We start from the raw sequence: 144,179 nt of genomic DNA, 5'->3' as shown, positions 1-144,179 counted from the left end.
GCATCAACTTCTATTCATGTTAATGGAAGTTGATGGGGTATGCTGATACTCACTCACTATACAGAAAATTGAGATGTATATCAATAAATGATCACCATATTGTACAGTTGTTAGGAGTGCCTAACATAATTTATGAATATTGCATATGAATTATGACCGTCGTCGTGGATAGAGATGTGCGCCCTTTTCACACACTTACTAAGTTCGCTTTGATACAAAAGTTTGTGTCAAATTCAATAAACACTGAAAAGTCAATGAGCATTGCATTAAACATTTTTGATTGAACTTCTAAAAAAAAGGGTGTGAGTGCCGAGCATGCGCATTTTAAGTGAAACGTCTGTCTTTTGTCACAGAAATGCATTTGTGATAGTGATGTTTTTAATTAAAAATCAAAATAAAATTTCAGTGACCAAACGCAAAGAAGTTTGACTTAGAACACGCGTGCGCGACACACAGCCCGTTTTAGCTATTAGCACTTCTATATTTATACTAACTGTGAATTCCTTGTGTGTGTGTGACACTGTGTGTGTGTGTGTGTCTCTGTGCCTGTCTGTGCGTGTTTGTCTGTCTGTGCATGCATGTGTGTCTGTCTGTGCGTGTGCATCTCTGTGCGTGTGTGTCTCTGTGCTTGTGCGTCTCTGTGCTTGTGCGTCTCTGTGCGTGCGTGTGTGTCTGTGCGTGCATGTCTCTCTGTGCATGTGTGTCTCTGTACGTGTGTGTCTGTGCGTGTGTCTGTGCGTGTGTGTCTCTCTGTGTGTGCCTCTCTGTGCGTGCGTGTCTCTGTGCGTGTGTGTGTCTCTGTGCGCGTGTCTCTGTGCGTGCGTCTCTGTGCGCGCGTCTCTCTGCGCGTGTCTCTCTGCGCGTGTCTCTGTGCGCGTGTCTCTGTGCGCGTGTCTCTGTGCGTGTGTCTCTGTGCGTGTCTCTGTACGCGTGTCTCTGTGCGTGTGTCTCTGCGTGCATCTCTGTGCGCGTGTCTCTCTGCGCGTGTCTCTGTGCGCGTGTCTCTGTGCGTGTGTCTCTGTGCGCGTGTCTCTGTGCGTGTGTCTCTGCGTGCATCTCTGTGCGCGTGTCTCTGTGCGCGTGTCTCTGTGCGCGTGTCTCTGTGCGTGCGTCTCTGTGTGCGTGTCTCTGTGCGCGTGTCTCTGTGCGCGTGTCTCTGTGCGCGTGTCTCTGTGCGCGTGTCTCTGTGCGCGTGTCTCTGTGCGTGTGTCTCTGTGCCCGTGTCTCTGTGCCCGTGTCTCTGTGCGTGTGTCTCTGTGCACGTGTCTCTGTGCCCGTGTCTCTGTGCGTGTGTCTCTGTGCGCGTGTCTCTGTGCGCGTGTCTCTGTGCGTGTGTCTGTGCGTGTGTGTCTCTCTGTGTGTGCCTCTCTGTGCGTGCGTGTCTCTGTGCGTGTGTGTCTCTGTGCGCGTGTCTCTGTGCGTGCGTCTCTGTGCGCGTGTCTCTGTGCGCGTGTCTCTGTGCGCGTGTCTCTGTGCGCGTGTCTCTGTGCGCGTGTCTCTGTGCGTGTGTCTGTGCGTGTGTGTCTCTCTGTGTGTGCCTCTCTGTGCGTGCGTGTCTCTGTGCGTGTGTGTCTCTGTGCGCGTGTCTCTGTGCGTGCGTCTCTGTGCGCGTGTCTCTGTGCGCGTGTCTCTGTACGCATGTCTCTATGCGCATGTCTCTCTGTGTGTCCCACGGCCGTTTCTGTGCATGGCGCCGAGTCCCGCCGTCATGACGTCACTTCCATCATGCGTTTTTGTTACAACCAATGACGTTTATTACATCAAAACTCTGTAGGTGCCAACAAAGAAGTTTCACGTCATAAAAATGTTTTCTTTAAACACAGGTCTGCTATTTTGCCACTTTAAAAAGGCGAAATAGAGAATATTAGGGAATTTAGGCCATTTCAGTACATCTTTTGGCTCCAAAAGTTCAATCAAAATTTTTCCATTTAGGTTAGATTTGGTTTGATTGTTATCTTGGCAAAGATTTTACTTAATTTAGCTCCACCTTGTTGTTTGATATCGCTGCCTGCTGAGTAGGAAGTGACCTTCCCTCTCCAAAGGCAAAGTGACCAACTGCTTGATCCTTTCATACTTCACCTGGCCACAAGGGAGGGAAGAACGACTCAAAGATTGTCATCATGTAGCAGAGCCAATTGGGACAGGGGTGGAGGACACAATAGAGGCAGACAGAATTGCAAATTGCTTCAGCTATAAATTATACAAAAAACCCATAGGTAGTCAATAGTCAATAACATTAATATGGTACCAAACGAAAATATATATTGTCAACGAAATGGCACTGCCTCTTTAAAAGGAGACTACATCTGTTTTTTTTTTGTGTGTAAATATTCTACGATAAATTGTATTTAATTTCTATTTTATTTTAAACATTTTAAAACATATCGAAGCAATAAACATTACTAAAAAAAGACGTAGGCCTGCCAAGTTGCCACTTTAGTAATGTTATTTATGGTTAAAGAACCTCTAGAACTCATCGGAGTGGACGGGTGAGATGAAGCAAATTGCATTATTGCGTTCGGTGGGAGGGGTCTTGATGAGCTGGGAAAGCACCATCTGGGACACATTTTCAAAGATGCCAGGTTTGGATCAATGCAATTTCACACGAGTCTTAACTCTCTATAGATCACAGGAGACTACAATGGAGCCAATTTATTTAGCTCCAGTGTCATTTCTGGGCAGAAACTGTTGTTTTCACATGGATTTTCATGTTACCTAATTCATTAAGTCATTATTGCATGTTCAAACCATGCGAAAATGTCTTTTATGGATGCAGTTTGCTTCTGGTTGTACAATACTGTGCCATATGCTCATTTTGTGTGCAAATGAGGCAAACTTACAGACTTACACTGGCGACACACTTTATTCGAGCTCGGCTAGTCCCACGAATTCGGGTATACCCGGGTGTATTGAGGTTTGTGACTGTTTTCTGCCCGAGTGCATTGAGTTATTTTCCAGGCAGGGATTGAAGCATTTTATTCCAGCTGGCTGCAATACTGCACAGTATATATATATATATATATATACTGCATTACAATTCATGAATTTATGCCATCTGGTAGACACGCGAAGCATTGCAGCCTATTAAATCCTAATCATCATTTAACAGATCAGCCGCCCATCAGCCAGGCATGAACCCAGGCTGGGAAGGCAAATGCAACGGGGCTTGTCAGAGGTGAGGAGCGGCGGATTCCAGGTATCTGCCAGGTACATACCGGGTATTTGCTCGAATAAAGTGTGTCGGTGCAGTATTAGGGCTGGAGCACACAGCGCTACACGACGTGCGCACGCTTTCGTGCGCGTATGCGTTCGTCACCGACCCCTGGCGGCCAATGGTAGTGTTCATTGTTGAAACTAACATTGGCTGCGAAGCACGGCGTCGTCACCGCTGCTGTAGCTGGAGTCTTTCAAAAGTGTGATTCCAGGCTACAGCAGCGCGATGTCAGTTTCAGCAGCCAATCAATGTCCAGACTTTTTCATTGATTGGCTGCTGAAATTGCTGGGGGCGGGTGAGGGGGGGGGGATGGGGGACAGGGTTTATTATTTTATTTATTCTCACATATTTATTATTATAAAATTACATTATTTATTTATCCGCCGCTCGCCCGCTCCCCCGCCCGCTCGTGGATCATTCCGTCTGCTGGGGATGATCACACATCGCCCAGCAGACGGAGTGGACGTGCGCATGCAGCCACGCAGAGTAGCGATGCGCCATGTGTGCTCTTGCACTTAGTCTGTGATTTTGCCCGCCAAACTCACGACCAAAAATCTTGCCTCCTTTAGGTAGGCAAAATACAGTAGGGCTTTTGCTGAAGGGAGGGAGGATAGAAGGGAGGGAGGGAGGATAGGAGGGGGGGATTGAGGATAGAAGGGAGGGAGGGAGTATAGAAGGGAGGGATGGAGGATAGAAGGAAGGGTGGGAGGATAGAAGGAAGGGAGGGAGGATAGAAGGAAGGGTGGGAGGATAGAAGGGAGGGAGGATAGAAGGAAGGGAGGGAGGATAGAAGGAAGGGAGGGAGGATAGAAGGAAGGGAGGGAGGGAGGGAGGATAGAAGGGAGGGAGGGAGGATAGAAGGGGGGAGGTAGGATAGAAGGAAGGGAGGGAGGATAGAAGGGAGGGAGGATGGGAGGGAGGATGGGAAGGAGGATAGAAGGGAAGGAGGATAGAAGGGAGGGAGGATAGAAGGGAGGGAGGATAGAAGGGAGGGAGGGAGGATAGAAGGGAGGGAGTATAGAAAGGAGGGAGGGAGGATAGAAGGGAGGGAGGGAGGATAGAAGGAAGGGAGGGAGTAGGATAGAAGGGAGGGAGGGAGGATAGAAGGGAGGGAGATAGGATAGAAGGAAGGGAGGGAGGATAGAAGGGAGGGAGGACGTGCGCATGCAGCCACGCAGAGTAGCGAAGCGCCATGTGTGCTCTTGCACTTAGTCTGTGATTTTGCCCCCCAAACTCACGACCAAAAATCTTGCCTCCTTTAGGTAGGCAAAATACAGTAGGGCTTTTGCTGAAGGGAGGGAGGATAGAAGGAAGGGTGGGAGGATAGAAGGAAGGGAGGGAGGATAGAAGGAAGGGAGGGAGGGAGGATAGAAGGGAGGGAGGGAGGATAGAAGGGGGGAGGTAGGATAGAAGGAAGGGAGGATGGGAGGGAGGATGGGAAGGAGGATAGAAGGGAAGGAGGATAGAAGGGAGGGAGGATAGAAGAGAGGGAGGATAGAAGGGAGGGAGGATAGAAGGGAGGGAGGATAGAAGGAAGGTCAGGGAGGATAGAAGGGAGGAAGGGAGGATAGAAGGAAAAGAGGGAGGATAGAAGGAAGGGAGGGAGGATAGAAGGAAGGGAGGGAGGATAGAAGGAAGGGAGGTAGGGAGGATAGAAGGGAGGGAGGGGGGATAGAAGGGGGGAAGTAGGATAGAAGGAAGGGAGGGAGGATAGAAGGGAGGGAGGTAGGATAGAAGGGAGGGAGGATGGGAGGAAGGATGGGAATGAGGATAGAAGGGAAGGAGGATAGAAGGGAGGGAGGATAGAAGGGAGGATGGGAAGGAGGATAGAAGGGAGGGAGGATAGAAGGGAGGGAGGATATAAGGGAGGGAGGGAGGATAGAAGGGAGGGAGGATAGAAGGGAGGGAGGGTGGATAGAAGGAAGGGAGGGAGGATAGAAGGAAGGGAGGGAGGGAGGATAGAAGGGAGGGAGGGAGGATAGAAGGGAGGGAGGTAGGATAGAAGGAAGGGAGGGAGGATAGAAGGGAGGGATGGAGGATAGAAGGGAGGGAGGGAGGATAGAAGGGAGGGGGGATGGGAGGGAGGATGGGAAGGAGGATAGAAGGGAAGGAGGATAGAAGTGAGGATAGAAGGGAAGGAAGATAGAAGGGAAGGAGGATAGAAGGGAGGGAGGGAGGATAGAAGGGAGGGAGGATAGAAGGGAGGGAGGATAGAAGGGAGGGAGGAAGGTAATAGAGGGAGGAGTGTAAATACATGGATCCTTTCCCAAACTGGTCTCTCTGTCATGTCAGGGAGGGGAGATTTCTAAATGTTGCTTTCCTGCCTGTCTTGCATCAAAACGGGCAAAAAGTGCATGCAAATGAGATGTGAAGCCGTGACTTCTGTACAAAATTCTTAATGGGGAAAGCGCCAGATATTTATTGTGTCAAATGACATATCATTTTCAGGCGATTTTGCTTTGGCGATATTAAAGTTTAATGAATAGGCCCCAATGTTATTAAATTATCTAGAACTGCTAATATATCCCTGCTAAAAAAAAACCAACTACTATTAAATGAACATTTCATATTAAAAGCACAGCCTTTTATACACTCCCTACTACTATTACCCAACGTCTCCTCTCACAATCAGTCATGATTGACATCACATAATGTGGCAGTTGGACAGCAGAGATACTCAACATGGCAGCACACAGAGGAAAAGGGAAGTCTATTGCATGGGGTCATTTATCGTGATTATTTTAGTGGTATTTAAGCCTTTCTTAACAGTTGGTACCATACCTAAAAACCTTCAGGTTACTTTATATCTTAAGTAGGGGACTGCCTTTAGGATATGTATTTTTGGGGGGAGAGGAATGCCCACAGAATAAAGAGGGGCTCTTAAAAGCGATCATCTCTGCTTCATTTAAAAAAAAAGCACATTTCACTTAGTGTAATAAAACACAGCTATCCGGACGATATCTTATAGGGTGGTAATCGAGAAGTGTATTATTATCTATTTTCAGCTTCTGGCCATTGCAAAGAATGGCTGCAGGCCATCACTAAGCTGGGCTCGCACATTGTATAATGTCACTACAAATACAATGAATCATTAGTATCAGTGGTAGATCCGCTGCATCCAGCTTCTTACTATAATATATACTTGCTTCAGGACTTTGGGAACACGTGCTGCTTATGTGGCTCCTATGAAGGGTTTTTAAGGACACTGTCATCTGAAGCTGCTATTTGTTTATTTAGTATTTGTAATGAGTGCTCACCACAAACAGGAAGTGACCGTGTGGCTGAGGTGGGGATAGTGATATACACCGACCTACAACCACGTAACTGCGTCCGGAGTGCAGAGGGAAAGTTGTGTAGCCAGGGTAGGAGAGGTCAGAATAGTTGTGATACTCGCCGTGGTCTAGGATAGGAGACGTCGGATGGTCATTGTGCGTAGCCGGGGTCCAGGAGTCAGAGAAGGTGGGAGTCCAAATACAAGCCGAGGTCAGGGGTCAGAGAAGGCAGCTGTCTTGGTACAAGCTGATGTCAAATGTAACAGAAAATCAAGGCAGAATGCACAGAGCAACAGCAGGGCAGCAGGATGCTTAAGGCAAGCACTTGAAACATAAACAGTAGTTTATGCTCAGCCAATTTGCCAAAGGGCTGGCTGAGCATATAAATAACAGAGAGCCAATGAGAAGGCTGCAGGCAATGAGTCATCACAGGTAGACTGTGCACTGATAGACAGGGGGGAGTGTATCGCAGCTGTGGAGTAATGAATGTTGTTAACTCCTCGAGTGCCCCTGGTAATGCAACATGGGTGTGTAGTGGAGGCAGGAACGTCCATCGTTCCGTCACGGGATGCGGTGCATGGACGGAGCTTAGGTCCGGTCCTGGCAGGAGTACTGCAGCGCTTGCGCGCAGCGAATGCACAAGGGGCGTTACCCAATGCGTCACGGGATGCGTCACGGGACAGACCCGAGGTCCAATCCTCACAGTATTCTTAAAGCATTAGTTTGAAAAAGTCTTGAATTATGGGTGTTGTGAACCAAGCTAAAGCTTCTGGAAATGCTTGTTGGGCGGATACTCTGCCTTTATCCTTAAAGAAAGCAGTTTAAATTGATTTACATTTGTTGTTATCTGGCCAGTAGATGGTATATTTAACACCTCTTACCAAAAGAATAAAGCCAGGAGATGGAAAAAGGACTGAACTCAGCTCCCTGGTAAAAGGAGAACTCTGCTAAAGGTGGACAGTACATATATCCTACAGCAGACCCAGAGCACACTGATTGAGAGCTTACCATATACCTGTACCTGGCAGCAAAAAATGCTTAGTTAGGCAGTCCTAAAACCAGTTATTCAGACCTGCAGAAAGAACCTATTATCACACTGGCAATCAGGCCATAATTGTGACACTATGGGCCTCATGTAGTAAGCAGCGATAAGCCACTTATCGCCAACTTCTCGCCAAAACAGCCTACTGCGATTCAGTAAGCCCCGAGAAGCTGGTGATAAGAGCAAAAATCGCCGGGTTTTTTTCCGGAAAAAAAAAAATCGGCAGACGCGCGGCGATAAGCCACTTTTCAGCACCGATCGCCAGTTTTTCAAACACGCCCAATTCTATAAGCCCCGATCAGCTTATCGCAGCTGTTCGCCACTTTAGAATTGCGATTTCTTCTCCAAATCGTCCCGCCACACAAAGTTGTCAAGAAGGTGGGGAGAAGCTGCGATGAGCGGCGAGACGGGACTTAGAAAAATAAAAAATGTTTCCTGCGTTGGATTGATGCTGGGTCTCTCCGGAGCTGATACCCATTAATACCAGCACCGGAGACCCCCGGCATGAATCAGATGCATGAAAAATGCATTTACAGGCAACTTCATTACCTCAGCAGCTAACCGCTAAGGCAATGAAGAGGTTAATCACCCGTGCCATGCTTATTGTGGGTAGTGGGGGTGGGTGAAGGTGATATTTGGCCCGTGTTGTTTTTTAGGGCTTGCGGGTGGGTAGCGGGTGGACATAACCCCTTCATTACCTTAGCGGTTAATACCGCTAAGGTAATAAAGGGGTTAACCCCTCCTGCTACTCACTTGGTAGGCCTAACACCCATCCTTGGGGTTAATACCCCCTTCACCCACCACCACTACCCACAATACAAAAAAAATACATACACACTACTCACCTCCTATGCCCCCAATAAACCAGTATAATATCTAATAATCACCAATACACAACCCACCCCCATGCTCCCACATACTGTAAACCATGATTTATTTTTTTACACACAAACAATTAATATACAGTACCCCTGGCCGGCGGCGGTCCCCAGTGGTCCCGATGGGTGTCCGCAGGTCCCACAGTGCATCCTGGGGGGTACCCATAGGTGTCTGGGGAACTCCGGGTTGTCCCCTCTAGGTTCTGTGAGCCTACAGGTGGTCCTTGTGGGTCCCCGCAGGCCCCAATGGGGTCCACGGTGGTCACCGCGGATGTCTGTGGGTCCCCGGGCCATTCCCACGGGTGTCTGAGGGCCCTTGGGTGGTTCCCACTGGGTTCTGGAGGCCCTCGGGTGGTTCCCACGGGTGTCTGGGGAGCCCTCGGGTGGTCCCTTCGGGGCTTTCTGCATACCTTGAGAGCAACACGGCAAAAAAAACAGCGAGTTCAAAACCCTGCCGATAATTTCTATCGGACTCTACTGCATGAGGCCCTATGTCGCTGGAGATCAGACTGATTTGTTATTATTAACATGTGTGACTATTTATTTGGACTATAATTACATATGTGAGAAATTGGTTATAAAAAACAAAGTTATGTTGTGTAGATTGCAAGTATCTCTGTAAACGAAGGTCCTATTTGTAAAAATTGTATAGAGCTCATATTATTTGTGATTCTTCAGCTGACAGTACCTTTGTTTCGTGATCAAATTCATTATCAAAAAATGTACACAAATGAGATCAAGATTCCACAGAAACATACAGTATTTGTGCTTGAACTGGAGCTGCATAGTTATACCACGTTTCTATGCATATAGTTCTGAATAGCAAAGGTCTGACTCATAACCAGCCATTTAATGTGGCATTGTCCTATACTTTTCTCAGATTTTGAATGGTCCTAAAAATATATAGGGTACTGGAAAAAAATGAAATATTTTATTGAACAGGGCATATAGGTGAAAAAAATGATTAACACAGTAATCGGAACAGAGACTCTGTAGTCTGATTTTGTCTTTGCAAAGTAAATATTTGGAAGCGTATGTTTATCATGCCTTTCAGTCATCTTAGAAGCATGTATTTGCTATTGTAATGAACACTGTTCCTTGTATGCGAAACATTGCACCCTTGTGTGCCAATGGCTTGCAGACCTTCAGGCATTGAATGGGTTTAGTTAATACAAGAGATATATCAGTTATAAAAAGAGGTCTTTATTGTCTCCCTGGATATTTGTGGTAGCTATATTTGTATGTCGGGTTACCATGTGATATATAATTACATTTAAAGTGCAAAGTCCTGCTTCAGTGGCAGGACTTGGGCATGATTTTCATAAGCTTTAGAGAGGTCATAGGTGACTGTGTCGGTACAGGCGCACAGCAGGACCTGACTATGCAGAATAATATCACATGATATAACTACAGCTTCTGCCCCACATAACAGCATGTAATGGACCTGCCTGATTAGAAGGCTTAGAAAAGCCTGTGTTTTGAGACAGGAAGAGAGACTCCTTAGCTCACACCTGAGCTGAACTTGGAGACACTAGTCTTGAGCCCTGCCAGAAGAAACAGCAGAGCTGCTTTCAAGACACAGGGGAAACTTCTAAACCTGAATGCTGACACACCCTGAGGAAAAGGGAGCTGAACCAGGGACAGAGATTTCCCCTCCAAACCACAAGGAACAGATAAGACTTTCATTTATGAGACTTCTTATATCTGCTTAATTTATACTATATGTTTGGGGCTGGGAGACATGCTTATCTAAGGGAGTTGTGAACTGCATAGTATTTCACTAGAAATACTCTCAAGTGAATAGAAGCTTTGTTTACCCCTTGTTTGGATGGTTTCCTGATGTTAAGGAAACAGGCGCAATAAAAGGCTTATTTAATTTCACTATAATCAGTCTCCCTTGCATACCTCTGTGAGCGTCCGCCTACATATGGTGTCCGAAGTTGGACGAGAGGTGGTCTTTGAAGTTAAAAAGGACTGGAGACTTTTTCTGTGAATTTTTTTTATGCTTTTTGCCTACAAACAGTCTGAGCAACTTAAAAAAAAAAAAAAAAAATCTCATGCAGCAGAGATCAGAGTTAAAGTGATACACACCACTGCACTGAAACTTACAAAACCACAGATGGACTCTTTTCCCCAATCCCAAGAGGAGAGAGAGAGACTGCTGAAGCAGGTAAAACCTTATTTGCCTATCACAATAAAGTGTAATATGGTCATTGAAATAGGGGGTTTGCCTTCCAGCCATAGTCAAGGTTCAAGAAGTGAGTTAGCCCTTGAAAGGGATAGTCGTTTGTTATTTTCAAATGTTTAGTTGAAGCAGTGAATACAGATGGTGACCCATGAGCGGTACTGATTCTGCAAATAAAGGTTGCCACACCGCATAGGACTACCAGCTGTGAATGGAGTATATGCAGAAAAATGTGAAAATTGATGCAAGACTGTGCTGAAGCAGGGGAATTTTCAGTAAACAAGTGCTGAGGGTAAAATTGCCTACTAGAAAAAAAAGGAATTGCTGAACTGTGTAAAAGGTATCCCAAAGTGTGAAGAGTGAATGTCATAATACCCAAAGTTGAGACTGAACTCAAACAGAAAATCACATTATTCGGCTGTAGCAGAGAGATTGCACCTAGCAAGTAAATGGTGTAAAGCAAACAGAAGTTTTTACCTAGCAACTACACATTCAGCATACCTAATGAGAGATTATACCTTTCAAGTAAATGGTGTAAAGCAAATAGACGTTTTTACCTAACAACTGCACATCTTGTATACCTGATAAGAGAAAATGCATGCACAGTACTGCTGATATTGTAAAACTTACCCAAGAAAGAAAAAGTCTACAGAGATGCCTGTGAGAGCTACGACCTCTACAAGCAAAATATGCCCACCTGTAGGACTACCACAATTGGGGGTTCTAGCAAATACAGTGGCAACAGCTGCAATAGCGCCTCCTGAGGTCAGGAAGAAAATTACACCTGATAGCCTAAAAATGGAGGACAAGATGCAGCGTTCCTGTAATGAACCCTACCCCACGGAAGAGTGGCCCTTCCAGTCCAATAAAGAGGAAGACATCTCTTACAGGGAACCCGAACCGAGTCACAAAACACCCCTAGAATGGTGGGGGTGCCTGAACTCGGCACGAACCGAAAAGACCGCTCCCTTTGATGACGAATATGATCAGCAGGAGAAAGAGCAGGAGCAGTGGATCACCGAATATTTCCGTTAGCTATTACAGTTGCAAGAAAAGCCGGGTGGATCCAGTGACGCTGCTAAAATTTCAAATGAAGATGGAGACCCCAGTATCCCTGAGGGGACGGAGTCATCCTAAACAAAAAGGCGAAAAAAGAAAAGCGGTTCTTCACTTACCGTGGAAGGAACAGACACGTCCGCAGACCCTGTGGAGGAAAAGGGGGGCCGAGTTGCCCTGCAGCCTAGAGAAAATGGAGAATTCGTCCCGCGGTTAACCGAATATCCAGAGGGCCCAAGGCAGAAGTCGTGTACCCCAAAGAAGTGTCTGTCCGGTGCCAACAGTGAGGAACCCTCAACCAGTCATCGCAGGGAAGCGGAGCCGGAACCAGTGAGTGACAATCCCTTGACCAGCCCTGAAGACGACCTGAAAATTGCCAGGCGTGACTGTGATCTACTTCGAGAACAATTGAAACTTGAGAGAGAAGATAATGCTGAGTTACAGAAGACGGTGCTCGCAATGTACTCTGAATCTGGAACAGAATTGGACGATCTCAAGACTGAGCTAGATACTGCAAACGCTACTATTTCCGGCATGGATGAAAAGCAAAGCCAATCTGATAAAATGATGACTAAGCTGAAGCGGACGTATGAGGAGGCACTAAAGCAGATGACAGTCTTTCAGCAAGAGGTTCACACTCTTCACGTAGAGCTGAATGCCTCACAACAGGAGGTCAACAATGTCCGGACAGAGGTGGACGTATCTCAGAAAGAGGTTCAGACACTCCGCAGAGCACTGGATGCCTCACATCATGAGACCATCAGCTGCCGCACAGATCTGGAAGTTTCCAGAAAGGAACTACACAGTCTCACTGAGGAGCTGGACATTTCTAAAGAAACAATTGTCAATCTTAATACAGATCTCCAAGTCTCCCAGAAGTAGCTTCAGACCCTCAACCTAGAGAAGGAAGTCTCACGCCAGGAGACTTTCATTCTCAAAGCAGATGTGCGTAAATGGAAGGAGGACTGCAAGGAGGCCCTGAATAGTACAGAGACTGAAAAAGGAGAAAATTTAAGATTAGAAAGAAAAAACTTAAAACTCAAAGAAGAAAATTTTAATTTGACAAACGACGTCAAGGAAAAAAATGAAAAGCTGCACGAGCTTAAAGAAATAAAAAGACTTTTGGAAGGTGAGAAGTTTGAAGCAGAGCACCGACTGCAGAACCAACTGCAAGGTCTGCGTACGCACCTCGAGAAGGCCGAGGAGAAGCAGCGAACTCTACAGGAAGACAATCTGCAGGCTGTTAAAGAAATTCAAGTGCTGCAGGAATGTCTGATTACCCAGTATGTCCCCGCAAAGCAGCATGAGAAACTGAAGGCTACCCTGAGCATCACCAAAGCAACGCTAAAGGCCAAGCTTAGAACCCAGGTGACATGGCACAAAAGGGAGCACAAGAAGGTCCAGAAACTGAAACAAGTAACTGTGGCCCAAGCAAAGAAGTTCATAGTGCTTCACAATGCAATAAAAATGTGGAAGCAAGCTCAGAGAAAGCAAAGCATGCAGATAAATTCCCTGAGAAGAGACTTGCAAGACGCACTCAAAAAACAGGGATCTCTTGCGGATGAGATTACAGTCCTACAAGGACAAGTATTGACCCTGACTAAGCGTCAGTATCCCACAGCCTCAAAAACCCATGAAGACAAGGGTACAGTGAGAGCTGGGAATACTGCTCATCTGAAAAACAAGCACTAGCAAAACCTTCAGCCACCCAACAGGCAACAAAAGAAGGTACACGTGCTGAATCACAACCAGAAGAATCCTTAGCTGATGATGCTGAAAAGATGGGACATTCTCTGGAAGTGGATGTGGAATTGAAAATTAACCCCAAAGAGGCTGAACTAGCAACCCCATTGAGTGGGAAAAGGGCAGAGAGACAGCTTCAAGAGCGGAAAACTCAAAGGGCTGTTTTTAAACGCTCTGCAACTGCTGTCATACAGTATGCCTACAATAAGACGAGCACCCGACGCGAGGGAAATCTCATGACCGTGCACGTAGCAAAAAGAAAAGCAGGAAAGTCCTCCTCGAGCGACTGAGGAGTGCTGATTTCAAGCACCTTCGGGAGGAGACATGAATAAACTGGAGAAAGGGCTCCAATCCCAGCAGGACTGAGGGTTCTCTTCCTCCATCCACTCTCATTCAAGTCACAGAGATATCTAGAATGAGGGTGGAAGGATGGGCTTTGGCCATGGCAAGCCCGAGCTTCCCACAAACAGGGGAGGTATGTAACAGGGGAGTTATCCCTGTTCAGGTAATGTGCCTCTAATACAGCAGTGTGGTGGTTAACTGCTGGTAGTCAATTAACAAACACCACATGCCTGATTAGATGGCTTAGAAAAGCCTGTCTTTTGAGACAGGAAGAGAGACTCCTTAGCTCACACCTGAGCTGAACTTGGAGACACTAGTCTTGAGCCCTGCCAGAAGAAACAACAGAGCTGCTTTCAAGACACAGGGGAAACTTCTAAACCTGAATGCTGACACACCCTGAGGAAAAGGGAGCTGAACCAGGGACAGAGAAGATTTTCCCTCCAAACCACAAGGAACAGATAAGACTTTCATTTATGAGACTTCTTATATCTGCTTAATTCATGCTATATGTTTGGGGCTGGGAGACATGCTTATCTAAGGGAGTTGTGAATTGCATAGTATTTCACTAGAAATACTCCCGAGTGAATAGAAGCTTTGTTTACCCCTTGTTTGGATGGTTTCCTGATGTTAAGGAAACAGGTGCAATAAAAGGCTTATTTAATTTCACTATAATCAGTCTCCCTTGCATACCTCTGTGAGCGTCCGCCTACATGTAGTATGTCAATAAAATTTATATAGGACTGGAAAGGAATACAAATTGTGCACTCACAAACGTGAGAAGAACATATGCATGTATGAGTAAAACTCAATCAGCGGGGACAGGATAGCAGGATACCATCTAGGGGCTCCACCGTGTGCTGCAGGTGTCAGTTGCCCGTGGCCTCCGTGTACCGGACGCTTCCTCACTCCAATCTCGCAAGAGTCGTGACGTCAGCGGGAGCTCGTCCAACTCCAATACTGTGAGAATCGTGACGTCAACGGGAACATTCAAGTGCACAAACAATATTAAAGTCCCCAGCGCTAAAGTCCAAGATACCGTGATCTTCAGATAGTCTCTGATCTTAAAGATGATAGCCGGGCTCTGTTGAAAATGTTCCAGATGGGATGTGTCCTTGGAATAGACAGATGCACGTCTGAAATACAGATGAGAGGCACACCTGATTGCGCAGCGTTTTTCTAGCAATCAGATCCCTATCTAAGACAGTGAAGATTCCTACTCACATGATGAACGCCAAAGTATTCAGTGGAGAGAATCTGTGCTTGTTCCCCTTCTTTCAGCTCCTCTCACAACCCCACGTGCAGGCAGCTTACTGGAGGTGGCCTCAATCCACAATGGCGTCGGGGGTGGCTCCGTTACGGACCCCCACCGAAGAGGGAAGGAATGGGCACAATATGGTGTAGTTTGAAACACTTTTAATTAGCTAAAACACTAAAAAACACAGTAAAATACACTCACATGGTGCAATAACAATTGGTATTGCTCAAATTGCCGTCCGCAGCTTGCAAATCCTGCCCGTAGGATGCACAGAGTCCCTGCATGCAGACACGCTGGTAGACTGAGCGTGTGACGTCACCGCTGCTGGGAACTCTCCTTGCAAAAGCTACGGTTGCTGGGATGGCTCAAAAGACTAGACTCCTCCTCCCTACGCGTTTCGTGACACGTGGTCACTTCGTCAGGGGATAGTGGAGCCCAGTCTGTGATGCCTTTTGTACTATCCCAAATTGAGAGAACCTCCTACTTGGGGTGGGACCTGGCTGTTGAAGGGAGGAATATCAGCTCTGATATTAGCAGCGCGATAGGGGTTGATTCCTAAGCATGAATGAGCGCATGTACCCACATAGTTTCTAAAGACTGAAATTTCTTAATAGTGATGGCAATACCCACAATAATAAAATCGAACAGAAATGGAATAAAGGTATATCCTAATCGCATGAGGACAATTAGGGGTTACCATAATGCAATTAGCACAGTTTAAAATTGGTCAGTATATAAAGACATTACACTTCATGGTTAAACTATACTACATCAGTAAATAGTGAAGCTTGATCAGTATTACCCTTTATACTATCCCAAATGGAGAGAACCTCCTACTGGGGGTGGGAATAGGCTATTGAAAAAAGGAATATCAGCTCTGATAATGCCAGCGCGATAGGGGTTAATTCCTTTGTGTAAATAAACACATGTCCCCGCATAGTATACTGTAAGGATAGGAACTGAAATTTCTTGGTGGTAGTGGCAATATCCACAATAATAAAATCAACCTAAAATCGAATAAAGGTACATCCCAATCACATAGGACAAATATGGGTTACCATAATGCAATTGGCTTGATCTAAAATTGGTAATAATAATAATGACAATATAATTCATGCCTAAAATATACCACATATGAATAGGAATAGACTAATGGTCCTTCAAGAAGGCTGCCAAGTCAAACTCAATGTTTAGACCTAGGGGGGTCAGGGTCTTAAGTGTGTAAATCCAATAGCTTTCTCTTTTGGAGACTAGATTAAGCCTGTCCCCCCCACGCCAGCTACTCTTTGGATTGTCAATTCCTACACACAGTAACCCTTCAGGACTCTGATTATGATGTTGCCTGAAATGATTTGAGACACTGTGTGTCTCGAGGCCCCTTCTGATGTTATAAACGTGTTCTGCGAACCTGCGTTTGAGGGGTCTCCCCATGCGGCCCACATACTGTAGGCCGCACGGGCATTCCAGTAAATAGACGCAGAAGTTGGTTTTGCAATTGATGAATGTTTTTATGTCATAGCTTTTACCTGTCACATTGGATCTGAAGGTCTTAGTTTTTTTACTATGTTTGCATCCAATGCAGCTTTGACATGTATAGAAGCCTTTGAGATCTTTTAGCCATGTGACATGGTGATCTCTTAGACTGTCTAGCGGACAGCTGGGGGATAGGGAGGATTTTAAATTTTTTGCTCGTTTAAAAACTATTTTGGGTTTGTTGGGGAGTATAGTTTTAAGGATTGGGTCTCGTTGAAGAATGCTCCAATGTTTGGTTAGTGTCTTGGATATAATTGGAGCTATACCACTATACTGTGTGATAAAAAACGGGAAAGGGGCCTGACCCACGTCGGCCGTCTGTTTCTTACCACACAGTAGGGATGCTCTGTTGGTCTCATTGACCTCCTTAAACGCGAGATCCAATTCCTGATTCTTATACTCACGTTCAATGAACTTGGTTTTCAACTCCCTAATTTGATGTTGGTATACAGAAGTTTCGGAACAATTCCGTTTGATCCTAAGTGCTTGCCCCTTTGGGATGTTACGTAACCAATTGGGGTGATGGTGGCTGGATGCCAAAAGGTAAGTGTTGGCATCTACTTCCTTATGGAAGGTTTTCGTGTGGATGATGTCATTTACTACATAAAGGGAAAGATCGAGAAAATTAATTGAAGTCCTATCATGACTGAACGTGAATCTAAGGTTCCGCATATTATCATTCAGATATAGTTTGAATTCCTCAAGTCTGTCTAATGACCCCCTCCAGACACACAGCACATCGTCGATATATCTTTTCCAGAGCACCAGGTTTGCACCAAATGGGTGAGGGGACCTGATATGATCCTCTTCCCAGATGGACATAAACAAGTTAGCGTAACTCGGGGCAAACCTGGTGCCCATGGCAGTGCCGCATGTCTGGAGGTAGAACCTATGGTCATGACTGAAGAAATTATGCGTCAGAATAAATTTGATTCCGTCCAGAATAAAATGTTTCAGTTTCTCGTCTACCTCAACGTCCTGTTCTAGGACTCTTTGAATTGCATTTATGAGACTTCTTATATCTGCTTAATTCATGCTATATGTTTGGGGCTGGGAGACATGCTTATCTAAGGGAGTTTTGAATTGCATAGTATTTCACTAGAAATACTCCCGAGTGAATAGAAGCTTTGTTTACCCCTTGTTTGGATGGTTTCCTGATGTTAAGGAAACAGGTGCAATAAAAGGCTTATTTAATTTCACTATAATCAGTCTCCCTTGCATACCTCTGTGAGCGTCCGCCTACATGTAGTATGTCAATAAAATTTATATAGGACTGGAAAGGAATACAAATTGTGCACTCACAAACGTGAGAAGAACATATGCATGTATGAGTAAAACTCAATCAGCGGGGACAGGATAGCAGGATACCATCTAGGGGCTCCACCGTGTGCTGCAGGTGTCAGTTGCCCGTGGCCTCCGTGTACCGGACGCTTCCTCACTCCAATCTCGCAAGAGTCGTGACGTCAGCGGGAGCTCGTCCAACTCCAATACTGTGAGAATCGTGACGTCAACGGGAACATTCAAGTGACGGGAGAATATGGACAGTCTCTCAACTCCTCTCCCTGCACCCGCTGGATACAATGCTTTGTATAAAGTCCGTAATAGGAAGTTGTTGAAAATGCGCAATTGTACAAATAATGCAATTGTGCTGATAAAAGTGATCCTGAAACACACCCTACGCGTTTCGTCCTTAAGACTTCATCAAGGGGTATGAAACACAAATGGCTACAGACGTAATTTATACATATAGTGACCAATCAAAAACTAGACATTACTAATTGCATAATTAATAACATAGGAGTAAATTAACTCCTTTCACTGCTGATAAGGAACAAATATATATATATGTAATGATTGTTGCTAATACAAACAATATATTCCATTGAATAGAAAACAGTCAATACAATATATATATACAAGTGAATATACATGAAATTACATTGAAAAAACTTTAAAAAAAGGATTGAAATGCGCAAAAGGATATAATTGATATTCTATATAAATGATGATGCATGTATACATGAAATATATGGAGAGATTGTTATGGTTAGGTACAAAAAGAGATTCAGAGGGACACCATTATCTAAATTCAAAAATAAAATTAAAAATAAATAATTAATTATTAATTTAGGAAAATTAATTAAAAAATAATAATTAAAAAATAATAATAAAAAAATAATAAAAAAATAATAAATAAAATAAAAATATATAACTATAATTATAATTTCAATTTCAATTTAAACACCTAAATAGGGGGATCACAGAGAACAGAACACAGATGCAGAGACCAATGGTGATCAGTGGCAAAAGGCATCACAGTAATTTTTAATATAAATGATATCTAAATAATAATATTAATAATAATAATAATAAGATATTAATATAAATAATAATATATAATACTTAATAAATAATAAATAATAATAAATGATAAATAAAAATAAAAATATTAGAAAATATATAAAGATAACCTCAATACCCGCAATATCCTCAGTATCAAGAGGGAGATTCACAATAATTGTATATATATATATATATATATATATATATATATATATATATATATATATATATATATGTATATATTTAACCAGACTAATTGTCAGAAACGTGACACAAACAAAATGTGTCAGAGATGGATTATAGAAACTTAATAAGACATGTAATATTAAACAAATGACTATTGTCAATCTGAAGGGAACAAGAAGAACTCGTTCAAACCTCCAGAGAGACTAGTCAACAATATGGGATCAGAAAGCTAAACCACTGTGCTAATGTCAATGGTATCATTAAGACCATTGGGATGGAGAGTCCCCAAAACATATACCCAATATGTTTCCCTAGAACATAGTTGTTTAAATCTATCCCCTCCTAAAAAGGAGGGTGGGATGTATTCTATGCCCATAATGGACAGAGAACAAGGATCTTTGGCATGAGTATTAGTGTAATGACGTGATAAACTATGTAAATGATAACCATGTAATACATTTCTTCGGTGCTCAAGGAATCTTGTGCTTAATGCCCTGGAAGTGCGGCCCACATATTGCAGGCCGCACTTACATGATATAAGGTATACCACATACATACTTAGGCAATTGATATAACTATTAACCTTATATGAAGTGCCATTACTATATGATGTAAAGCTGTGACCTATATTCAAATGCCTACATGTTATACAGCGACTTCTCCCACAAGAAAAATTGCCACTAGGTAGTGAATTTTTAGATAAATCTGAATGTGAATCCTGTAAAGACTTCAATTTGCTAGGGGCTAAAATAGTTTTTAGCTCCTTGCCTTTTTAAAGATTATAGGTGCTCGTGCAGGGACCAAAGATCCAATAATAGGGTCATTCTGAATGATACTCCAGTGTTTATTAAACACTTGTTTAATCTTATGTGATAATTGACTAAATTGGGTAATGAATTTAGGGATAGACTAAGTAACAGTATGTTTCGTCTTGACAATTCTATTCGACTCCGATCTGGCCCTCGACTTCTCTAACAAAGACACCCTATCAGTATTACTGGCTTCAAGGAATGCCTTGCTTACCACATCTTTGTCATAGCCCTTAACATGAAATTTGTTGGACAAAATCTCACCCTGAGTATGAAAATCCGAATCCATAGAACAGTTGCGTCAGATCCTGAAGAACTGGCTTTTTGGTATATTATTTAACCATTTTTTATAATGATTGCTGCTGTATTTTAAGTAGCTGTTAGTAGACACAGGTTTAAAATGTGTCTTACTTTTGATGCTCATGTCCACTTTATCAATGAATAGTTCAAGAGCGAGGAATACCATAGTGTCTGGATGTATTTGGTACGTAAATTTTAAACCCATATTGTTACAATTAAATGATTCCATGATGTCCACCAGTTGGTCTCTATCACCATCCCAAATCAAAATCATATCATCAATGAAACGGCCATAGAAGACCAGACCAGCCGCCAGCCGTGCGTTCCCCCAAACATGGAGGTTCTCCCACAACCCCATGAAGAGGTTGGCATAGCTGGGGGCGAATCTGGTCTCCATGGCTGTCCCACATGTTTGTAAATAATAAGTGCCATTAAACAAAAAATAATTGTGAGTTAATATGAACTTAATACATGCCAAAATAAATTCCTTTTGTGAAGCGTGTAATTGTGAATCTAACTGTAAAAAGTGATCTATAGCACCTAACCCTTTACTGTGATCTATACACGTATAAAGTGAACAAACATCACACGTGACCCACCAAAAAGTGTCCTTCCAGGTGATGTCAGAGGTGGAGTCAATGACATGCAATGTGTCCCTAATATGAGATGGTAATAGGGAGACATAAGGTTGTAAGAAATAGTCAACATACTGGGACACGTTGGACGTCATCGACCCCACCCCAATATAATAGGTCGACCTGGAGGATGGGAAGTGTCTTTATGCAGTTTGGGCAAATGATAAAAAAACGGTGTTCTGGGGTGTTTTGTAAATAAAAATGTGCTCTCAGCTTTTGTGATAACCCCAATACCAAGTGCCCCCTGAATCAATTTATAGAAATCCAACTGGTAATCCATAACTGGATCTTTATCCAACACATATATGAGTTTGCTACAAGAGTTGATGGAGAACAAAAATAGTACCAGTTTGATAAATGTAGCATTTGCTCAACTCGTTCTGGGTCTTTGTATTAACATTTGTATGTACATATGTATATCTTTATTTATATAGTGTCATTAATATACATAGCGCTTCACAACAGTAATACACGTGACATAATCATATAAATAACAAATAATACAAATAACACATAATGGGAAGAAGCGCTTCAGACATTAAAGTGATATTTAGGAAAAGGAGTCCCTGCCCCAAAGAGCTTACAATCTAATTAACATTTGTTTAGTCATCAACATCTAGGGCAAAAGTACATTAGATTAATAACAGAAGTTATTCCAATAATAACAATAACAATATGGTAGTATGACCCCTAAAATTATGTTAAAGCAGTAATCCGTGCTACTCACTTTACTTCCTTTTTTTTTTTTTTTTTTACATATTATTGTAACTTTATTTGAAACAAGGGTACCTCTGGAAACATTTAATTTTGAAATCCCATTACAGTCATTTTTGATTGGGGGAAATTTTTTTAGCCACAGAAAAACATTGCATCATCCTGAGATGACATTGCAGCTTCTGATTGGGTGACTCCACAATTACATGTATATTTATTTTTCCTGAGTTGCTCTCAAAGCTCATTGGGGTCCATTACGCCACTCAGGAGGACCCAGAGATTCATATGAGATTTTTTTTTTAATTCTTTATTTTACGGGGGATTACCGCTTTAAGGTATAACATTTCCTGAGCATTCCTGTTAAAGACTAAATCTGATGTTTAGTTTTGTATGATCAACTCACCACTGATATTCTGTCAAAATATCCTTAGTAACGTAGCTCCCATTAGTGCCATTTTGCTGTTCCATTGGTTACTTAAAGCTGCAGTTCAAGCAATATCCAACATGTGTTTTTTTTTTCAAATAAATTATTTCTGAACTTTGATCAAATAATTGGAGCATTTTAAAAAATAAACAATTTTAAAGACATTTTTAATGTATTCTAATGTAACAGGCATTTTTGTTCCTATAGAAACCATTTACAAAGTCACATCCCTTTCCCCTTCTGAAACAGCATCACATTTTTGAGCCCTGCCCTCTCTAGCAGTGAACCAATTGAGTCTTGTGCCTGCCTGGACACTTCTCTTCCTCACAGAACTTTGGCTGTCAGTGCAGCAGAAGGGGACCCAAAATGCATTTAGTGAACCCCCAGCCGAATTTCAGCGATTGATTACAGGAGAACGGATCGATCAGCAACTTAGCTAATCACTTATTACTGTGCAGTTAGTATTGATGCACATATTGAATGAACATTTTAAAAAAACTTTAATGTTGTGTATATATCCCATTTCCTAGCAAGACAAAACCCTAAAGAGAGCTGTATTATTTGGGGTTTAAACATACAAAGCCTTGATATTCTCAATGAGCAATCCCTCTGATTGCAAAATAATGAATGTACCTATCACTGAGCAGCTTTTTATTGTGCTATGTCCTCAGGGTCAATATGAGTATTGTGCCTAGTACAGCACTAATGCCTTCTAATCCAACAGTGCCTGCAATTCTTTGCTCTGCATTGCTCTCCAGACATACCAGCACCAAAATTGTTAATCAAAAAGTGGAAATCTTTGCAACTATGTCTGCATGGAAAACATAATCAATGCCAAGCAATAAGTATAGCTTGTGGCTCCCACTATTCTTTATTTTCAAGACTTAAAACAGAAAGTATGAATTATTGGGCTGTGGAAACACTGTTGTAACCTCTTTGCTGCCAGAGACATGCAGATGTGGCAGACGCTATTGCCCCCGTTAACCCAATGCGCTACGATAACGCCGGCACTTTAGCAGTTAGCACAATGGCGATGGAGCTAACACTTTTATTTTGTGCGTTAACTCGGGATAATAACATCTGCTACATCTGGGCAGATAAGGGGGTACAGGTGTATGTTTTCTAAGGAGATTAAGCTAATATTTTTAAAAAAAATCAAGACATATGCTGTATATCATGCAGCATTTTTATTTTCAGAAGTGTGGGAATTATTGGCCAAAACATACAATGTGGCTTAGAAGTCAATTGGTTTGTTTAAAGAGATCACATTTCTCTCCTATGGATAATTGTTACTGCTGCAGATGTCCCCTAGTCGTTTTAATGCCATCTCCTCTCCCTCTGCTATCTCCATCTGCCTCCAGCACGCAGGAGAGGAAGGTGAGAGGAGGGTGGGAGATAGAGAAACAGAGGAGGAGGAGGAGGAGGAGGAGGCTGTCAGAGAGGATAGAGAAGAAAAACAGGCATCAGCAGTGAGAGAGAAAGAGAGAGAGAGAGAGAGAGAGAGAGAGAGAGAGAGAGAGAGAGAGGAGACAAAGGAAAAAAGAAGGGAAAGGAGATCAAGGAAAACAAAGAGGAAGGATATAGAAATATTACAATATCACATGCACTTGTGGGTGGGTGATCTAGCTGGTGACAGGGATTATTGGAAGACACAAAGAGGAGGCTTAGAGGTGCATACAAGAGGTGTGTGCAGGTCATTTCCCTATTGGTTTACCCATAGAGAGATGCTGCAGTAGAATAAGAAAGGCAGAGTTATTATCTGGAGGTGCTTAGAATAAGAAAGGCAGGGTTATTATCTGGAGGTGCTTGCATACTGTATCTGCCTCCTTATCCGTGTGCCCACAGGCAGGTGATCACAAGCAGCAGCAGGAGGAGGATGGCAGCAGTGCGGGGCTCCCTGTGGCTGTTGCTGCTGGTGCTGGGCTGCTGCTGCTCTCTGTGCTGCTCCTCCGCCTCCCAGGCTCCGGGCAGGAGGCGCAGGCTGAGCCGGGAGCCGGGCGGCATCTCATTCGAGTATCACCGCTACCCGGAGCTGCGGGAGGCGCTGGTGTCCGTGTGGCTGCAGTGTCCGTCCATCAGCAGGATCTACACGGTGGGACGGAGCCACGAGGGGCGGGAGCTGCTGGTTATAGAGATCTCGGACAACCCCGGCGAGCACGAGCCTGGTAAGCCCTGATAATACACACTCACGCACAGTGACTTGCACACTCATACACAATGACACACACACACACACACACACACACACACACACTCACGCACAGTGACTTGCACACTCATACACAATGATCCACACACACACACACACACACACACAGTGACTTGCACACTCATACACAATGACTTGCACTCTCCTAAACAATGATACACAATGACTTGCACCATCACACACAATGATACACACTCATGCACAGTGACTTGCACACTCATACACAATGATACACAATGACTTGCACACTCCTATACAATGATACACACTCATACACAATGATGCACAATGATGCACAATGACTTGCAAACTAATACACAATGATAGACAATGCCGTGAACACTGATACACAATGACCTGCACACTGATACACAGTCATAGGTACTGATACAGAATGATACACAATGACATGCACACCGATACACAATGACATGCACACTGATACACAGTCATAGGTACTGATACAGAATGATACACAATGACATGCACACCGATACACAATGTTACATACTTACACAATTACTGGTTCACAATGACCTGCACACTGATGCACAATGATGCACAATGACATGCACACTGTTACACAATGACATGCACAATGGTACAACAATGTCCTGCACAATGATACACAATGACAGGGATACAGATATACAATCATGCACACTGATACACAGTGTCACTCAATGATAGACACACTCATGCACAATGATACATAGTGACAGCTGATACACCGTGATACAACCAAAAGAACACACACCTGGTGTACATTGAGGTTACAACATACCCACTCTTGATATAAAATTTCACACTGTGATACAAATTGATACATCATGGCACACCCCAGGCATTAAGGTGAGTTAGATGAGCCTGGTATACAATGATACACACACAATTACATAATGACACAACACGTGGAACACAAGCCTGGTGAACCCTGATACACAATAATGCACATACACTGATACTCAAACAATAAACCCCAGAGAACAGAAGCCTGGTGAGCCCTGTGCATAGCCTGATACACAAGGATACACACAATGATACACCATTACAAACACTGATACACAACCACACACCGCGAGGAGCATAAGCATGGTGAGCAGTGATATAATGAAAAACACAGCACAATCATTTACAAATACACTGCAACACTGAGAAGCATATTTACCTTGGCACACAATGACACACACAGCTAGCACAATGGCACACACAGCCATACATACAGACAAAAATAATATTAAAGTAAGAAAAAAAGAGCACACACACATTAACAATAAAAATGGCATACACAACACTGACACACATTACTCTGCAATGTCTCACTCAATTGCACGAGAAGCACAGCACAGTACATACACGGATAGGCACAATTAATTCACACTAATGTATATAAATTGATGCAGACACCATAGGCACACTTATACGCAACACAATTGCACAAATACAGAGATACTGATCTACACAGTGTGTTAACACACATACACACTCAATGGCTCATACACAGCAGACACTATGGGGTGTCTTTACTAAGCAGTCCTCTGCCATATGACAGTTTACAGCGCATTCACTTGAATTGGCTATAAGGTGTCTTCTGGGAACCTGTCTTATGGTATAGAACCACTTAGTTAATATGGTCCCATACATGTAAAATCACAAGGACACACATGCTCGTCAGTACTATATATTCACACCGACATACACAGATCACAGCACAGTCACATGTGGATATCGGCAATCTGTTGCTGGCATTAGCACAAACAGCACAGAGCTATGTGAGCCTGAATAACCATAGCTAATGTGCTTAGGAAAATCAGCACCACATAATATGACACACACTGTGACATGCATAGGGAAATCATAATGAGATGCACACATGGACAAAGACACACACAGAGGGACACACTGACTAAAATAATCACACGATTGTGATGTGCTTGGGGAAATCACAATGAGAAATACACAGAATATTGCACGGAGACAGCTACACAAATAGTCACACTCAGGCAATCGCTCTTCCACATGCTTGTGTAGTGATACACACACACACGTTTCTAGACAGTAGCTCAAAAATGGAAGTGGATCAAAATGATAGTCATAGACACTCAGTGGCACAAGTTACAGGAGGATTAAATTGTCAGGCCTGCTCTGTGGCACATAGAATGTATTTATCAAAGCCTCCTCCGGCTGCAAAATTGGAGAATAAGGGGTCCATGCCATATATGCCAAAACAACCGTTCTGGTCATTTGGCCCCAAATACTAATTGAACAGAAATTTGAAGTGATCTTCACATGATACCAGAAACACGAAAAGCCATTTTAGCTTTCCGATTCCTTTTGCAATATTTTGAACTCTTCAAGCCATATTGACTTGCAACACATTGCTTTGCACATTACACATTTAAGCAACGTATTGTAGAACGCGCTGGCATACCTCAATGTGGCACAGAAAATTAAGTGAACATACTGTAGAATCAAAGCATATGGGATATTTATTTATTTTTTATTTCAATGAAATAGTTTATTTCATGTTGGAATCATGAAATTGCAATTTAAACAACCATTTTTTTTGTTCATGATGCATTTATTTCTAAAAGCAACATATTGAAGTATGTGCATTATATTTAGGGTTAACAGGTTTTAAAGCTGCAGTTCAGTCAATATCCTGCATGTGTGTTTTTTTTAATAAATCAGTTCTGTAGTAAGAAAAAATACTTTTAGCGTTTTCTGTTTTTAAAAAAACAACATTGAAAGACCAATTTTCTTGTATTCTATTTTAACAGCCATTTGCTAAGGCACTGCCCCTTCATGTCCTGTCACAAGCTCTGGCACACCCCTTTGTCAGCACTGCCCTCCCTCTAGCACTTGTCAGTGCAGGAATGCTCATGAATATTCATGAGCTTCCACTGCCAGTCAAGCAGATTATAAACAAATCCCAGCTTTTAATATGTCACCAAATTTCGACCTATCAATACATGGAAAACGAATTGACCTGCAGCTATACTGTTCTTTAGCTAATTAGAGATTGCACACATGAAACTATTGAAGTAAAAAAATAAATGTAAAAAAAAAAAAAAAAAAGACTGAACTGCAGGCAGCTTTAAGGTTTCACTGAACAATGCAGGGGATCTTTTCTTATTTTTACTTGCATTTATTTATCAATGTATGAAATAAAAAAACGACATTAAATCTTACCAATTTGATTAATTTACTTTTGAAAAACAGTGAAACATATTGCAAAAGTTGGTATAAGAAGGAGTGAAAAATAAAGGTGAAAATGTCTAAAAAATAAAAATAAAATACCTGATCAGGTTAAATTCATACAGTAGTAATGTTTTGCAGTCTATTAATTAAATGTATATTATATGACTTCTAAAGAGAAACACTCATATTTAGAAGTAGAATGCAAAACAAACGTTTTTCTCAAATATATGCTTGGATTGCTTTCCCTTTTAAAACATCAACAGCCTGTCTCTGTTAATATTCAGTATTGAGAATATTTGTGAAAAGATATTAACCCCAAAAGTAATGTATTTGTAATTTGTTCATCACATGTGGTAGTACATGAAGTCAGATTAATTAAAACAAATATTTATTCATGGTAATGTATAAGCGTAAGAGAAAATAATAAATCAGAATTTCTGAACTTTAACGCTGCATTAATAAATATGTAACTAAAGTAGAAATGCAACATAAATAAAAATAAAAATAGTAGCAGTGTTTTCACCTCCCATATACTCGACACATTAACTGATCAGACAGAAGAATGTATTTAGACGCCATATGAATGGAATATTGGCTAAACACAAAACGTTGTCTGGCAGATCATCCTGAAGAAGGGAATGACCATTACGAAATTAGGTGATGAAGACAATTGTGTTATTATTCCTCTCCAATTTTGACACATATAACTCTAGACAACAGGAGTTGTGTCCATATCACAAGGATGCACTTAATCATATTCATGTATGTGTATATATATATTGCTAAAACATTTGGGTTTTCATGAGCAGGCTTGGAGATAAAGGTAAAGTGCTAATAAATGTAAGGCTGCTTGTCAGAGAAGTAAGGAGGTTCTGTGTGTGACCAGAATGCTTGTGGCCAACAGCATTCTGCATTAAACATGCAAGCATCTTACCTAGTGGAATCAATACAATGAACACAGCAAGGCTCATTATAACAAACGCGAACATCTCAGCCCCTCTTTGCAGAAGCTGCTATACAACATTATATCTTCATTTATTTAATCTCCACTTAATATGTGATGAAACTGAAACAAATTGTTTAGCCGCCTGTATGATGTGCAAATGGTAATATATATTTTGTAATGTTGCGTCCAACAGATGGCATAGTTTTTGCCACTTATTAATTTCCTTTCATTCATGCCATGTAAATCTTGGACAATTACATTTGTTTTCTCCAGTTTGAGATGCATAATCTTTGTCCTAGTCATCGCAGAATGATTATTGCCTTTTTTTTTTGCTGGCGCTAGTCAATTTGTTTTGAACGTGATGCATTGTCTGCGGGAGACAAAGGGGTTAAAAGATGTTTCATTATAAGAAAACTGCTGTCCGGAACATAGGAAACCAGTCTCACCTATAAGGACGATGACAACAACAGACCACCACCATACAGACCAGTACTAAGCATCTAAGCCCCAAATCAGAAATACAAACCGTAGCCTCTCCACTTTTCATTTAGCATTCCTAATTGTTTAATAAAACAATACTGTGCGTTAATGTGCATCAGACATTTATTATTCTATGTTAAATATTCAAGGAGATTTTGCTAAAAGTAGTTTCACATCAATTTAGGCTGGGGGGATATTTTTCATGAAGCAAAAACTGAGAATAATATGGTGTCATGGAACAGCTCAATAATATATTGTAGAAAGTAACACCTCCCCAAACTCCGCCTACTGCTTCATTTTACCTTTTTCCATGAGAATTCTGCTGCAAACAGGCTAAATACTTGCAGAGTAAAGTACTTTGATACATCAACGCATTGCTCAAAATGACTTCAATCTGGCACCTGTACCATTCCTGGAACAACATTGAGTCTCATTTGCATGTCATTACCCAGAAGCCCTGGCTGCAGTGGACTCGTATAGTAGGAGATAATGGGGAAAAGTATGGTTGCAGGCATGACTGAGATGTGAATGTGCTCACAAGTAATATTTTTATTTGCTGGAACAACATGTAATTTTCTGCCAATCCAGCAACTGATGACTCATCTTTCAGAAAGATATGGGAGTGATCTGAATTGAAGGGGACGGCTCCCTGTTTAATGCAGTGTAGCAGGGGGGGGGGGGGGGAAGAAATCTATGGCCGTGTGTTTGCTGTAATAATGATCACAGTGCTGGAGCCTATATTTGTCTGTGGCATTTTGTACCATTAAACATTTTTGCACTGAAGGGGCCAACCGTAAACATACAGTTTTTTGAGCATGGTACTCTGCCCCTAATATATTTTTTTCTCTATAAATAAAATACCATAACTTTATCTTCTTCATTTACACACCTAGAGCCACACACAATGAAGCTCGGATATATGTCTGCAGCTGTGACATTGGATTACACTGTTTACACATTTCTTGACCCAATTTAGCATATTATTCTTCAGATCAAATAACAATTTACCATACTAACATACACCCATTAAACAAGCACTCACCAAATCTTGCAAACAGTTGAGATGGAGGAAGCACACAGGAATCAGGTTGGTAAGAAAAACTTACTCTGCTTTTAATGCATAAGCAGAGCAGGTACAGACATTTGACGTTTCAGGACACCATAGCTCTTTCCTCAGACCAAGGTGTAGGAGGGTCTGAGGAAAGGGCTATTGTGTGCTGAAACGTGACATGTCTGTACTGTACCTGCTCTGCTTATGCATTAAATACAGAGAAAGTATAGTTTTGTACTCACTAAATCCTGGCAAAATCATTTGTCACTGGCCCCTGACATATTTAGCTTTATATCATGTTCACCCAGCAGTTTTTCCTCCTCAAATGATCGTATCATTTTTAGCACTTCTTCCTCTTGAAAAAATATCCTGCAGATTTCTATAGAAGAAGACATTACAAACTCATTTTAGTAAAAAAAAACCCTCCATGCATTCAGACCATCTTATGAGATAGTTTACTGAGCAAAATCAAAACAACTTATTTTCATTAAGGGTACACTTTTTTTAGTTCACCACATATACAAGTATTTCTCTATATTTAGAATAGTCAACCCATACAGATCAGCTTTAAAAATGTAGAGTTTTCACCCCTAAATTACTCAAGACACCGCAACCAAATCAAATGAGAACTCCTCAGAATCCTTTATCACATGTGTGCTTCTAGAATGAGTGATATATTGCAACACAGGAGAGATAAATATTGATCCCTGTTATCTATATTCAAAGGATGAGATAAATACTTGTTCCCCCCCCCCTTGTACTGAGTTCTCAAAGAAACATTTTCACATGCAAATCAAAGGAACACAGGAAATAGTAAAATAAACAAGAGAACAAAAGCTTGAAAATAGTAAGACATTTTTTTATAAGCATATTTTTGGACAAGAGGGGGTTGAATGCTGGGGGAGAGGAGAGGGATTAATGGGGAGAAGGTGGAGGTAGAGGAACATGAGAATTAAGATACAGTTAGGTCCGGAAATAATTGGACACTGATTCAAGTTTTGTTATTTCGGCTGTGTACCAAAATAAATTCAAGATACAGTTAAATAATGAATATGGGCATAAAGTGCAGTCTATCAGATTTAATTTGAGGGTATTCACATCCAAATTGGGAGAAGGATTTAGGAATTACATCTTTTTAATATGTAGCCCCCTCTTTTTCAAGGGACCAAAAGTAATTGGAACATTGACTCAAAAGCTGTTTCATGGACAGGTGTGGGCTATTCCTTCGTTATTTCATCATCAATTAAGCAGGTAAAAGGTCTGGAGTTGATTCCAGGTGTGTCATTTGCATTTGGAAGCTGTTGCTGTAAACCCACAACATGCGGTCAAAGGAGCTCTCAATGCAAGTGAAACAGGACATCCGTAGGCTGAAAAAAAAAGAAAATCCATCAGAGAGATAGCAGGAACATTAGGAGTGGCCAAATCAACAGTTTGGTACATTCTGAGAAAAAAGAACGTACTGGTGAGCTCTGCAACACAAAAAGGCCTGGACATCCACGGAAGACAAAAGTGGTGGATGATCATAGGATCCTTTCCATGGTAAAGAAAAACCCCTTCACAACATCCAGCCAAGTGAAGAACACTTTCCAGGAGGTAGGCATATCATTATCCAAGTCTACCATAAACAGAAGACTTCACGAGAGCAAATACAGAAGGTTCACCATAAGGTGCAAACCATTCATAAGCCTCAAGAATAGAAAGGCCAGATTAGACTTTGCCAAACAATATCTAAAAAAGCCAGCCCAGTTCTGGAACAGCATTCTTTGGACAGATGCAACTAAGATCAACCTGTAACAGAATGATGGGAAGAAAAAAGTATGAAGAAGGCTTGGAACGGCTCATGATCCGAAGCATACTACATCATCTGTAAAACACGGTGGAGGCAGCGTGATGGCATGGGCATGCATGGCTTACAATGGCACTGGGTCAATAGTGTTTATTGGTGATGTGACAAAAGACAGAAGCAGCCGGATGAATTCTGAAGTGTATAGTGATATATTGTCTGCTCAGATTCAGCCAAATTCAGCAAAGTTGATTGGATGGTGCTTCACTTTACAGATGGACAATGACCCAAAACATACTGCGAAAGCAACCCAGGAGGTTTTTTTTAAGGCAAAGAAGTTGAATATTCCGAGTCAATCACCTGATCTCAACCCGATCGAGCATGCATTTGACTTGCTGAAGACAAGAGACAGAAAGACCCACGAACAAACAACAACTGAAGACAGCTGCAGTAAAGGCCTGGCAAAGCATCACAAAGGAGGAAACCCACGGTTTGGTGATGTCCATGCGTTCCAGACTTCAAGCAGTCATTGCCTGCAAAGGATTCTCGACAAAGTATTAAAAATGAACATTTTATTTATGATTGTGTTAATTTTTCGAATTACATTTGAGCCCCTGAAATAAGGGGACAGTGTATGAAAATGGTTGCAATTCCTAAACGTTTCATACGATATTTTTGTTCAATCCCTTGAATTAAAGCTGAAAGTCTGCACTTCTATTGCATCTCGGTTGTTTCATATCAAATCCATTGTGGTGGCGTACAGAGCCAAATTATGAAAATTGTGTCAGTGTCCAATTATTTCCGGACCTAGCTGCATATGAGGAACTGAATGTCCATGTTAAAAATGAAGAATACATGGACATTTGAAACAATAAACATCTGGCGAACACATGTTCTGGCTTGATAGTTTTCCATATCAATATTTCTATAACTTTTAGGAGTTATCTACATAACTTGTATGACGTGTGTAGCCCTTGTACCCCATCCCCTCCCAAGTCAGATTGGGGGTCATGCTGTAAAGATGCTACCGGTGCTGCCTTTACCTGTTGATCACAGGGGGCCTAAGTCTCCACCACGGGGAGCCCGGGGTGACATAATAATAGTATCGGTGCTGCACCTCCACCTGAGAGGGATCCCAGCATTGTGGGAGGAGCCCCTCACAGGACCCAATGACAATAATCACACACAAGGTAAAATAACAATAACCTTTACTGGCAACAGATATATGAACGGTTCTACTGATCACTAATATGGTACAACTACCCACCAAGCCTCACACGGCCGTAACCCACCACCGGGTTCCCAACACCGTGTCCCAAGAGTCCACCACCCAACCCCAATGTGTGAGACAGTGCCGCCCACTAATTTGAGTTGTTGGTTTGTGCACGTGTTGGGGTGAGGTACCTGCTGGGTGTGTACACACCCGGGCGCGCCGACAGGAAGACAGAGTGGATCCGCTGATCCAGCGATGAGTCCGCCTCTGTGTGGGGTGGTATCCCACTGGAGGGTCCACCGTGAAGATAGTCTCTGTACCTTGCAGTGGTGGTCTGGTCCCAGACCACAGGCCACCAGTGCTACGCAGAATTGCAGCTGTGTCCCTGAACCTGATCCGCTAATGGGGCATTGTGCCTGTGTAAGGCCTGTCCCTGTGAGCAGCAACAACCTTACAGGGGAATCGGGGCCTAGGTGGGGCCTAGGGAGAATGTGTGGCCTAGTACACATACAACCTCCCCTATCTGTGTCCCATCTCTGACTGCGCATGGTCCCTGGCGCACCAAATGTATCTATCTCCTGCATGGGGAATCCTACAGCCCTATTGGCTGATTCGTGCCATGTGATGAATAGCCTCTGAAACTGTTGGGAGTTGTAGTTCCCATGTGGAGCTCCTGGGTGTAATGGCCGTTGAGGGGAACCTTCTGCAAATGCGCAAGGGTGTAGCAAGATGGTCGCCACACTCACAACCTCCTGCACATGCGCGAGCTAAAATGGCTGCCACTGGACTGCGCATGCGCAACACTGCACAAGGTGGCGGCACCCTGCAAAGGGAGCCACCGGCGACGCGATCACCTCCTCTAACTCACCTGCCAGACGCACCCCTCCCACGCCGACCGGAAGGTAGAGAGGGTCAGGGGAAAGCCCAGAGGGGGACCTGACTACACGTGCATCTCATGGTCAAGAGAAATGGAAAAAAAGAAGTAGAAATAATAAATCTTTTATACTTTATTTATTGTTTTAATCGGGCCTTTTTTAACGAAAGTATATTAGCAAGTGGATTCATTAAATGATCCATAATATTTGGAGGTAGAGATTCTAAATAAATTCTCCAAGTATTGAGAAAATGTTTCAAGATATTTCTTTAAGGGCATTTATTTTTGTCATACTATATCAGGCCTGCACAACTCGTAAAGTGCGAAGGGCCGAACTGCTCCAAGGAAAAAAAAATTGGGCCGCACGGGTAAAATCATCATCATCATCTCTCCTCCAGCACCTATCATCATCATCATCATATCTCCCCCAGCACCCCTCATCATCATCCTCATATCTCCCCCAGCACCCTTCATCATCATCCTCATATCTCCCCCAGAACCCAACACTATCAACCTTTGCGATACTCCCCATCTATCTCTCATACCCCCATCTCTCCCCCTCACCCACACACATAATACCCCCCCTCCACATCAAACACACAATACCCCCCTGCACACCACACACATCCCACCTCCCTGCACTTCATATCCCTCTCCCCCTTGCAGCTCACATCACTCTCCCCCATGCAGCTCACATCACTCTCCCCCCTTGCAGCTCACATCACTCTCCCCCCTTGCACCTCACATCACTCTCCCCCCTTGCACCTCACATCACTCTCCCCCTGCACCTCACATCACTCTCCCCCTTGCACCTCACATCATTCTCCCCCCTTGCACCTCACATCACTCTCCCCCCTTGGGTGAATAACGGTGGGTGGGTGACAGTGACTGGGTGGGTGGGAGACAGTGACTGGGTGGGAGACAGTGACTGGGTGGGAGACAGTGACTGGGTGGGTGGGAGACAGTGACTGGGTGGGTGGGAGACAGTGACTGGGTAGGTGGGAGACAGTGAATGGGTGGGTGGGAGACAGTGACTGGGTGGGTGGGAGACAGTGACTGGGTGGATGGGAGACAGTGACTAACAGTGACTGGGTGACAGTGACTGGGTGGGTGACAGTGCCTGGGTGGGTGGGAGACAGTGACTGGGTGGGTGGGAGACAGTGACTGGGTGGGTGGGAAACAGTGACTGGGTGGGTGGGAGACAGTGACTGGGTGGGTGGGAGACAGTGACTGGGTGGGTGGGAGACAGTGACTGGGTGGGTGGGAGACAGTGACTGGGTGGGTGGGAGACAGTGACTGGGTGGGTGGGAGACAGTGACTGGGTGGGTGGGAGACAGTGACTGGGTGGGTGGGAGACAGTGACTGGGTGGGAGACAACGACTGGGTAGGTGGGAGACAATGACTGGGTGGGAGACAGTGACTGGGTGACTGGGTGACAGTGACTGGGTGACTGGGTGACAGTGACTGGGTGACAGTGCCTGGGTGACGGTGACTGGGTGACAGTGACTGGGTGACAGTGACTGGGTGACAGTGACTGGGTGACAGTGACTGGGTGACAGGGTGACAGTGACTGGGTGACAGTGACTGGGTGGGTGACAGTGACTGGGTGGGTGAAAGTGACTGGGTGGGTGACAGTGACTGGGTGGGTGACAGTGACTGGGTGGGTGACAGTGACTTGGTGGGTGACAGTGACTGGGTGGGTGGGTGACAGTGTGGTGGGTGGGAGACAGTGACTGGGTGGGTGGGTGACTGACTGGGTGACAGGGTGACTGGGTGACAGTGACTTACCTTGACCGGGTGGGTGCAGGTTGCCGCCGGACGCTTTCCCCTCCTGCCCCCGATATCCCTGCGGCAGCTGCCTGGGACGGGAGGTGGGCTTGGGGGTGCGGGCTGGGGGGAGGAGGGCACGGGAGGTGAGCTCGTGGGGGATGCGGGAAGCTGGCCGCGGAGGGAAGCAGTGAGAATTACTTATTAATTATTACTTCCCCCTCCGCCCCACGTTGGGAGCGGGGGGCGTGGGGAGCGGGCCCGCAGATGAGATGCGTGTTGCTTCCCTCTCCGCTCCACGTTGGGAGCAGGGGCGGGGGGGGGAGCGGTTGCAGAGGATTCCCCTCCATCCCACGTTGCGACCGGGGGGGGGGGGAGGAGGGGAGCGGGCCCTGCGCATGCGCGCCGGGACCGCAGGGAATCGGCGCCATTTTTTTAAACTTTTTTTTAAAATTTAATTAATTAATTTGTCGCCCGGCCGGATTCATCGCGGGCCGCACAGAGAGGCCAGGCGGGCCGCATGTTGTGCAGGCCTGTACTATATATTAGTAATATTTCAGCTTTCGGTTGTTCTAAAAAATGACAAGGAGACCACTTTCTCATTGTATGTATATATATATATATATGAAAAAAGAGAAGTAAAAAGGGCCCGATCTTCGTGTGATAACGTATAAAAAAATTAATAAAACATGTGTGAAGACGATTCAAAACTCACAAGAGTACTATATAAAACAGCATTGTATAAGTTTATACTCATATACAGGAGTAGCCTCGAGGTGCCGCCGCGTCTCCGCTTTTCCGCTGGGAATGGATGTCGTCACTCCTCAGTGGTGTAACTGGTTTCAGATTCCTCCGTCAACCACAGTCCTGTGGCGTAGGTTCCCTCTAATGAAAGAGTCCCAGTGTACCGGAGAAAAGTTTGGCCTGCTTAAACCTTTTGCCTGCTAATAAAAGTCAAATGAGCACTAAATCATGTGCAATAATACCATCCCAACGCGTTTCCTCAGACTTCTTCATGGGATTATTAATAGGTTGGACCGGAACAGGGTTTAAATATATCTCCTGACCAATCAAATGGCTTTTCACATATACATACATATATTTGGACAATAATATACACGTATATATTTTTTCACATAGATAATTGCAACAACCAGCACTCACATGTCACAAGGTATCCAGATGCTAATCCCATAAAAAATCAAATAGATGAGATATTACCAGATGGAGGTCCAGCAACAAAGCACAGCCCTGAGGAAGGTCTCTCTCTGCAGACCGAAACGTTGGCTGAGGTGTTTCTACAATACATACTACTTTGAATATACCCCTGGTGTGCTGTCTCTTTGTTGCTGGACCTCCATCTGGTAATATCTCATCTATTTTTCACATATATATATATATATATATATATTTTTTTTTTTTCACTCATGATTTTTATTTTTTCTATTTTTGTATTTTTAATCTCTATATTTTTTTAATTATATATCATTTTTGTTCAATCATATTTGCATTAAGTCAGCATTGTAATTACATTATTGATCATTGTATGAGCACATTATTTTTGTTCATTATTACCTTATTAGCTAAGTTAGTGGTATTCATATCTATTTATTATTACATCATTTTCAATTTAATATTCCTGGTTATATCCTTGCATTTAGGTGCAGTCTTTTTATTTTTTACACACACACACACACACACACACACACACACACACACACACACACACACACACACACACACACACACACACACACACACACACACACACACACACACACACACACACACACACACCACACACACACACCACACACACACACACACACACACACACACACACACACACACACACACACACACACACACACACACACACACACACACACACCACACACACACACACACACACACACACACACACACACACACACACACACATACACACACACACACTCATTTCATTACCCAATATTCAAAATAGCCAAAGAGTAATGCTTTTGGTTCTTTCATTGCTTCTATTTTCAGTCATTCTAAAAACAGTATTGTCTTTTGTACTGTTATCTATTTCTCTTTGTGTCAATTAATAAATTATTATTTTCTATACGGTATACCTGAGTGCTCATAAGCGGGTTTCTTTTCTCTTGCTATAATATATATATATATATATATATATATATATATATATATATTATATATATCTTATATACATATTACACATGCAAAAAGAAACATAAGGTTTGCAGAAATATTAGATATATCTAATATCAGTTCTAAGTGTAACACACTTTACCCCCCCCCCCCCAATCGCAGATGGGGACCATGTGGGGAAATCTATATATGTTACCAGGTGTATGGTGCGTTACCTGTCAGGCTCACAGGAGGCCTGAACCTCCGCCACTGGGAGCCTGGGGTGTATCCTGGAACGTACTGCTTACAGCGCCTCCACCTGTGCAGGGATTCTAGTGTGTAGAATAACCCCTGACACAGAAACCACATACAGTAAGTACTTACACCAGGGTATGGATAAAACAGTTTACTATATGCAACTAAATTATAACACATCACAATATATGAACAGCATCACAGCAGTTTCACCCTTTAACCTGGCCCCACTGGGCCTCAACCCCATCACCAACCACCCAAGTGTCTCAAAAGTCCCACAACCCCACCCAAGTGTGGAAAAGCGCTGCCCACTAATATGAGGTGTGTAGTTGGTGCACTTGGTGACTTGAAGGTACCTGCCGGATGTATCCGCACCTGGACAAAAAGATGCTGTACTTGGCTGATGGATCCGAAAGCGTGATCCACGATGCTTCCGCTCTTGATGCATGGGGTGGTGTCCCGCCAGACAATCCCACCAGGAAGATAATCTCTATCTTGAGCGATAGTCTGCATCCAGACACGATAATCAGGGCCACACAGCAGGTGAACTGTGTCCCTGAACTCAACAAATAACTAAAGGGGCAGGGTCCCTACCTAGAGCCTGTCCCTGTAGCAACCACAATCTATGGTATGGCTCAGGGCCTATCTGGGGCCTAGGGGGGTAACCTGGCCTAGTGTAGGGGCTACTGCTCCCTACACACACCCTTCCCTAACCAGCTCCCAGATCTGACTGACTAGCATGGTGTAATGCACAACAATGTATCTATCTCTGCAGGGAAGTCTCTAAGCCTATTGGCTCCCTGGCGTCAGGTGGTTTAGCAGCCCCAGTGGCTTCTTGGTGTTGTAGTCCTTTGCAGAGCTCTTTTACATTGGGGCCGCGTGCGTGATCACAACTGTGCTTGTGTGAGTCTGTAAGGGCCGCCGCAGGCTCTGTCTGTGCATGCACTGACTGGGGATGTCCCTGCACTACAGAGCGCCACCTCTGCCCATCTGCAATCTTGTTAATGGCCGCCGCAACTCTGCTGCGCATGCGTGAGCTCCCGCGCTTGCGCGAACGCTTTAAAGATGGCGGCGCCTGACTGTAGATGCCGCCGGGAGCCCTCGGCTATGTGCTCGCCCCTGCAGCTCCCCGGCACAGCACAGGGGTCCCCCCCGCTAAATGAAGGTAAGGGGGGCCCAGAGGGAACCCTGCTACATAAGTTTTCATCCTAGAATTTGTCAAAGCTTACTTTTGCCCAAAGGCTGCTATGCAACATAACACGATAAGCTTAAAAAGATATCTAATAAATACAAATTGTGATGTAAGGTAAAATGTTTAATGTAAAATTGCATAAAACATTACGCTTAACAATATAGAAGTTGACTTTCACCCAATATGTGCTGCATTGTAAGTCACTATGTTTTCCTTGCCTCGATTACCTCATCAAATAAACGTATTCCTTTCAAAGCAGATTCAAATTAATTCTGTACCACTGACAGGCTTGATAAAGTACAATGCCATCTTCCAAAGCTTCATGTAAAAGTGCTACAGCTGAACGTAATTCAGGGGGAAAGGGTCTATATACAAAATATCTCAATGGCTGAATGATAAAATAAAGACCACAGCGTTTGACTTTTTATGTAAATTACCCAGCGAATCAAAGCTCTCTTAAAATAGTTAATCACTTTCTTATTTCTCTTGAGAAGTGTAAAGGGATTTAGGAAGCAGAGGTTCTGTAGAGCTGAACTGCATTCATTTTGGAGGTTTCAATCCCCTGCATCCCGCGGGCAAGTAGGAAGCCATGACAGGAGATTTAAACCTCCATTTTGTTTCCACTGGCAAGGACAGTATTGGTGGCACTTTCCCAACTAAGTGCCTCGGGAAGCAGGTTAATGCAGCCCCAGAGACCTCCTGCTTCCTATAAAAGTGAAAAAAAAAGGGGGGGGGGGGCTAAGGGGGGGTGGGGTGGGGAGGAATGCATAGAGGGAACTTTAAATTATATCTTTATTTATTTTTCCTTTTTTTCACATGATGTAAAAATTATTTTGGTGCTTAATACAAAATGTTACAGTATGAGTTCTCTCAAGAAGGCGTTTTAAAGCACCAATCCATGCTCTGTATTGTTTTTTGTAGTATTGAACCCCATTAATTTCAGCTCCAGGGATCCCCTGCTTCAAGAGATACCTCTGTATGGGGTGCCGATATCTTCCTTCAGTTTGAATGTTCCGGACACGCAGGCCAATAGGAAGCCGGGACGGATGATGTGACGGCTACCTATTGGCCCGCGTCATGCGGACATTTAAACGCTGCCATTATGTGAACCGCAGCTAGCACAGCAGAAGCTTCTACCAGCACACCCTACAGAGGTAAGTGCCTCGGGAACCAGGGGGTCTCCGGAGCTGAAATAATGGGGTTCAGCTCCAAAGACCCCCTGCTTCAATCCTATGAAACAAAAATATTTATTTTAATCGCTTGGACTGCCTCCTCTTTAATGATTCATTCTGGAAATGAAATCCTCAACCCAATAGTTTGTATGCAGACTTCTCTATCCATACAAACTCAACATGCATAATGTCCCTTTTCTAACTAATAGCGTGTCATTTAGGCTACATAGGAAACATGAACTCTGTGTTCAATGAAATCATAATGGAAAAATTACATAGAGAGAAAAATGCCACCCATTTGAAAGCATTATGTGTATGTTTCTATGCCCAAATCAATGTAAGGGTGTGTGAAAAGGGTGAGAGAGTGTGGGCGGTTTGGTGTTTTGTTAAACAGTATAAATATATACATATCCCAATTGCTTGATATTATAAAATGTAACAAAAGTTTGCATGAATTCTCAGAAAAATGGGAATATTTGCATGAATTCTTGTGTGTTGACAATATGATTACTGCTATTATGGTAATATTGAGTATAATGTTGCAACATTTTCAGGTTCTTTCATCTGTGAATAGTTGAATTCTATACAGAATCATAGAATTATTATTACATAGAATTACTACTATACGTTTGCGGAATTTTACATTTGATTTTGGCAGTTCATTAAATTAAACTTTCATGTGGTAATATTTTCTTTTCTTTAATATAAAGCAGTTAAGAATATAAAAGTTTCTAAATTCAAATTCCTGCCCATTGTGGCTTTTGGAAAGTTTTGAAAGAACATTTACCACCGGAAACATGATGTAGATCTTTATTTAGATGTTTCAATAAATTGTTTGCCAATATTACTGATTACTTACTGTATCTAATCTTACGTAAGCCTTTAGATTTCTCCAAACTTTGCCTTGTTTGGTTTCAAGATTTGGATGAGCCTCCCTCGGACGGTATCAAGTAGATCTGCAGACTTGTGCAGCTAATCTTTGGAGGAAGTCAGCTACATCCTCCATATAACAGCTTATGATTTATTTCAGGGGTGCTCAACTCCAGTCCTCATCTCCCCCCCCCCCCTGTCAGGTCAGGGTTTCAGGATATCCCAGCTTCAGCACAGGTGGCTCAATTAGAGGCTCAGTCGAGGAGGGAGCCTCTGATTGGGCATCTGTGCTGAAGCAGGGCTTGATTGAGCCACCTGTGCTGAAGCAGGGATATCCTTAAAATATGACCTGTTGTTGGGGGCTTGTGGACTGGAGTTAAGAACGCTGGATTTATACAATATGATCACTCAACGGTCAACGGTGATCCCCACATTTTTTTTTATGGATCTCCACTGTATGGGATGGCGTTCTCTCAGGAAGAAAAATAAAATAACTGCAATAAAATGTAGCTGAGGACTGTGTAAGAGAAAGATGAAAGAAAACAACAGAAAATACCAATTTATTTGGAAATGATTGGTTAGAATTCCCCTCCTCTTTTGTTCTGTGTTACTTTTACACACACAAGAACAAGACATGTAGTTAAGGGATGACATGCATTGCAGTTTAAGTCTGTGTTGGGGTTCTGAGACCATCCTATGCACCGATCTTTAGCCTGAATATCACTTAAATCTTCCAGAGCAAGGGTAAGACATAGTTACAGTACATGCTGTAGTAGATGAGGCTGAAAAAATACATGAGAAAAGCACTATATAAAGTTATTATATTATTATTTTTTCCTCCAAACTGAAGAGATGACCCCATGTTGTTTGTTCTGTCTTTGGTATGAATAGTTCTTTCGAAAGTTCCTTATATTGACTCGAAATATATTTGTATATGGCTATCATATCCTCAAAGCCACACCTGTGACCACATGACTTGTATATGTGACAAGAGTTAATATACACAGCCATCTAGCTGAGCCACTTTTTTCGCCTGAATGGTCCCTCAAATGAGTAATATCTCCCCTCAATCTGTCACAAATATAACCTTAAAATGCTGCCACCATCAAAAATAGTACCAAGTTCTACTTGCAGAGTATTTTGTCCCTGTTAACTAAAAAAAATGTAGTTAACATACAAAAAAATGTATTGTAGCAAAATGTGTCTGAAAATGCAATAACTCTATTCAAAAGCATGCAAAGTTAAAATAGGCCCCAAAGACAATACTTATTACATTTTAGATTCAATATATATAAGTAGTACAGTGCTTAGTTGCAGAAAATAATATTACAAAAAACATACAGTATAATATACGTAGACAGTTTAATAAAATAATGGGATAATAATGGGATAAACAAACAGAAAATCTAACATATGTTACCTCATAACAGTATCAGATTCCGCCAAGCGATCGTGGAGATTGGAATATGAGAAGTCATGTGCCTTGCCATCATACACTTCTGTTGAATTACAAATTAATATCCCAAATGCATGGTTTTTATCCTAAAGACCACTGCATTCAAAACAGAAAAATGCCACCTTCTGTGCTGTGCCCTTGCCTCCCCTTCATCAATCTCTTGATGACGCCTCTTGTGTAAACAAGTGTAATTTAGTTAGCCTCTCCTCATAAATCAGATTTTAGTTCCCCTTTATTAATTTGGTGGCTCTTCTCTGCACTTTTTCTAGTTCCATAATGTCTTTTTCTATGGAGTGTTGCCCAAGGGGTGAGGGGGTTGGGGGGAGGGGCTCACTGGAGTAGTGCTGCCCAGTTATTGGAGCTTAGGAGTGGGACCCTCCCATGGTATAAAAGATGGCTCCTTTCCAAATTTAGTAGGCTTGTTCCAGTGTAGCCTGCTCCTTAGGGAGTAGGCATGAGTCTACCTTGCCCCATCATGGGGTAAGGTGTTAAAGACTAGCCCAGGGGCCTCAAGCTCCTGGGGGCCTAGTCAAGACAAATGCAAGCTGCGAGGAAATGCAAGCTGCGAGGGTGTGTCCTTTGAAGGTCTGTGTGACTGCACCTCTCTTGCATGAGAAGGATTCTATGAACTGGTCCAACAATAAAAGAAGTTGTACTGTTCCTGGTCTGGACTACAGTTGCTCTAATGTGTTCCTATGGGGAAGAATCCCTGTCCCTGGCAGAGCCCAGCAGAATGGAGGTGCTGCACGATCCTGAAAATTTGTCCTGTTGTCCTACTCCCCATACCATCACGGAGACTCAGTCCTCCTGAGAGGCAGCAGGTGAGCACCACAGCACCATAACATCATAGTAACCTACAGATCTCCCATAGGGGGTGTAAGGGTGTTACACCTGTTTAATGCAAGATACAATCTTATTTTCCTTTGAAGCTACTGCATGACATTGGGCAATATTACTAAGCCTGCTCTCTACAAACACTCCTAAATAATTCTATGGCAAGGATTGACCTAATTTTGCCCCATTTAATTTGTAAGTGACCTGTAAATGTTTGTCTCTCAAATGTATAACCTTACAGTTATCTGTATTCAATCATATCTGCGTTTTACCTGCAAATATGGGCATCATATTGAGTAAACGTTTCTAAATGTCAGCCCTTCTTGTAAAAAAAACAGATAAAAAACATTGTTTGTTCCCCCACCAATTTTATCTGAGCGGCAAAAGTCTGCTAAGTTGTACTATAATTTATTAAATTGATTCAATATATCTCTGGGTACCTGATTAAAAAAATGAATGTAATAATATACACATTTATAGTAATAAAACAATTGGGGTCCAGATGGCCAATACTTAATGTTGTCTGCATCCCAGGGTTCTGAGCTCCCCTCCTCTATGGGGCTCTCTTGCTGGCCGATAGCAGAATTTCAGCATGCCTAGAAGTCGGGTCCAATTTCTGTGTCCAGTTGCTAGGGCCCCTGTGCGCAGTGGGGCTTGAATTGTCTTCCATTGTAGGGTCCTCCTTAATGACCGTTACCACCCCCCTCCCTCCCCCCACAACTGGGCAAGATGCCTCCCTCCCACTCAGCTACTCGAGGCCCAGGTTCAAAACTGTGTCCTGGGCCCTGGAAAAGCTGTTAGCAGGACTGTGTGTGACTCACACATGAGCACCCTTCTTCTGCTCCCTTTCACTTAATCAGTACATAATGATAACATTACATAATGTTTCATTTTAAAGTCATGGAACTCAACCTTGACCCTTTATCCTCTGTCACAGAGGAGGACGTATCATTACTGACCTCCTCTTCTCCCTCGACTACTTGCCCTCTTGATCCAATTCCCTCCAATCTCCTGAAACCTCTTGCTCCTACAATAATCCATATGCTCACACACATTTTTAACTCCTCCCACTACTCTGGTACCTATCCCACCTCCTTCAAGCATGCAACAGTTATGCCTTTACTCAAAAACTACAAGCTTGACCCTACCTGTCTCTCTAATTATCGCCCTATCTCCCCCCTGCCTTTTGCCTGCAAACTCCTTGAACACTTTGTATTCTCTTGCCTGCTCCATTTGTTTACCGCTATTCTCTGCTAGATCCTCTTCCATCTGTCTTCCGGAATGTTCACTCCACCATAAGAGCCCTCACCAAAGTAACTAAAGACCTCCATGCTGCCAAAGACCAAGGCCAATACACTTTGCACATATTACTCGACCTCACTGCAGCCTTTGATAATGTGGACAACACTCCACACTCCTTCACAGTCTCCATACTCTTGGTATCCGTAACAGAGCTCTATCTTGGATTTCCTTTTACCTCTCCCATTGTGCACTTAGTGTCTCGTTTGTTAACACCTCCTACTCTGTCGATTTCTCTGTGGGTGTACCCGAGGGGCCTGTCCTTAGTCTTCTCCTTTCTCTTTACACACTCTCTCTAGGTGACCTTATCATATCTCTTTGGTTGAAATATCACCTCTATGCTGAAGACACATAAATATATATTTCAATCCCTGAAATTACACCTGCTGTACAGACCAAAATCTCTGAATGTCTCTTCACTATATAAGATGTCAAAGACGGAGCTGCTCATATTTCCTCCCAAGCCTGGCCCTACCGCCCCCTTCTACTGTACGTTACTGTTGGCAGCACTATCATACACCCAGCATCACAAGCACACTGCCTAGGTGTCATATTTCACTCCTCCCTCACATTTTCCTTGTAGCTAAAAATGTTTCTTTCCTAGGAACATTTCAAAGATTCTCCCTTCTGTCACACTACTGCTAAAACAAAAATTAATAATGCAGGCCCTCATTCTTTCTCATCTCGACTATTGTAACCTTCTAATGTCTGGTATTCTTGTTCCTCACCTTTCTTCCTTACAATCTATCCTAAATACTGCTGGTAGAATCACTTTACTCTGTCCTAAATCTGTCTCCACATCTCTCCTGCTGAAATCCCTCTTCTATCTTCCAATTAAATTCTGTATTACTCACAAAATTCTCCTCTCTTTTAAGGCTATATACACTCGTCTGCCCTTCCTTACATTTCAGCCTTAATTTCTCGCTATACCCCGTCTAGGCTCTTGAGTTCTGCTCAAGGATGTCTACTTTCTACCCATGTTGTATCTAAAGCCCTCTTCTGCCTAAAACGTCTCTGGATACACTTTCACTCAATATCCAACTAGCACCCTTTCTCTTTACCTTAAAACACACCACCCTACCAAAGCATGTGTAGCTTCGTTGGCTGATACTATACATCGCATATGATAAACATACAAATTAATTGTCCCAGGCGCTGTGAATAAAGTCCAGTAACCCAAATACCGTGAACCAATTGGGCAGTCTTTAGTAATGGTTTCCTATGTCAGATAGATGATCTTGATAGTTGTTGGGCAGACAGGGGTGTTGTCTATTGTGATGTGCTGATGTCTCTGAAATCACAGAAAAAAACAGCAGGGCACGCCCATAGCGTGGTATGTTTTATCAATTACCCCCCTGCCTAGAACCCTGAAATCCTACTTACAGGATAAGGGCTCTCAGTGTACAGTGGAGAGAATCTGTTCCTCACGTCTCTACTTCTCAGAACGTCACACGGATCCCACGTGGTCTGGTCTGCAGGAGTCCCCTCACTTCGCGCTGTTGGTAATGTGGATGATATACTCCAACGCTCCCACGGATTGATGTGTTCGGATGGGGGGGGGGAAACGGAGACGGGGAAGATATGGAACAAACTAGTGTGATATCGTACAGGGTTTTTAATGTTAAAACAACGTAAAATCACACTTACAATGTTAGAAGTTTTCAAGTATAACTCAAACTGCCGTCCGCAACCTGTGTAGCTCCTGATGCTGCCAAGGGGAAGAACACCGCGCGCTACACTCGATCCCGGAAATCAGAGTGACGTCAGCAGTGGGGCAGACCGGAACTCTCCTCACACCAGGAACTACGGGTGCCTGGGCAGCTCAATTCACTAAGCTCCTCCCCCCTACGCGTTTCGTGACGAGTTGTCACTTCCTCAGGGACGCGTAGGGGGGAGGAGCTTAGTGAATTGAGCTGCCCAGGCACCCGTAGTTCCTGGTGTGAGGAGAGTTCCGGTCTGCCCCACTGCTGACGTCACTCTGATTTCCGGGATCGAGTGTAGCGCGCAGTGTTCTTCCCCTTGGCAGCATCAGGAGCTACACAGGTTGCGGACGGCAGTTTGAGTTATACTTGAAGACTTCTAACATTGTAAGTGTGATTTTACGTTGTTTTAACATTAAAAACCCTGTACGATATCACACTAGTTTGTTCCATATCTTCCCCGTCTCCGTTTCCCCCCCCCCATCCGAACACATCAATCCGTGGGAGCGTTGGAGTATATCATCCACATTACCAACAGCGCGAAGTGAGGGGACTCCTGCAGACCAGACCACGTGGGATCCGTGTGACGTTCTGAGAAGTAGAGACGTGAGGAACAGATTCTCTCCACTGTACACTGAGAGCCCTTATCCTGTAAGTAGGATTTCAGGGTTCTAGGCAGGGGAGTAATTGATAAAACATACCACGCTATGGGCGTGCCCTGCTGTTTTTTTCTGTGATTTCAGAGACATCAGCACATCACAATAGACAACACCCCTGTCTGCCCAACAACTATCAAGATCATCTATCTGGCATAGGAAACCATTACTAAAGACTGCCCAATTGGTTCACGGTATTTGGGTTACTGGACTTTATTCACAGCGCCTGGGACAATTAATTTGTATGTTTATTATTTTTTATACGGATTTGGAATAGTCTGTTGATTTTTTTGTTCCATAGGCTGCTTTATTATTTTTGATCAAATTAAGGTTAATCACTTTAAGTTGTTATCATTGTTACCACTTTATCACATATTTATTGTAGGTCAGCGCTTTTTAGAGGGCTTAAAATTGTTTGTTTGCTATACATCGCATATGGATTGACCATGATCCCTTGCAGACGCACTTACCAAAACACCCTCCTACTGTCTGTGTATGTTCTTTCTACTTCCCACTTAGATTGTAAGTTCTCTGGAGCAGGGACTCCTCTTCCCAATGTTACTTTTATGTCTGAAGCTCCTGTTCCCATTATGCATTATATTATTATGTCACGTACATTACTGCTGTGAAGGGCTATGTACATGGATGTCACTATATAAATAAAGATATACATACATTGATGTAGAATGGATTATTATGATGTTAAATTAAATGTTATTACTTTATGTAGTGATTATGTAGTGATGATAGGTTTTGTTTTTTTACAGGATGGGAACCGGGGGGCGTTCCAGAGCTGAAATGCACTGTTTTCAGTTCCGGTCACTCCATGATTCCCGAGAAAATTACCAGTGAAGTTACCGGTTATACTTACTGGCTTTTGAAGGTCTGCAATTTGGCAGCCACGCTGTTTCCCTGGAGGGGGAAGTCATTTTATTATGTGCGAAAAACTGAAGCAAAGATTGCTGGAAGTGCAGTGCTTAGAAACACTAAACACTCCAATTGTGGGTGGAAGATGGGGCTGCACTGTGATTTTTAGGTTTTGCATGATAAAAATATTTCCCATCTAGTAAAGATGCATAAACACAAATCTCAGTATTTGTCCTCTGTTCGCCTCCTATGTCAGTCATACATATAAACTATTGAGCTATGTTTTCTTATGTCAATAACTCAAATAATGAATAATGTATGCACTAGGATATGCAAAATAGAAGATCCCAAGGTACTGTATATTCTGAAAGAAATCATTCAGCCGTAATACAAAAATGTGCTCATATTTCATGTTTGATTGATCTCTCCTTTAATTGTAATACTGATTCAGTAACCCTCAAAGTTAAAGAAATCCCCCCGTTGTAGCATGTAACAATTGTACTCATATAATGTTAGTATCTTGCACCCTGAGCATGTCCTGCTCTTTTTTTCTTCTGAATGTCAAAAATCATGATTTCTTTTGAATCTCTAACTTATGAGGTTACCATGGTAACCGTTACAATGAGTTCTACTACTACTGTAACCTCCTGGACACTGAAGGGTAAATTGCATATACTCCAAAGCAGCCATTCATGCCAAATTTCTCCATACAGTCGATGTCAACCAGACACAAAATAGGTTATGGTGAGTAAAATAGTGACAAAAAACCCTCTACCGTACAGTGTACAGAAAATAAGAATACCACTTGTGGGGAAAGATGTCAAATATAGAGTTTCAGCTGAAAATATCCTGAACGTCCGCTTTGACCTGTATAGAATTTACCTGCGTAAACGCTTATATCTCCTGAACAGTGCATTAGATTGAATAAACAAATAAAAACAGAGTTGGAAAGGGCAAGAAGAGATACCTAAAAATTGCCCTAATGATCCTCCATTGCCTACAGTACTTCTAATTCTTTAGAAATCCAACCCCAGCCGGGAAACATCAGCCGGCCGGGAAACATCTTTTTGTAAAGGATTTACAAGACTAATTGGCTTTCCTAAATAACTCTAACCATGATCATAGCAAAGGTTCTGCTTTTTTTATTTGTTGGGGTAAATTAATTACAAGATTCATTTTTTAGGGGTATTTAAATGGCCAAATGTTTGTCAATTAAGTGTTTTCTTTACCCTTATTCCATCCTGTATTTATCAGAGAGAGGGGGGAGAGGGCAAGCTCTGGATGAACACACAGTGACTTCAAACCTTTCATCTGTTCAAAACACAGCCACTGAAGGAGCTACTTTTATTTTGAGTATCACTTTGTATCCTGAATAATTAGCCCAGAGAAGAAACACATTTGTTAAGTAGGTCATACTCTAGTCAAATGTTCCTCATGCTTAGAAACTTTAGGTAAACAAATGCATGATAAAATTAATTTCTTACATTCACTATAGTTACAGAAAACCAGAAAGGTAAATAATCGCAATGCTGCATGGTTCTAATATGATGAGATTGATTTACTGCCATCAAATATTTAACCTTTGGAGTGCTGGAAGACCAGTGTCAACTGAACATAGGATTATCTACAGTGTCAGACACAAATGTAACAACATACTGAGCCTATACAGAATTATATATAACCTAATGAGTAATTAATAAGATAAATAAATGTTTAAGAACAAATAGATGTAAGTTGCAATAATTAACCTGTAAAATAACAAAAAGTATGTTTTGGATAGAATATACCATACATCCAATATATACAAACATTCCTGTTAATAATATATAAACTAATCTATGCAGCCTACAACATCTCCAACTAAAAATAAATGATAATTATAATACTACAATCGTGATGAGACAAAAACAGATATGTGTATATAGTCAAGAGTAAAAATTATTATATAGATTTATATGGGTAAAAATTAAAGAATAAATGAAACAATTTATAAAATAAAAATTATAATGATGTGTATTGATAGGTAAATGATGCAGATGTAAGAAACCAACTATAAGAGATATAGGGTGATAAACTATATGGATTATATCTCTCTAATAGTTACACCAACTTGGATTAAAGATGATAGCAAACTGAAAAATATGATCAGAGCAGTGGGGACACCCTGATCACACGGGACTGGAAAGCTAGATTATACAAGTATACTAGTATCAATGCATTCGTTTAATCCTTGAGGTACCAACGTACCTAACTGGTAAATCCAGTAGGATTCACGAATGCATAGGCTCTTAAATCTATCTCCTGAGAGTCAGACCCTGTTACTCAGTAAGGGTTTGCCTTTTGCACCTGTGGCAAAGCCCTGTGCCTTTGATCTCTTCGTGGACTTGAATTGTTTCATTCGTAAACTTACACTGAAGCGATATTTCTCTGTTCCGTCCTCGAGGAGATCAGAGTTCGTTCTGACTCTCGGTCATGATGAGATGGAGTGTGTGGATGCTCTTAATGATCTTTTGGGTGAGTCTACCCAACTTTCTGATAACCTGTCACCCTCTATTAACGAGCAATCTACAGGTGATGACTGGTTAGCACTAATGGATGAATCTCCCATAGCTGGTATTAGGCACACTACGCTCAAACATAGGTCATTGTTCTACCCCTATCAATCCAAGGGTAGTTACATTGACACCTTTTATACGTTGGTACTCCGAGATTTAGAGAAATGATGTCACGAGTCACCACATATTCGGAGTAACCTGAATAGGGGTGAGAACAAGGCCCTAGAAGAGTTGAGGAATCTTGGGACTCTGGTAATAAGACAGGCAGATAAGGGAGGGGGCATTGTGCTCCAAGATCGGTATGGTATATTCTATCCAAGAAGGATAGAAAGAATTCCTCTTCTTGCACTCTCTATTATATAATGTGTGGTAAAATACATATATTATTTACTATGAGGCTCTTGGATCGGTGGAGACTTGTTAAAAAACAAAAAATAAAAAAAGTTTATTACATCAAAAAGAACAATAGTGACTCTGTGAATAAGTAAACATATATAAGGTTTAAAAGGTCCTATTCACAAAGGGAAATAGTGGTGAGAAACTCTGTATTAATTTTCAGACTATAAAAACACATTAATATGTGTGTCTGTATATTTGAATTCACTCTGACAGCTCAGTATTATAATCAGTCAAATGTAAATATCTAACAGCTCAGTATATTGTGGTAGTTGGTAAACGCTAGGTTAAATGCACATCTAGATGGTCAGTATCAAATCCCATAGTAGAGAGACATTTGTGGCATATATACACTTTATCTATATATGTGGCTCTAAATTAACATCTGAATGGCACAATAGCCCCTGGTGTCACATCTATAGATATATTCAATAGCCATAAAACACATATATATATATCTCTGTAGGTCTGTGATAATCCTAATGTCTTATAGAGACCGGTGACACTTGATAAATGTTATATGATAAGTAATATAGCTAATCAAAGATGAATACATAGAGCAATGAAGTGTTATGAAGCAATGAAGCGGACCCAAAAGGTGCAAAAACCAGTATTGAGCATTTAAAGGTCACGGCGGACCTATAGACATAATAGTCCCCAAACAACTTCCATTAAAAGGTCACGGCGGACCACAGGGGTTTGCCGTGTCTGAGACACGGTATACAAGTTCCCCGGAAGGTGTGGTGTCTTGACACCAATATACTGGCCGTGTATCCTGAGCTGAGGTGTCGCCCTTCTGCGACGTCAGGACTCGACGTATGACGCGTTTCGCGTGATTGGACACGCTTCTTCAGAAAGGAGGACATACACCGCGGGTTATGTGACGTCACGTCATTTGACGCCGTGTTGCCATGTCAACGCGTCATCTGAAGTTCAGTTGCAGACGCATGACGCGATTCCCTGGCATTTAATTTAAATGCCTTGGGGTGCAGCTCCCCTCAAAAAAATCCTGCGCCCCCCATTTTGCGCACCCTTGGTATAGTGCATGGTATGCATGTGTGTATGGTGCGTGTAACTGGTGTGTGTGCGTCTGTGTATGGTGTGTGGGTCAGCTGATTCTTGGGCCAGTTGGTTGGGCTTGCCCCCCGGGCTAAGATTTGCCAGCATGCCCCTGGTTGAGACCCAGATGGCATTCAGTTGACGCTGGTCTTCCAGCACTCCAAAGGTTAAATATTTGATGGCAGTAAATCAATCTCATCATATTAGAACCATGCAGTATTGCGATTATTTACCTTTCTGGTTTTCTGTAACTATAGTGAATGTAAGAAATTAATTTTATCATGCATTTGTTTACCCAAAGTTTCTAAGCATGAGGAACATTTGACTAGAGTATGACCTACTTAACAAATGTGTTTCTTCTCTGGGCTAATTATTCAGGATACAAAGTGATACTCAAAATAAAAGTAGCTCCTTCAGTGGCTGTGTTTTGAACAGATGAAAGGTTTGAAGTCACTGTGTGTTCATCCAGAGCTTGCCCTCTCCCCCCTCTCTCTGATAAATACAGGATGGAATAAGGGTAAAGAAAACACTTAATTGACAAACATTTTGCCATTTAAATTCCCCTAAAAAATGAATCTTGTAATTAATTTACCCCAACAAATAAAAAAAGCAGAACCTTTGCTATGATCATGGTTAGAGTTATTTAGGAAAGCCAATTAGTCTTGTAAATCCTTTACAAAAAGATGTTTCCCGGCTTGCAACGTGGGGTTGAATTTCTAAAGAATTAGAAGTACTTTATATAGGATGAGGCCTTCCAACTTCACATCTGAAGATCTACCTAATTATTTAAACACCTGATTCAAATTATCCCCTTTAATTTAGCTGATAAAATCAGGGCTTCACTTATGTTTGCTCTTAATTTCTCGTTGTTTGTCCAATTCATACATCTTGTTGTTTCAAAAGACATGGAATTAATTACTATAAACCCTATTGGATATTTAAGAAAAGACTGGTTTTGATTCAAGAAAGTTATCATGGAAAATCTATGGAGTTTCTGTAATTATCATTGGGGTTCCCAAGCTTTTTCTTGACACTGTAATATATATTTCCTGTGTGCTTACATCACAAGTCTATTAGACTACATGTGAACAGCGTTGTTGTATTTTAGCTATGGTAATTTTGTCTGTTATTCGCTACAGTTTGTTGCATTTGGTATGAATGTAATAACAAAAGCTGAGCGTTATCATGTTGTGGTTATCTTAACAAGGGCCCATGTTCCTGAAAGTTTTCAGGGTCAGCATGGTCATTTGATTGAGACATAAAAGATTTGTCTAAGATAGATGTTGCCATAGTGACAGAGAGGATTAGCAGAGCGGAGGATTTCATTGGTCTGTTGCTGGCTCTAGTTACTGTTCCTCGTACTGTTAATACGTTCACTCCTGCTGCTGTATGTGTAGTGACCATCTGTCAGTAGCTTTTAACGGTTCAGTTCTGTTTTAACAACAGTACACACTGTATCCGTTGGAAATCATTAACCACAGCCTGGCCTTCCTAGCATTGTATATGTTAAATAAGTATTCAAAGTATTGCTTTAATGCCTGACTCTGACTACCATGTAGGACAAAGGTGAACTAATGGTTTCCTTGATAGCATTACAAAAAAAATCAGAGAAACATATTGAATGTATTTTAAAATCACCTTTGAAAATGTGAATTATGTTCCTTTGTTTTATTACATTAGGGGTGAATGCCAATCTTGTTTGCTTCACCCTAATGATAAGGTAATCACAACCCTCATTTCAAATAACCTACTTGGAAAGGGGGAGGATACTATAAGTCAAAGTTAAGGTCTGTTAAATGTACCCCAATGTTAATAGCAGATATAAATGTTTACATTGATGTGAAATACTTATACTCATTTGACTTGACTTTCATCAATCACCTATTTTTTTTTTTACCCCGATAAAATATTTCTGTCACTAGTTCAAATGACATGAGGTTGCATCTTTAAACTAGCTGTTTTTTCTTACATTTTACATACACATTGAGACACTTGGCAGCAGTGGTAGAACTATCGCCGGTTCAGCCAATATGGCTGCACCAGGGCCCACGACTTTCAGGGGCCCATCCTCCCATGGAACAGCATTCTGGCAGTTTTACAAGTTCCCTTCTCTCTTCTCGCCCTGGGGCCCTACCGGTGGTGCGGGGCCTCACCCGGCAGAAGCCCAACCAGTCAGTCCTAACACTCAAGGTAGGTCCCACCAGAGATTCGTCCCAACTTCTGTAACCACCACCTGGGTAGGCTTTCTCCACCAGCAGGTAAGGCCCTGTATGCCCTGCTCCACAGGTTGGGCCCTAGGGGAAGACTGGGTTGTTATTTTCTTTACATGCACCAGGGCCCAGTGGTCACTAGTTCCACCCCTACTTGTTAGATATAGACCTGTGTGTCACATGTCTGTCAACATTTTTTAATTTTTCCTTGTTACTTTCTTGTTTTATTTCCTTTCTTGTGACTATTGCTTTGGGTTTAGTAGCACTTACAGAGCATATTACATAATATTACTACGCGTACTAGGGCCACGTAGGTTTCTCTACTGAACTAAATGACACATTTACATTTCTCAGGACTATCATAGGAGGGCCACAAAGTCATTTCCCTTTTTACAATACCCATGCTCATTAGTGAATGCGCAGTAAAATGCTTCTCATTAGGGACAGATCCAGGAGCACTGATATTGTTGCCATAGAGAAGTGTATTCTCAAGAGAGCTGAGGCTTTTAGAATGCAAATGCTATAATAGAGGAGATTCCAACAAACAACATTAGAGCAGTTGCAGCTGATTACATTGTGTTCTCTATTCTGGAATACCCGTGGAAATTATTATCGTATATTTAAAATGTAATGTGTAAAACATTAGGTTTGCAGGTTACTGGTAGTATTTAACAACAATTATAGGAATGAAAAAACAATACTAAATACCCATATACTCAGAAGATCATATCTGAATTTATTTTGTGTGTCCAAATTTTAGTGCTAAAAAGCAGTAGAACCTGTCATAAAATGTGTGTCGTATGTATGAAGGCTTCTTACATGACACATAATTAGTTATGATACATTTTGACAAGTTGTGTAATGTTGAATAACATATTGATACAATTTAAATGAAAACAGAATTATGTATATATTTTTTTAATTTAAATCTGTTGTTAGTAAATATAATCTATCATTGTAATATTGTGATAGCCATACTGTTCAAAAAAATAAATGTTGTTAACCTATATAATAAAACATCCATGGTGCGACAAATACATTTTTGGTTGGCACATAGCAACCTGAATTAACTTTATTAACAGTCTTTAGGGTTTAGGGTTTTTACTTTTTGTTTGTGCACAGAAACACTGTTTTTACATTACCTTCTGTACGCCTAACACAGTCCATTGTTGTGCACCAAGAAATGAAAAACCCAATTTTGACGCTGATGGCGCAGACTGTGACATTTGAGGTAAACACATAGGTGCACACATGCACAGTTTCCATGCAGGAAGTCCTCCTATGGGGGAGGGCTGACACGGTGCACAGCAATAGAAGTATGGCATACTGGATCGTGGGGAAAAAAATGTTTATTGCTCAAACAATGACATACACCAAGTGAAAAAAACCACATGGTAGGAAGTCTCTAACGCATTTCAAAGAGTTTTCCATGCAGCAATTTTTCACCAAAAAGTTATTTGCAAAACTTAGTTCAAAGGCCACGAAATATATATGCTTTATGGCAGGGGTGCTCAATCTCTTCTCCCAGCAACCCCCTGCCTGCATCCCCCCAGTGCTCGTCTCCGGCAGCAAATTACACCACGGGGTCATGTGACATCACATTGCCATGGCAATGCGACATCACACCGCAGCATCATCTGATGCCGGGTTGCCATGGCGACGTGTCGCTGGAAAGTTAAGTATTACTCGACATATTACTCGACCTCTCTGCAGCATTCGACACCGTGGTCCACCCTCTTCTCCTTCACATTCTCCATACTCTTGGTATTCGGAACAAAGCTTTATCCTGGATCTCCTCTTACCTCTCCCATCGTACCTTCAGTGTCTCTTTTGCTAACACCTCCTCCTCCTCTATTGATCTCTCTGTGGGGGTACCCCAGGGCTCTGTCCTGGGACCCCTACTCTTTTCTCTCTACACACTCTCTCTAGGTGACCTAATCACATCTTTTGGGTTTAAATATCACCTCTATGCTGACGACACACAAATTTACCTTTCAACCCCTGACCTTACACCTGCTATACAGACCAAAGTTTCTGAATGCCTCTCTGGAATATCATCCTGGATGGCCATCCGCCGACTGAAACTTAACATGGCAAAAACAGAGCTCCTTATACTACCTCCCAAACCTGGCCCTACTACATCCTTCCACATTGCTATTGGAAATACGATCATTCACCCAGTAGCCCAAGCACGCTGCCTAGGGGTCACACTTGATTCCTCTCTCTCATTCTCCTCTCATATTCAAAACGTTTCTAAAACTTGTCGCTTTTTCCTCTGCAATATCACAAAGATACGCCCTTTCCTCTGTTACTCAACTGCTAAAACTCTGACTCAGGCCCTCATTCTCTCACGTCTCGATTACTGCAACCTCCTGCTGTCCGGCCTTCCTACCTCTCACCTGTCTCCCCTACAATCTATCCTAAACACTGCTGCCAGAATCACTCTACTCTTTCCTAAATCTGTCTCAGCGTCTCCCCTGCTGAAATCCCTCTCCTGGCTTCCGATTAAATCGCGTATCTCACACTCAATTCTACTGCTCACTTTTAAAGCTTTACATTCTTCTGCCCCTCATTACATCTCAGCCCTAATTTCTCGCTATGCACCATCACGACTCTTGCGTTCTTCTCAAGGATGTCTTCTTTCTACCCCCTTTGTATCTAAAGCTCTCTCCCGCCTCAAACCTTTCTCACTTTCTGCCCCACACCTCTGGAATGCTCTTCCCCTCAATACCCGACTAGCCCCCTCGCTATCCACCTTTAAGACCCACCTTAAGACACATCTGCTTAAAGAAGCATATGAGTAGCACTGGATAATCATGGACACATGACACAAAGCTTGGCCTCCTGCAGACGCACTTACTAGTATTCCCTCCTACTGTCTCTGTACGTTCTCCCTACCTACCAATTAGATTGTAAGCTCCTCGGAGCAGGGACTCCTTCCTTAATGTTACTTTTACAGTATGTCTGAAGCACTTATTCCCATGATGTGTTATTTATATTTGTTATTTATATGACATGTATTACTACTGTGAAGCGCTATGTACATTTTATGGCGCTATACAAATAAAGACATACATACATACATACAAGTAAAGTTACAGAGGCCTTGCGCGATCCTCGGCATTTAATTTAAAGGCCTTCGGGGAAGCACAGGACCTCTGTAAACACTGCACCCCCTCAGAAAATCTCTGGCTTTCCCCCCAGTTTGCGCATCCCTGCTGTAGGGTATATTCACTTGCCATGCTCCATACCTATAACATCACAGCTTTGTGTATAAGCCCCATTTTTATAATCATTATGGGTAGTCACAGTTGCCAACATTCCAAAAAATGTTCAGGGATAACATTCCAAATAAGCCAGCGACAGGTAGGTTGCTGCATTATATTATGTATATAGTCATATACTATGTATACATTATATTTAATGCTATATACTGTGATCCACTCATCCGTTGTGTACTCTGTTATCCACACTTCTGTATAACCTTTGTTGTCTTAAGTTTATACTTCTAATGCCTTTACCATACATACAAGCTCTCATATAGATGGACAAACATCTATGCAGATACATATGTATTCATGTACACAGAGATCCATGCTCCTCCATGCACATACTACCTTCTACTACTTGTGCTTAATTCACTTGGTTTTGCATCTCACCTACTGTATAAGCCTTATGACTATACCTATTCCCTTCCCATTGCTACTCTTGTACACCATTATGTCTAACTCTGGCATTCACCTCTATACCCTCTGCCCTAGCGTTCCCTCAATCCTTCAGTGTACTGTACCCATGTCCTGTCTAAACTGCCGTTAATTAAATGTACTATTTCTTTAGAACGCCCAGAGAGAAACTAGTGCAGCAGCCATTGTTCCTCACAAGTTTCCCCCATAGGGAACTTTTTCCTAAGTTGGAGGAGGTAACAACATTTTTTATATTTACAGCCCTACATATTACTACCAAAAACCTTCCTATAAATTCTACAGTGTTCCTCAGTCTGTTTGCTGTACAGAACAAACTACAATAACCACCCCCTCCTCCAGCACTCTGCACTTCTACATATATAGTGTATAATAAAGAGGCAAAAGCTCTATGATTCAATAAACTCTTACCAAACCTCTTTCACTGTCTCGCCTACTACATTCACAAAATATCCCTCAGTGAATTAGAAACAGGGTGAGAGATCATATCATAATATAATTGTCATGAATGGCACACACCTGTGAGCACATGACTTGTATATGTGACGAGGACTAATACTTACATCTATCTAGCTGACTTATTAATTTTCCAGCAGGGCCCCAAATATGAGTAATATCTCCCCTAAATTCATCACAAATATAACCTTAATGCTGCCACCACCAAAACATTATATTAAGTTGTACTTGCAGGCATTCTGTCACTGTTTACTAGAAGAAATATGTAATTGATGCATGAAAATCAATTGTAGCAAAATGTGTCAGAAAATGTAATTACTCTTCTGTAACGCTTGCGCTGCCCACGAGCAAGACAGGACCCCAGTACTGAGGTGGGGAAGTAGCAAACCATGCACCCACAGCAGCGGAAACGTGCCTGGCAGGCGGATTGTCAAACGTAGCCGGGTCTGGGTTGGGGAGAGTGGGTTAGTCGATACTTGCCGAGGTCTTGGAGTATAGAGTTCAGAATAGTCAAAGTCCGTTAGCCATGGTCTGGGGTTGGAGAGATCAGAATCCTTGAAGTCCGTACAGCCGTGGTCTGGGGTTGGGGAGGTCAGAATAGTAGATATCCTAAAAGCCATTGTCTGGGTTGGAGAGATCAGCCGAGTCAAGGAAAGCCAGGATCAATAGTCAGAGAGATTCCAAAGACAAGCCGGGTCGGTACACGAAGGGCAAGAAAACACATGACAAGGAGCAAGGCACAACATACGTAAGAGCTCAAGGCTACAATGAGATATGCTCAGCAATGTGGGAAAGGAATTGCAGGTTATTTAACAGGAACAGGAACCTGTAGCAAGGGAGGCGGAGTGGAGCCGCGGCCTTTGCGGAGGGTAGGATTGGCTGCAGGAGACAAGTGTGCTAAACGAGTACTTGCCACGCAGCTGGGGAATGGTGCATGTCGTAACGTGTGCGCGCCACGTGCGAGAGAAGAGCATCACGTCCAATAGGCGGAGCTAAGCTCCGTGGCACTCTAGAAGAGCTGCGCGTGCGCGCTCTGTAGCAGAGCGGGGGGGGCGTGCTTGCGCTGGTGCCAGAGCGGAGGTCTGAGATATGACAGGTAAGGAGGGAACACGTCGCAAAGGACGTGTTCCCCGATACCTTACATCTTCAAAGCATGCCTGTTTTTCTTCCTCCATCTCACCTCAGGACTTTGCTGACAATTTCAAGGAAAAGGTGGAATCCATACTTCAGGACATCCCCTCTGTATCCTCTTCCCATCCTATACCTCTTCCTGATTGTCCTCCTGCCTTCCTCGACTCTTTTTCCACTGTCACAGAGGAGAATGTATCGTTGCTGATCTCCTCTTCTCCCTCTACCACCTACCCTCTTGATCCCATTCCCTCCCATCTCCTAAAACCTCTTGCTCCTACTATAATCCATATGCTCACACACATTTTTAACTCCTCTCACTACTCTGGTATCTTTCCCTCCTCCTTCAAACATGCAACAGTTATACCATTACTCAAAAACAGCAAGCTTAACCGTGCCTGTCTTTCTAACCATCGTCCTGTCTCCCTTCTGCCTTTTTCCTCTAAACTCCTGGAATGTCTTGTAGTCTCTTGCATGCTCCATTTTCTCACCACCTATTCTCTCCTAGACCCTCTCCAATCTGGCTTTCGCACTGCTCACTCCACTGAAACAGCCTTCGCTAAAATAACTAATGACCTACATGCTGCCAGAGACAAAGTTCATTACACTCTGTACATATTATTCAAACTCTGCAGCATTTGATACTGTTCTCCTTCACATTCTCCATACTCTTGGTATTCATAACAAAGCTCTATCCTGGATCTCCTCTTACAGCTCCCCTCGTACGTTATGTCTCTTTTGCTAACACCTTGATCTCTCTGTGGGGGTACCCCAGGGTTCGGTCCTGGAACCTCTTCTCTTTTCTCTTTACACGCTCTCTAGGTGACCTAATCACATCTCTTGGGTGCAAATATCTCCTCTATGCTGATGACGCAAATTTACTTTTCAACTGCTGACCTGTATCACGAGGGAGACTCCAGGAGCAGGTAGGACCTCGGTGGCCGGAACAGCGGAGAGCATTCAAGACTTGTTGCAGGCAGATGGCAGATAGCATGGTTGAAGGTCACAGGCAGAGGTCTGAAGCATGCGGCAGATGACGTGGTCTGGGTAACAGGCAGAGGTCGAAGGCAGGCAAGGATCGTCGGGGTCACAGACAGGGTCTATTGGTTTGCAACAGGCAAGGATCATAGGAGTCCAGGCAGCGGTCGGCAGCAGGAAGGGAAGAACTGAGACCAGGGAGCAGGAACCGAGACTAGGGAGCAGGGAAACAAATGGGGACAAGCCAGATCATAGGCAGGGGCCTTTAATATGTAATCAAGACAAACATAGAACAGGTCAGATCAGGTCAGAAACAGGTGCCAGGATCACAAAACAGAGGCAAGGAGGTACAGGAAAAAGGAAACAGGAAACTATAAAGCAAGCAGAGACAGAAGACAGAAGCACCCAAGAGGAGACAACAGAGGAAAACCCAGAGCAGGCAGAAACAGCAGCAAACCCGGGGAACAGACAAAGGAACTGGAGAGAGGGAGATCTATGAAACTATGTCAGGGCTATTCCTGACATTACTCCCCCCTCTCCAGGGAGGTCCTCCAGATGACCCTCCAGGCTCTTCAAGGAAACCTTAATGGAAGGCCAACTTAATGTGTACATCAGCACCTGATAGAAAATCAGAGTGAGGTGCATTTATCCTCCTCACAGGAGTGTAGACACCAGCAACGGGTACATCGGTGCTGCCAGGAAGTCGGACAACCCTCCAGGCTCTTCAGGGAGACCTTGATGGAAGGCTGACTCAATGTGTACATCAGGTGCTGATGGGAAATCTGTGAAAGGTGCATTTATCCTCTTCACAGGAGCGTAGGCATCAGCATCAGGTACATCAGGCATTGTAAGGAACTTAACGAGGGGTCCATCTAACGTCATCACAGGAGCATAGGCATCAGCATCAGGTACATCAGGCATTGTAAGGAACTTAACGAGGGGTCTGTCTAACGTCATCACAGGAGCATAGGCATCAGGATCAGGTGCATCAGGCATTACAGGGAACTTCAAGAAAGTTGCATATAACTTCATAGCAGGGGCATGGGCATCAGGAACAAGTACATCAGGCTTTTCATATGAGTCAGCATAAGCATCAGAATCAGGTGCATTAGGCACTGCAGGAATCTTAATGAGGAGTGCGTTTAACATCACAGCAGGGGTTTGGGCATCAGGAACCGATACATCAGGCTCTTCACATGAGTAAGTGGGGAAATTATTGCCCTTAGCCCCGCAGAAGACTTCTCGCTCAAAAGCATCTTCCATTGGTTTGACAGTGAATTGTCCTAGGCATTGTGCATTTATCTCTTCTTTGTTGCTGGCGTAACAATTTATGTCTGGCTCAGCATTAAAGAACTCCAGCAGCGCAACCATGGTGGAGTTTTCACCAGCTCCCACTGAATCCTGTGATATCTTGGTGGCGGATTTCAAAGCAAGGAATCTAGTTCGGACCACATGGGCGCGGTAGAATGACTGAATCAGAATTGCACTTCTTTGCTGAAATCTGCTTCTTCTTTCCAGCATCTTGTGGAAAACAGACTGTAGCACTGAGACAGCATAGCAAATGCGTTTATAGGAACTGACAGCTTGCTTGGTTAGGACACAGGATCTGTATCTGGACTGAAGCACAATCATACACCCAGTAGCAGCACAAGCTCGCTGCCTAAGGGTTACACTCGACTCCTCTTTCACATTCTTCTCTCATATTCAAAAGGTAGCTATTACGTGTCGTTTTTTCCTCTGCAATATCACAAAGATATGTCCTTTCCTCTGTTGCTCGACTGCTAAAACTCTAACACAGGCTCTCATTCTCTTCCGTCTCGACTACAGTAACTTCCTGCTTTCTGGCCATCCTGCCTCTTACCTGTCTCCCCTACAATCTATCCTAAATGCTGTTGCAACAATCACTCTACTCTTGCCTAAATCTGCCTCAGCTTCTCCCCTGCTGAAATCCCTTTCCTGGCTTCCTATCAAATCCTGTATCAGACACTCAATTCTCCTCCTCCGTTTTAAAGCTTTACACTCTTCTGCCCCTCCTTATATCTCAGCCCTAATTTCTTGCTATACACCATTCCGATTCTTGCTTTCTGCTCAAGGATGTCTTCTCCCTACCCCTTTTGTGTCTAAAGCCCTCTCCTGCCATAAACCTTTCTCACTGACTGACCCACAACTCTGGAATGCCCCTCCCCCTCAATATCCGAATAGCACACTCTCTAGCCACCTTTAAGACCCATCTTACCTCTTTAACGAATTATATGAGTAGCTCCATGGCTGATACTATACACCCCATACATAAACCTTGGCCCCTTGCAGACGCACTTACCAGAACACCTTCCTACTGTACACACCGATACCCATCAAGCTCTCAGAAACCCCCAAAATTACCACTATATATATATATATATATATATATATATATATATATATATATATATATATATATATATATATATAAAGGAGTGCTACTGGGCGTGGCTAAATGTATACAACAAGAAACAAATATGTCCAGAGCAACATCCAATGTGACAAAAATACACAGTGAAATACCTATATATCTCTTGAAAAAGGGTCATTTAGTTAACCCTTTGGCCAAAGTGTACAAGCCTGCGAGCCACTTCAAGGCATGACCAATTCACGGGTCCTAACACTAACTGATTAAAATTCTTATTTACCTCTATAATTAGAGGAAGAATGGTCCTAGCATTGAACCTGTCACAACCAGCTGCATGAAAAGAAAACCTGCTTACTTGGAAAGTGGGGAGGAGCGAGCTTAAACCCTGGGAGGGAGTAGCCACTGACCTCCAAAACAGCTGAGACCAGCTGGACAAAGTTAACAAACACACAGTTACCCAACAAGCTCTTAAGCTTCCTACTGTCTCTGTACGTTCCTCCTACTTACCAATTAGATTGTAAGCTTGTCGGGGCAATGACTCCTTTTCCTAAATGTCACTTTTATGTCTGAAATCACTTCTTTCAATTATGTGTTATTTGTATTATATGTTATTTATATGATTATCATGTGTATTACTGCTGTGAAGCGCTATCTACATTAATGGAGCTATATAAGTAAAGATGTATATACATACATACATACATATGAGCCCAAAGCAATATGTACTGTACTACATTTTAGATTTAATACATAAAATGTAGTACAGTGCTTAGTTAGAAAATAAGGTTGCAAGAAACATACAGCACAATATATGTAATATATTGTGGGTAATAAAATAAAAGGGGAAAAATAGAAAATCTAACTTACATTATCTGATAACATTTATCAGATTCCTCAAGGGTTTTAAGATTACATGTGTCATAGCATTGACACTCCCTTGCTTGAAAATCTAATTTCATATTTCAATTGCATGGTTTTTATCCTAAAATTCTTCTGCATTGAGCATAGCATAAACCAATCTGCTGGGCGTGTGCTTAGCCCCTGCCCCCCATCCCCTCATCTCATCAATCTCCAGTGACTCCTTTACTACTAGATGGGTAAATAAATCCCAGTCACAGGAGTTTATGATCGCAGGAACAAGGGGCAGAACGGACACAAAAGGCTTACTAGAGACAAAAAAATGGTTTGTTGAAGCTTCATTACTATGAACCGAGCAACTTTAATGCAGGTCTTTTCCCTTGGTATTGGTACTTAGGGTTGCCAGGTGTTCGGTATTGAACTGGACTGTCCTGTATTTGGATACTCTGTCCAGTAAAAAATGAGAGGTACTGTAATACTGGACATGTATGTGTCTGGTATTTTCCTCCCTGGACATAGTGACCTGACGCACCTTTCACCATTGAGTCCAGTATTTTCGGAGAAGCCACCTGGCAACCCTATTGGTACTACGGTGTAAGTAGAGAGAAAAGGAAGTGGTCGGATTTCAGTAAGTTCTAACCATTGATTTACAAACAAAATATTTTTACAAGAAGGATATAAGGCAGTTGTCTGTTTCTAAGTTTATTAGCTCTTGTAATGATACTGACTCATCTTGATGCAGTTTGTTGAAGGATGCACAAAACAAACACTTCTATAGTTTGCTAAATGAAAATGTTTAACATGTATCATATACTTTATAAACGCTGTACCTATGCGGCATTATTTTCTCAGTTAGATATGATCCCTTAGCAAGCCCCTAATGAACAAAGCAGATGCTTCCCATCATATTGTGTGCATAGCAAACACTACTTTAATAATGAATCAACCATTAAAAATAGCAGTAAATAGGTTACATGATAAATTGCCTACACCTCTTGCCAACTGGGGCTTTTACTTACTCTATTACTACATGTTCCTTGCACCTGTACCATAAGAGAGGGGAGGGGGAAGGGGGAGGGGGAGGGGGAGGGGGAGGGGGAGGGGGCAGGGGAGAATTAAGAACTAATATAACATTTCAGTCCAAAGAATGAATCTGTAAAAGCTGCCATTATAAAAGAAAATTACATGATTGTTTCCCTTAGGTAGATTGTTACTGGGGATTCACCATTCAGTTCTTTAAGGCAATCTTAGGGTTAATAAGCTTCACTTCCATGTGGTTGTAAATTAAATCATCTTTCAAATGTGATACCTGGGATTCAATGCCACCAGATTTCAAACAGAATGTACCGAAGCTGAAGTTGATAATTAAAGAAAATGCACCTATTTGCTAACCTTCATTTTAGTAGTCACACCTCTCTGTGCTTCATTGTTACATGCTTTATTGTAGCACCAGTTAGCATGGCAACTGATAGATCATGTGCTTTGCAGTCTGAGTAAACGCGGAACATTTGCACAGTGAGTCAGAATTTTAGAAAATCACATAGTAGTGACGCACATCCACCTTCACTCACCCATCCTTAACAACAATGGCTTCAATCGGTGCATTGAAATGAATACAAGGTGCGCAACTCTTTTTCATTATACTTTTTTCTTGAAAAGATCTACCCACCATTGCAACAAAAGTAGAACAGGAAAAGATACCAATTCACCAATTCAGCACTCACGTTAATACATTTACTAACGTTTGATTGTAGTCATTGCTTTGGACTCTTTATTCCTACTATTGTGAATATGGCAGGTTCACAGTAATGAGATAGCAAGTTGTGCTCCAGAAGAACCATTTGTCAGGATATATTAGACAATGTAAGAACAGTATAACATAGCATACAGCCACTGCCATTTCATATACTGTGTGTACTGTATATATATATAATTTAAGTTATGGTGGGTGAAAGAGGCAACAAAAAACCTCCACCGTTAGCATATAACCAATAAAGAATATCACTTGTGAGCACATTCACATGTCTTAGGCTGCGCTTATGGTGCCGGCGACAGCGACGCAACGTCGCGGCAAAACAAATGCATTGCCGCGTCGCGTGCGCTTATAGTAAGCGCAACGCGACGGCGCGATGGAGCGACGGATTGGTCGCGATCGCTGGAAGTCATCTCTATTTGATTTTCCAGCGACCGTCGCGTCGCCGGCACTGTAAGTGTAGCCTTAGACAAGTCTGCAACCCCGCCTTTCACAATTATCACCTAGCATACAGTGCTTCCACTGCAGCAAGGGATTCTGGGAAATTACATGCAACGTTTGTGTCCATTTGCATGTCATTTCCCAGAATTCCTTGCTGCAGTGGAAGCAATGTATGCTAGGTCAGGGGTGTGCAAACTTTTCCCATGCACACCCCTGCCTGCTCTCCTCATCACCTTGCCCCCCCCCCCTCCTTCTCGGCCCCGGCATCAAATGATGCATGGGGTCATGCGACGTCATGTTGCCATGGTAACCCCGCGTGTCATTTGACACCGGGTTACCATTATGGCACGTCACTGGAAGGGAAGGTAGGTGTGTTATAGATTTAATTTAAATGCCTGGGGGGGAGAGTGCGGGACCTCTATAACTAACACCCCCCAGAAAATCTAGCGCCCGCCAGTTTGTGCACCCCTGTGCTAGGTCATAATGGTGAATGTATTTTACCAGTTGTAGGGACATGGCACTTATTAACAAGTTCAACTACTGACTGCTTCTTTGCGTATGCTTGTCAAGCGTTTTTAGTGGTAAAAGATTATTTTCACAGATTCTAAACATGATAAAGAAAAAATCAGACATAGCGCAGTTTCCCCCACCCTATGAGAGATGTGGCGGCTACTGTGTGTGTGGTGAGTTACCTGTGGCTCACAGGAGGTCTGAGCCTCCGCTGCTGGGAGCCTGGGGTGTGCCTGATCCGTCTGGTGATAGCGCCTCCACCCGCGTTGGATCCTAACAGCATTGGATTACCCCGTCACAGGACAATGTACTCAGTACCACACACCAGGTTATGGTATAACGATATTTACTAAGCACAACTGATAATACACGTATGCTACACAACCACACAGTATAATACGTATAGCACTAGTCCCAAACAGTATTCCCACAGTACTTGGGTGCAGGGGCACCAATGTCCTAGTGTCTGGTCTACAATAGGCACTCCCACCCCAAGTGTGTGTGACAGCTTTGCCCACAACTAACGTGTGTAGAGTTGGTGCACTTGTTGATACCTGCCAGGTATTCCAGCACCCGGTAGCGCCGACTGTAGGCAAAGAGCCGTCCGGTCCCACGCCGTCGTCGTCAGCGACGAGTCTGCCTTCACATTGGGTGGTATCCAGCAGGAGTGTCCCACCGTTATAGTCTCTCTCTGAGCTTGGTGATCTGGTCCCAAACCACCTAATTGCAGCCGCGTCCTGACTGTGTCCCTCACGCTTATGCTACAGGGGCATACCCCCACCCCCCCCAAACAGTCCCGTCCCACGGATGCCCCCCCCCAACCCCCCCAAACACTCCCGTTAAAGGATGCCCCCCCCACCCCCCCAAAACACTCCCGCCCCACGGATGCCCCCCCCACCCCCCTCCCAAACACTCCCGTCGCACGGATGCCCCCCCACCCCCCCCAAACACTCCCGTCCCACGGATGCCCCTTCCCCCACCCCCCCAAAACACTCCCGTCCCACGGATGACCCCCCACCCCCCTCCCAAACACTCCTGATGCCCGGATGCCCCCCCAAACACTCCCGTCGCCCGGATGCCCCCCCACAAATTACTCCTGTACACCACAACACCCCACAAACCCTCTCTCACTACCTCCGTTCAGGGCCCGCATCCCAAGCGCGCACGTGGAGCGCCAACAATACATCCACACCAAACCCTCCTCTATACCGCCCGCACCACACTAATAAACTTCCGTCGGCCGGATGCCCCCCCCAACCCCCCCAAACACTACCGTCGCCCGGATGCCCCCCCACCCCCCCCCCAAACAGTCCCGTCCCACGGATGCCCCCCCCACCCCCCCAAACACTCCCGTTGCCCGGATGCCCCCCCACCCCCCCACAAACACTCCCGTCCCACGGATGACCCCCCACCCCCCCAAAACACTCCCGTCCCACGGATGCCCCCCCCCACCCCCCCCCAAACACTCCCGTCCCACGGATGCCCCCCCACCCCCCCAAACACTCCTGTTGCCCGGATGCCCCCCCCAACCCCCCCACAAACACTCCCGTCCCACGGATGCCCCCCCAACCCCCCCAAACACTCCCGTCCCACGGATGCCCCCCCCATCACCCCCAAACACTCCCGTCGCACGGATGCCCCCCCCCACCCGCCCCCAAACACTCCCCTCCCACGGATGCCCCCCCCACCCCCCCCCCAAACACTCCCCTTGCCCGGATGCCCCCCCACCCCCCCACAAACACTCCCATCCCCGGGTGCCCCCCCACCCCCTCACAAACACTCCCATCCCACGGATGCCCCCCCCATCCCCCCCAAACACTCCCGTTGCCCGGATGCCCCCCCACCCCCCCCAAACACTCCCGTCACACGGATGCCCCCCCCAAACACTCCCGTCGCACGGATGCCCCCCTCCCACCCCCCCAAAACACTCCTGTCCCACGGATGACCCCCCCCCCCAAACACTCCCATCACCCGGATGCCCCCCCACAAATTACTCCCGTACACCACAACACCCCACAAACCCTCTCTCACTACCTCCATTCAGGGCCCACATCCCAAGCGCGCACGTGGAGCGCCAACAATACATCCACACCAAACCCTCCTCTATACCGCCCGCTCCACACTAATAAACTTCCGTCGGCCGGATGCCCCCCTCAACCCCCCCCAAACACTACCGTCGCCCGGATGCCCCCCCACCCCCCCCCAAACAGTCCCGTCCCACGGATGCCCCCCCCACCCCCCCAAACACTCCCGTTGCCCGGATGCCCCCCCACCCCCCCACAAACACTCCCGTCCCACGGATGCCCCCCCACCCCCCCAAAACACTCCCGTCCCACGGATGCCCCCCCCACCCCCCCCCAAACACTCCCGTCCCACGGATGCCCCCCCACCCCCCCCAAACACTCCTGTTGCCCGGATGCCCCCCCACCCCCCCACAAACACTCCCGTCCCACGGATGCCCCCCCCAACCCCCCCAAACACTCCCGTCCCACGGATGCCCCCCCCATCACCCCCAAACACTCCCGTCGCACGGATGCCCCCCCCCACCCGCCCCCAAACACTCCCCTCCCACGGATGCCCCTCCCACCCCCCCCAAACACTCCCCTTGCCCGGATGCCCCCCCACCCCCCCACAAACACTCCCGTCCCCGGGTGCCCCCCCACCCCCCCACAAACACTCCCATCCCACGGATGCCCCCCCCATCCCCCCCAAACACTCCCGTTGCCCGGATGCCCCCCCACCCCCCCCAAACACTCCCGTCACACGGATGCCCCCCCCAAACACTCCCGTCGCACGGATGCCCCCCTCCCACCCCCCCAAAACACTCCTGTCCCACGGATGACCCCCCCCCCAAACACTCCCATCACCCGGATGCCCCCCCACAAATAACTCCCATACACCACAACACCCCACAAACCCTCTCTCACTACCTCCGTTCAGGGCCCTCATCCCAAGCGCGCACATGGAGCGCCAACACTACCTCCGTTCAGGGCCCGCATCCCAAGCGCGCACGTGGAGCGCCAACAATACATCCACACCAAACCCTCCTGTATACCGCCCGCACCACACTAATAAACTCCCGTCGCACGGATGCCCCACCTCCAACCCCCCAAACACTCCTGTCCCACGGATGACCCCCCCACCACCCCACAAACACTCCCGTCGCACGAATGCCCCCCCACCACCCCCCCAAACACTCCCATCGCACGGATGCCCCCCCACCACCCCCCCAAACACTCCCGTCGCACGGATGACCCACCACCAGCCCCTCAACACTCCCGTCCCATGGATGCCACCCCAAACACTCCCGTCGCACGGATGCCCCCCCCCAACACCCCCCAAACACTCCCGTCCCACGGATGCCCCCCCCACCCCCCCAAACACTCCCATCACCTGGATGCCCCCCCACAAATAACTCCCGTACACCACAACACCCCACAAACCCTCTCTCACTACCTCCGTTCAGGGCCCTCATCCCAAGCGCGCACGTGGAGCGCCAAAAATACATCCACACCAAACCCTCCTGTATATCACCCGCACCACACTAATAAACTCCCGTCGCACGGATGCCCCCCCTCCAACCCCCCAAACACTCCCGTCCCACGGATGACCCCCCACCACCCCACAAACACTCCCGTCGCACGAATGCCCCCCCACCACCCCCCAAACACTCCCGTCGCACGGATGCCCCCCCACCATCCCCCCAAACACTCCCGTCGCATGGATGACCCACCACCACCCCCTCAACACTCCCGTCCCACGGATGCCCCCCCAAACACTCCCGTCGCACGGATGCCCCCCCCAACACCCCCCAAACACTCCCGTCACACGGATGCCCCCCCCCCCCCACCACTCCCCAAACAATCCAAAATCAACACAATGCACATTAAGTGCTCTGGAACACCTCTCCCCTGGAACATGAACCGGCCACACACCAAAACCTGCCCCTAAACACACACACACAACACAAAATCACCTCAAACATTAAATAATAAAATATATTTTAACAAAATAAATTCTGCCGTCTGTGTACTTTCTCACACAAACACTCTACACACACACACACAACACACATAACACACGCACCCCTCCCTGCCCTTTGCCCCCCGCCCCTCCCTGCCCTTTCCCCACCCGCCCCTCCCTGCCCTTTCCCCACCCGCCCCTCCCTGCCCTTTCCCCACGCCCCTCCCTGCCCTTTGCCCTTCCACACCCCTTGCCCCCCCCCGCCCTTCCACGCCCCTTGGCCCCCCCGCCCTTCCATGCCCCTTGGCCCCCCCCCCTCGCCCTTCCACGCCCCTCCCCCCCCCCCCCGCCCTTCCACTCCATGCCCCCTGCCTTTCCATGCCCGGGCAACGCCGGGTATATCAGCTAGTATATATATATATATAGACACACACACATACAGTATACCTTTAACTAAATTGAACGACCAGCTGCTGTTTCTTTATGTTCTCATTGTACATGTTTGATGCACTTTTGCTTGCCAGCAATGTGTCCTATTCTCCACCTACGCACTTCCATGAGATGCGTCACCTGTAGTTATTCTCCTCAGCTGCTCAATGCGTATGTGAAATGTAATAGTCCATGCTGTCATGGAGGGTTAGGTAATTATTGTAAGTGAAGTGACAATATGTCCCTGTCAAATTATTTCTGATATTTATGTACATTTTAATTTTTTCCCGAAGTTACATGGATTGGATGTAATACAAAGCAAGAAGATCACACCACAATACAGGCACTTCACAAGCCTAAAATAAAAGTGTAGTTTATAAGCAAGGATTTATATTAAATTGGACATCAATCTTTGTATAACCTGAGGCAGCAATTATAACATATTCTCTGCTAACTAATTCCAGGCCATGATCTTAAAAAAAATGACCGACCTGGGTCATTAACACAATGTTGCCCACAAGTTAGTTGGAAGATATGATTTTTATCTATGGAGTTGTAGGTAGGTGAAGATAGCAAGTCATATCTTTCATTGCAAAGCTCTGGCACTAAAGTCACAGTCCTATCTGACACAAAAATCCAAGAAAAATAGACATTTAAGCCTAGCAAATGTTACAGGGTATTATGGGCTTTTGCAATGTTTGATTTGTGCGAAAAAAAAGCCAAGTGTTTTTTTCCTGCAGGGCTATTATAAGTCGAGTATATAAATTTCTTGTTTAAAAATGTGAGCAATTTGTAGATGTAAAGAAATAGATATCTATGAACTTATTTTTTTTATCTAAAATCTCTGTAGTTCTTGCCCGAAATGCAGAATAGAAATATGCAAATACCTTCAAATTTGATTTTCAAAATGTGTCACATTTTCTTGTTAAATATAGCATTTCCTGAACATTTTGGCAGCAGTTCACATTTCTCCCTCTTTATCAGATTTTAGCGAAAATGGAAGTAAATGGTAATATATAAAGGACCATGTGACCTTGCACATTGACATTTAAAGCATAGAGAATGTATTTTGCGAAGCTTGTCGTCTTTGAGAACTTTTTTGGCATTACTCCATCTGACCCTGAATAGCTGTTTAAATAAAACTAAAAAAATAGAAGATAGGAGAGGAAACTAACATTGTAAATAAAAATATGATAGTTACATCATACCTAACTGTGGCCTTACACTCATCCAGACCCTGTAAAAGACCTAACTAATGTAACGTTAAATCCCTGTGTTAACTATACCGGAGTTCTGTGGATATGCGGTGTTAGTGGGAATGCCGCTTTTGCATATTATTAGCACTAATGTCTGTTGTAGTAACGCTAGGGCTTGTTACGGCTGAAAACAGCACCTAAGGCACCGTTACTGAGTTTTGAAGGTCCCTGAGCACTTAACGAGAAAGTTAATTGAAGTGAACGTCTTGTTAAGTCATTAACGGTGCTCTGTGGATATACTCCATAGAACCTTTTTCGGAGGTCCGATGTGATTGGCTGAAAACTGCCATTCAAGTCAATGGCAGTTTTTGGTTGATCACACTGCGACCTGCGCTTCAGACCCCTGTATAAGGCCCCTAAAGAAAATGATTTAATATAGTGATTTTATTTCTTCCATTTCTATTACACATACATGATAATAAAAAACTTGCAAACATTGTAACACCTGTCTTTGTATTGTATTGTATGTCTTTATTTATATAGTGCCATAAATGTACATAGCGCTTCACAGTAGTAATACATGTGGTAATCAAATAAATAACAGATAATATAAATAACAGATCATGGGAATAAGTGCTTTAGACATAAAAGTAACATTAAGGAAGAGGAGTCCCTGCCCCGAGGAGCTTACAGTCTAATTGGTAGGGAGAACGTACAGAGACAGTAGGAGGGAGTTCTGGTAAGTGCGTCTGCAGGGGGCCAAGCTTTGTATCATGTGTTCAGAATATCCACAGTGCTATTCATATGCTTCTTTAAGCAAGTGTGTCTTAAGGTGGGTCTTAAAGTGGATAGAGAGGATGCTAGTCGGGTACTGAGGGAAGGGCATTCCAGAGGTGTGGGGCAGTCAGTGAAAAAGGTTTAAGGCGGGAGAGGGCTTTAGATACAAAGGGGGTAGAAAGAAGACATTCTTGAGCAGAACGCAAGAGTCGGGATGGTGCATAGCGAGAAATTAGGGCTGAGATGTAAGGAGGGGGCAGAAGAGTGTAAAGCTTTAAAAGGGAGGAGAAAAGGAGGCGCATGCGCGATAGGAGGGTGAATGGAAGCTTAGAGATTAGGCTCCGTTCCCCCCGGCGCTTATAATTGATTTTACTGCAGCAGAAGCGCGAACATAGCGGTAGTTTAAACGTGAAAGTGCTCATAAACATTCAGTGATGGCATCGGGCAAAACAGTGCGCAGAAAAACCCAGCCGGTATCCAATTATTTAAAAAATAAAGACGCGGCACGGACAGACAAGCCAGAGATCCCAGCACAGCCTGCCACATTAGACCCAGAAATGGATACCCCGGCCGGTGGATGAGGCAGAGGATCTAGAAGTGGTACGGCGCAAAGATATGAAAGAATTCTGTGCACAAATGAAAACGTTTTTCAACTCTGAACTCTGGGCTCTTAGAAAAGACGTTGATGCACTGGGGGAGCGAACTGACGCTCTGGAGTCCAAATCTGATGAAACCGTTTTTGCACTGTCTCAAACACAAAATCAAATGGCCACCCTAAAAGATCAGGTCAGATCCCTGGAGGACAAAATAGAAGATGCCGAAAACAGGGATCAGCGGTGCAATGTCAGGCTGAGAGGGGTGCCCGAAATCCATCACCGACCCAGAGGGGTTCTCCACGAGGTGGTTGAAGCACCTCTTTCCAGACATGGCAGAAAGAGATCTCCTTCTGGACAGATGCCACCGATCGCTAAGGGGGAGACCTCAGCAAGGGGACCCCCCAGGGACCTAGTGATCCGGTTTCACTGCTACCGCACCAAAGAGGAAACATGTAGGATCTCCAGGGAAGCTAAGGTCATTGAGTTTGAGCAGATAAAATTTCAGGTATACCAAGACCTATCCCCAGCTACGTTAGCCAAAAGAAGAGCTCTGGCCCCCGTTACAAGTACACTGAGAGATCAGAAGATATGGTATCGCTGGCTTTTCCCGTGTGCGTTCTTAGTGCTAAAAAATGGAGTGGCACATACCCTAAAGAATGCAGAAAACGGCAAAGGTTTTCTTAAACGAGTCTCTGGATCTCCACAAAATTTCCCTTGCCCAACGGCAGCTAAAGATGGCATACCCGCGCACTTATGGAGCAAAGTGGGGGCCGCCCGGCCGGAAGACAGACCTGCGGAAGACGCTACAAGCTCCATCTAAGGTGCCTTTCTCTACAACCGTTCCCGGGTACATATGACTCCACTACCCGAATTGATCAGGGGGACCATCGGAAAATTCGACCGCAATGGACCTCTATCGGATCCCCTCCTGACCCCAGGATATGATATCTGAGATCTGCACCGAGATCAGACCCTCTTGCAGTTTTTGAGCAGTGGCCATCTTACCTTGTTCCTTCCCGGTAGCGAGTGGGAACCTCTCTGGCTTTCGCGGGCTTATTCAGTGACGTCATCGAGCAGTGCCAATCCCGCGAGATTTGGGTTACGACGCCTGCGCACAAAGAACAAGTCGAAGCGGCACTAGGAGATGACGTAAACACAACGGTAAACAGCAACGGAGGGGTTCCCGTCCGAGGGTCTCCATCATCACCATCAGCCACGGAGGGGCAAGAGAGACCGGAGATGACCAGAAAGCCAGCAGATCGAGAACGGCGGATGAGTCAACCGGACCACCCCAAGGGGGGATTAGATACATATGACTTTACCCAAACAAAGTTCCCCTAATAGTTTCTAGTCCCTAGTAATTATTAAATAAATGGGGGAAGCCGAGAGAGGGAGGGACGGGAACGGTAGGATAAGCGGGTCTGACAGACAAAGATATGTGAAATAAACAAATCTATAGTAGGGTAAATAAACCCACATTAACCCATATCCATCGACAAAAGTATACATATGCATTATGAACTATGAACTCTATGAACTATGCATTATGAATAATTATCAATAGATATAGTGCAACGAAGAAAGAGAGAGCTGCCTTGTTATCATATATAAGGATATGTAAATTGCAAGCTAAGTGGACGTTGTATCTCCAGTGTATATATTAAGCATTATATTTATATTATGTATAAGGTATTTTATATATATTGTATATGGAGGAAGGGGTATATAATATGTAGTGGGTAATGTGTATATACTATGTATCGATCATATACTGTGTATGGTACATGGCATAGCGAGTGCAGGTTTATAGGTCTATAGTGTAGGTATATAGTAGATGTTAGCAGATGCTAACAACTGCTGACCTCTATATGTTAGCAGATGCTGTCCTTTATATTAGCTTATTCACTACGTTTATATTAGCTTATACACTAAGTTTCACTATACTTCACTATATACTAGGTTGGTGGCCTTGGTATACTATATACTATAATCTATTCTTACTTTATTCTATTTGCTAATATATCCACGTGTCTAAGGAGTAATAGTCAATGATAAAGACTACTTATAGACAAGAGATAGCGCGGGTATATAATGAGACACGGCACTAAATTAAGTTAAATAAATATTTTTTTCATTAGTACTGTATGTAATAGGGTTTAGGAATTAGGGGTGTGGAGATGTACATAGTTTATAGTTTTCAGACAGGAGGGTCTGCACATATAACGTTGGATCATAGATCTATTGAGGTCAAACATAAGGCCCTATATATTAACAATAACATTAATGATAGAGTTTGTTATTAGGGTTTCATTTATTTGGTGTCAAGATGTAGTTTTATGCAGGGTTGAAATTACTATTTAGATTAAGTTATGTAGTTTTCGTTACAGTTTTCTATGATAAGAAGTTCTAAAGTTCTGCTGAGGTGAATATACACAATGATTAACGGTAGCGCGCCGGTGGGATTACCCATGACGGCGTGCATGCGTTCTCCGTTTCAGTCCCTGAACAGATGGGATCGCAGACAAGTCCCAGGGAAGTCGGGTCCCAGCAGGAAGGAGAGATTTCTTCATAAGACTGGGCCTATGGACCAACCCCGTGGGCGCAAGAGCCACACTCGGGGGCTCCCGAGATGGGCTCTTGTCTCTTCGTTATTTTTTTCAATTTTATGTCTGTGTTTTATTTATTTTCTGTTTTTGGTTTTATCCCTTTCGTTTTTTCCTATGTTTTGTCTGCCCTGCCCATTTCCCCCTGTCGTCCCCCCTCCCTCCCCTCCTCCCCCCCTGGGGAGAGACATCAGCCCTGACGGGGCATGAGAGCAGTTGAGCAAGAACACCTAGTGGGATTGGATAAGGTGAGACTGAAAGAGGACGACTCTGGTAAGCTGATAATCATCAAACGGCTGCTTTATACACATACTAAAAGATGGCGTTAACACTAATATCTCACAATGTAAAGGGCTTTAACAGCTCAAGCAAACGAAAGTTAGCTTTCACCGAGTATAAGAGAAAACAAGCGGACATCTTACTATTACAAGAGACACATTTTAGCAAAAATTGCACCCCTAAGTTCCTAGATAAAGGCTTCTCCCAGGTTTTCTTATCTGTGGCAGCTGTTAAAAAACGAGGAGTGGCATTTTAATCAGGAATAATATCCCGTTCAAAGTGCAGTCAACTAAAAGAGATTCGGATGGCCGTTATATTATTGTTGTAGGTACGATTCGGGGGCAGAATATTACGCTGGCCTGCATGTACGCCCCTTGCGAGCAGGACGCGGTCTTCTTTGATTTTTTTTTCAGGATCTTAAACTCCATGGCCAGGGGCTGCGTTGTGCTCGCGGGGGACTTCAATATGGTCATGCAACCACACCTTGACAGATCAGGGGGACGGGCTCAGACAACAAAGGTGTGGGAAATTCTCTATGCAGGGGCCTCAAAGCCAATCAACTAACAGACATTTGGAGGGAATTACACCCAGCAGATAGAGACTATACGTTCTTCTCCCACCCGCACGGCTCTTACAGCAGAATTGATTTCTTTTTTGTCTCCTGTTAACTGGTTCCTTTGGTTACCCGAGCTGGGATCCATGATATTTCATGGTTTGACCATGCACCGAAGAGCTTAGGTGCAATAATATTCAAACTGATAGACCAGGGGCGAACTGGAAACTTAACGAATCAATTCTAAAAATCCCCGAGTTCTGTGATACTATTGGTAATGAAATAGACCAGTTTTTAAATATAAATGCCGGTACAGTCGAGTCACAGTTAGTTCTATGGGAAGCTCTTAAAGCGACACTTTGGGGCACATTAATTGGTATCACAGCTAGAAGAAAAAGGGAGAGAGAGGCCAAAATTGTCACGCTCCAAACTAAATTGCATTCACTCTCCTCAAAACATAAAAGTAGGTTGGACACTCAAACCCTACAGGAGGTAAAAGACACCAAAATTGAATTAAATATGCTACTAACCTCCAGGGCTGATAATTTACTGAGTTGGTCAAAGAGGAAATTTTACGAGAAAGCGAACAGACCGGATACAATGCTGGCCCGCATGCTAAGAGACAGGCAATCTAAGTATAATATCCAAGCTATACAGGCAGTCCTCGTTTTACAACGCTTCGCTTTACAACGAACGGCTTATCCAACGCTATGCAATGCATACCTATATTCATTTTTACAACGCCAAAATGGCTTATCCAATGCTCTTACGACGCTTTGCAACATTGTGTATGTGTGTATATATATACACATTCACATAAACAACGTTGCAAAGCGTCGTAAGAGCTTATATATATAATATTATACTATATAATATTATATTATACTATATAATATATTATTTATTATGTTATATATATAATACAGTATATACACTATATAATTTATGTGTGTGCTGCATATCTTATTGCCTGCATAAAATATTTGGTGTATTTTAGTGTTAAAAATGCCTTCAGGAACGGAACCTTTCATTTAAACAGTGTTCCTATGGGAAACGTGTTTCGCTTTACAACGTTTCACTTTACAACGCCATTTTGAGTAACGCATTGTGTCGGATAACCGAGGACTGCCTGTACGCTTAAAATATGGTACACCCACATCCAACCCTAAGAAAATAGTAGAAGAATTTGGTGAGAAAGTGGCACATAATACTAAAACGAGCGGAGCGCTGAGAGATTTCCTAGTTAACTCAAATCTGGAGAGATTGACGGAAACAGATAGAGAGGTATTAAGTGCAGACTTCTCTATCGAGGAAGTATCACAGGCCATCAAGGAACTTAAACCATCAAAGGCTCCCGGGCCAGATGGTTTTTCGGGGCTATACTATAAGAAATTTGTCATGGCACTCGCCCCGAGGCTGCTCCAAATGTTCAATGCAATTTTAGCGGGAGCTCCCATCCCCAGGGAGATGCTGCAGGCATCTATATCACTAATTCATAAGCCCGGTAAAGATCCGCTGGACTGCAAAAGCTACAGGCCAATATCATTAATTAACACCGATATTAAAATATATGCCAAATTACTGGCCAATAGACTTTGTCTCATCCTACCCAGACTTATACACCCAGATCAGGTCGGATTTATTAAGGGGAGGCAAGCAGCGGATAGTACCCGATGATTCATTGATCTGTTGGAATTGGCTAATACAAAGAACACTCAAAGTATGTTGTTAAGTCTGGACGCAGAAAAGGCCCTGGCCCTATTTAAAGGAGACGCTTGCGGTATTCGGCTTTGGTGATCTGATGAGTGGGGCGATTCTCTCGCTGTACTCAGGCCCTACTGCCAGGGTCATACATCAGGGCTACCCTTCATTGCCATTCCAAATAAAAAGTGGCACGAGACAGGGGTGCCCACTATCTCTTCTCCTATTTGCCCTTTGTATCGAACCTCTGGCGGCACAAATCAGAGGCAACCCAGACATCTCAGGGTTAAACGCATATCGGCTTTGGTGATCTGATGAGTGGGGCGATTCTTTCGCTGTACTCAGGCCCTACTGCCAGGGTCATACATCAGGGCTTCCCTTCATTGCCATTCCAAATAAAAAGTGGCACGAGACAGGGGTGCCCACTATCTCCTCTCCTATTTGCCCTTTGTATCGAACCTCTGGCGGCACAAATCAGAGGCAACCCAGACATCTCAGGGTTAAACGCATATTCCCAATCTCATAAAGCGGCTCTGTATGCAGATGATATCCTCTTGATTATCACAAAACCCCTTACCTCCTTTCCAAACCTGTTTGACCTATTGGACAAATTCTCTGGGATCTCGGGGTTCAAAATAAACCAGTCCAAATCTGAGGCCCTCAATGTCAATCTCCCCAGACACATCGAGAAGTTACTAAAACTGAATTTCAAATTTAATTGGCAACAGAAATATATAAAATACTTGGGTGTCCACATCACCAAAGATGTCAAAGACATATATAAAGCAAATTATCCCAACCTGATCCGGACTCTAAAATCTGATCTACATAGGTGGGCATCCAAGAGGAAATCCTGGATAGGTAGGATACATAGCGTCAAAATGAATTTACTCCCCCGTATCCTATATCTTTTCCAGACGTTACCAGTGCCACTCAGAATGAAGGACCTGCACTCACTTCAATCTGAAATCTCTAATTTTATATGGGGAGGTAGAAAACCAAGAGTTAACAAAATAAATATGGAAAGACCTGTACTGGCTGGACGCCTTACAGTATTGGCCTGGTATCATATTACAAAGCGGCACAATTAAGCCAAATTGTTCAATGGCAATCCAACCCGCAAAAAAAAAAGGTGGGTGGAGCTTGATAGTGCTGCTTGTTCGCCATTAGACCTCAGCAGCTTGATTTGGTTACCTAAAACAGCGCGAAAGTACGCTAACATACCGCTCTCCTCAATGACCAACTCGCTGTCAATCTGGGAGGCTACTAGGGTAAGGCAGTCCCTCACGTCAAAACATACTATGATGGCAACCCTTTGGAATAATCTCGAGTTCACACCGGGCAGTAATATTTCAATCTGGAAACAGAAAGGATACAATCGGATTAAAGATCTGGAGGGATACAACAGAAAGGTCAAAACATTCGACCACATCTGGCTAGAAAAAAATATACCCCACTCAGAATTTTTTAGATACTTCCAGATCAGGGCATTTTACAATAAATTTGCCCCATACCACCCACTGACATTTTTTGAAAAGCTCTGTCTAGCAGAGACCGACACGAAGGGACTTACATCACAGCTATACGGAGAAGTGATCGGTTCTGCTGATCAGGGACAGCAAGTACCCTCTTTCAGATCCCAATGGGAATCGGATTTAGGAAAGAGCCTAGAGGATGAGGAGTGGAACGCTATATTCTTAGCTACAGCAAAAAGCTCCATATGCACCACTCTCAAGGAGAACGCATATAAAGTCCTCATGAGATGGTACCTTACCCCGCTGAAATTATCTAGGTTCGTGCCAGGATCCTCCCCGCTGTGCCCTCGACAGTGTGGGGAATCGGCAGACCTGTTACATATGCTGTGGTCCTGCCCGCGGATCTCCCCAATCTGGGAGGAAATCAGAAATTGGATTCAGAGGATTTTTGACCTCACAATACGCCCGGACCTCTTGCTGTTCCTTCTGAACAGACCATTGGCGGGCCTTACCAAAGCAAACAATAAACTAATTGCCCATTTTGCAATAGCAACACGGTGCGAGATCGCAGCATTATGGAAACGCCAGGACATCCCAAACATCCCAAAGATTCGTAATCGCATGTGGTTTATCTGCCAGATGGAAAAGTTGACGAGTTTAGTTAACAACACTGGCACCAATTTTCTAAAAGTCTGGGCGCCTTGGTTGGCCCAGACAGATATCCCGGGGATTGAAAGCAACACAATCTGGCTATGATACAGTAGATGCAGGTGCGTTCTCCTTGGGAGGCGACAGCTTGCCTTACTCCATATAAACGGACCCCGGGACAGCAGTACTGCAGAGTCAACAATAAGGTGACGTTTAAGACTCTAGGAGATCGGTCTCGACCGTCTTGTGTCTCGCGAAGGAAGTAGCGCCTCCAATCTCCCCCCCCGACTTCCCAGTCCACTCCCACTCCCTACTCTTCCCTTCCCCCCTTCCCCCCTCCCCCCCTTTTTTTTTCTTTTTCCCCCCCTTTTGGTATATTGTTACTATGTTATTATTTTTTACTATATATCGGTCTGTTTTACTGATCACTCAGTCCACTGTGAATCACTTGGCCGATTAGGGCCCGAAAAGCCGAGTGATCTCACTCCGTTGCCTTGTTAAAATTATAACTTATAATTATAATTTATACGACGAAATGTATTGTATGTTTTACATTATGCCTGTACTATCCAATAAAATTTAAGTTACAAAAAAAAAGTGAGGAGAAGAATGGAGTGTGAGATGCGGGATTTGATCGGAAGCGAGGAGAGGGATTTCATGAGGGGAGATGCTGAGACAGATCTAGAAAAGAGTAGAGTGATTCTGGCAGCAGCATTTATGATAGATTGTAGTGGAGACAGGTGAGAGGCAGGAAGGCCGGACAGCAGGAGGTTACAGTAATCAAGACGGGAGAGAATGAGGGCCTGAGTCAGAGTTTTAGCAGTCGAGCAACAGAGGAAAGGGCGTATCTTTGTTATATTGCGGAGGAAAAAGCGACAGGTTTTAGATATGTTTTGAATGTGAGGGACGAATGTGAGAGAGGAGTCGAGTGTGACCCCTAGGGAGCTTGCTTGTGCTACTGGGTTAATGATCGTAGTTCCAACAGTAATGTGGAAGGAGGTAGTAGGGCCAGGTTTGGGAGGAAGTATGAGGAGCTCTGTTTTAGCCATGTTGAGTTTAAGGCGGCGGGTGGCCATCCAGGATGATATAGCAGAGAGACATTCAGAAACATTGGTCTGTACAGCAGGTGTAAGGTCAGGGGTTGAAAGGTAAATTTGTGTGTCGTCAGCATAGAGGTGATATTTAAACCCAAAAGATGTTATTAGGTCACCTAGAGAGAGTGTGTACAGAGAAAAGAGAAAAGAGAAGAGGTGCCCCCACAGAGAGATCAATAGAGGAGGAGGAGGTGTTAGCAGAAGAGACACTGAAAGTACGATGGGAGAGGTAGGATGAGATCCAGGATAGAGCTTTGTTCCGAATGCCAAGAGTATGGAGAATGTGAAGGAGAAGAGGGTGGTCCACGGTGTCAAATGCTGCAGAGAGGTCGAGTAATATGAGCAGAGTGTAATGACCTCTGTCTTTGGCATCATGGAGGTCGTCAGTTATTTTAGTGAGGGCTGTTTCCATGGAGTGAGCAGTGCAGAAGCCAGATTGTAAAGGGTCTAGTGGAGAATAGGTGTTTGTTTCTCCATACAAATATTTCCCTTGCCAAATGTTGTGGTCTAATTCTACCACCTCCATGCAACAAATAGTCTGCATTATCAGCCTTTGTTTATTGTGCATTATCAGCCTTTGTTTATTGTGCCTCCTTTCCTGAAAGAGCTTACAGCCTTATTGTAAACATGTTCATCCTGAGGAAGCAGAAACATGATAAAAGCTGTTTTACCTCTTTGGCCAGCTACAACATCCTCTTCAATCATTAAATAATATGTTAAAAGATGAGTAGATTTAATTTCTTGATGATTGTGCACACAGTACAAACCATATTGTACTTTAGTTTCATTAGAAAAAATGTGATTGCATGTCTATTCTAGGTTAATTTTGAGCACAATTTGTATGATTATAGTCCAAGGTTTGAACAAGCTTTCTATTATAACCCCCTTTTAGAGTTGCTCATAACTCTCTCAAAAATGTACCACTCCGTCTGAAATGTTGGATTTCAGGTCGAATTGGCAAGGTGAATATTTGTGGAAAGTAGGGGCACAATCCATTCAGGTTTTTTTGAGTTACACGAGTGACAAAACTACGTGTGTTAATAGTTTTCAGCCATTAGGTTAACATGGGAAGTTTTGGGCCCCTTTAAAGAGAAAGATGGATGAAAGAGGAAGTTAGGGATTTGTGCTGAAATTTGTAAGGTGACATGCAACATTAACCCCCCCCCCCACCCATGCTTTGCTGATACAGTATCATAATACATAACGTCACAAATGACATAACTGATGACGTTACATACGACATCACAAATTATATTAACCCATCTCATCAGTGAATGTGGGGTGGATAAAGGCGATAATGGAATTGATGAAGTTGACATCACATATGACAGGATGTATGTAGCACACTAAAGATTACTACTATAGCACCGTGGACAATTTCCACAGCGACCAGCACTGAAAACTGTTTATTCCTCCATAGCTATCATCACAACCTAGAATGGGAGATCAGGGTGGGTGGGGGGTATTGAGAAGCCAGATACTTGTGGGATGCGGAGGATGGGTAGAGAAAGGGATCAGAGAATATTGATACTTGAGAGGGGTAGAGTGATAAAGGGTCCTCAGATATTTGGGGAGGAAAGGGGAACAAAGGGATCACAGAAACCTGATGCATCTGCAGGGGTGGAGTGAGAGACACCAGAGAAGCCTGATGTAAGGAAAAGAAAGGGGTTGGACAAGCCTCATTCTTCTGGTTGGCAGTTGGAGAAAGGCACCTGAGAAACCTAATGCTTGTGAGGTGAGAGGAGAAAGTGATCAGAGAAGCCATATGCTTGGGGGGCACAAGAGATAAAGGGATTGGAGAAGCCTAGTGGTTTTGGGGAATGGAAGGAGACAAGGATCAAAAAGGTGTGATGCTTGGGGAGGTGAGGAAGAAGGGTCCAGAAAAGCCTGATGTTTGAAGAGTAGGGGGGGAGGGGGCGGGAAATGGACCGGAGAAGCTTGGTTCTTTGGGGCTAAATTCCACATTATCTGATGTGATAGGATCATGTCATTTGTGATGTAATATGTGATATCATGTAGAGTGTCATGTACTGTATGATGATATTAGCAAAGCATGGGAGGGGGAGTTAAGGTTTCGTGTCACCTTAACTTAGAAATTTCCAGACTTTAAGGGTTTGCTTATGTAGCAGGGCCATCCCTGGCTACTATTCTGCCCTTGGGCTGGCAGTAAACCCTGGTACAATCAGGTTGCCAGTAGTTGGTATGAGGTTTTCCCCCTCACCTTTGGTACCGCACGTGAGCGACAGTGGGGGGTGGGGGAGGGGTTGGTACATCCTGTTGTAGCTGGGACAACGGGGTGCCCGCCTCCTGGCCCTACTTAAGTCGGTTACACTTACAAACATTAACAGGTTTTTTTTCAATAGAATATATATATATGAAAAAGTGTTTTTACATTTCAAATCTGTGTAACCACTTTTTAAACCTGTCAATCAATTAATGATAGTCATTAGTGACCATTAACTGAAATATACATTATTATAATGTATGTTATCAAATGCTTGCAGCTTTCACTGTTTAGTCAATAAACCCCACAGTGATATATAAACCAGAATTTTATTTGCACTCCAATTACATCTTCCATGTGCATGACTTTGCATACATTAAGCAACAACATAGTTCTGTTTAATCTTATTCCAATTGTGTTACTCAACATTGCAATACATGGTCTATTGCTATTGCATTTTACTGCTGTTTAAACAAATTTGGTGTGTGAGCATTCTTCATATTTTTGGGATGATTGCTAGGAAGTCATTACAAGTGATGCACAGACAATGATATCACTTCTGCACAGCTGTAATTACCAGAGCCCTTGGTATATTTCCCTTGGTGACAGTTACAGTATATTAGTGGCCCAGATCTTCAACTATTTCTCCAAAGGGACCAAATAGGAACATTTAGAAGTTGAAGGGCCACCAGCTTATTGTAATGACATTTAAAAAAAAACACTTCAAAAGTATTATATTTCAACATTTTACGGGCATTCATAATATCTGTACCATATATATTTACATTACATTAACCTAGAGGTGTCCAAGTGTGAAAAACTACAGTTACCTGCTTATGCAACTAGTATGAAATTAGCAGCAGCATCCAAAGGCCACATCAAGGGCCACATTTGGCCACCAGTTGAAGAGCAATGGCCGAGATGCTTCAGATTTGTTTTGTGGCGTGTTTGGCAGTATGGACAGGCCTATCAGACAAATGTGAATATTACAGTCTTAAGTAACTGCAGCTTGTTAAACATTTAAATTCACTTTACCGCCAGGAAGCATTAACGTTTTAGCACATCTCTGTTGTTAAGCTATAGTGTACTAAGGAAAATGTTGCCGTTTTAGTTCACTAAAGTGTCCCTTCACAGCTCTAACAGTAAGCTAAAAAAAAAAAAAGATCAGCCTCCAACTGGAATAAATTACCAATACCGTATGTTGAAAGAGCTATGAATCTTTGTGAGCAAGGGCCCCGAGGCTAAAAAAGGTCACCTTGTAATTCTGCAAAGGTCTGATTTATCCATCCCATTCCTCCTAATGTTTCTGCAAACTTGAATTTCTCCTAAGATTGACTATTTATTCATTCATGTATTAATGGCCTACTCTCTAAATCCTGACCTCTTTCATTTTAATTCACTTACACTGCTATATGAAGTCTATTTAAGGTAGGGTGGATGCGCTCAAGACCCACACACATACACCTCTCTCGCCTCTGTCCGCTCCATGCTGTTTCCTCCTCTCCTTGGCCCCACCCCCAGGCTCCTCACACCACACCTCCTCCTGATTGACTGCTGCTGGTAATGCAGCCAATCAGGTTGAAGCAAGCTGCCCATCCCCCTAGGAAGAGCCCTGCTCTCTCCCTGCTAGGGGAAAACCCATGGCCACTCAAGCTGGTCAGGTCACTATGTCCAGAGAGATAATACCAGACCCGTACATGTCCTGTATTACCTCTAACTTTTACTGCACAAAGGGTCCAAATACAGGACAGACCGGTTCAATACTGGACACCTGACAACCCTAATTTAAGGTGCAGTCCCTCTTTGAACCAAAAGGAACCAATGTTGGGGAAATGCATAGGGGTTGAATGTGGGTGATTAATGCATTTTTGTTCATCAAAATCAGACATCTCTAAATATTTTTGAATATTAAAATTAAAAAAAAGTGAATTTATATGCATGCTGAATCGAGACTTTTGCAGGGATTGATTTCCTCTGCCTACTCCCTTTTGTCTAATGCAGACATATTTCTGCAACCATAGCAATATTTGATTAAGGAAGCCAATTAGAGTAAATTATTTAAGTTATATATTTATTCATATAATATATATGGGACAGAGATTCTGCTCTCCCATTGCTTTATTTGTGCATCGATAGCACTTACATTGTGCTGACAATGCACCCCCCCCCCCCCCCCATCTAACCAATGTTGTATCTGAGTTTGGAAAGACATGTGCAAAGAGCAAGAAAGATAAAATACCAAGTAATAATACTAGTAATAATATTGATTAATAGCTGCAATAATGCAGAATGAAGTAAAACGGTAGCTAGTGTTTATTATAGCACATGAGAAGGATAAAGGATATATAAAGGCACTACGAGGATGGAGAATGACTGCTCATTTTTACATTTTACAAACACTTTTAATATTTACAGAATTCTAAGTAATTATTACATGACAATAATAAGTCAGTTCACACTGTAGTCTGTCCCCCCTCACAATACTGTCTTGTAGGGTATCTGTTTTCACCAACCCAGTTTTTTTCCCCCTGCTCGCTGATTTTTTAAAATGGTGTATTCAGTGATGGATTTTAAAATTTGCCGCCTTTAGGCACTTGCCGGTTTGGCTGTCTCCTTTCTGCCGCCCTCCTGCTCCTTTGGCACCCCAGCGTCAAATGACGCCGCGGACGTCAAATATATGACGTTGCACGGTGGCGCGTGGCCATGAAAACGCGATGTCGTGACGTCATGGCAACGAGACGCCGTGTGCCACCACGTTCGTGACGTCCGTGGCGTCATTTTATGCTGGGATTCCAAAGGAGCAGGATGACCCTATTAGGTCTGATAGGTCAGGGAGTGCGGCAAAAGCATATGGGGACGGCAATTTTTGCCGCCGCCAATTTTTTCCACCCTAGGCACGGGCTTAACAGGCCTAATAGGAAATCTGACACTCGGTGTATTTAAATGCTACTAAATTAGACAAAAAAAAACCTAAATTAATATGGCTGCATATTAATAATATTATGTAATAATAATTAAATAAGCAGTTTGGTTAGTAAAAGTTGGCTACACATGAAATTATGTTTTTTTTTTTCTATGGAGGGAGTCCTATTTAGGAGGCAACCCATTGACTAATATACCACCTTTATAACACATGGAGAGATACCTGTGAACACATCTAATATACCTGGGAAATAAACCTAATTTCATTGTCACATAGCTTATTTCTCAGGTATCTCAGGTGTTCTCCATGGAATCTCTCCATGTGTGGCATAGATTAGTGTTTTGGGAGCTATACAAGTCAATAGTTACCCTCCCAAACACTTCTCTCCCCCTCAAAAACCCATGTTTTAGGGTAGATTTGGCTGACTAATGTCAAATAGAGAAAGGGTTTGAGTACCTCGCACCAAACACTGTTATAGTAGAGTAGTCGATTGGAGATTGTGTGCTACCAGGGAGATAGACAAAATGTCAGAATAAAATGGTTCGTACCTGGAGTGTACTTGGTGCACAACTATATTAGGGATTTCTGTAAGTGGCAAGTACACTCCAAGTACGAACCATTTTTTTCTGACTAATGTCAAAGTTAGTAGAAAGAAAAAAAGTGTGATTGTAGGCGCTCCTTTCTGAGAGAAAATCAAGTGCAATTATACTGTGTTAATCAATAAAATAAATAAATATATATATAGTGCTTAATAAAAAATATAACCGATGTAACCGTGCAGTATGTATATAAGTAATGGTGTTTGATGTTTCCGTGGTTCAAGTGGCACAGTGAACTACTTTAATGTTACTGTAGCTTCCTATTTAGATGATGCAGAGTAGGGCCGAGTCCCCGGTGGCCGCTGCTGCGTGCGCTACGGCGTGTGCGGCGGGAACAAGATCCGCTCCTCTATGGTGCCGGGCCCAGTGGCTGCCTGCACGCGCATATAGAGATCGCGATTTGCGATCACATTTAGTAAAAGGCAAGGATTTTGTGTTTTCTTGTGGCGACGGAGCACTTGTCACGTCACGGTGGCGGTTCAGCCAATGAGGGCGAACCAGCTGAGGGACATCATGGCCACGCCCCCATATCATGATCTCCTGCAGCTCGACCATAGATCGCGGCTTTCCCCCGTACACGCACCGCCAGGCGCGCGTGTAGCAGTGAATACTAGGGCCGTAGCCTTAATGGCACTGCTGGGTATTACAGTATATCAATGAGTATTATAATCAATACCCATTTGTTGTGGTTTGTTGGGGATTCCCACATAGTTTCTTTATTACTAGAGGTTGGCATTGCCAACAAAATGAATCATATATTGTTAGATTTGTGCAGCTATAACTTTTAAGTGGATACCGCTTGCTTGAAGCACCCAGAAAATGAACATCTGCATTCTTATTGTCTGTGGCTTTTTAACATTTGTTACATCGAATTCTTAAATCTGAAAAAAAAATTCCTCTTTTTGTGCAATTAAAACTGTGTCACTGAAGTAAAAAATAAGAAATAATTATTTGGAGCTATCCATGGTCTTTATAGATTTTAATATTTAAATGCAATCCATGTGTTTTACAGGTGAACCCGAATTTAAATATGTTGGAAACATGCATGGAAACGAAGCCATTGGGAGAGAGCTGCTCATTTACTTGGCCCAGTACCTCTGCAATGAATACCAGAAGGGAAATGAAACTATTATCAACCTGATTCACAGTACCCGCATCCACATCATGCCGTCTCTGAATCCAGATGGGTTTGAGAAAGCCGCACAACAGGTTTGTGCCAAAATTAAAAAAGTAATCTGTATCATGCTGCTGAGTAGAGATGTATGTATGTATGTATGTGTGTGTATGTATGTATGTGTGTGTATGTATGTATGTCTTTATTTGTATGGAGCCATCCATGTACAGGCATACCGCGCATTAACGTATGCAATGGGTCCAGAGCATGTATGTGAAGTGAAAATGTACTTAAAGTGAAGCACTACCTTTTTCCCACTTATCGATGCATGTACTGTATTGCAATCAGCATATACGTGCATAACTGATGTAAATAACGCATTTGTAACAGGCTCTATAGTCTCCCCGCTTGTGCACAGCTTCGGTACAGGTAGGGAGCCGGTGATGCTGTTCAGGACGTGCTGACAGGCGCATGCGCGAGCTGCCGTTTGCCTACCGGGCGATATGTCCTTACTCGCGAGTGTACTTAAAGTGAGTGTCCTTAAACCGGGGTATGCCTGTACATAGTGCTTCACAGTGTAATATACAGGAGACAATAATAAGTGACATAATGGGAATAAGTGCTACAGACATCAAAGTGTACATTAGGAAAATTAGTCCCTGCCCCAAACACCTGACAGTGTAAGTTTGTGATGCGCAAACAGGTAAAATTTGCCTCTTTTATATGCGAAAAATGTTTTGTAATCATATTATTTTACTGCAAATTCGCTATTATTCATCTAGACCCTGGAAATAGGGCTTTTGGGAGGGGAACAGAGAGAGGGTAAGGGGAAGTGAGGGAGAGAGAGGGGGGGAGGGTAAGCAGGGGGGAAGAGAGAGGGGGAAAAGAAGGGGAGGTGCTTGTGAAGACACCTGAAATACCTGGAAAATAAGCTAATTTAAAATTGTAACAAATATTAAAATGATTTAAATCAACATATTTTCCAGGTATCTCAGGCAGGTTCACAGGTATCTTTCCATGTGGGTGTATAAGTTGCTCTATTTGGAGGTATATAAGGCAACAGGTGCTCTACTAAATAGATTCATCACGTTGTTTAATTTATAGTATACAATTTTGCTAGAAAATGTAAAAGTTTGACAAAAACACTGGCAAACTGCACATGCTCACTAATGAGACCTTCCATCGTCATTTGGTTACAATCACATGATAGTCAGCAGCTGTTTCACAGGGCTGCCACCCCCTAGGTTTCAAACCAAATTATAATCACGGCTTATTATTACCTTCTGTTCCTTGCCCTCTTTAAGGGGATGCGTCCTTCATAGCTGAAAGAAAAGAAAATATTTTGTATACATTTCTTGTAAAAAAAAAAAAAATATTGAAATTCCTCAATAGTTTTACGTTTTAGAGAAATATTGATTTAAAAATAAATGTTGTGGGACCCTTGATGCTTTTCTAAAATTGCCATGTAATTTTCTATGAGCTTTTACAAAAAAAAAAAATCTATAAAACAAATCTTGCAAGTGATTTAAACAGTGCAAGCCCACCCAAAATTAAGTTGCGGTAGCTACAACATATCATAGCATATGAGGGAGTGGCAATTTGCACGTACTACTCTAAATTATTCATAAAATATATCTCAGAATAAAGACAACTGACTACACATGCAAATCGAGCTTTTATACATTTATCTATCTATCGAACTTCATTTTTAATCATCTCACTGCACTGTATATTCTGTGAAGAAAGGACAAAAATATATATATATCTGAATGTGGTTTACATGTTCTCATATTGAGTTCCCTACATAAAAAAGACAAACATGTTGACACAAAATTTATATGCATAAAAAGGATGAACAGAACAGACACACGGCTGGATAAGCAGATGGCTCCATTTCTAATTGACACTCTTAATGAGCGTAGAACTAAAAACAAGTACACTAGTATGCTCACAACATTTTATGGGCAAGGGGCTAATAAAAAAAAAAAAACTCAAACTGGCTGAACCTTGACCTGGAGATGTTCCTTGATCTTTGTTCAATGTGTGTGTTTTCTTTACACGAATCTGTTCCATTGCGCTTACTGTGTGTGGTACAGCTATAAGTGTAGTGTCATATCATTTGTGACATGTTCTTTCAAAGTCTGGTGTATTTACCCCCTCTACTGGTACCAATTATATATTGCAATAATAATGATATGGCAACAACATCTGAGGTAAACAATTTTTTTTTAGTGCATTTCCTTCTGATATGTATATGTATAGCGATATCGAAAAAGGAACGCAAAATGACTTGATGAATAAAAACAATAAAATATACACTTACGAGTCACACTCCAAAGCTTGAATTTACAGCCTCTTAAAATACATTTTTTTCTCAAACGTTCATACAGTCGGTATCTATATGTATATGTAACACCCTATCCTATGGGAAACAGTGGTAATGGTGGTACCGGTTAGGCTTACAGAAGGCCTGGGCCTCCGCTCATAGAGAGCCTGGGGTGACTACTGTATGTGTTCCCTATATCTCTATGGCGCAGCGCCTCCATCTAATGAAGATCCTGTGTAACAGGATGACTCCTCATAGGACTCGTATACTGTTAAGGTATACCCCAATAACACACTTGCAACCAAGTATAATACTGTATAACTCCTTTACTGTGGTCCCACAGAAGGCCTCAAATAATAATAATCACACACAAAGCACAGTAATAACAATGATAACAGCAATATAGTCCAGGGGTAGCTAGCCCCAATAGTCCAATGTCACTAGAATTAGTTTACTTTGGTCTTAGGTGGGATTTCCCCTTTTGGATTGATAAAATCTTTCTAACAGCCGAATAAACTGATCATTTGTATTAATTTTGTTTGCTATGTGGGACTGCCCCTTACAAAAAAGCACCAGAATATGTTGAGTTTATTAAGGGCAATTCAAAAAGTAACATTTTTTAAAGTCTCCAGGACTTTTTCGGTATGTTAATCATCTCTGCATTAGGTACATTTTCCTTTACAATATTGGTTAGTAGTTTATTCTCTAAGCAGCAATTCCCAGCCCACTTCCATTTTCACTATTGCTTTTTTTTACAGACATAAAACCGGGGATCGTCTTCTGGAGCTGAACGGCACTATTTGTAGGTCAGGGAATCCCCAGTTACTGGGATGTTTACAGTTGTAATTGCCAGTATACTTCCTGGAAAATAAAATATGGCTGTCCAATGGGAAGCCGCAATGTCATACCCTCGATGACGGTACGGCTTCCTATTGGCCCAATTTGAAATTCTTGAATGGAAAGCAGAAACACTGGTAACTAAAAGGGTAAGTATCTCAGTAACTGGGAGGTCACAATTGCTAAAAATACCATGGTGCAACTCTGGAGGCCCCTCTGGTTTTTAATACTGTAAAAAAAAAGTTCAAAGGTATAGGGAATCTGCTTTAAGAATGGGTCAATGATTCTGGAGATGTCTCTAGAGATAGGAGTATTGTTATGCATTATGGTTATGGCAAAAAAAGATGCATTGTGATGCAGGTTACATAGTTACATAGTAGATGAGGTTGAAAAAAGACTTCCGTCCATTAAGTTCAACCTATGCTAAATTTACGTGAAACGGGTAAACAGCGAGTTAACCCACCAGGCGCTCAGAAAATGTAGCTGCGGCTGTGAACTGGTGTTTAAACAACAATAAGTATAGGTAATGAACGCCACTATCCCCCAGTGTAGTCTTTAGAAATGTAAATCTCTGCAACTGGCTAACCGTAAGCACAATAAAGTTAGAGAAAACATAAAAGGAGATAACTCACAGCTGGGGGATGTAATGAAGTGGCTGGTCTATCCTCCTGTATAAAAATGCTGCATGTCCCTCTGCAAACGATATTTCTTGGTTGAATGATCCTCTCACGTCGCCAGCACTCTCTTCAGCCGCCAACCCTGCATCCGCTCGATCGCGGTGGGTGGTCACCTGACCGGCGGCAGTGCCGGTACTTCCGGGTATACCAGGGGGACGCAGATGCACCAAACACAGCCCGGCGTGCAGGCAGCAGGCACTGGAACACTAGAAATCCTCCCAGGGGAGGTCTGTACGCCGCACAGCCGTGGAGTAAAAACTTCAGAGAAGGCTGATCAGTGATTCATAAGAAACTTTAATGAAACAAAGTGCAAACGGATCCTCTTGACGCGTTTCAAAGGCCTGACGGGCCTTACTTTAAAACATATACTTTATCCTATATCTATACTTATTAATCCAGAGGAAGGCAAACAAAAAAACCCATTAAGGGGAAAAATTAATTCCTTCCTGACTCCAAGAAATGGCAATCGGATTAATCCCTGGATCAACATCCTTCCCATGTATACTTATTTGGTATATCCCTGTATACCTTTCCCATCTAAAAAGATGTCTAACCTTTTTTTGAACAAATCTATTGTATCTGCCATCACAGTCTCCATGGGTAATGAATTCCACATTTTAACTACCCTTACTGTAAAGAACCCTTTCCTTTGTTGCTGGTGAAGTTTCCTTTCCTCCAACCTTAAGGGATGGTCCCGAGTCCTTTGTACTGCCCGTGGGATGAATAGTTCTTTTGAAAGCTCCTTGTATTGTCCCTGAATATATTTGTATATAGTTATCATATCCCCTCTTAGACGCCTCTTTTCTAATGTAAATAAATCTAATTTAGCTAGCCTCTCCTCATAAGTTAGAATGTCCATCCCCTTTATTAATTTGGTGGCTCTTCCCTGCACTCTCTCTAGTTCCATAATGTCTTTTCTTAGGATTGGTGCCCAAAATTGTACTCCATATTCAAGGTGTGGTCTTACTAATGCTTTGTAAAGGGGCATAATTATGTTTTCTTCCCTTCCATCCATTGCCCGTTTGCTGCAAGATAAGATCTTGTTTGCCTTTGCAGCTACTGCATGACATTGGGCACTATTACTAAGCCTGCTGTCTACAAGCACTCCTAAATCCTTCTCCATCAAGAATTCCCCCAATATATCTCCATTTAATTTGTAAGTCGCCTTTTTATTCTTGTATCCCAAATGCATAACCTTACATTTATCTGTATTAAACCTCATCTGCCATTTACCTGCCCACGTTTCCAGTCTCTCCAAGTCCTTCTGAAGAGAAATTACATCCTGCTCTGATTATAATTCCCTTACACAATTTAGTATCATCAGCAAAGATGGAGACTTTGCTCTCGATCCCAACCTCAAGGTCATTAGTAAACAAGTTAAAAAGCAGGGGTCCCAGTACCGATCCCTGAGGTATTCCACTCATGACTTTAGCCCAACCTGAAAAAGTTCCATTTATGACAACCCTCTGTTGTCTGTCCTTGAACCAGTTTTCAATCCAGGTGCATATATTATTACTGAGTCCAACTTTCTTTATTTTGTACACCAACCTCTTGTGTGAAACCGTATCAAAAGCCTTTGCAAAATCTAAGTAGACCACATCAACAGCATTACCCTGGTCTAGATTCCTACTTACCTCCTCAAAGAAACAAATAAGGTTAGTTTGGCAAGATCTATCCTTCATAAATCCATGCTGACTATTACTAATAATTTTATTTTCTATTAGGTATTCCTGAATATTATCCCGTATTAAACCTTCAAGTAGTTTCCCTACTATTGAAGTCAGGCTTACAGGTCTGTAATTTCCCGGTTGTGATCTATCTCCCTTTTTAAATATAGGCACCACATCTGTTTTACGCCAATCTTGTGGTACTGATCCTGTGGAAATGGAGTCCTTGAATATTAAATATAATGGTTTTGCTATTACTGAGCTTAACTCCTTGAGAACTCTTGGATGTATGCCATCGGGGTCAGGTGCCTTATTTACTTTAATTTTTTCAAGTCGCTTATGATCTTCTTCCTCAGTTAACCAATTGTTCATTAATATGGAGGTTGTGGCTTCCTCCTGCGGCACTACTATTGAACTTGATTCTTCCCTGGTAAACACAGAGGCAAAGAATTTGTTTAATACCTCAGTTTTTTCCTTATCTCCAATAATCTGCCTACCCATCTCACACTGAAACGGTCCTATATTTTCTTTTCTCATTTTTTTGTTATTAAGGTACTTAAAGAATTTTTTAAGGTTGACCTTACTTTCTATTGCAATCCTTTTTTCATAATCCATTTTTGCTAATTTGATTGCCCTTTTGCAATTTTTGTTAAATTCCTTATAATTCTGATACAATGTCTCTGTCCTTTCTGACTTAAAGAATCTAAACGCCTTCCTCTTCTTGTCCATTTCCTCCCCTACCTGTTTATTTAGCCACATTGGTTTGGACTTATTTCTTTTATACTTATTACCCAAGGGTATACACTGATAAGTGTGCTTTTCTAACAATGTTTTAAAGACTGCCCATTTATCTTCTACATTTTTCCCTGCAAAAACATCATCCCATTGTATTACTACTAGATTAGACCTCAGTTTATTAAAAACTGCCTTTCCAAAGTTGAAGGTCTTTGTTGAACCCAAGTAATCTGTTTTTTGATAATTTATTTCAAATGAGACCATGTTATGATCACTGTTACCCAAATGTTCCAGGACTTGAATATTTGTTATTACTTCTACATTGTTTGATATGACCAAATCCAGAACTGTCCCTCTCCTTGTTGGTTCCTCAATAATTTGGGTCATATAATTGTCTTTAAGCACCCCCAAAAACCTGTTCCCTTTTGTTGTAACGCTAATCTCATTGCCCCAGTCTATGTCTGGATAATTAAAATCCCCCATTATGCAAACATGACCCAGTTTTGATGCCTTCTCCATTTGCAAAAGTATTTTAGCTTCCTCAATCTCACAGATATTTGGTGGTTTATAGCATATTCCCACAAACATTTTCTTTATACTTTTACCTCCACTGCTAATTTCTATCCACAAAATCTCTACATTTTCATCATTCCCTTCATAAACATCATCCCTTATAATTGGTTTTAGATCCGGTTTAACATATAAACATACTCCACCTCCCCTTCTATTTGTCCGATCCTTCCAAAAAAGAGAATAACCCTCTAAATTAACTGTCCAGTCATGAGTTTCATCCCACCATGTTTCAGTAATGCCTATGATATCATACTGCTCCCTTGCAGCTATTAATTCAAGCTCCCCCATTTTATCTGTCAGGCTTCTTGCATTAGCAAGCATGCATTTCAGTTTTTTTTCAGCCTGTACTATTATCTTATCTGCTTCCTTTCTGCGCCCACTTTGTTTAGTCTTTAGAAGTTTTCTAGTATTATCTGTATCTACTATGGGTGTCTCACTGCTTGTCAAACTTGCACTTGCCCCCATTCTACCTCCATACCACCTTGTATCCTCATCTATTCCATTTAGTTCATTATCTGTTTCATTCCCCTCCCCCCTAGTTTAAAATCTCCTCCAACATTTTTAGCATTCTCCCCCCTAGCACAGAAGATCCCTCTTCATTGAGGTGCAATCCATCCCTAGAATATAGATGGCACCTCTCAGAAAAAGAGTCCCAGTGCTCTAAAAACTCAAACCTTTCCTTCCTGCACCACTTTCTTAGCCATGCATTAACCTCCCTGATCTCTGACTGTCTGCCTGCGGTAGTGCATGGCACTGGTAGTATTTCAGAAAATACTACCTTGGAGGTCCTTGTCTTAAGCTTTTGGCCTAGATCCCTGTAATCATTTTTTAGGACCCTCCATCTTTCTCTAACTTTGTCATTGGTGCCAACGTGTACCAAGACCGCCGGGTCAATCCCAGCCCCCCCAACAATCTGTCTACCCGATCCGCAATGTGCCGAACCCGAGCACCCGGGAGACAACAAACTGTTCGGTTCATGCGGTCCTGGCAACAGATTGCCCTATCTACCTTCCTAATAATGGAATCGCCTACCACCACAATCTTTCTTTGTATCTGAGCATCCTGAGTCCCCTCTGTGCTGGAGGAACTATTCCCCTGGCTGCTAGAGGAATTAGTCTCCCCCCAGCCTTGCAATTTCTGCCCCAACATTCCCAATATCTCACTCAACATGGCAAATCTATTGGGATGGGTCAGCTCAGAAACGACCTGCCTCTCCCTATTGCCCCTGCTTCCCCTTCTAACTGTCACCCAGCTACCTACCTGCTCCTCACTAACAGCAACCAAGCTACCTACCTGCTCCTCACTAACAGCGCCACCATCTGCACCACTAGTCGAAGCAAGGGCCTGCTCAGTGTGCTCTAATTCCCTTTCAAGATTGCCAATGTCCCTCAATATTGCAAGTTGCCTCTTAAGATCAGCAATCTCTGACTCTAAATAGACCACCCGCTCACACTTTTCACAGCGGTATGCTCCTTGGAACAGCTGCTCCAAGTGCACATACATGTGGCAAGATGTGCATTGAGTGGCATTTTCAATCCTGCTCATTCTAGCAACTATGAAGTTTAGAAGTACTAACTGTAAACTGTACTTCAATAACTATACCTTGTTTAACCGCTTCCTTGTTCAAACTGCTTCTGGTTCTAACTGCACACACTTTAAACAACCAGCACTTTAAATCAACCACACATATCAGTCAGTACTCGCAAGCTCGTTGGAATTCATTGTGAAATAGCTTGTAGTCAGTATTAGGTTTACTGATTGGCTGCAATTACACTGCTCTGAAAAAAAATTGATCCATTGTTTTTTAACATGCAAATGAGCTGAGCCAGTCGTCTTCTAAAACATGTCAAATTCTAACTAACTCGGAAACAGGGAGACCGAATACAATCAAGGGTATTTAACGCTTTCACAATACTGACTCATATCAGAACACACATTTAGTATAGAGAAGTAGACTGTGACCCAAGTTATCCAGACAAAGGAATCTGTTTGAAAGGAGGTAGGAAGGGTCCTCTCACTTATCTCTTGTGCTAAATGGGCATTATAATACACTATATTAATACAAAGTATTAAACATGCTGTACCCCTTTTAGTGCCAAAATAAACAAAACAGATAAGCAATTTTCCCAATATTTTTCCATATGATTTTAATTATTCCTGCTGATACTGTGGTTGGTACTGTATGTCATTTCCTATTTCTGATTTTCTGCTGCTGCTGCTGTCTTCTCTCCTTCCGGAAGCCTGGAGACATGAAGGACTGGTTCGTTGGTCGCAGCAATGCTCAAGGAATAGACCTGAACAGAAACTTTCCGGACCTGGACCGTATTGCGTACATGAACGAGAGAGAAGGCAGGACAAACAACCATTTGTTGCAAGACTTGAAGAAAGCTGTTGACCAGAATACTAAGGTTAATGTTGAAACATTTTTCAAACTGCATTAATAAACCACCGTGGCTGTATCTTAAAGGGTAAACAGACAGGCCAATAGGTAGATACTGTATGCAATATACTGTATGTTATGCTTTGCTGCAAACAGTAGTAAAAAGTGGAGGTATGACACGTCTTATATCAGGATTTCCATCATGTGATGTTGATTTGATAACACGATGATGTTATTTTACTTTTAAATAAATATTGTACTTTCTCAGTTTTAATGAAATAGTTATTGTTGTTCAATATAGCGTGAAGGTGTTTATCCATGGCTGTGAGGCACCTCCAGTCAAGTGAGTGTTTCTGGAAAGCTAGTCTGCCCTGGAAAAGCAGATTCATGGCATATTGAACCAGGGCCTAAATCACAACTTGCCGGCTTCAAAGTCAGTGGGGTTTTGTATTAAAACTTTCCGGTGGCAAAACTGGAGCAAAGACACTGCATAATATTTATCAAAGGCAAAAATCCCATTGTATCTTGTGGAATGTTATTATTTGATAAATCGGGTACACTGTTTTTCGCTCTATTTTTGCAGACCTAACTCCCAGTGAGTTATTCTAATTAGCTTACTGGTCATTTAACAAAATATGCATTGGGGCATAAACTGCGTAAAATATGTAAAACATATCTATTTGATAGCAATTAGATATTTTTCTTAAATTATATTGTAGTGTTATTTAACAAAATAAATATACGGCTTGGCTTGCCAGATGTCCAGAAATGAAGAATGAATGAATTAAATTTGCTAATATCACACATATCTTTCCAGCTTGCGCCTGAAACTGTAGCAGTAATTCATTGGATTATGGATATTCCTTTCGTTCTCTCTGCCAACCTTCATGGAGGAGATCTCGTCGCAAATTATCCATATGACAAGACTCGCACTGGTACGCATTTCAAACTTATTAGTGAGCACTGTATGGAAAAAGAAAGCAGAGCCAATTGAATTCACAGTACTCTTTCAGAAGTATGTGAATGAGAGAATGCATACATTAAAGGGTTGTGGATTAGAAGAATAACAATGATAGAATAATGATAAAATATTTATTCTGTATTACACACTTTTCTTATTTAGTTATTAACTAAGAAAATGAAGGTAAGATCACATTTTGGGGAGATTCACATGCCCTTTTCACCCCATTGTGCAACACATGGTTGCTTAGGGTTGTGACAGCCATCAACCTGATATAGAGTCGTTCTTCTAACTAACCAACAACACTGGCCCAGATCCACATGAGGATGCTAAGCTTTAACACGTCTTTACTCCCATTCTTCCGAATAGGAGCTGAGTGGGCTAAAGCGTATGACCCATTATGGATCTGGGCTTTATGCTTATCATACTTTCCCATCGCATACTGAGCATTGAACATACACTGACTTGATTTTTTGCCTTTCGGTGTTTACCTTTATAATGTATCCAACAGACTGAACTTGTGCATTTTAGACATTAAGTAAATGCATGCAGCTAGTATAAAGTACTAATGGCTACATATACAAGATTTAGTGCACCAGACACAGGAAGTTCTGTACCCGTCCAATGATTTTACAGGCTGAGTGGTCAGCGGAAATAAACGTGAATGCACTAGGGATCTCAGTGGATAGCAAAAAGGGTGATGATGAGCAGTGTTCAGTTAGAGGCTGGTGTAGTCAATTGTGATCTTTGCCATTCATATTATGCAGATTCTGAAATATACTGTACCCCTCTCCTCCTGCAATCCTTCTTGTGGCTTTAAATACAATGGAAGGTTTAAAGATACAATAAACAAAGGTACCAAATCAGTAATTACCAGATATAATGTAGTATATTAAATCAAACAGAAAAAAAAAATTAAGTGCAAACTCAACAGAGTCTTCCTGGTCCTGTCTAAACCCCTCACCTCACTACCAAATCGATTCAACTTGTTAGGGAAATTTAACAAAATTTCAGGGTTCAAAATGAATCAATCCAAGTCAGAAGCGCTAAATATAAATTTACCAAAAACAACCGAAAGTCATAGCGCTCAATTTTAATTGGCAACACAAAGCTCTCAAATATTTGGGAGTATATATCACCAAGGATTATAACTCTTATTTACAAAGCAAATTCCCCTAAACTAATTCAGTCCTTAAGAGAGGATATTGGACGTTGGTCAAAGCACAATATATCTTGGATTGGGAAAATATATAGTGTAAAAATGAACCTCCTCCCCCGTATACTATAACTATTCCAAACCCTGCCGGTGCCACTGAGACTGAAGGAAATACTCTCACTTCAGTCTGAAATCTCCAAATATATATGGGGAGGTAAAAAAGCGAGAGTAAGAAAACAGACCCTTCTGAAACAAACTACAGAAGGCGGACTGGCGGTACCTTGCTTGATATCGTACTATAAAGCGGCTCAATTATGCCAAATCTCTCAATGGCAGACTGACCCAGAATTGAAACGATGGGTAGCATTAAAGAGAGAAGTTTTCTCCCCATTGGAGTTAAACAATCTGATTTGGATCCCAAAAATAGCGAGAAAAGCTATGAAATCGCTGCTATCCTCTATGTCCAACTCGTTTTCAATCTGGGAGGAGTCTAAATTTAAATGCGGCCTAACTACAAAAAATACTCTGATAACCCCCTTATGGGAAAACCCAGATTTTGCTCCAGGTATAAATAGTGTCAACTTCTCGATATGGAAAAAAATAGTATACTTAGATTTAGAGATCTGGAGGATAATAACAAGATTAAATCATTTGAAAAAATTACATCTGACAAAAACTTCCCTCACTCTAAACTCTATAGATATCTCCAGATCATTGCATTTTATTACAAACACAAACTTCACACCCCATTGACTAATTTTGAAAAGCTCTGTCTTATAGAGACCGACACATGCAGACTCACAATGCAAATATATAGAGAAGTAATCGGTTCTGGCCCTAAAGTAACACATAAGCTAGGATATATGACGAAATGGGAAACAGACCTTGGAGATGTCTTGGAACCGGATGAATGGTTTACGGCGGCTGCTAAAAGTTCAATTTGCACGACATTAAAGGAGAATGCATATAAGGTACTGATGAGATGGTATCTCACCCCAATTAAATTATCGAATTTATATCAGGATACTCCCCATTGTGCCCGAGACAATGTGGAGAGTCCGCAGACCTCTTACACATGCTGTGGTCCTGCCCTCGGATTGTCATCTTATGGGACAAAATCGAAGATTGGCTACAGAGGATTTTAGACCTCACAATTCCCCCAAACCCATAGCTATTTCTATTGAATAGACCAATACCGGGTCTAGGCAAAGTGGAACTTAAACAAGTTGCTCATTTAACAACAGCAACGAAGTGTGAGATTGCAGCATTATGGAAACAGAACAAAATTCCTTCAATTCCCAAAATTCAGAATAGAATTTGGTTTGGGTGCCAGATGGAAAAATTGACAAGTTTAGTCAATGACACTGGCGAAAATGTTCTAAAAGTCTGGACACCATGGTTGGCCAAGACAGATATCCCAGGGGTGGAGATTACCACAATTTTGCTTTGATAGTTCTAGATGCATTCTCCTTTGATGACAGCGTAAAAGCAGAGCCATCTAGAGTCCCTGAGACCATTAGAATTAGGATTAAATTGGACTCACACAGGATTTGAGGGCACAACTCTCAACCAAATGCGACAAAAAATCACAGGAAAACAAATCCAAAGTGGACTGACGTAGCACATGAGTGTGTGAAACGAGTTGTGGTATAGAGTATTTTCTGTTGTCCTGTGAAGCTGCCATTTGCAAGTTTAAGATCAGAAGACTTGGAAGTGAGACGCGCCTGACTGTAAACATACGGGACTTTCGAACTCGTAAGTGGAAGGTCATTACTGAGAAATAGCTGATCCCAGTGTGTGGGATTTACAGCTCTACGACTCACTCTGTCTCTTACCCTTCCTGGATCAACAACTGGGCAGCACAGACATATGTTTTTACTATCTGCTGTATTACTGACACTATACATGTAAGTCTACACTTACTTTATTTTGTACTGCTGATTACAATTTACCTTCACCTTTAGTGCACTCTGTGTTTTCTTTTCTATGTAATATTCATTACATAACTAATCTTATCTCTGGTCATTTGGGTCCCTATTCAATATACAAAAAACAGAAAATGACACCAGCACTCCTTTTGTTTGGTAAACAAAAGATGAGTAGAGTGAGCGGTGCAACAGAGGAAAACAGATAAAGGATACACTAGAAAAAACTGGTAGACTACAGACCAGAGGAGGGCCTATAGACCAGTAAAGTCCCCATAAAACAGCACTCAATCACGTAGTCTAGTGAATACTGACAATAGTCAATCGTTACTGGTAACATCTAACTAGACTGTTCGATTGACTATTATCAGTATTCGCTAGAGCAGGGGGGCGCAATCTTTTCCCCCTTCACCCCCCTGCTGGCTTTCCCCCTCTCCTCGCACCCCCCCTCTTACCTTGATTCAGACGTCCTGGCGTCATGATGTTGGCGTCATGACGTCACGTTGTCATGAAAACATGACGTCACGACCCCGCGGTGTCATTGGCGCCGCGTTGCCATGGCGACGCGTCACCAGGAGCGTCTGAATCAAGGTAAGTAAGGTTTACAGTATCCCTGCAGCTCCCCCCGCATTCATTTAAATGCCTTCGGGAAGTGCGCGGGGCATCAGTAAACCCCGCGCCCCCGCAGAGAATCTCCCCCCACTTTGCGCTCCGCTGCACAAGGCTACGTGTTTGAGTGCTGTTTTAAGGGGACTTTACTGGTCTATTGGGTTTGTAGTCTACCGCGTTTTTCTAGTGTACACTATTCAATATAGTGTGAAGTATCAAGTGTTGTTCTCTGATTGCATTACTGTCCTTGCCGTCTCACTCCCCATCTTTAATTCCTGATCGGAAGCCCTTTATCGCTGCATTCTCCTGCCTTCTGTTATCTTTATGAACCACTGTCATACCACCATAGCTGGATATCTCAAATGTATTTAGAATTACTTACTACATTCACGAACCAGGCTAAATTGGCCTTTCTATTATGCCAAATCTTACGGTTTCACCAAGCCATTTTAAAGCTGCAGTTCAGTCTTTTTTTTTTTTTTTAATTTATTTTTTTACTTCAATAGTTTCATGTGTGCAATCTCTAATTACCTAAAGAACTGTATAGCTGCAGGTCAATTCGTTCGCCATGTATTGATAGGCGAAATTTGGTGACATCATTAGTGAAGGGAACTGTTTTTCTTCTGCTTCTGTCTCTCAGTAGAAGCTCATGAATATTCATGAGCACTCCTGCACTGACATGTGCTAGAGGGAGGGCAGGGCTGACAAAGGGGTGTGCCAGGGCTTGTGACAGGACATGAAGGGGCAGTGCCTTAGCAAATGGCTGTTAAAATAGAATACAAGAAAATTGGTCTTTCAAAGTTGTTGTTTTTAAAACAGATAATGCTAAAAGTATTTTTTCTTACTACAGAACTGATTTATTAAAAAAAACACACATGCAGGATAATGACTGAACTGCAGCTTTAAGGCAGTTCCAGACCCTGAAATAGGGCATTTGCCGGAGAGGAGAGAGGGGGCAAAATAAGACATAGGAAATAAGCCTATATGCATATTTAAATTAGTCTATTTGTATATTTACATTAAATTAACTTATGTCCCTGGTATCTATACTGTACATGTGAAACCATTGAAGCTAGCAACAATGCTGCATGTGTGACTAATTTAGTTAAATTATTAGCCAGATTTCAGTTGGGACACTGTCACACATCTCTACTACTAACCTTTAAAGAGTTGTGTACCTTTCAGTTACTAAACATGTCACAGGTAACAGGTGCTGGATATGATCTCTTTGTTGTCCCTATGCAATATTTTTATTTTTAAATTTATTTATAATTTTTTTTTACCAGGAAGTAATGTAGTAAAGATTCAGTCTTGCACACCATAAATAATGCAATAACAGCAAAATACTTGCGTTTTGGTACCGGTGCACCTTGGTTCAGGGAAAAACCTGTCTGGAGAATTCCTAAGTATAAGCAAAGGAAGGGAAATCCAGGGCACTTCGGATTTTAGAAATGAAAATGTATTCTGTCAAAGGCACAACATTTCGAACTACACAGAGTTCTTTATCAAGTGACTCTGTGTAGTTCGAAACGTCGTGCCTTTGACAGAATACATTTTCATTTCTAAAATCCGAAGTGCCCTGGATTTCCCTTCCTTTGCTTAGCAGGAAGTAATACATTGAGAGTGACCTCTCGTTTTCAAGTATATCCTGGGCATAGAGTTTTGATGAGAAACACATGGTTACAAACACAGTTACATTAAATGAACAGGGCTCTATAAATTTTATCCAAGACATTGCATCTATAGTTAAAGATAATATATGTTATAGGCGTATGTAACAGTTACAGACCAGATTAAAATGTGAGAGCGTTAGTTTTGAAAGAATTTAGAACTTATGTTGTGAAGCAGTCTTCCCCGGAGAATAATTATAGTACAATCAATTAAATTCATCTGATTTGAATCTGATCTGTAACTGTTACATATGCCTATATTTTTATACTATCTCTAACGGTCCATTAAATGTCTGTAAATTGAATGTATAACCTCTGTTCATTTAATGTAACCATGTACTGTCATCATAACACTGTGCCCAGGACATACTTAAAAACGAGAGGTAACTTTCAATGTATTATTTCCTGGTGAAACAGTTTTATAAATTAATAAATTAATAGGGCTAAAATGTTCAGAGTGGGGAAGAGGCTTCACAGCATACTAAGTAGTAGCCAAAGGCTTGGTTATATTAAGATATAAAGATATTAAACTGATAGCACCCTCTGCTGGTCATTATAAAAATAACTGCTGCTTTAGAAATACACTTTGTTGTTTCTATGCAATATTTTAATTTTTTTATTTACGTATGAAAATGTTTTACCAGGAAGTAATACATTGAGAGTTAACTCTCGTTTTCAAGTATGTAAATTGAATGATTACTAAAGGCAGAACTGGGAATACATATCCATTGCTTGTGTAAATTATCTTGATCATCACTCCCGTTCTGCTTGAGAACATTTGTTTTTAGTAAACAAAATGCAGAAGTTATATAAACTTTTCTGGAGCACGTGTCAGTTCATGCAGCTAGATATATTGGGTCACGTTTTCACTGCTTGTGATGTTCAGGATTATGAGAAGGTTAGTTCATACTGTAGATCGTGATATTGTCATTGATGTCCTCTTTACAAATGAGTGTGCAATAGTGCATAAGAAAGCTACTCAACTCAGCAGAAAAGTTAGGCAGATGGGACAGGAAGCTAATAAGCAGGCTAAAGCCTGCGATTATGTAGGAAGAACAGGTCTAGGACATTTGGTCATGACCTGTTAAGCCATCACTCACCTCGTAGCTGGGACATCTCTCTGCTGGCTGCTTTGCCGCCAATGTAAGCCACTAACCTTACCCCTTACCCTAATCTCCCCTAATCCTAACACCTAATACTAATGTTACTACCTACCCTAACAATCAAAGCCCCTTACCCTAAAACCCCTTACTCCAAGCCCCTTACCTTAATCCCCTTCCTTAAAAAACGTAACCCCTTACCCTAATTCCCTATCCTTAACCCCCTACCCTAACCACGAAAACCCCTTACATTTACTTACCTTATTGGCAAAATGGCAAGTATCAAAGTGTCCAACGGTGGGGCGGCTGTGGCAAAGGGTCCCTCTGCAGCCAAATGCCAGTGGTAACTTGATCACAGCAAGACGGCCATGACCAAATGTCCGATTCCGTGAAGAACAGCTCCCACAGCTGCCTAAAAATTGCCATCATTTTCATATGTTCATTTCCTGTGCAGGACAGATCAAACCACCTCTCCACCTGAAACATTTGCTAGTATGGGCCATCAAGTCATAAAATAATCAGGAAGATGTAAATAGAAATGCTGCGAAATATTATAAATACTTCATACAAATATATAAACATTTTAGTGATTCAGGTACTACATTCTTCAGAATTTACTAATAGTCACACAAACTAAATTATAAGGAATGTAACAAAAATTGCAAAAGGGCAATCAAATTAGCAAAAATGGATAATGAAAAAAGGATTGCAATAGAAAGTAAGGTCAACCCTAAAAAGTTCTTTAAGTACCTTAATAACAAAAAAAAATGAGAAAAGAAAATATAGGACCCTTTCAGTGTGAGATGGGTAGGCAGATTATTGGAGATAAGGAAAAAGCTGAGGTATTAAACAAATTCTTTGCCTCTGTGTTTACCAGGGAAGAATCACGTTCAATAGTAGTTCCGCAGGAGGAAGCCACAACCTCCATATTAATGAACAATTGGTTAACTGAGGAAGAAGTTCATAAGCAACTTGAAAAAATTAAAGTTAATAAGGCACCTGGCCCCGATGGCATACATCCAAGAGTTCTCAAAGAGTTAAGCTCAGTAATAGCCAAACAATTATATTTAATATTCAAGGACTCCATTTCCACAGGCTCAGTACCACAAGATTGGCGTAAAGCAGATGTGGTGCCTATATTTAAAAAGGGAGCTAGATCACAACCGGGAAATTACAGAACTGTAAGCCTGACTTCAATAGTAGGGAAACTACTTGAAGGTTTAATACGGGATAACATTCAGGAATACTTAATGGAAAACAAAATTATTAGTAATAGTCAGCATGGATTTATGAAGGATAGATCTTGCCAAACTAACCTTATTTGTTTCTTTGAGGAGGTAAGAAGGAATTTAGACCAGGGTAATGCAGTTGATGTGGTCTACTTAAATTTTGCAAAGGCTTTTGATACGGTTTCACACAAGAGGTTGGTGTACAAAATAAAGAAAATTGGACTCAGTAATAATATATGCAGCTGGATTGAAAACTGGTTAAAGGACAGACAACAGAGGGTTGTCATACATGGAACTTTTTCAGGTTGGGCTAAAGTCGTGAGTGGAGTACCTCAGGGATCGGTACTGGGACCCCTGCTTTTTAACTTGTTTATTAATGACCTTGATGTTGGGATCGAGAGCAAAGTCTCCATCTTTGCTGATGATACTAAATTGTGTAAGGTAATAGAATCAGAGCAGGATGTAATTTCTCTTCAGAAGGACTTGGAGAGACTGGAAACCTGGGCAGGTAAATGGCAAATGAGGTATAATACCGATAAATGTAAGGTTATGCATTTGGGATGCAAGAATAAAAAGGCGAATTACAAATTAAATGGAGATATATTGGGGGAATCCTTGATGGAGAAGGATTTAGGAGTGCTTGTAGACTTCAGGCTTAGCAATAGTGCCCAATGTCATGCAGTAGCTGCAAAGGCAAACAAGATCTTATCTTGCATCAAACGGGCAATGGATGGAAGGGAAGTAAACATAATTATGCCCCTTTAAAAAGCACTAGTAAGACCACACCTTGAATATGGAGTACAATTTTGGGCACCAATCCTAAGAAAAGACATTATGGAACTAGAAAGAGTGCAGAGAAGAGCCACCAAATTAATAAAGGGGATGGACAATCTAACTTATGAGGAGAGGCTAGCTAAATTAGATTTATTTACATTAGAAAAGAGGCGTCTAAGAGGGGATATGATAACTATATACAACTATATTCGGGGACAATACAAGGAGCTTTCAAAAGAACTATTCATCCCACGGGCAGTACTAAGGACTCGGGCCATCCCTTAGGTTGGAGGAAAGGAAATTTCACCAGCAACAAAGGAATGGGTTCTTTACAGTAAGGGCAGTTAAAATGTGGAATTCATTACCCATGGAGACTGTGATGGCAGATACAATAGATTTGTTCAAAAAAAGGTTGGACATCTTTTTAGATGGGAAAGGTATACAGGGATATACCAAATAAGTATACATGGGAAGGATGTTGATCCAGGGATTAATCCGATTGCCAATTCTTGGTGTCAGGAAGGATTAATTTTTCCCCTTAATGGGGTTTTTTGTTTGCCTTCCTCTGGATCAATAAGTAAGTATAGATATAGGATAAAGTATCTGTTGTCTAAATTTAGCATAGGTTGAACTTGATGGACGTATGTCTTTTTTCAACCTCATCTACTATGTAACTATGTAACTATGTAAATATTTCACTGAAACACTACTAGATAACTTTTCACATAGGACATATCGTAGTTGTGTTATAAAAAGAATAGAGGAAAGTGTATGTAATTGTGTTTCCCCCACCCCTGGGGAGATTCCCCTGTTACCAGGTGTATGGTGCATGCTAACTGTTGACTCACAGAATTGTCAGTTATCCGCCATTGGTTGTGGGGACAGCAGTACAGGCTTCTGGAGTATATACCCGACATTTACTCAATGGTACACGGCGCCTCCATCTGCCGTAAGCTCCAGATGTGTCGAGGCGATCTCCTAAGGTAGAACCGGTTGTCTCTCCCCCCAGTAATATCACATACCAGGCCGGAGGTATAATCAACTGGAACTGGTTTTACCAGCAACATGGCATTCCTCTGTCCAACACAGTCTCTGTTCTGGTCTCCGAACTTAGGGTGGTCCCTGGACCTTCACTATGGGTCAAGGGCCCCCACAGCAGTCCTTGCTCTTCCCCAGCCTTCTAGCAGGACCAGGGGTACAGGTAATCACTCACTCCTCCCCTTAGGGAAGAGAACCAAGCCCTGCCAGTGCAGAGCAGCATGGTGTGGTACCTTGTCTCTCTCACGGTAGAGACACACTAAAGAATTTAGGGTGGAGGAAGGGACCAGGTCTGAACCCAGGATTGGGCAGCACTCAGACCTAATCCCACCTCCTCCCCTGTCACTCAAGGGAATGCCTTGTGTGGGGAAAACCCATGATTAGTACTGGCACTGCTCTTACCAGGACTTTCATGCCAGTGAGGGCTGAATGGTAGCCAGAAACCAGCCATGGCTTCATGTATTAATTTGTTAGTTTTCATTATAAATGCCAGGTGTTTGAGAACTAAAATGTTATCTAGATGGACCTCACTGACCTGTGAGTAGTTACATTCTTTTGAATACTAAATCAATTCCCCTCTCCTCACTCTCATTCACACTCATTCCCCCTCTCCCCTCTGACCACACACATACACAATCCACCCAATACAAATCCCCCCCAACAATAGTTACCCTCCCCCACATTATACACACAATAACACCCCCACAATTCACATGCAATAATGCCCCCATAATAAACACAATAAAAACCCCAACACACAATAATACCCCCTCCACAATACACACAATAATACATCACCCACAAAAAATCAATACTAACCCCCTCCCCCACCCCCACACACAATATAGACAGACTTGCTTTTGGGGTGGTCTCAGGCTTCTGGTGCTGCTATGTTCTACATGCGGACACGGAAGTTGGGACCGACACCGGCGCACACTGGTGAGAGAGGCATTCCTGACAAGGGAGACAGAAGCCTGACGGAGAGATGCCCACAACAGTTGGGGAGAACTGGGGCCCGGCAGCAATCAGAGGCCGTCAGCCTGACACAGAGGTTGACTGACTTCTAGCCAGGCACAACTTCTACCGCCGGCCAGGCCCCATACAGCCACCAGGCCCGGGACGATTGTCCCAGCTCTCCCCCACTTGTAGGCGGCCATGACTATGGGATTCTTTTATATTTTGTAGTATACAGTATCGATTCATCCAATATAGCACCTCTCTCCTCCTCCTTTTTTTTCTGCTGACCATAGTTGTATACAGCAGAGCAGGTACATTCTTTATTATTTTGCCTAGTTACTTTCTTTAAACCTGAAAAAGAGTTTGCTCTTAAAAGGCAAATTTTTTAATATACTGTGGTGAATAAAAGGAAGTTACTGCTTGTTAACAGTTTATTATTACACTTTTCACCATATTCTAAATAAGTAGAAATCATGTAAAGTGTTAAAAATGTGCAACACCTTTGAGGTCCAGCAGAGGGGGAAACTGAGAAAAAACAGAAGGGTGATGCCTACTAACATGAGATATTCGTAGCTGCTGGTTATGGACTCAGAAAGGAAGGGTCTGAAGAACCGGACACAGCTTTATTACTATTCAGAACTTCAGTATTCTGTTTTAACTTAAACTTACATTGTATTTATTTATTTTTTGCAGGCACTGCTCATGAATACAGTGCATGCCCCGATGACCACATTTTCCAAAGCTTGGCCCGTTCCTACTCATCTCTTAACCCAGCCATGTCTGGCTCAAACAGGGAACCATGTCGCAAGAATGAGGATGACAGCAGTTTTGTTGATGGAACAACCAATGGTGCTGCTTGGTACAGTGTCCCAGGAGGTACGTTTTACTTTGTGATCCATTGCCAAGTATATAAAAATAAAAAAAATCAGGACAATGAAAAATGATACTACTAAGAAACAAAGACATAATAAAACCAACCAAAATGTTACCACAATTAGTCGAATCCACCAAATACAAAATCATGACTATTTTACAGATATCTGAACTAAGCACTTACAATTTGGAAAAGGGTTTTTGTTTTCTAAATTCTGGCATGGAAATGATCCAAACTCTTTCTAATGCTAAGAATAATTGCTGGTAAGCATTATCACAGTTAGTATCCTGTCATTACCCTAATGAATTGGAGATTGGGGTAATGTGAAATCCTTGTATTAGTATTGAATTAAACATTTCTTCAGATAATTGACGAATGATGGTAGGATTGCTTTCCTACCAACTTTACAACTTTTCAGTTTGATGCATCACACTAAATCTCTGCTTTAACGATACTTTGTGTGGAGTAAAATAGCACTTTCACACCAACCCTAGACTTGCTGGCAAAATGTACCATTATCACAAACACATTTGTCAATTTCACTTCTTCATAGTCAAGATGACATAATCCATACACATACGCTTTTTATCTACATAAAAGTGAGAATTTGGCCCAAACAAAGAGAGCAATAAGTTAAAGTTAGAGGTAGTAGATGAAATAAAAAATAAAAACGTAACTAAAATTATTTTATGTGAATGTGTTATCCAATTGAAAATGTACTGAATCATTTCCCAGTAAAGTTTGTGACTACAATGGAGCAAAATTAAATACAATTTGTACAATATCTCTATAGATAGGGAAAGGTCACTAACATGTCCATATCGTAGACACGGTACAGGTAGTCCTTGCTATCCAACGTTTCACTTTACAACGAATCACATATCCAACACTTTACAATGCAATCCTATGGGCCATTTGTCGACGCCGGAATGCGCTATCCGATGCCGGAATGCATTATCCAACGCTCACCGCCACTGATTAACATGGGACTCGCTTTACAACGGTTTCACTATCCAATGCTACTCCCAGAACGGATTCCGTTGGATAACCGAGGACTGCCTGTAATGAGATTTTCATATGTACAGTATATGTCATTATCAATTCCAATTGTGCAATTGAATTTGTTCTGTGGCTCATTGTTATATCCATGACCATGACTCTTTAATTAAAATTTTAAATATGTGGCTTTGATAAATAATACAACATATTGTGTTGATTGAAGACTTCCATGCAGTCCAAACATAGTTGGGTTTTGCTTCTCTTTATTCTTCAGGTATGCAAGATTTTAATTATCTGAGCAGTAATTGTTTTGAGATAACAGTGGAGCTTAGCTGTGACAAATTCCCAACGGAAGACGCTCTGAAGAATTACTGGGAAGATAACAAAGACTCTCTTGTGAACTTTCTTAATCAGGTAAAACTGTGCTCGCATATAGATTACAATAGTATTGTTACTATACATATTTTAACTATTAATTTTACATTTCCAATATGTATATATTTAAAATATACAGTAACAAGTCATTGTAAATACGGCTCCAATGAAATTTTACTCAATTAACTAATATTTCATTACTATTTAGAAAGACTTTATAAATATTAATAAAAACATTCAATTTATTTAATAAATATATTTAATGTTTATATGTAACATTATGAAGTTCAAATATTCCTCCATAGTCCAAAACCAAGGAACTTTAGGTGAAACTAAAACTAAAACCTGAAAACATTTTATAGGCAAATTCAAAACACTGGATAAAGTGACCACCTCTCATTTTTAGCAGCTCTGATGTTTTACTATTAATGACAAAATACAGTGATCAAGTCTAAAATGTATGAGCAATTGCTCTTCTGTATTATTCTTAATTAAAATTCTCATGGGAGATTACATTTAGTCAGAGAAAGATTTGAACCTAAATTTTCTTCTGTGACATAAGATTCTCAAAATTCTGTACAGAAAAACCTCACAATTACTTCTTTAGGTGTTTCAAATAGAAGAAACAATTTTTACTTTTGCTTTGCCCTACATGGATGCAAAAACAAATTTTGAATGACATATTTAGGAATCTGTTGACATCTGTTTAAAAAATTGAAATAAAGTGAACATGTGATTTACTTACTAAGAAAAGGACAACAAAAAACACACACATGTACAACTGTGTCTTCTTCCTTTTCAGGTGCATCGCGGTGTGAAAGGATTCGTTAAAAACCATCAGGGAAATCCAATTGCTAATGCTACTATATCTGTTGATGACATTGACCATGATGTTACATCAGGTAAGTGTCAGAACGTGTGCAGCATATGGTACAGAGTTCTACTCTCATCCAGCAGCTCCCATGCTGAAAAAAATATTGACTCATCTTTCTCTATCAGAGGTATATACTAGCTGAAGCACTGTGCTGCATACAGTACATACTGTACAAATAAAATGTAAGAGACTCATTTAGCAGATCAAGGACAATGCATTATTGGGATGATTCCACGGAAAGAAAGTGTAACAATTGTTTGTCAGCATTATTTTTTTTTAATGATTTTTGCGGTAAATACACTGCACTCTATGACCTGCATAACACATGAAACCCAGACCATTTGCCATGTTACAAAAGGGGGTTGTGGCGAAGTGGACTCCTAGTTGGGTCAGTGAGGCATCCACACAGCAACTTCTCTCAAAAGAAAGTATTTTATTACCTGGACTGGGGAAACCAGATTAAAAAAACAATGATTACAGCAGTATAAAATAATAAAGCAAAATAACATACTTCTGCAAACGAAATAATAAATGTCCATACTGTAGTTTGGGGGCAGGAGGAGAGTCCTTGTCATTTCCCAGATAAGCACTCTGGGAACCTGTTACTGTACCTTGCAGGCTTGTGAAACTCGGCTCAGGGAGCATGTGGCCTCCATTTTATCCTCTAGTCACAATCAGGAGTTGATTGGGAACAATTTAGCAGTCCTGGAAGGAAGGCCCTGGTGTCCTCGGCCTGGAACAGTGAGAGAGCTTAACTCCTTCACTCCTTATCTTCCTATATGCCCTACCCAGGATGTCAGCATTGACTCTGGAATAGCCCTGGGCTGCAGCATTGTCATGGGCCCGGTAAGCTGCCTGACCTTCTCCCGGTAGCCATGTGGTCAGACTGTCCATTCCTCCGGAGACCACTAGCAAACTGTAACCACCCATTTGACGAGGAACGCCCCATGATCATCGTCTGGTCCCATTTTAGTCAGTGAGAAAGTCTACTGTCGTGCGCTCTGGAGCAGGCTTATTTAGTGTTCCCATATAACATTGAGTGTCACAAAGGGACAATACGTCCAAGGTCCATCCACCTCTCAGACATCTACTCGGGTCTTGACGGAAAGTAAGTGATAATCTTAGAAAGAATATGTTGTCCTCTGGCGCATAGACTCAGAACGTCCGATGTGTATATGAAAGATAGGAGAAACAACAGTGTAATACTGCACAACAATATAAATCAGTGTGTCCAATATGTGATGGAACAGTTACACAAATTCTAGTTGGAACATTCACACTGAGCAAGATCACGTCTAGAGATACTCTCCCAGGTTCCTAAAACATCAATGGATATATAGGACTTTCTGGGTATTATAACCACATGCAGGGATTCATAGATCTTCCTTGGACTTCCTAGGTGGAAATGACACCATTTCAAAAATAGACGAGAACACTATGGCATAATAACGTTTTAATAAAAATAGGGCTGGTATAAAAGATAAGTCACACTCACAAACGTCTGATTCAGTCATGCATTTCGAATAAAAGCTTTTCAGCCTGTGGCAACACTGGTCTCCCTTCCTCCTGGTGTACTCCCAACCATAGTCTCTGGGGTCCCTTGCGCTCGACCTCCTCCACTCCTGTTGTATGGCGGTGTCCGTCTCTCACATGCCACCGTAGATTTTTGAGACACACCTATTCAAACTTCCTGTTACGCCGATGCTCGCCACAAACCGGGACCGGACCGCGGGGCTGAGGTGGGGTTATATAATCACCGAACTTAGTCCACGCAGACTGATCCGGAGTGCGCAGTTCGTAGTCGTACATCTCAGGGTGAGGATTGGTGAAGGCAGCATCGTCGTTATTGAAGCCAAAGTCGGGGTAGGAGAAGACAGGACAATCGATGGCCGAAGCAGGGTCAGGATAGAAGACATCTGGGTGGTCGTAGTCGTAGCAAGGAATCGGCAACAGGCAGACAAGAGTTCCCCACTTCAGCTTAGGAGCGTGAGCACGGGAGTGGCCTCTACGCGAGGTGCGGGCTCGGCCCATGACGCCGGTCTCAGCAGGGGGAGACAGCAGGCTGGCCGAAGTACACCGCAGGGCAGCGTCGGGGAAACCAACGCTTCAGCACAGAAGTCCAAGGCAGGCCACTGCATGGAGATAGCAGCAGGCACCAGGAAATTAAGGGTAACTACTGCTAGGAGAAAATGCAGCAGGTACCAGTGCTGGCTAACCACGCTTCAGCACAGGAGACAGGAACAGGCCTCTGGATACTCAGGAACTAGGAAGGTTAGAACACTAGGAGAGAGGCCTGGACGGTTTGTGGCAGAGACGGTAACGTCCAAGGTAGGAGTTATGCTCGGCACTGTTCAGTGCCAACGCCCAGGATATAAAGGGCAGAGATCCAATCACAGGAGGAGGGTGTGTGAGTATTCCTCCAATGCTGAAGCACAGGGCAGAAGATGCAATGAGAAGCAGCACATGTGCCATTGATTGCCAGAGGAAGCTTGCAACTGCATAGGTCTGCAAGGCTATAGTCAAAGCCAGTAGTGGATTTCTTACACTTCCTTGGCTGATACCAGCACCTGGAAGCAACAGCGTATAGACAGGTATCTATCGGAGGGAACCGCTGCAGATCCGACCCTTCCCCTGGCTGTGCACAAGTCGAGGTAGAAGAGTCGTGGCAATGGGACCCCATTCTGAGTTCCATCTTGTCGCCCATATAAATATAAGGAGCCTGCTCCCCAAACTGGATGAACTAAGGGCATGGTGCCTTATGCATAAACCAAAAGACATCATCATCACAGAAACATGGCTAACTCCTACATATGGGCCTTCAAACACTACCAATTTCTTTTTGCATCTCTTTGCATTAAACGTATCACACTTTTATGTGAATTTTCTTTATGACTATCTGCTAGCTAGATAGATGTACTATACTGTATGCCAACTCATTCTGTCCTGATCTACAAATGGGAAACAAATGAGAGCCGTATAAGGCTGCGCTTATTGTGCCGGCAACGGCGACGGCAAAACAAATGCATTGTCGCCGTCGCCGGCGCTTATAGTGCACATGACAGCGACAAAGCGACGGTTCGACAGTGCTACCAGAAATCTGATAGTCACTGATATTTGATTTTTTTCCGGCGACGGTCTCCCGTTGTGGCCAATCGGGAGCTTCTCCATGCCTCTGCCCTCCCCTTTTATGATGTCAGCCAGCGACGTCGCCTAAACTTCAAATACAACTCATCGCAATGGCGACGTCATTGGTCACGTCGCCGTCGCTGTCTGTATAAGCGCAGCCTAAGAATATTGTGATGCATCCAGTATAGCATTGCATAAAGAAACACCTTCTCTAATTCTCCTGAACCCCTACCTGAAACGCATAAAAATGCCTTGTACGTTGATGCTAAAAGACAGATGTCAAAATTACACTCAATACATAGAAAATGTAATTCATACATAGACCAAATCGACAAAGAAATTATCAATAAATATAAGTATGGATAATGGCAACTATGTTTGTTGTCACAATAACTAACATAGCTTAAATCGCAGTCATTAATTTTATGCTCAAATGTAATTTTGTTTGTATCCATCATTCTATACCGTTTTAACATATATTTTTATATTTTCTCATACATTTACAATACAATACACACACCTAAATCTTTGTTTTTGTCAGTCCAACATTGCATTTGATAAAATAAATGTAAGCATCACATACTATTAAAATATGCTCACAAATGTCATCATAAAAAATAAGCATGTTTTATGAATTTTATTCTGATTACATGATTTTCTCTGAAAAGTCATATAAACAAACTTACCGTTCTGAGGTTAAGGACAAGTCTAACTGGATTTAATAAACTCCAGGGCAAACACATGCTATTTTAACCAATACATTTGCTCATAGTTAATAAAAGGAAAAAATGACAGTAAAAACTTTGTGATGACTTGTTTAAGCTTTGGTTTTGCAGGAAAGCCAAACTTTGCATTGGGGTAAAATATTTTCACAGCTGTTTAGAAGATCTATCCTTCTGACTGTTCACAGAGTTTGGCTAATACGAAGTTTGATGCTTGAGAGACTGTAATGAAGTCTTTACTGTCAACACACCTGCACTGCTGGCTCCCTGCCAGTGAAAGGGTTATTTTTCTTGATTCTGTTTACACTATTCAGATCACTGTAAATAATGTTCAGTTTAATTTAGATGAATGAAGGCTAAACTATGACAGAGCCTCCATAACCCATTTTTTATGCCTTGAAATTGAAATATAAGCAATAATAATATTGTGGAGATATAAAGCACAAAAAACAGAACTTTATATGGTGTAGTACTCTTTAATGGATTAGTAAAAATATAAAACAGCAAACTGTACACTCACAAACATACTGCACCGACACATTTTATTCGAGCAAATACCCAGTATGTACCTGGCAGATACCTGGAATGTGCCGCTCCTCACCTCTGACAAGCCCCGTTGCGTTTGCCTTCCCAACCTGGGTTCATGCCTGGCTGACGGGCGGCTGATCTGTTAAATGATAATGATTAGGATTTAATAGGCTGCAATGCTTCGCATGTCTACCAGATGGCATAAATTCATGAATTGTAAGGCAGTATATATATATATACTGTGCAGTATTGCAGCCAGCAGGAATAAAATGCTTCAATCCCTGCCTGGAAAATACCTCAATGCACTCGGGCAGAAAACAGAAACACAAACCTCAATACACCCGGGTATACCCGAATTCGTGGGACTAGCCGAGCTCGAATAAAGTGTGTCGCCAGTGTATGTCTTGTGTTTGAGGCACATACAAACTCTGACTGCAGAGTACCAGCACTTCTGGGTTTACTGTGCGTGTCATCACGAGGAGGTGTATGGTGGCCCAGCTTCAGGTCCCGATATGCGTTTCACAGAAGTTACTTCCGCTTCATCAGGGTTGGATATCCCTTATTCACATAGGACTTATTTATAGTCCCAATATATACTGTATATATATAAAACTTTCAAATTTAATGCAAAAATGTACTCTAAACCTCATATATAAACACACGTGGAAGAGTAATAGCTCCATAGCTGTATAAGAGACAGGCAAGTCGCAAAGTCTCAAAAACTTACAGGAAACTAAAATATGAACAAATTATTTATGCATATACACTTAAACCAAATTTGTTTTGTAAATGTTGGACAATATTAGAAAAAAGACCAATCACAAAATGAAAAATAAATTGAAAATTAAAACTATAAAAATATGAATAAAAAACTAATAAGCCCAAATAAATATGGATTGTGTCTAAGTAGAATAGTCTAATAAAATAAGTTGTCAAAAAGCCATAAATAACCCATTATATATAGTAGACGCATTGTTTTTAACAACCATAAGAATTAGATACTGAAAAGTTATAAATAGATAAATGTTTCTATCTATACCCAATGAATTATTGGGAGACAAGAAACTCTCCAAATTACCACCACGGTACACTGGAGACTTACATATAGCCCCTCAAATGGATATTAAAGGGAACTATATTATAAAGAGTATCATAGAAAACACACTAAGGCAGCCAGACATATACAGTATAATACATAATCAAGTATTAGGTTGAAAGAAAAAGTATCACACTGAATAAAAAAGGGATTGTTAGAGTCAATCTCTAAAAGGGGTCCCAGATTATAGATTAAGACTGTGAGGCTAAAGTCTGCAGTTTGTGAATCCAGAAAGTCTCCCTAGGCCTACAGCATAGTTTATTGACCCCATCACTGCATCTGTTGTCCGACATAACAGCTTCGAAACATTTATTTCTCAATCCCTTGGTGTCTTTCTGGTGGAACTCCACAAAATGTCTTGGTAGGTCATGCCGTAGGAATCACATCTCTATATTTCACTTATTTTCTGCAAATCTTACTTTTAGAGGTACATATTCGCACCTACAGTATGTACTTTTAGAGGTACATATTCGCACATTGTTTTTTTGCAATTGCATTCCAAAACATGTACCACATATGTGGAACTACAGCTAATAAACTGTATTATTGGAACAATCTCTTCTGTAGTTACGGAAGTGATGCTTTTGTTATTAACCGCATCCATATACTTACATTAGAACAGCCCAAACATCCTTACTGTTTCTCCAGTAGCCACACTGTTTTGGTGCCTGGGTTCTTTGGAATTTCCCTAAATTGAGTGGGAACTAGGATATCTTTAAGATTTATACTATTTCTAAAAATAATCTGAGGGTTATATGGTAAAATCCTATAAAGATTTTTTTTTTTTTGTAAAATGCCTTTGTGCTTTTTGAAAATCTTTCTGATATTACCAGCAGCTGAATTATATCAAGTGATGAACGATGTCCCATGGTCAGACTTTTCCTGTTATAATATTGTATGAGTACATTTACATTATATGCATGGAACATCATCAATACACCCAGTAAATTGCACAGTCCATGTATCGCTTTGAAATGGCATTGTATTAAATGTTGATTGCATTTTATAATTACTTTGTGATCAACTGTATTATTGCATTTGTTTTAATTTTAGCAAAGGATGGTGATTACTGGAGGTTGCTTGCACCTGGAAATTACAAAGTTACAGCGTCTGCTCCAGGATATCTAGCTGCAACTAAAAAAGTAGCTGTTCCTTATAGCCCTGCGGTTAGGGTAAGTATTAAGCATAAATGTTTTTCTAGGACATATTGGTATAAATAAGTGTTCTTCTGAACAGTCACTTTAGTTTATTGTTTGTATTGTTAGCTGAAATATTACAAAGCCCTTGTACAATGCACTGCATTGTGGATATGACTCCATATTGTTTCCAAAACAGAATGCATCATACCCTGAACTCAAGTATCTGTGCACCTATTCGTATGGATCCCTTATTGACAACCTCATTGACAAGTAGCAGCAAAGATGTTAAAGTAACATGAATGCATTTTCCTCCTTCATATGTTACTTGCAAAAAGTGTGCATTGGTGGTGATAAAACACTAATTTTTTTTAAAAGCATTATGCATCAAAATTATTTTGTCACACTGTCAACAAATCATAGACAACAACCAAAGATACGTGCGTGAGGGCTTCAGAAACGGACTGTACTTAAAATTCAAACGAGAACTTATTTAAAGCCTTAGGTGTTGATTTTTTAGTACCTGCCTTTATTTAATTCCAGGAAATGTTATGAGTGGTAAAATACTTCAGGGTTCAAATTGAATCAGCTGTGATTCTTTTCCTCACAACATATCTTAAGTGTTGAAATGCTTTATATATTTTTGTCATGGATTTATCATTCTTGAAGTGTACTTATTGGCTCCTGTTTGTAATATAAGCTGAGCATGATGTTTACTTGGCCTTTTAGAACCTTTGCTCCTTCATATTTTGTAGCTTGACATGAGTTACACTGTGAACATATATTGGCCCATTTATTTTGTCTTAAAGCACCTTTAGGAGTTTGAAGACACCTTACAACCCATTGACTTAAATGGATGTCTTCCACCACTGGAGCTGGTATTATGCAGAATACTGCTTAGTAAATAGTGTATGACCCATTATTTCAATATTAGAATGTTTAAAAGTTACATAGTTACATAATTACATAGTAGACGAGGTTAAAAAAAAAGACATACGTCCATCAAGTTCAACCTATGCTAAATTTATACGACAGATACGTATCCTATATTTGTGTTTACAGTATATTGATCCAGAGGAAGGCAAACAAAAAAAACCCAGTTCAATATCTTCTGAGATCTCTTAAGGGTAAAAATTCATTCCTTCCCGACTACAAATATTGACAAACCGATTACTCCCTATATCCTAACATCATTCCTATGGTTTATCTCTGTATACCTTTCTAAAAAGACGGCCAACCTTTTTTTGAAGATATCACCATCACCAGCTCTACCCCTCATCACCTCTCTCCCCCTCATCAGCGCTTTCTCTCTCCCCCTCGTCAGCTCTGTCTCTCCCCTTCGTCAGCTCTGTCTCTCACCCTCGTCAGCTCTGTCTCTCCCCCTCGTCAGCTCTGTCTCTCCCCCTCTTCAGCTCTGTCTCTCCCCCTCTTCAGCTCTGTCTCTCTCTCCCACTCGTCAGCTCTCTCTACCACTCGTCAGCTCTCTCTACCACTCGTCAGCTCTCTCTCTCCCACTCGTCAGCTCTCTCTCTCCCACTTGTCAGCTCTCTCCCACTTGTCAGCTCTCTCTCTCCCACTCGTCAGCTCCATCCCCCTCCTCGGCTCTCTCTCCCCCCCTCGTCGGCTCTCTCTCTCCCCCTCGTGGCACTCTCTCTCCCCCTCGTTGGCTCTCTCTCTCCCCCTCGTCAGCTCTCTCTCTCCCCCTCATCATCTCTCTCTCTCTCCTTCTCGTCATCTCTCTCTCTCTCCCTCGTCAGCTCTCTCTCCCCCTCATCAACTCTCTCTCTCTGCTACTCAGTTTTCTCTGCTCCTCAGCTCTCTCTCTCTCTGCCCCCCTCATCAACTCTCTCTCTGCCCCTCAGCTCTCTCTCTGTGTCTGCCCCTCATCAGCTCTCTCTCTGCCCCTCATCAGCTCTCTCTCTCTCTATCTCTGCCCCTCATCAGCTCTCTCTCTCTGTCTGCCCCTCATCAGCTCTCTCTCCTGTCCTCATCAGCTCTCTCTCTCTGCCCCTCATCAGCTCTCTCTCACTCTGCCCCTCAGCTCTCTCTCTCTCTGCCCATCAGCTCTCTCTATCTCTGCCCCTCAGCTCTCTCTCTTCCCCTCAACTTTCTCTCTCTGCCGCTCATCAGCTCTCTCTCTGCCCCTCATCAGCTCTCGCTCGCTCTGCCCCTCAGCTCTCTCTCTCTCTGCCCCTGAGCTTTCTCTCTCTGCCCCTCAGCTCTCTCTCTTTGCACCTCAGCTCTCTCACTGCCCTCAGCTCTTTTTCCCTGCCCCCCAGCTCTCTCTCTCTGTCCATCAGCTCTCTCTCTCTCTGCCCCTCAGCTCTCTCTGTCCCTCAGCTCACTCTGTCCCTCAGCTCTCTCTTCCCCTCAGCTCTCTCTTCCCCTCAGATCTCTCTCCCATGCCTACCTGTGGTGGGAGGAGAGGATCAGAGGAGCAGCCGGTAGATGGTGTAGAGTTTCTCGGTGGTAGGAGACACCGGAACCAAGAAAGACTTCCGGGTCAGACTGCTAGAGGGTGCTCCTCCCCTGCCATTCTGCTCTACCTGTGCTCATTCCTCTACCGGCTTATCCTTTAATGCCGGGGGCCGCCGCCGCATACAATCTTCCCCTCCTGTCTCTACAGAGGAAGGGAAGGGCCCCCCCCCAAGAGCGCGGGCCCATGGGCTTTACCCGGGCTATAGCTACGACCCTGATAGTTATCAAATCCCCTCTTAGATGCCTCTTTTTTAATGTAAACAAATATAATTTATCTAGCCTCTCCTCATAAATCAGATTATCAATCCCCTTCATTAATTTTGTGACTCTTCTCTGCACTTTTTCTAGTTCCATAATGTCTTTTAATGGAGTACCCAAAACTGTACTCTATATTCAAGGTGTGGTCTCACTAATGCTTTATAGAGGGGCATAATTATGTTTACTTCTCTTCCATCTATTCCCCGTTTAATGCAAGATAAGATCTTGTCTTTGCAGCTACTGCATGGTTTTTGACACTATATCTAAGCCTGCTGCCTACAAGCACTGCTAAATCCTTCTCCATCTAGGATTCTCCTAATTTATCCCCATTTAATTTGTAAATTGCCTGTTTATTCTTGTTTCTCAAATGCATAACCTTACATTTATCTGTATTAATTCTCATCTGCCTTTTACCTATCCAAGTTTCCAGTCTATCCAAATCCTTTTGGAGTCAATGTCCATCAATATTGCAAGTTGCCTCTTCAGACCAGCAATCTGAGACTCCAAAGAGACCACCTTCTCACACTTCCCACATCGGTATGGTCCCTGGAACAGCTGTTCCAAGTGAAATATATGTGGGAAGATGTGCATTGAGTGGCATTCTCAATCCTGCTCATTGTTGCAATTATGGAGTAATAAGTGCTAACAATGAACTGTACTTCACTATACTATACCTTGTTTCACCCTTTCCTTGTTTCAACTCCTTCTGGTGGGGTGCTCGGCTCGGTATCCCTCCATCTGGTTTCTTTTCAATTACACCTCATCCTTTAGTGCATTTTACTTTTAGTTAATGTGCACTGTTTTCAGTTTTATTTTTACTTAGTTTTAAAACCTTTTCTTTCCTGGTTGGTCTGTGACCAACCAGATGTCATATTTCACGGATTGGCAGTTAAAAGGTTTCAAAAATATACTACTGCATCTGGTTCTAACTCCACACTTGATACAAACAGCACTGGAAATCAAACAGGAACCCAGTCACACAGATCAGGATTCATTACACGCAAGCTCAGGATTCATTACAAGCCTCTGCTTTAAAGAGATACAAACACCAAGCAGGTGTGTTAGGTTAACAATCAACTAACCACACCCACTGCAGGTTCAATCAGGCAGGCGAGAAGAAAAAGAAAGTTAGTTACTGACTTTCAATTCCCACACAATTAAAAATAAATGAACCTAATGTACACTAACCAAGTTCAGCCACTGCTGCTAGTATACACTAGTATACACAGTGACAGATGAAACATTTTGCCGCCCATAGGCACTTACCATTTTTGCCGCATGGGTCACTTCTTTGTTTGCGCCGGTGTGTTCTCCTGCAGCGTCATGGCGTCAAATGATATCGCAACGTCACATGCCGACGCGTTTCCATGACAACACGATGCCATGTGACGTCACGTTGTCATGGCAACGTGTCGCCACGTGACAAATGACGCTGCGATGTTGCAGAAGGAGGTGGGCGGCGCAGAGGATAAGGTAAGAGACCTTTACAGAGGCCCCACGCTCTCCCCTGGCATTCAGTGGAGAAGGGAGCAGGGCGTCTGTATATGGGAGAAAAAAAAGATAAAATAGGAAATTTGCCGGCCCCAAATGTTGCCACATTAGGCCCGAGCTTAATTGCAAATCCACCATTGACAGCACAGCACTTCCCTTCTGGTTCTAACTCCACACCTAATACAAACAGCATTTGAAATCAGACAGTCATTCAATCACAAGGGTCAGGGCACGCATGCTTAGGATTCGTTACAAGCCTCTGTTTTAAAGAGGGACAACATTTTTTATTTTTTTTAATGTTCATTAAAAGCCCAAAATTGCAGTAACATATGATGGCACAGGGATTAAATAATTCAACTGTACATGTTATATAAATTGTGAGCCAATAATGCTGCTTGACATCTAAAATCTTGTTGTTCTACCCTGGATATATCTTTTTAGAAAACATTTCCACACTGGGAATTTAAAATGGTTGATGCCATTCACACGTGAAGCAAAATGGATTGCCATAATAACCCCTAATGCCACTGACATAGAAAATGTTTCATATAAATATAGGGAGAAAAAATCCGATTAAAATTGCAAATTAATTTTAAGCCGCAGAAAGGTACATTTTAATTGGAAATGAATTTCACTTCAGTTAGAGGACGTTTCTACAATAATTACAATGACATTTTCTTTTCGTGCATTCTTGTTTCTATTAATATAGATTGATTTTGATCTGGAGTCTTTATCAGAAAGAAAACAAGAAGAAAAAGAAGAAATGATGGAATGGTGGAAGATGATGTCCCAGACCTTGAATTTTTAAGAAACACTTTGCTGACCTTATATTAATTATATGTCTATTTGGTATGCGGTAATGTGGACAATATATATGTAGGAATATGTGTGTACATATATATATATATATATATATAATATATATATATATATATATATATATATATATATATATATATATATATATTCCTATAGTTATTGGATGAAGTGTAATTTAGAACATTGAGCTTCTGTTTACTTTTTCTGTCACAGTTAAAATAGCAATCTTTAGAAACGTTAAACTTTCAGCTAGATAAGAAGTAGAACCTGGCACACAATGCTGTGACAGTATCGCAAAGTACGAAAAACACTTTCAATTTTATACCTAATCTGGGAGAAGAAAATCAGCAGTTGAGTTGAAATGCAATATTCTATGTGATGTTGATATGTCCAAGCCATGTGTTGTAGAGTAATCTTCAGTTTATTCAAAAGTATACAATACAATAGTTTAAACTGCTGGCAGTAAATGTGTAGAAATTATGTCAAATAACTGCACTTGGTGTGGGTCCTGTGATGAGGAGACATGATATTGGTATGACATATTCTTTGTATTTTCTTCCATATTTGACTGTGCATCACACATATTAAAATCTCCAGACAAGATGACATTATGGGGGTTATGAATTAAACTGCGATAGTACTGATACTATTTACTTGAATGTCTATTGGCATTATCACACTTCAATGAATAAACCCCTTGGTACTTAAATCTATCATAATATAAAATTACTACTCTGTCTTTCAAGTATATTTGTATAATACATACATCAATTAAATTCATATTATTTATGGTATTGCAAAATTGCAGTCCCACCCAGTTCACCACTTCTTACGCTTTTCGATGTGTTATAGCTTCAATGCCACCTGCATCTGAGTGTCAATCATTCCAATTGTTAAATGTCTCCTACTGCAACATGAGTCAACCAAAAGCACAGCCATGAAATACATTAGCTCTGCAGTGAGTCATACATATTTATTTGAATGGTTCTAGACTGTTTTTTTATTTTCTTCTGTTGTATTAAGTATTAGGAGCTTAAAGCAAAATTGCTTCAACTTGATTGAGATGAAACTTTGTTAATTTTAGATAGCACAAGAGAATGAATTAAGGATGAATATATGTAATAAGTTCTGAAAACATTAGTCAACACAGCTAAGTGTGCATAGTTACAGTGTAAATGTATGTAGGGCCAAGTATTCTGGAAGACAGGCGTAGTTTTTCAGTATGCCCTATGAGAAGAAAAAACAAGCACAATATATTTACATTTGTCTTAGAAAAACGAAGAATCTCGTTTTTAAAAGTCTTATGGGTTAAATGCATACGAGTTCAACATATAATTTCAAGCAGAGTACAAACCAGGGGGCTCGCAAAGTACACAGGTCAGAAAAAATATACAACCCTCCCCACTCCCGGTTTAGGGCAAATTAGAAAGTTCCTACCCCAACCTGGACTGGGGTACATTAAATTAATTTAGGTCTGTAGCTGCCAGTATTTCCTTTGAAGACGTTGGGTGATGTAATGAGAATTCTAGAGGAAGGTGTACAATTCACTTGGTAAATATATTGAACCTGTTGCTACTTGACACGTGCATTGCTGAGTATTATTGTTTCCATCAGGACAAAATTAAATCTAGGGCCCTTATTCTGTAAGGTGTTGATAGCGCAGATTACATGCTATCACACCTTACAGAATAAGGGCCAGAATATGTTCCCTTCAATGATGAATTGCAAATGCCATTATTATTTGTGTGCGCTTATTTCTCCTTAACATACCTGTTAACAGGTGCAACAACATCTGCTACATCTGTAACCCAGAGTATGTTTGCTATACTAAAGTGACAACATTTACCATGTAATTCAGCACAAATATTGTGGATCAACAATTATGCAAATTGGCTTTTGTGAAACACCCCTATAGGTTTTGCATTTGCAAATCTGCCATTGGACCCTTTATCCCTGACAATCCACATATTTATATGTATGGGATACATTTGTTGGAAGCTCTTCCAGCTTTAGTGGGAAGCTGAAGTAGACATTTGACAAAACACTCATTGTAGGACTTGTCCTATGACTTTTGCAAATGCTGTGATAAATGAAACAATTATTAAATCGGCATAAGTAGCAATGTATATTTAAATTTTCATTTGGGGACTAAACACAAAGTAAAGCTTGTTATACTAGTGATTCCATTGGAATTAGATATTACCTTTCATTCAAATATGATCCCACAGTGATGTTTAGTTATATACTGTACAGTACAAAATGCACCTGTGCACCACTGTGATACAATCCCAGCAGAACATAATACAGTAACATGCCCATTAATAAAAACTATAGTTATAGTGAAATAACTACAGATGTGCAAACTGAGGTAGAGAGACACAAGAGGGGGTTTATTAATTAAACTGAGATAGTGCTGTTCTAGGTCCTATTGCTCAGAAACTCCCATTGTCTTTAATGACAGCTTTCATGTGAAAGTGACCTGATCGGTACTATTATAGTTTAATGAATAACCCTCAAGATGAGTAGCCCACAATCACATAGACGAGAGATGTTTAGGTAGGAATTGTATAAAATATTGCGTGTTCATGTCTAACAATTTAACCACTATAGTATGCCATTCTTCTATTCTCCGTGTTGTATTGGTGCATTACCCAGTATGTTTAGATATACACTAGGCATAGCAGATTCATTGACCTAAATATATATGTAGAACCACATTATGCCTCGGTGTTACATAATGTGCTGCATTAAACCAATTCTTATTCTGGTGTGTTGACTACAATCACATTGAATAGCTGCTGCAATATTTGCATTCACGTGTAAAATGCACAGACAGAACTTAGTGTAAGTGAAGTAGCTAAACTTGAATTAGTTAGTCTATCTTGAACTAGCGTTATGGGGGAACACATGAAAGAATTTCCCAAACTTGCTTCTGTTGTGGTAACAAAATATTGCATTTTAATTGAATATGTAAATACACTCAAACGGAAATATTATTTGGGGCTTCCTACTGTACTGTAGGCAGTAGGAGAAGGCACTGGATCCAGTTTAATGCTGTACAAGAAGTGTGATGGTCATTTAAATAAAACATTTACATTGCTTTCTGTCATTTTATCTGTAACAATGAACACAAACAACATTTAATAAAGAATTGATAGTGTATAGTACTTGTCCCGACTGCTTTATTGATTTGTAATTTGTTTCTTGGAAATATTGTGTTATGCCAATGATCAGTGGGGGATTTTGGATTACAGCATGAACAAATGATTTTGGTTAGTTGGCAGAATTGTTAATCAGTACGTAAATGGTCATTGACCAGCATGTAACTAAGAAAAGAATAAAAAGAAATGTAGTTTGAGTGATCACAACGACAATAAGAATAAATGGAAATGAGAAAAAGACACAAGGATAGATTAGGAAAGTAAGTAAAATAGTTCTGGAGCATTTATTTATAAAACTGTATATAGGGGTGGGGGAGAGGGAAAACCCTTGCTCAGCTTATATCAAAAGTGTACTGTATGTGTAGTTACATTTAGGGTAGGTGCGTCCTGGGATAAAATATCGTTTTGGCAAAGAGAAGGGAAAGACCCCAGATGAATGAGCACTGTTGTACCCCTTGTGGTGGTAGCAGTAGATTAGTAGTAAATGTCGCAATACTTTATTGGTAATTATTTAAAATGTGTATATATATATACAGTGCTCGACAAATAATGATAACCAATCGCCCGTTGCGAGTGGATTTAGGCAGCTGGCGACCCGTGCTGCAGCTCAATGAATTCCCCTGCTCGTGCCAATTTTTTTTTTTTTAAATAAATAAATAAATAATCCCCCTCCCTGATTGGGTTAAAAAAAAAGTTTAAAAAAATGGCGGCAAATCCTGTGGTCCCGGCGCGCGTGCACAGGGCAAGCAGAGTGTCCTGCCATTTGCGCTGCCTGTTCCCCCCAGCAACCCAGAATCCCCTGAATCCCTCCCCCCCCCACTCCCCACGTGGGACGGAGGGGGAAGCCCAAACCAAGCCCCGCGCGCAACCCAGCCCCCCCCTCCGCTCCCCACGTGGGACGGAGGGGGAAGCCCAAAACAAGCGCCGCGCGCGATCCAGCCCCCCCCCCCACACCCTCCCCCCTCCGCTCCCCACGTGGGATGGAGGGGGAAGCCCAAAACAAGCGCGCGATCCAGCCCCCCCGCACCCTCCGCTCCCCACGTGGGATGGAGGGGGAAGCCCAAAACAAGCGCGCGATCCAGCCCCCCCGCACCCTCCACTCCCCACGTGGGACGGAGGGGGAAGTGCCAACCCAGCTTCCCCCGTGCGCGCCTCCTGCGCCAGTCCGCCTCCTGCCCATGATCTCCCCCTAATCACCTGCCCCCGATCCTCGCTTGCTGCCCGGGGGTGTCCGGGGAGCGTGCTGCGGCGTCGGCCGCTTTGGGGGGGGGGGGGGGGGGACCTGCTGCTGCTGCTGCTGAGGCCCACGCTGCGCTGTGTGTCCCATGTCTTGGAGAGGGCCCACTGCCGTGCGGAGACCCCACTGCTGCCACGTGTGACCCGGTGAGTGTGTGAGTGACAGACTGAGTGTCTGTGAGTGTGTGAGTGTGCCTGTGTGTCTGTGAGTGTGTCAGTGTGCCTGTGTGTCTGTGTGTCTGTCAGTGTGCCTGTGTGTCTGTCAGTGTGCCTGTGTGTCTGTGTGTCTGTCAGTGTGCCTGTGTGTCTGTCAGTGTGCCTGTGTGTCTGTCAGTGTGCCTGTGTGTCTGTCTGTGAGTGTGCCTGTGTGTTTGTGAGTGTGCCTGTCAGTGTGCCTGTGTGTGTGTGTGTCTGTCAGTGTGCCTGTGTGTCTGTGAGTGTGCCTGTGTGTCTGTCAGTGTGCCTGTGTGTCTGTCAGTGTGCCTGTGTGTCTGTCAGTGTGCCTGTGTGTCTGTCAGTGTGCCTGTGTGTCTGTCAGTGTGCCTGTGTGTCTGTGAGTGTGCCTGTGTGTCTGTGAGTGTGCCTGTGTGTCTGTCAGTGTGCCTGTGTGTCTGTCAGTGTGCCTGTGAGTGTGCCTGTGTGTCTGTGAGTGTGCCTGTGTGTCTGTCAGTGTGCCTGTGTGTCTGTGAGTGTGCCTGTGTGTCTGTGAGTGTGCCTGTGTGTCTGTCAGTGTGCCTGTGTGTCTGTGAGTGTGCCTGTGTGTCTGTTAGTGTGCCTGTGTGTCTGTCAGTGTGCCTGTGTGTCTGTCAGTGTGCCTGTGAGTGTGCCTGTGTGTCTGTGAGTGTGCCTGTGTGTCTGTCAGTGTGCCTGTGTGTCTGTGAGTGTGCCTGTGTGTCTGTGAGTGTGCCTGTGTGTCTGTCAGTGTGCCTGTGTGTCTGTCAGTTTGCCTGTGTGTCTGTCAGTGTGCCTGTGTGTCTGTCAGTGTGCCTGTGTGTCTGTGAGTGTGCCTGTGTGTCTGTGAGTGTGCCTGTGTGTCTGTGAGTGTGCCTGTGTGTCTGTTAGTGTGCCTGTGTGTCTGTGTGTGTGTCTGTGTGTGTGCCTGTCTGTGTGTCTGTGTGTGTGCCTGTCTGTGTGTCTGTGTGCCTGTGTGTCTGTGCGTCTGTGTGTGTGTGTGTGTGTCTGTGTGTGTGTGTCTGTGTGTGTGTGTCTGTGTGTGTGTGTGTGTGTGTGTGTGTGTGTGTGTGTGTGTGAGTGAGTGTGTCTGTGTGTGTGTGTGTGAGTGAGTGTCTCTGAGTGTGTGTCTGTGAGTCTTCTGTGTGAGTGTGTCTCTGCGTGAGCGTCTGCGTGAGTGTCTCTGCGTGTCTGTGAGTGTCTGAGTGAGTGAGAGTGAGTGTGTGTCTGTGAGTGTCACCCTCTTCCTGTGTCGCCCTCGCCCTCTCTCTGTCTTTGTCTCTCATTCTCTCTGTGTGTGTTCTGTGTCTCTCTTTTTTTGTCTCTCATTTTTGTGTCTCTCATTTTTGTGTGTCTCTCATTTTTGTGTGTCTCTCTTTTTCTGTGTGTTTCTCTTTTTCTGTGTGTCTCTCTTTTTCTGTGTGTGTCTCTCTTTTTCTGTGTGTGTCTCTCTTTTTCTGTGTGTGTCTCTCTTTTTCTGTGTGTGTCTCTCTTTTTCTGTGTGTGTCTCTCTTTTTCTGTGTGTGTCTCTCTTTTTCTGTGTGTGTCTCTCTTTTTCTGTGTGTGTCTCTCTTTTTCTGTGTGTGTCTCTCTTTTTCTGTGTGTGTCTCTCTGTCTGTCTCTCTCTGTCTGTCTCTCTCTATCTCTCTCTATCTGTCTCTCTCTATCTGTCTCTCTCTATCTGTCTCTCTCTATCTGTCTCTCTCTATCTGTCTCTCTGGCCGAGTCCATAGAAGGACAGGCCGCGTTGAGCCGTGCGGACGCTCCGCGCTGAGCCCCTGCATACTCAATGAGGATGCCTTGAGAGGGGGCTCACGCTAGCGTCCGCAGGCGTGCTGAGGCGCTGGAGTTTTCAGCCGACAGCCAAGCTGTTTTTCAGAGCACTGTCGGCTGAAAACATCCAATCAGCGCGGAGCAGCGTCAACGTCACGGCGCCTTGACGTCTCTTTATCTGTCTCTATCTGTCTCTCTATCTGTCTCTCTCTCTGTCTCTCTCTCTGTCTCTCTCTCTGTCTCTCTCTCTGTCTCTCTCTCTGTCTCTCTCTCTGTCTCTCTCTGTCTTTCTCTGTCTCTGTCTCTCCCACTCTCTCTCTGTCTCTGTCTCTCCCACTCTCTCTCTGTCTCTCCCACTCTCTCTCTGTCTCTCCCACTCGCTCTCTGTCTCTCTCACTCTCTCACTCTCTCACTCTCTCACTCTCTCTCCCACTCTCTCCCACTCTCTCTCTCTCTCTCTCTCTCTCTCTCTCTCTCTCTCTCTCTCTCTCTCTCTCTCTCTCTCCCACTCTCTCTCTCTCCCACTCTCTCTCTCTCCCACTCTCTCTCTCTCCCACTCTCTCTCTCTCCCACTCTCTCTCTCTCCCACTCTCTCTCTCTCCCACTCTCTCTCTCTCCCACTCTCTCTCTCTCTCCCACTCTCTCTCTCTCCCACTCTCTCTCTCCCACTCTCTCTCTCCCACTCTCTCTCTCTCCTACTCTCTCTCTCTCCCACTCTCTCTCTCTCCCATTCTCTCTCTCTCCCACTCTCTCTCTCTCCCACTCTTCCACTCTCTCACTCTCTCACTCTCTCTCTCTCACTCACTCTCACTCTCTCCCACACTCTCTCTCTCTCTCTCCCCCACACACTCTCTCTCTCTCCCCCACACACTCTCGCTCTCTCCCCCACACACTCTCACATTATGGATCTGGATATCTTAACTGCCCTATACTACACTGAAATAACCTATACTGCTTACTTCCAGATCTGACTCAAGCTTCACACGGAAGACATCGAACCCCCCATAACCCAGAAGACAGGTAACGAACACCTCCCCTCCAATGTATAACATTGCGGGAATGAGGGTACCTGGACTTTGAGGGTCTGCGGATCAGGTAAGATCCCAGACGGGATTGCTGCTTTAAATATTGTGAAGCGGGGGCATCCAGACACTAGTTAAGGGGTGCAGGAAACTAGTCATCCACATCTGGCTTTTTTTTTCTAGATTCGACATTTATACACACACACACACACCAAGGACTAATTGTAGTATAATGTAATACAATAAATAAACTAATATCAAAAACGAATGTTCTTACTAGGAATTTATTCAATTTATTTAATTTATGGCTTTTTTTAAAATGCGTGGCTGGGGGCGGGACTAGAGGCGGGGTTGGGGGTGGGACTAGGGGCGGGACTAGGTGGCGAGTAGATTTTTTGGTTCGGCGAGTAGATTTTTGGGTGATTTGTCAAGCACTGTATATATATATATCTATATATAGATATATATATATATATATAGATATATTGAAACACAAAAGAAAGACAGAGAAATCCCAACGCAAGCACTCTGATCACATGAGAAATAATAAAACAAAAAGTTTATTGATCATGGACTGAATAACAAGAAAAAGCAAAGAGAAAAAATATAACATACATATTTGTAATATATATATATATATATATATATATATATGATACGAACCAATCCAAAGACCAGTAAAGAGACAGCACACCGCACGGGGTTAATCCAAAAATCTATATTCACAATATGAAATACACGTAAGCCAACGTTTCGGTCCCACAGAGAGACCTTCCTCAGGGCCGTGCAACCCACAAGTGCAAGTGACCACACATATATACCCTCACCCATAGTGCAATGCAAACAAAGGGAACCAATCACCAACATGCAATCAGACAGAATATGCAACATAGCTGTGCTCCGTGCCCCCTCCCCTATTACCTGATTATCCAAATGACTCATCATGACATGAGAGTAGGCACTTAAACTATTAGGAGAAAGACACCCTTTAGACACTGGTCCCAGGGTCTACTGCCCTTGCGGGGGAAGGTCGCGCACCGCGCATCTGCAGTGGGCCAAAACATATTGACTGCCGGAGCGCCAGCAAGGAGAGTACGCCGCGCATCACAGCTGTGAGCAGACACCTCATTGACTCTCCCTGGCCACCAGGGACGCCGGCAGCGCAAAACGCACATGCGCAGTCTGAAAAACCGCCTCGGTGCACAGTTACCCACACACTGACAGTAATAATGGGCTAAACAGAATAGTAATAAACAGAGCGTTAAGGTGAACCACAGGGGGACAGGTAGAGGTATAGAGCACAAGGAGCGCATAGCATCACCATAGTATATAAGGACAAAGGAAGTGCAAAAGTGCAGAGGGAGTGATGCAACAGAGTATGAGTGACAAACATAAAAAAGGCATAATGCAAAATCAAGTGAAAGCAGGGAGACTGCTACAAAAAGCAGCTAAGTGAAAGTTCCTCATTTAGGCCACCAGGTGTCATAGTTCTTAGTTCATAAATAAGCCTTGCTTCCTGTTTAAGCAAAGTCCTGCCCCTGTCACCCCCACGGGGGGGGACTGGGACCTGCAGAATAGGCATACAACGAAGTGTGGCCAGTGTATGCCTTTTTTCCTTGAAATGTCTAGCCACAGGTAGACACTTCAGGTCTACATCAGAGGCATCACTCAGTAGGGCTTTTCTGATGTTTGAACGGTGCATGGCCATGCGTTCTTTCAGCATCCTTACAGTCTTCCCGATGTACAGCAATCCACAAGGACACTTAATAAGGTACACCACGAATTTAGACTCACAGTTCAGTGGTTGTTTGATTTTAATCGGTGCGCCACTATGCGGGTGATTGTAGCTAGGGCCCAGCTGCATATAGTTGCAGTTGGTACAGCCATGACAGCGGTACGAACCAGGTTTTTTGGCTAACCAAGTGGTGGGTGTGGCATATTTGTCTATTGGGTCAGATCCAGTGACCATGTCACCAATGTTTGGTCCCCGACGAAAGCAGAATAGAGGTGGCTCTCTAGCAAATGCACCAATCCTCTCGTCATTCTCCAGGATGCGCCAATTGCCCCGAATGCAGCGCTTAATGCTGTTGGTAGCAGTACTGAATGTACTGACTATATTGAGCCTGTTGCTCACCGGTCTGCCTGTCGAAGGTGTCAATAGTTCACCCCTATCAACCTGTCCAACCTGTCCAACCTTTTGTGTGTGTGTGTGTGTGTGTGTGTGTGTGTGTGTGTGTGTGTGTATATGTGTGTGTATATATGTGTGTGTGTATATATATGTGTGTGTTTGTGTGTGTGTATATATGTGTGTGTGTATACACAGTTGTGTGAAAAAGAAATACACCCTCTTTGAATTCTATAGTTTTACATATCAGGACATAATAACAATTATCTGTTCTTTAGCAGGTCTTACAATTAGGTATGAACAACAACACATTACATATTACACGTGTCATGATTTAACAAAAATAAAGCCAAAATGGAGAAGCCATGTGTGAAAAACTAAGTATACCCTTACTGCTTCCACAGGAATTAAGATGCTAAGTAGCAGACAGGTGCTGCTAATCAAATGCCCTTGATTAATTGATCATCAGCATGTGTGACCACCTCTATAAAAGCCGAAGTTTTAGCAGTTTGCTGGTCTGGGGCATTCAGGTGTGTGTTAACACAATGCCAAGGAGGAAAGACATCAGCAATGATCTTAGAGAAGCAATTGTTGCTGCCCATCAATCTGGGAAGGGTTATAAGGCCATTTCCAAACAATTTAAAGTCCAACATTCTACAGTGAGAAAGATTATTCAAAAGTGGAAAACATTCAAGACAGTTGCCAATATTCCTAGTAGTGGACATCCCTACAAATTCACCCCGTTCAGACCGTGCAATGCTCAGAGAAATTGCAAAAAAACCAAGAGTTACATCTCAGACTCCACAGGCCTCAGTTAGCATGTTAAATGTTAAAGTTTATGACAGTACAATTAGAAAAAAAACTGAACAAGTATGGTTTGTTTGGAAGGGTTGCCAGGAGAAAGCCTCTTCTCTCTAAAAAGAACATGGCAGCATGGCTTAAGTTTAGAATGTTGCATCTGAACAAACCACAAGATTTCTGGAACAATGTCCTTTGGACAGGCGAGACCAAAGTGGAGATGTTTGGCCATAATGCACAGCGCCACATTTGTCGAAAACCAAACACAGCATATCAGCACAAACACCTCATACCAACTGTCAAGCACGGTGGTGGAAGGGTGAGGATTTGGGCTTGTTTTGCAGCCACAGGACCTGGGAACCTTGCAGTCATTGAGTCAAACATGAACTCCTCTGTATACCAAAGTATTCTAGAGTCAAATGTGAGGCCATCTGTCCGACAGCTAAAGCTTGGCCGAAATTGGGTCATGCAGCAGGACAATGATCCCAAGCACACCAGCAAATCTACAACAGAATGGCTGAAAAAGAAAAGAATCAATGTGTTGCAATGGCCCAATCAAAGTCCAGACCTCAACCCGATTGAAATGCTATGGCTGGACCTTTAGAGAGCGGTGCATAAACAAATGCCCACAAACCTCAATGAACTGAAGCAACGTTGTAAAGAAGAGTGGGACAAAATTCCTCCACAACGATTTGAGAGACTGATAAAGTCATACAGAAAACGATTACTTCAAGTTATTGCTGCTATAGGTGGTTCTACCAGCTATTGAATCATAAGGTGTACTTAGTTTTTCACACATGGCTTCTCCATTTTGGCTTTATTTTTGTTAAATAAATCATGACACAGTGTAATACTGTATGTCATGTGTTGTTGTTCATCTGAGGTTATGTTTACCTATTTTTAAGACCTGCTAAGGAACAGATGATTGTAATTATGTCCTGATATGTAAAACCATGGAATTCAAAGAGGGTGTACTTTCTTTTTCACATGACTGTATACACACACACACACACACACACACACACACACACACACACACACACACACACACACACATACACACACACATTCTAAGCTTTTCAAAATAACCAAAAACATTTAATAGTACACTTTTCAATTCCTTAATCTGATGATGTTACAATAATAATAATAATAATAGTAATAATAATAATAATAATAATAATAATAATAATAATATTTTATATTTATATATAAATAATTATCACATGAAAAAAAAGATAATGCTTTTATATATACAAATTCAATAGTGACAGTTCATACTCACTGTTTTAAAACTGCAAACTGTTGGTTACAACCAAGATATTTTTGAACATGTCAAAAAATATATATATAAAAAAGATTTAGAATGTAATCAAAATAATAAGCAGAGCAATACAGTGAACAACAACTGACATATTGCGAAGGAAGTGTTGTAGTGAAAAATGTATTCTATGTGTTGTACAAAATACGCATTCAGTGTTCCCTTCGCGCATGTGCATGAGTTGAGTGTGAAATCTGCTCTTACGGACACATTAGCCAATGTATGAAATTACAATACAAGTCTGTGTCTAATACGCCAAACATCCAGCCAAGAGCTGTACACTATACACTAACGAACTGTGTTAACGCAAATATATTTAATGAATAAATGTTCCAACATTATACTATAACAATACCTGTCACGGTGTATGCCCGTGTTCATCATGATCTTCCAAATAGTGTGTTGCCATCAACAGTACCGAAATTTCTACATGAGAAGAAACATACATCTGATTAATGATCAATAATTTGTACAATTTACACGTACATATGCTATACTTTACAATTATTTCTTACCAGTTAAAAAACACATGAACCATGTTATCCAGACTAGTTAAGATGATATACCTTTATATCATTGTTTTTTATAAGACAACTTCACATTTTCATTTGTAACACTTCTTCATGTGAAATAAATATTCAATGTCTTTAACGCATAGACAACACAAACAATTATATAAAATGTGTACTTGTCAACATAGTTCACTTGTGCATACATGATACACAATTTATGACATATTTGTATCCAACGTGTTGCAGCTTAACATACCATGGCCAGATGTGCTTGTAAAAACAGCAGAGATTAGAAAGGATGGAAGAGGTGATGCACCACTATCCTATGATAATATGAATTTAACACGTCATTATAATAAACCTGAAGTACTGTATATATTCCTATTAACATATACATTTTTGCTTACCTGAGAAATAGGTGTTAAACACATTCCGACGTGTCTCCACCCCACTGGCTGTCTGCTCATTCTCACCTGCAGCATGAACAGGAGGGTCCTCCTCCAGACCCTCCTGTTTGTCGCCTTGAAGATTATGACGCAGTGCAATATTTTGCAGAATGCAGCAACAAATGACTATGTCACACACCTTCTCATGTTTGTACTGTAAGGCACCATCTGTTCTATCTAAACACCTAAACACACTTTTTAACAGTCTAAATGTTCGCTCAATAACTGACCGAGTGGATATGTGTGCCACATTATATCGCTCCTCTGCAAGTGATTGCGGGTTAGCCAGTGGGGTTAAGAGCCACAGTTGGATCCTGTATCCTGAGCCACCTATAATACACCGTTCAACATTTTTAATACACATTACACAATGTACTAATGTTAGTAAATACATGTATTTTCTCCAATTCTGATACATGTTAAACAAATTACATATATCAGATGTGAGGTGTTTATCCATATATGAGAGGATCAACAATTCACATATCTCAATATAAAACAGTATGATCAAATAGTATAACGTAAAATTACACATCCATAGTAAAGTAACTAATAAATGGCGTGATGTGATAATAGCAAGGTTGTATGTAGATACTATGGCTAATCATGTGTTTCACATAACAGCTGCATTTTATGTTAGATGTGTTATTGTGTGTGTGTGTGTGTGTGTGTGTGTGTGTGTGTCTGTATATATTAGCCAAAATGTATACACTCCACAAATAGTGTTATTAACAATGATTTCTAATTTGTACCAATGAAATAAAAGGTTTTCTCTTTTTAGATTTAAGTATATGAAGCACTATATATGTCATATACATAATAATGTTACTTGTAAACTAAATATACATGAAACAAATATCATTTGACCACTTCATAGTGGTACACTTAATAATGTACTCCACCAGCCAACCATGCCCAAAATTCCCATTTTCAAATGCATGGAAGACTGATGAGTTCACCAGGATAGAGGAATCATGGCTGGAAGTAGAGAATTTGGCTACCACATTCATAATCTTCATCTTGGCATCGCATACCACCTGCACATTGATGGAATGATAGTGTTTTCAGTTCCGGAAACCATGCTCACTCAGACTAGACGGTATCAGGGCAACATGGGTGCAATCAATTGCACCCATCACACAAGGTATCCCGGCTATGGTATAAAAGCCATTTCTCAGCTCCAGCCACTCTGTCTGCTCTCTAGGAAAATGAATATAATTCCTAGCATGTCTAGTCAGTGCACATAGAACTGGCTAAATCCCTGTGAGAATGACGACTGCGAGACCCTGCCTACTATGCCCACAGTTGTCTGAAAAGACGCAGAAGAAAGAAAATTTAATGAGCACAGCATTTTTACAAGGCCAGGGTCTGCACGACCTCTGGCTGTTACAAAATCAAAATCTTCTCTTATCTCTTCATAAAGAGATAAGATTGCTGCTGAACTCAATCGATTGCGAATAATGACCTCCTCCTCACTTAGTTCATCTAAAATAGTCATTTCGTGATACACATGTGGACGGGGCACCACCTCTCTCCTCTCCCTCTCCTCTCCCTCTCCCTTCCCTCTCCATCTCCTCTCCATCTCCTCTCCATCTTCCCTCCCTCTCCTCTCCCTCTCACATCCTGTCTCTCTCCTCTCCACCAAAATAAGCCTCCGCCTTCTCCTGAACAACCGCCTAACTTCCAGATCCATCTCCATCGCTACCTCACAGTGAGTGTTGAATTATCCTCATTTAAATAGCTATGTAATTATGGCACGTGATTTCAATAAATGAAAGGTGTTAAACAAACATATTTCAATTCCAAGCTCCATGCGTGTCTACAAAAAATGAATAAGTGTTCATTATCACTGAAAATCATTATAAGATGATAATTTAAAAACGTGACATTAAGATTCTTAATCATTGTTTAGACAAAGTGAAACCAAGGTTTAGAATGCAAATAATTGTTATGTACTCAACTGTCTGCAATAGGATTTGTATTTATCGATTCACGATAATTGTTATTAAATCATTAAAGCATGTTGACGTATTAAGGTGCTTTTCAAGCTTCAATTGTTTACATAAACGACATGTTTTTTAAAACAAAATGTGCATCAATACAATAAATCTGTACATTGGCAAGTGATTAAACTCAATATGGATCCGTTGTCCTGTAATCGATAGCTTTAGCAGGGTTATTAAATTAAATTCTTGCACTGCATTGTGTCCAATGTAGTCCTGGAATGTTATTGAAAGGGCAGTTACTAGATACAATTGGTACTCTGCTAGAGAGAGGGTGGGGCTAAAAAAAATGTAAGCATTACGAATATGAAGAATGTGTAACTTTAATAATGCTTTATACATTATAAACATTATGTAATGAAATGCAAAATGTAGGGAATGATCATTGTTATTAGTCCAAACTATTTTTGAATAAGGAAAAATATAATTATTTATGTTTACAAACATGTTTCATATTATCAGAACTGTTCCTTTAAGAGGTCAGGATTGGTCTATCCCTTGACCCCGCAGAACATAAAGATTCATGTACCCCGTAAATAATCCTAACATTAACAAGTCATATCTTAACACATAATTAACATATGTGGTGATACTATTAGGTCAATAAGCTAAACACTTTCAGGTTAGAAATATGATTATTTAAAAGACCACAGAAGCACAAATACAAAGTAATGTCTCAGCTCCATTGACTCCATGCTTAAAACATAGATTTTCAGAATAGCTTTTTTTTCTAAGTGCCGTCTCCGCCGCTCCTCGCCTCTTCTCCCCAGCCTCTTGCAAACATTTTGTGGCGGGATGATTTGGAGATGAATTCTCAATTTTAGAGTGGAGAGAAGCGGCGAAAAGCTGATCGGGGCTACTAGAATTCAACGAGTTTGAAAAAGTGGCGAACAGTGGCAAAAAGTGGCTTTTCACCGCGCGTCTGCCGAAATTTTTTTTGGCAAAAAAAAAAGGTAATTTTTGCTCTTCTCGCCAGCTTCTTGGGACTTACTGAATCACAGCGTCCAATAGGAAACTGCAGTGTGGAGGTGTGTGCAAAGCGAGGCTGCGATAGGAGGCAATGTAACAAGGCTCAGGTGAGCTCTCAGGGATAGAGCCTGTGTGTATTGCGTGCGCATCCGTGCGCGCCTGCATGCGTGAGTTGCGCATGCCCCCGTTCTCACGAAGGAATGGCTCTAAGGATCTGGAGTGGGTGTGCGTGCCTGAAGCGCGATGACCGCTGGAGGGATTGGCGGGAACCGCGGATGCAGGAGCGGGCGTCGGGAGAGTGACAACCACTGGAGCGGGTAAGCTGGGAGCGTGTCGAGGGCGGTGTGGCACCCTGAACCTTACAATTTTCAAACCCACATTTTCTGCTAAGTGCCTGTCCCTGTCACAGCGTATAACCTTTCAAATAATAAAATTTCAGCTGTAATTATAATTGTTTGTTCGTGTATTGCGCTGCTAGTTTTACCTAGCGTTTTACAGAGACATTTTGCAGACACAGTCCCTGCCATGTATAGCTTACAATCTGTTTTTTGGTGCCTGAGGCACAGGGAAATAAAGTGACTTGTCCAAGGTCACAAGGAGCTGACACCAGGAATTGAAGCAGGTTCCCCTGCTTCAAACTCAGTGCCAATCTGTGTCTTTACTCACTGAGCCGCTCCTTCTCTCCAGTGGTCCTGTGCTTGTTAAAAGAAAAGTGAGAACGTTACAATAGATAAATGCAGAGAGTTTCAGAAAATAACGGGATATAAAACAGAAAACATAACTATGTTACCACATAACAATATAAGAGCCCTCTAAAGAGGAAGTGATGAGAATTCACGTTTATTGCAATAAACCACCTCTTTTTGTTGAATTCTAGTTTGGATATCAAAACACAGGGTTTTTATCCTCCAACTTCCCAATGGGACCCGAATAAGCTTCATCCATCTTGTGGTGATGGTGATTATGGTGAGAAAATTAAATACTCTATAACTTTCTCCCAGTAACTCCTAGTATAATGTCACCTGATGACATGATTCTCCCAAAGGTGTGGATACCACTTTTGTGTCATGCCTGTATGCCCGCAGACCAAGCTAGACCCCAGTACTGAGGTGGGAATGGTATGATACCACACACCCACAGCAGTGGGAGCAAGCCCGGAGTGTGGTATAGCGTTGCTGGGCCTGTTGGATGAGTTGTTAGTGTATACTTGCAACGCTTGGGGGATGTCCGTGAGAATAGTCGTGTCCGTTTGCCAATGTTCAGGGATCCAGAGGGTAGAGTCGTCAGAGGGCAAGCCAGGTCCTAGGAAGCCAGAGGTCAGCTGAGTCGTATGCGTAGCAGGGTTCAAAGGGATACCAGAGAGCAGAGTAGTCCAGGGTAAGCAGGAGTCAAAGCCAGGGGATCCAAAGTAACACAGGAGCAGGTAATCACAGGAGCATAGAGGGAGCACAGCATAGGTCAGGTACACACAGGGAAACGGGAACTATGCAGAGCGAGGAAGAGGTGGACAGACAGGGATTATAAATGAAGGTGCACCAATGACAGAGAGGGGAGGAGTAGAGAGAGAAGTGGGAGAAGCTAGAGATAGGTCAGGGTAAGAAGAGGAGGACAAAATTGTAAGGGGTAAGTGGCCCCAATTAACCAGTGCTACAGAGCATATGTGACCCACAGTAATTGTAAAGTAAATGTTTTTAACTGCGTTTTAAACCGGATCACTTGGTGTGGTATTGCATGCTTGAGGCTATATGCATTAAACCCCTAGATGGCACAAGGTATAACAGAGGTATACAGAGTTGTAAGTAGGGAGTGTTTGGACCCCCCCTTGACCTCTGCAATTTCCCTGAATTGAATAATCTTGTATGCCTGGGGTGGCTCTCATTTAAGCAGCAGGTTTACTCACATGCGGTGTGAACGCCGGTTCTGTGTGCTCCATGGCTGACAAGGGATGCAGAGAAAGTGTACCTGTTCCGGTTTGGAAGGGGTGTTTCAGCGGGCACCACAAGGCAGAAAAAACGTAGCAACTGCTGGACTGTGCTGTGAAGTGTCCTTTATTGAAGCATGGTTAAAAAGAGGGGGGAAAAAGGATGCCCCTGCACCTCTAATGCGTTTCACCCAAGCATGGGCTTTTTCAAAGAGTAACATTACCCGTGTGCAGGCCTCTGATATACCGGATGTGAACCGGAAGTGACGTCACACAGCTAATGGGCTCTGAGTATGCTGCATGCTGTATGATAGAATGCCAGGCTCATGGCTTGAAGACACTCACACATAGCGCAAGTGCGCCACCTATGGTGCCTGTCTGCCAGTGAGCCTACACCACACACACAGCAGGCTGCATGATGGAATACTGAGTCATAGCTGAATGACATTCACCCGGCACCCATGGGCTTCAGTGACATGCGCAGTAGGGACTAAAAGGTTAAAAACAAAAGAAATGAAAACGAACATTTTAAGCAATCTACATTTAAACATCAAAAACAATATAATTCATATTATTAATCAAATATAAACCTTAATGAAATCTAAATAAATACAAAGATAAATTTCATAATGTATATGTCATAATAGAAAGCAACAAATGGAAAAAATAGATGAAAAAAATATAATAATAATAATTAAAATAAAAACAAGTAATGGCAGGGGTAATGGAGATTTCCAATATCTAATTGATGTAAAACATACATTTAGTACATTTATATTGTTATTATTACAATTCATAATTAGAACAATTTGCTTGATCAGAGCATACTCAGTTGCACTTTAAAATGATCAAGTATATATAAATGCAATTGTATGGGACAGAATAACAAGACCAGCAAGACATTGCATAATTGAACATGCTATCAATATAGTTTACTGAACATACAAGTGTGAACTTTTCAGATCTCATGATTAATGATATATTTGTTAAAGGAATGGGAAAGGGAAGGGTAGGACAAGAATGGAGAAGGGAGGTGGAGAAGGAAAGGGAAGGGGTGTGGGGCGAGGGGGGGGGAGGGGGGAAGGGGGGGGGGGAGGGGTAGAAGGGGGAGAAAAAAGGGGGGGGGAGGGGAAGGAGGAAAAGAGGGGAAAAGGACCAGAAGATGAATTAAATATTGTCATATTTGTAACAATATATTGTAAACATATGGAATGGATTTAGTGGGCAAAAAAATAAATATATATATATATATGTGGTATTTTGCATTCCTCATTATACATGATATAAAAGGACCAAATGGAAGATATATCAACATTTTAAGTAAATGCTAGGTACCCAACATTACAAATAGACAAAATTATTCATTTTGTCGTTTATCATATTGATTGTGATCACTTACTCAAAAGGAGTATATTGATGGGCCATGTGGGCGAACTACACGAACAGGAGCACATATTTTACAGGGCTCCCTGTGGCAAGAAATAGATGGTTCTACAAAAAATGTTTTATCTCCCAGTCCACGTTGATACCTCTAGGTGTCATGGTATCTAACATGAAGATCCAGAACATCTCTTTTCTATTTAGAGTGTTCTGACGATCTCCACGTCGGACTGAGAGTGGAATGTGTTCTAGACCACTGAATGTAAGGTGGTCCAAATTTCCTTTGGGACATTCCATGAAGTGTCGTGCCACAGGGAACTTCTGATCTTTGTTCTTAATACTTCTAATGTGCTCCATTATTCGAAGTTTCAATGGTCGTATCGTTCGCCCTACATAGCCCATACCACAGCCACATGACAAGAGATATATCACATGGTTAGTGTTGCACGTAATAAAACTTCTCAATTTGGTTTTGTTTTTATTTATCTTTGATTGGATTGTTTTAATTGGTTTTGCATAGGAACAGACTTTGCAAAAGCCACATTTGTAAAAACCCATAGGAGGGACAAAGCATTTAGTTTTTGTATGTGGTTTTGTATACATACTTGGTGATATATAATTGGAGATGGTCTTAGCTTTTTTAAATACAAATTTGGGTAACTTTTCAGTATGTGGCTTAAGTTTATTGTCCAATGACAAGATGTTCCAGTGTTTTAATATAATGGAGCGGATGTTATTTGCTTGGCGACTATGTTGTGTAATAAAATAGAGTGGCGTTGATTCTTTTTTGCAATCTATTTTAATCTTTTTCTTCAACAATTTAATACGTGGGGTATGGAATGCATAATCAAAAGCTTCCTGTAGGTCCATTTTACCGTATCCCCTTTTGAAAAATCTCAAAGCTAATTCTTTAGATTGCTCTACAAATGAGTCATCTGTTGAGCAAATACGTTTCAACCTTAGGAATTGTGCCTTCGGTATGCCTTTTATTAAAGGACGTGGGTGACCACTGTTGGCTTTAAGAAACGTATTTCTTGAATTTGGTTTTCTGTAGATGTCAGATTGAATAGATTGACATGAATCTACAGATAAAAGTAAATCAAGATACTCGATCTTTTGTTCATGATGTAAAAAAGTAAAATGTAAGTTGTAATCATTCCTATTTAACTGGTCCACAAATTCCGTCAGGGACCCAGTGTCACCTTCCCAAATCAAAAACAAATCGTCGATAAATCTCCGATAGAAAGTGATGTTTTTATGGAAAGAATTAGTATGACTAAAAATGTGTTTGTGCTCCCAATATCCCATGAACAAGTTTGCATAGGACAGTGCAAATGACGTGCCCATTGCGGTGCCTCGTGTCTGTAAATAATAAGTGTTGTCAAAAAGGAAATAGTTGTGTGTAAGTAAAAATAAGATAGATTCTAAAATAAATGTGACTTGTGCTGGTGATAACA

At 42.4% G+C, this 144,179-nt stretch overlaps 1 protein-coding gene across 1 annotated transcript; it reads left to right on the top strand.

Annotated features, from left to right (window-relative positions):
* Positions 1–23,406: 23,406 nt before the first annotated feature.
* Positions 23,407–127,046, top strand: CPE (carboxypeptidase E). The gene is made up of 9 exons (XM_075611997.1): positions 23,407–24,096; positions 88,393–88,589; positions 97,550–97,717; positions 98,507–98,624; positions 109,802–109,984; positions 111,256–111,395; positions 112,159–112,258; positions 118,756–118,874; positions 123,775–127,046. Exons 1-9 carry the CDS (start codon positions 23,808–23,810, stop codon positions 123,871–123,873), a joined length of 1,413 nt encoding a protein of 470 aa, XP_075468112.1. The 5' UTR covers positions 23,407–23,807; the 3' UTR covers positions 123,874–127,046.
* The last annotated feature ends 17,133 nt before the right edge of the window (positions 127,047–144,179 follow it).

The sequence above is a fragment of the Ascaphus truei genome, chromosome 1, assembly GCF_040206685.1.
Source record: "Ascaphus truei isolate aAscTru1 chromosome 1, aAscTru1.hap1, whole genome shotgun sequence".
Taxonomy (NCBI): Eukaryota; Metazoa; Chordata; class Amphibia; order Anura; family Ascaphidae; genus Ascaphus; species Ascaphus truei.
The sequence above is the reverse complement of the archived record's forward strand: the minus strand, read 5'-3'. Positions and strand labels throughout refer to the sequence as shown.

Coding starts and splice junctions, on each gene's coding strand:
- CPE (XM_075611997.1), top strand. CDS start 23,808: ATGGCAGCAGTGCGGGGCTCCCTGTGGCTGTTGCTGCTGGTGCTGGGC. Junction 97,718..98,506: donor CTGTTGACCAGAATACTAAG/GTTAATGTTGAA, acceptor ATATCTTTCCAG/CTTGCGCCTGAAACTGTAGC. Junction 112,259..118,755: donor TGACCATGATGTTACATCAG/GTAAGTGTCAGA, acceptor TTTTAATTTTAG/CAAAGGATGGTGATTACTGG.